Below are 144,179 nucleotides of genomic sequence, written 5' to 3'. Positions count from 1 at the left end.
TTTTTCTTCTTCTGCTTCTTTGAAGAATTCTTCTTTGATTCAGTACTGGGCTATCATGCCCTGGTAGTTGTGTTGGGTTGATGGCTTGGTTTCATAAATGTGCCCTAACATCTGATATTTGACAATGGCTCTGCTGCCCTACAGGACGTATAAAGGCACAAGACAGTGACTGCTCAACAGAGCCTTCAGTCTTCCAGGGCCTCAGTTCAGACATAAAAAGCCATCTAAAAGGAGTTTCAGAGTAGTCAAGGCCCAGCCATTTCACGCCATAACCTCTACAGAAATGTCCTTCTTGTCCCCTGCTGCTGCCAGGACCATCTATTCCCACCAACTGCTGTCTGGTGTGTTGATGGCCCATTGGAATTAGTCAAGGGCAGAGAAGTCAGATTTTTATCACTAACAATTGCAATGTGTTTTTGTTTTTTTTTTCTCAGAGGTCATCACTGAGATGAGCGTAGGTGTTTTCACGTGATAGGAAGAAGATGGGCATGGTACGTTTTTGTTTCACCTTTGTTTGTTAAGTATGGGCTTATGTTGGAGACATAAGGCATGATGTGGGATTTGTCACTAGAGCCCATGGGTAAAGCTGCAATAATCTAAAAAAACCATGCACTTTGATCTAATCAAAAACAACGGGATATGCAAACATCTTCCATGGGTGGCAATACATCCCCCTCTAGGTGATTTCAGTGCTTCCTCAAAAACCCCAGAACTTGAAAGTCATTAGTACACCCAACTCATGTCCCCACCAAACACTCCAGTCATCCAATGGTTTGGTACATACTGTGTCTGTCATCATAAAGGACACTGGCCTGCTCCTCAAATTCAACTCTTGAAAATACTTTAAAGACTAAAATTCTCCCTAGAAAAGCAGTGGAGTGTGACAGGAAGAGCTCAGTAGCTTGAATTCTGTGGAATTTTTTAGTAGAGCTTTATTGTCAGTGATTTCTTTTCTTATTATAATTCTCCTCATAACTATTTTTACACCACTCCAAAATCAAGCTTTTAAATGTGAATGTGTTGGGGGTGGCTGATTAAATAACCTATTTTTACAAAACTTTTGATAATAAATCTTGAATCTTCTACTTCCAGGTACCAGAGAACAACCCCCAAAGGCAGAAAAAACCCAAAAGAAAATGTTTATCATAAAAGGATTAGCACGAAAATAATTCAACCACTAACTCACTAATAAAACAAATGCTTTTATTATTATTCATGAAGGAGCAAAAATCCTGCTGTAAATCTGCAGACCTTGCTCTGCCTCTCTTAGTATGGATAGAGAGGATATACATGCTATTTACAGGAATTAAGAATGGAAGGATCAGGTTTCAATTTATTTTTATCCCTTACTTATAATTTAAATGATTGCACATCTCAAATAGAGTTGCACAGGCCTTAAATAATGTGTGAACTATCCATGCAAATAATTTGTCCATTAAGTGCAAGTGTATTTCCAAATGAGGGATAAATTTCTTTTTGAATAACAGTTATACTGAGAATAGGGGAAGTGTGTAAACATGGTTAAATGCCAACACATATGAAAAATGTAGAGGAGAATTAGGATACCAAACCATGACTTGGAACAGGGACTGAGTCAAAATCTAACCTGGGATTAAGGTACGTATTTTGCAACAGGCTTCCAGCCTAAGTCAGCCACTCCTGCTTTCCTGCAGGTTTTGTCATTTGTGCCTGAACTTGCACATGGCCATGGCTTGGCAGAGAATTGGTGAGATGACCTATGTAAACAAATATTATTCCACAAGGGAGTAACTTGTTCAGAAATTAGATGCAAGGCAAAAAGGAAGCAATCTTTTGCCTTTAAGTCAATGATAGATACAAATGCTTTGGTTTAGTTGTTAGTGCATTCTGCTGAAAGTTTCTCAGTGCTGATTAATAAAGAGAAAAATAGAGGCTTCATGATGCTGAAGAACACATACAGAAAATAATATGCACGAAGGTGTTTTTTGCAAGCTCTTAGAGAAACATCCCTCATGTTACACATTAACATTAGTGGATTTCACTCAGATACAAACTAGACATGCAGTACAGACTTTCCATCCAGCTCATGAAGGGTAGGTCATGATCAATTGGTGGGGAGAGCCACTAGAAGGGATGGTTTGTGAGGTACAATTCTGATAAAGAGCAGAAAACTCTTCTCTCAAAGTATAAGGTAACTGAGGTGAGAATGGTCATTAAATGATGAAGTTTATGATCATTAGGATAGAAGAAATGAAAGAAAAGCCCAAGTTACAGATTTCAGAAAAGCAAACACCATTAAACTCCAAGTATTTCTTAATAACGCCTTCTCTCAGTGCTAAAGTTAGAAGGGAACAAGAATAACAAGTAATTATTACTAAGGGCGGGTGTTAATTATCCTGTTGTGAAGGGCCATGGGAAGTATAGTATAAGATCATTTTGACAAAAAAATTACCAATGATGTAGTTCAGTTATAAGGCAAAAACAGAAAGAAAGGCTGAGCTACCAGGCATTAATACAGAGTTATAGCACAACTGCTTGGAAAGGCAAGGAATAGAATGAGCTGCAATTAACACAAAGCATGCAAAAAAATAAAAAAAAGTTAAATGGAAGAATAAGATAATGATTTTCGCTAAGATATTCTTCTTTAAAATGAGCATTATCAAGTGACACAGCATAATTTATATGTGGCAGGAAAGAAAGACCTCATCTTCAAGTATTTAATATACTTGATTCATCTGGTTCTGATGACTTCATCCCATGATACCTTAAAATGGTTGGATAATTCTCTGCACTGCTAACAATTATTTTTACTTATTCAAAGAGAAATGTGGTATTCATCAACATAAAACACGCTTATTTAAAAAAAAATTAAAAAGGAAGAGCCAGAGAATCAAAAACTCCAGTATCAAAACTTCAGCTAACCTAAAAAAATGTCAGTCATGATCTAACAAACTGTTCGTAAATCTCCAGAAAAAAAAACAGCCAAAACCCAAACAAACAAGAAAACCAGGAAACAAACTTCTTCAATCAGCAGCATTAATTAATCCACCAACAGACTAGGTAAGAATAGCCTAGATTAAATTATTGGAGAGTGAGTGGAAAGTCATCCCTTGAGAGCGACTGTGAGTGTTTAACTGTCAGTAGGGAAGACTGCACTGAGTGAAATCCTGTAGAGGTCTCAGCTGCATTCAGATATCTTTAATGTCATCACTAGTGCTCAGGATCTGAAGACATGACCACTTTGAGAATAGCACCAGTCTTTGTGAATCCTTGAAATTTGGAGGTAAAGCTCTGGCAAGTCATGGTGCAGGGACAACAAGGTACTTCATTTGATCCAGAAAAATTAATTGGACAAGAAACGAGTTCTTGTCTGTTACAGAGAAAAAGAGAAGGGAGACTTTTTAGAAATGGAAAGCTGAATAAAAATTAAAAACGTTAAGGAAATACAAATACAACCCTAAGATGAAACACATAATTTGAGCCAGCAAAGAACAAAAGTAATTACCTCTGCTCTGCTCAGAGCTTCTCCTTTGAAGAATTGAGTTCAGTCTGAGGCACTGTACTTCAAGAAAGATGTGGACCAACTGGACAAAATTAACAGAAGCATAGTGAAAGAGTGAAGGAAAGATTTGTTCTCAAAGTCCATAGTGATGGGACATTGAGCAAGAAAGGCAGAATTTAAAAAAAAATAATAAATCCAGTGCTAATTCTAGTGAAACCCTGGAAGAAATTTCTTGAAGAGATAGAGAAATCTTACTTTTATGCCTTCTTTTCTCATTATTCGTGTGCTTTTCTCAAATACTTGACAAGAATTACATAATTACAGCTGCAGTACCAGACAACCATTTGAGATTCCTCCAAGCCCTATTTTCCATGTTTCTAGGTTCTCATCCCTGGACACTTTCCTATTATGCACCTGCTAGAAAACAGCAAATGTTGTATTAATGTCACTATATTCTCCCTCTAATTCATTACCTGAGTGTGGTCAGATTTCCCAAAAAAAGGAAAATAAATAAAATCCACTGCTAAAATATTTCAAGCTGTATTTCATATTAATTCTTTTCTTTAGCACTACAGACACCATGTGGTGCTGCTGATTACTACACAAACCCTCATAGCACTTTGCTGTTAGGAATATGTTATGGCAAGATTAAAACTGGTGAAGCTGTGAAGGTGTATTTTATATACATCTCTGCATGTCAAGAACGAGAATTCTTCCAGCAAACATGTAAGGTTGGAAAGAGAATCAAAGGTAGGAATAATCATGTTTGCCAGGAGAGTTAAGTACTGTTTGAGGTTACTTTGAGTTTTATTAGTTACCTGGCCAGAGGCTCAGTCAGTCCTTTCTTTTACAAAATGCATTTTTATCTGACATTTAAGCTCTAAAACCAGCAGAGTTTCACATACATAATTTCCTTAAATGTTTTTCAAAGAACAAATTCACAGAGGAAAGCTATGTATTTTTACAACAAAAGAGTATTCTACAATTTTCATTACTGCAAGTGCTTATAACTATCTTTATAACTTGATGCTGGATAACATCTAGATCTTCATAATATGACTTAAAATCTGGAATAACTCCCTTGATTTGTGTTAAATAATTCATGTATGGAGATATACAAGAAAATACTCTAGTCTGGGATATCTGCTGTAACTAGTTCCTTATTTAAGTCCCTGTGATTTTCACTAGTCCATTACCTGTGAGACTGATGCTTGGTATTTTACTTTGTTAATATTCATCATTTACAGAGGAAAATCATAGGTTTCATTCTCATTTATCACAATTTTATATGATGAAAAGGAAAAAAATTACAACATTTATAATAAAAACAGAAAAACAAACATTAATAGAGACCTTTATGTGTGTGATAGTGTTTTCTTCTTGAAGATAGACAGATTGGCTGCCTTTGAAGGTACATTAGGGTACCAGCAGTCACAGCTACAAAACATTGTGTTTGTTTTTACAAAACAGTCTTAGAATACATACATCCCAACAGCAGCTATGCTAATAGGAAAGTTGAGCATTTTAAAGCACAGCAGTTTGGACTTCAGTTCCACTGAAGTCTGAAAATAGAGAAAAAAACTTCTGCTAGGAAATACTAGTCCAGTTGCTTCAAATCTAGCCTTTGAAAGTTTGCTGTCTTGGAAAGTTAAGGAACAGCAGCTCTGAAGGCCAAATTTCTTTGTATTTGTTATCTAGTTAATCAGAGAGCCTCATCTCCTCCTTGGTTACAATCATTACAGGCTGAAGAGGGCTGCTGCCATGGCCTTCAGGGGCACAGCACGTGCATTCCCTCACAGCTCAAAAGGCAAGATTGCAGCAAAACTGCACACAGGCAGCAGGAGCTGCGTCCAACCTCCTTAGTGGAGCTTGCCTCCTCAAGATGTGTCCCTGCTCCTTTCTTCCTCCTTCAACACAGACTGCAGAGATTTTCCTGAAGTGTCATAGCGGTCTGACATGAATGGAGGTGTCTGAACTTCAAAGTCCAGAAATGCCCATTGTGCCATGCTACTAAAGAATCCAAATTATTTGGTCTGGCCACTAAAGGGCAAACAGCTCTTTTGAAATAAATTCAGGCTAATTGGAGAGCCCTGGGCATCTAACCCAGCACACCACAAGCTTGTTTTCAGCTTTTACACCTCTGTGACCTTGTTCACATGAGCCACATGAGTGCTGGTGCCAGCAGAGAAAAGGAGGGGGAGGTGAGAATCATAGAATCATAGAACTGTTTAGGTTGAAAAAGACCTCTAAGATCATTGAGTCCAACATTTTAACCCAACACTGCCAAGTCCACCATTAGTCCATGTCCCCAGGTGCCATATGTACACATCTTTAAACACCTCCAGCAATGGCAACTCAGCCACCTCCTTGGGCAGCCTGATCCAGAGCTTGACAACCCTTTTTGAAGAAATATTTCCTAAGATCCAATCTAAAACTCTCCTGGTGAAACTTGAGGCCATTTCCTCTTGTCCTATCATTTGTTACTTGAGAGAAGAGACAGACTCCCACCTAATTCAACACACTTTCAGGTAATTGTAGACAACTCTGGGCAAAGAGCAGGTTTACATTGAACAAAAGTGACTGCTGGATCTAGACAACAATAGAATGTGCCAGATCACTTGAACATCTGCAGGGCTTTACCCTCACATCCATTGTAGACCTATTTTCCTTTAACTGTGACTTTGTGCAACGACTTTTTCCATGTGACTGAGTCTACCCCCAATTTGGTAACATATCTCTGCAAGATCTGAAGGAATAACAGCTATGTCAGAGGGACAGTTCCTGAAAACACCAGACAAAGCACCTGGAGGAAGAAGACTTAAATTAGTGCCTTCATGGAGGTATTTATCCCAGGAGAGCCAGTCAAAACAGGCTACCCTGTATGCTTTGAAGACTACTTTGCTTCTTGCCTGATAAAGGATGTGGAGGCAGAGTTGTTGTGGTGTTGGAAGAGGGAGGACATGGACATAGATCAAATGAACAGAACACAGTCTCACCTATTCATTATAATGTGATGGATGCACACCAGCTCAAAACCAACAGTAGATGGCCTATCAGTGCCAAGGACAGAAAAACCTAGGGTCATAATTTAAGAAATTAAGTAACTTTAAGAAGAAAGTTAAGTAGATTCAAAATACTTCACCAGATAAACAATTTTAAACTATTAAATATTACTTTCCAAATAAGTTTGTTGTTCATTCTAAAGAAAAGTAATTGAGAATGGTTTTGGATAGAAGTGACCTTAAAGATCATTTCGTTCCAATCCCTCTGACATGGGCAGGCACACTTTCACTAGACAAGGTTATTCAGAGCCCCATCCAACTGGCCTTGAACACTTCCAGAGGTAGGGCATTCCCATCTTCTCTGGGCAGATATCTCCACTGCCTCACCACCCTCACAGCAGAGAATATTTTCCTGATATCTAATCTAAAACTATTCTTCTTCAGCCTAATGCCATATCCCCTTGTCCTATCACTATGTGCCTTTCTGAATAGTCCCTCTTCAGCTCTCTTGTGGGACCTTTCAGGTCCTGGAAGGCTGCTTGTAGAGTGTCCCCAGCATTTTCTCTTCTCCAGGCTGAAAAACCCCAACTCTCTCAGCCTGTCTGACAGGCCTCTCCAGCCCTTCTCTGGACTTGCTCCAACAGACTCATGCTTTTCTTGTGTTGAGGGCACCAGAGCTGGATACAGCTCTGCGGGGGGGGGTCTCGCAAGAGCAGAGTAGAGAGGCAGAATCCCTTCCCTTGACCTGCTGGCCATTCCTCTCTTGATGCAGCCCGGGATGCAGTTGGCCTTCTGGGCTACCAGCGCACACTGACAAGTCATAATAGAGTTTTTGTCCACAGACATCCCCAGGTCTTTCTCCTCAGGGATCCAGTCTCTATCCAGTCTCCTCCCAGCCCATATTTGTGCTTGGCATTGCCTCTCACCAGGTGCAGGACCTTGCACTTGGCCTTGTTGAACTTCATGAGACTCACATGACCCACCTCTCAAGCCCATGAGAGTCCCTCTGGATGGCATCCCTTCCCTCCAGTGTGTCAGCTGAACCACACAGCTGGGTGTGGTCAGTGAACACGCTGAGGGTGCTTCAATCCCACTGTCTGTGTCCATGTTGTCAACAAAGATGTTAAACAGTGCCAGTTCCAACAGCAGGGTTGTTGTTGTGGTGCTGGTCCCAACATGGGGTTGTTGTTTTTTAACTTTTTTACTTTACATTTTACTGAAGTTCCTTTAATTTCCCCCTCAATTTTCTATGTCTTGAAAAAAAAACTTAATTTTTCTGGCTTTTTTTAAAAAGAACTCTCAAGTTTCTCTGTTAGCACACACAGGCTGTTAACCCAAGGGGGTTTTATTCATTTTTGAGCTGTAATTAAAGATCATAATTTCTGGCTTGCAAAATGCATATAGTGGAGACACTGACAATGTCTACAGTAAGAATATATCACCTTAATGTGTTTACTGTTGAATTTAATACAATGTATTTCCTGCCCTGTTCATGATTATGGAACACAAACATTTTGATTAGGAATGAAAGTTATGTCTTAATCTCAATTAATTAGAGTAAGTTTCCCAGTTCAGGAGCATGTGCTGACATGGTGAAGGTTCAGAGAAATTCAATTTCACAAAGTTTAAGTAAAAGACTAGACTTTGAATATTCTGCCAAGATTTTAACACTTTAGAAAAATGTTTAACTATTCCTTATACTGTTCCATATCACACAGGATGAATATCATGACTTGCTGTCCCATTCCATGGAGTAATTCACAGATTTTTTCCCACTTTAATCTCTCCTATTACCTGTGGGTTTTTAGGACATGTCCAGGCTGTCATTCTGTCAGAGAATCAACACATGAACAGGACTTACATGTCGTCCACAAAGGTGCAAGTATAGGTGTATAAAATGAAAAAAACACTGCATAAAATTCCTCTTAATTTGAACAAATTATATGACCCAGGAGCATCCTAATTCTCTATTTTGTCACTCCTAAACCTCATGGTAACCCCATGTTTCTCCCACTGGTGTCCAGCTCAGCTTTCTGCCACTGCATGACCTGAACCTCATGCCCAGGCATCTCAAGCTGCTGCTCTCCAAGCACCTCATGCAGAGTGGAGCTTGGGTTGTGGTGCCTTATGGTGAATGCATCCAAGATGAAAACTTTGGACTTTCTAAAGCCAGATTATTTTGTAATTTCCAACCTCAACATCTTTTCTACTTTGCTTTAAAAAAATATTAGCTGAAAAATAGGGATCAATTCTTTATGACTATGTTGAAAAACACGGCTTTCATTTTATTTAGAGCAGAACACCTAAAAAGACCACTCAAAAGTACTTTTCTCATTTTCTCAATTAGAACAGCTGAAAACTAGTTGTGTTGACCTATAGTATTCAAGTGTATTTGATTTTTTTCTCTGAAATATTAGATATTTAATCCAGCAGACTGCAGAATGTTAACATCTGTGTTCTGCAGATACAAAGCATTGCTGCTGTGGTGGTGCAGGCTAAGAACACTAGATGGTCCCTGTGATCCAGTTTTACGCTTCAGAGCCACTATAGTTTTCTCAGCAAGTACAATCATGTCATATCCTTGCAGCCAAGGGGAAAAAAAACCAATGTTGGCCATCGGAAGTTACCACCCAGAACCACATCAAGAGCTGCAAAAGTAACCATGATGGTTTTCTCAGCCTTTATAACTAGGGAGCGACGTGGCACTCTCAGTCTCTCAAGCAGAGCAGCACAGTCCTTCGGAAAGTTCCTCAAAAACAATTGGCCAGAGGTTTTCCCTGAATTCGGATACACCCTATAATACAGAGCGGCAGTTAGACTGAAAAAGACTAGATGAAAAAAGAGAATATAAAAATACAATAGAGAGGTTTTGAAAGTAATGGTATGTGGGGTTTTTCCCCACTCTCATATGAGTAAGTTTGAGGCTGTGCAGCACAAGGTAAGGATTCAATTTAAAAAGCAGCAATTGCCCATCTTGTTTTCAGAATGAAATGAATAAAAAATCAGTTGAGCCTAAATATTGTACAAATTATTTTCAGCCATGTTTTCAAGACAAAGATTTATTTGCAGAGATCCCACTCAAGATTTAAAACTTTTCCTGATATTACCCGTTTTTTTGTCATGTGAGTAGTCCTTAAATATTGTTATTTTTCAAAGCTGTAGTCCTTGTAATAATCAGATACAATTTCCACTCAAAGTCAGTCTTGATATCAGTTGTACTATATGTTCAGACACTTTAAGTGTCTTTCAAGGGTTAATGAGAAATACGTATCCTAAGTCAACCCTTACTGAAATTTTCCAGATATACCAAAGTGAGTTCTGTTAAATGGGTCACCATCAAATTTAACAGAAAAAGCCAGGCAGGAGGAGCCTGGAAGAGGTGAAAAAGTCTGCTGCCTTGCTACTGTGAAAGCAAAGGAGCCACATTGATATTATTGGTGAAAAAAAGGTTTGTCTGTGAAAGCAAGTGTCCCCCCCCATTAGCTTGCTTGGGAGTGAGAGTCAGAAAATGTAAGGAATTACTTCTATTTCCATGCGGTGTGGGTATCAAAACTCAAGGAGGATGGTGAACTGTTGTCAGTTCCTGCAGCCTGTCCACTCTACTGTTTTTCTACCTCTCTGTCAGCCACATTCCTCCTGCTTGAAACCAGCCCCACACACCATGGACACGCTGCTGCTCCTCTGACTGAAAGGGACAAGGGCTGGGCACCAGCTCCGAGAGCCGTCTCCAAAAGTTTGGATTTCCTCTGGCGCAGGCTGTGGCCAGCGTGGATGAATTTGACGTGAGCACCGCAGATGGAAAAAGTCTCGCTTGGAAAGAGCTGCACCCTTTTGCCACAGCATTCATAGCCTCACTGACAGTCACCACTGATTCCAGAGGGAGCACCCACACCCACCCAAAGGTGATGGGTACCTTGAACTGTACAAGTACCAGCAAGGACTGAGAATTCCTCACAAACAACAGGAACGTCCTTTGGAACTTGGGAGAGGAGAAATAGCCTTGGTTAGCATTATGTCTCTGAGTCTGGAGAACTGGAAAATATAGGCTATATCCTGCCACTCTTTTTATGATCCATCTTCACAAATAGCTCAGACAGAAAGTATAACCTACATCTTGGAGATCTTCTCCAGTTAAAAATTTTGGTCATATTATATGCAGCATTTTTTATGTTGCAACCCTAAAATTGTGACCTGTTTCTTCCTTGGGCCATGTCACTCTTCCTCTGATTATTTCCTCTCACGCTACCTGAAAGCCTCTTCTACATAAGACCTCTCCCTACACGCTGCTCATGCCTGCTGCCAGCAAACTGTTCTCCTTTGCTAATGAGTTGTCTGCGACACCTTCCTTCCCTGAGTCGTGCCTCCATCACCTTACCCTGCTAAGAGTAATTCTTGACCCTCCAGGTGTGTCGATTTCTTGGGTTCTCCCACCTTGCCCTAGTCCTGACTGCCCTGGCATTGAACATCTCCTGTTTCTCATCACCACCCAGTGAGCAGCTAGGAGGCACAGCACTCTGCATATCCTGCTTGAGGATGTTTGGTTGGTCTGCAGGTTGTCTGCACTGTTTGTTGAGTAGGAGCTTGGGAAGGCCAGGGAGAAGACACATAAGCTGCATATCTCAGGTCCAGTACAAGAATTTCAGGTGGGGCATAGGATAATTAACCATAGTGGAAGCTCAGGTGGTACAGGCATTTCAGAAAAAGCACAAGAGCTGAACCACCATTAATATTTCTTGTAGTTGCCAGATATTCATAAATTTGCATCAAGTCTTTATCCTCTAAATCTACATTTGGTTCATAAGTGCATCACCACTTGCAACTATTTAGGACACAAGCACTACCATGCAAATACACTTTCCCACACATGATGCCTAAGAAAACATAGATGCTTTTATGTGTATCTATAGATATCATTTTCTCTGACAGGGAAATTGCTAGACCATAATTAATAACAGAAAAAAAGCATTTCTAGGCTAAATTTTAGAGATTTTATTCACACACAGTAGAGTATGTGTAGTCTCAAACTTCTTTCCAAAGGTGTTCATCTCTTTGTCTCTCATGCACATACAAACATACACCATACACTCACACACACACACATGCAGGCATATGCCAACACACTTTATATAAAATTTAGACAGACACATTTTGTGGGTAAAAGCTTCCCATTTAGTCAGACATGACCTAAAATCTGTCTGTGTGTAGCTATTAAGTTCTGACATTGTTGTTGCAATCCAGGTGACTGCTGGACCATTGCCAGGATCTATGAAATGGAGGGAACAGAAAAGACTGGCTCAGTCATCCAAGGAGATGCTCAGGCATCACAGGGCTTGCCACAGACTTTGCAGCCTGAGCTTAGATGTTGCTTCCAGCTGTGCACTCCCTCAGGACATGACAGCTACTGGTCCCCAGAAGACACACACCTGCACCTCTGTATTGCAATGTCCTGGTTTCAAAGGCATGTTCTTTTTTGCCAGCTCTCTTTATTTTATATGAAAATGAATGTGTGGATGTTCAACGGGAACCTGTTGAATGCTGAAAGGCCTCATGGTTGTAGTACTGTAACACTTGCAGAATGTTATCCAGAGGACCTAGAGAGGACCCAGTGCACTAAACCATTCTGTTGGTCCTACCAGATGACCTATATCAAGATTACAAGGTATTAAAACAAGTGTGTGGCACTGAGAAATAAATCAAAAAATTAGTCTGAGAATCAGCTGATGGGTCTGTGTTGAAAATCAGAAAAAGTTTCAAGATACTTAAAAATAAATACAAATAAAATACTACTTTCTTGTGGCAAAGACTCAACTCAAAACCTATTTAAATTATAATATTTCTATTTTTCCAGCAGCATGCTAGAAATTTCAAAATGCTTTATGAATGTGTCCCTGGATTTATAGATTAAGAAAATTTAGGCACAGAAAATGTTGGTGTCCTTTTCTTGAATCTAGATGACATCCTGCTTTTCCATTCTGACTTGCCCCAAGGCTCACAGCAATAAAAAAGTACAGGTCTTCAGGCTACAAAGCTTTATTTGCAGAGTGTAACACAGACATCTGCAGTCTCTGGATCATTTCACCAGTGTTACCTCTCTGTGGGCCAATTTTCTCATTCATATTCTTCAACCCTTGCAGGTAAAACTAGAATGGAAGTGAGCAGGATCTTCTTCTAAGAAGAGCTGTGGTCCTGAAAAATAAATAAATTTATGTGATTTCTTTGACTTCTCAAAGTTCAGAAAGATTGTTATAAAAATAAAGGTAAAAAATTTGAAGCAGGGCTATTACTAAAAAAGTCAATAACAAGAATTTGGGGATGTGGGTGCACTCTCAGAGTGCTATTGAAGCACAAAGAAAAGTGAAAAATACTGGGGATAATTTGGGCTTAATGGAAGCCACCAGGCTTTACCGGAAAGGAGATGGAAATGTCAGAATCTCTAACCAGTACCTACCATTCTGGCACAGTTCAGGGAACTGATTTGCTGGTATCCAATCATATCTGAGTTGATGCTCCCCTTACCACTGGTTAAACTCATTAACTGGATGCTGTGTGAGGCTTTAGCACTGCTTTACAGTCAGAGAGAAAGATGAAGACTCCTAAAGAGATACTCTGGCTGACTTCCCAGGAGCAGCTCTGTAATGTAGCTGGTCTTCCCCAATACTGGCCTCTGCATTCTTCCAGCATTTTCTCTTCCCTTCCCTTCCACCGCCTACTCTTCTCAGTTTGAGTTCTGTTATCTCTATTATGTGCTCTCTCACTCTCTTTCCTCAAGCACTTATTTAATTATAGCCTTTATTTATCAGCTACCCAGGTAATTTCATCCAGTCTTCCCTCCCCTCTCCTCATAAGAAACTAAGGTGGGTAGGAACTTTGCAAGTACTGGGTCCATTTGGTGTGGGTGTCCCACTTCCCCAGTGGAAAAGGCATCATCTAAATAAGGCACTTGTTTAGAAGGGGAATGCTCCCTGAGGTAGCTTACCCCAACTGCAAAGAGAAGTGACCTGGGATAAGGATGGAGGAAAAGCTGCAGGAGAAATGTGGAACAAGAAGTTCAGTAATTCCACCAACCATATTGGTTAGGAATATTTTACGAAAATTAGATGGCCCTAAATCCCGAGGTACCTCCAGTTTGAGGAACAAACACTAGTTATGTTAGAACAAAATTGGTCCCGGATGAAGATACCTTGTTAGTTTTACTTTCTCATAAAAAACAAAGCAGCCATAGCAACAGGGCTGAGTGCTTCTTATTCTCATTACTGCAGGGATTTACAACAGACACAGAAAATTTAATGTTTTAAAGTATCTTTCTTTCCCTCTACGTGCTTTTGCCTTTTCTTAGAATTTCTTAGAAATTTCTGCTGTTATTTGGTAATCACATTTTTTCCCCAGATTCTGGTGTTATTCAAAGAGTTGTGCCAAAAGCCCCCTGCATCTGATAGCGTATTATCAATTCTCTCTGTCTTACTTGCCAAACCATTACATTGTTCTTCCTTCTTGGCACCTTCTTAAATATTTCACCAAACATTCTGAAGACAATGACCCCCACTGTGAAAAACGTTCAGCAGGCTGGAGGGCTTGGTTGTTCTTCCACACCACCCCATCACAGATTCATGCCCCAATGCCCCACAATCATCCACAGTCCACTCCCACTCACACTTTGCTTTTTCAAGTACAGTTTCCAAGCCCCCTGAGACTCCTATGCTTATTACATGCATTTCTTACCTCAGCATGCAGCACATATATTTTTTTGGTGATGAGACTAAGAAAAAAAGAACAGACAGTAACAATTAAAAGAGCTTTTAGTGCAACATAACATCTACATAAAAACTTCCACAGTGATTTATGTGTGTGTTTTTAATTAAGGCCAGGCTGATTCCCAATCTCTCACCTTGGGTAAAGTGAACTATATCAGCTATGTATCAAATAATCAGCAGGGTTTTTCAGTGCTGGGATATGATCTGAGTTTTCCAAAAATATTGTCTAAGAGATTAGGGGCTAAAGGAAAAAATGTGAAAATGATGCAAAGAAAATGTTCCTGCCCTACAGTCAAACTGAAATTAACTGAGTCTGAAGATGTGGGAAATCACAGGAGGTTCAGGGTGATTTTCATTAATTTGAATCTTTATTCCTTAAATTCTCTTTCTTTCCTGGGTAAATGCAGAACTGCAAGAAGAATTGCTAGATCTGAGATAGCTTTTTGAAAAGAGAGAAGAGCTCTGGCAGAGGACGTGTCTTTCTGTGTCCCTTGCCCTGGCTCTGCTCCACAGTGTCCACGTAGTCAGCAGGCTGCGCACCAAAAAAAAGGGGAGGGGGGGAGAAGGAAGGATGGACCAAGGGAGGAGCCCAACTAGGCTGTTACTTAGATGCATAATTTTTCTTCACCCCATTCTAAGGACAGGAAAAACAATTCAGGAAAAGCTGCACGAAGCAGGACTAATTCCTCTCAGTCATCCTCACTTGTCTCCAGTCACAGTTCTAGCAGCGGGCCAGACACCAGCACCAGCGTGGCCACAGGCTCTGCTGAGCAATCCCAGTCCCTGGGAGCAAGACTGCCTGGAAGCAGGGGAGGAAGAGGGGTATGGATAGCTGGGAAAACAGTTCCAAATTCTGTTTCCTGAGCTCTGGGGGTTTTTTTGCTTTTGTGTTTTGTTTGTTTTTGGGGGTTTTTTGTGCCTTGGAGGAATGGTGCTGGCCATACAGTTCCTGCTCCTGGATTAGCTTCTCATTCTCATCATCTGGGATGATGACTGACTACAAAGAGCCTCATGATTTTTATTTTAGTAAAAGGGTAAAAAGAATGACTGCGTGTTGCTGTTGTGACAAACTACTTCCACAGACACACAGCCAGGCCTCTCCTGCTGCATGAAACAAAAATGGTTGAAGAAATGGAGCACACACAGTTGTAGTTAAAGGAAAAGCTGCAAAAGGAAAAATCTGGAGGAATTCCTTTCTCCCCCTGCTTCCTCAGCCATGTACTCACTTGCAAGTGACTACAGGCTTGCAGCAGAGAGGTGTTTTCATTGGGAAATGTCCCAGCAGGCTGATTGGGTGGGCCACTGCCCTTTGAATAAATGCCAAATCCAGCAGTCTAGGAAGAAGGAAACTTAAAAAAAAATATGCTTCAGACCTAAATCAACAAAAACTGGAATAGACATCCTGGAGGTAGAATTGTTGGGGTTCTGGCAGGAAGGCAGGTGTAACCAAAATTTCTCTTCACTCCCCTACTCATATGAAAGCTCTTTTTTCCCATTAAAGTAAAAACTGTTTGACAAAGGTCTGTTTATTTTGCATTCAGCGACATTTTTTCCCAGTGGAACCTGTGCAGTGTGTTTTTCTAGAGCTTGGCACCCGCTCCCTCTGTAACCCTCCTGCCACTGTAGCTCACCCCAAAGCAGCCCTCTCTGCTCTGTGTCTCTTGCTAGGGAATGTGAAAAGAAAATATGAGTGGATAAGTATACAGCAGCTGGGGAATCTTGGAAGGAAAACACTGACCACATATTCAAAATGTGGTAAATAGAAACAATTGGCAGCAAAATTATCTGTAATTTAATGATCTAGTCTGATTCTAGATAGTCTCTTAGAACAGGAAATGTTCTGGACACTGAATTGATCTGTTTCTGGTGCAGTCATTATTTCAGCATGGAATAGTTTGTTTGGGCTACATGGCCTTCCTACTTCTTGCCTTGTCAACTGATTTTGGATGGACAGGAAACCACTTCATGATTCTTCAAGGTTCAAGTGTTTGCTATTGAGGATGCTGTTCTTTTTCTAACATCTTTAAATACAGTCACCTATGGAAAAGAGACTGTTCCATAGTCATAATCAGTAGGGACTGGCACAGAGCAGACAGGCACCCACATAATTATAGGTAGGGGCACACATGTATTTATAGGACCATGCAAATACCTAGGACATGCTCTCATAAAAATTGTGTTTCTCAGTTGTTTGTTCTTAGCACTTTAGACAAAGGTCATTCTAACTGAGAGAACATAGTTGTTGGAATATGGGCCAAAATAACAGAAATAAGTGACATAAAAAATCTGCAAGTTCAGGGATGGCATGTAAGCCATATATCCTCATAACCAGGGTCAAAGGACTCAATATGTGATTGTTCCTTGTGTTGAAGGAGAAATCTGTTCTTACACTACTTTTGTGGCATTGGACTAAGAAGTAGCCACTTCTTAGAAGAGGGCAGGCAGAGGAGCAAGAAGAAGAGCTATCATTGTCTTTTACACTTTTCCAGATTCCCACTGATTTTAGTTTTTTTTCTACTAGAGAAGCTGGAGGAAAATACAGTGCTCTTTAAGTCTGTTTCAATTAGAATGAACTGCTTTATTTCAATTTATTTTGCTTTCCATCTATTTTTATTTTTCACACAAATCCTCACATAAACTTCACATAAAACCTTCAATCTTTAAATTATATTTAAATTATTTGAATGTGTATTCTCCACACAAAGAAAGATAAAATTGAAAGACTGATGTACTGAACTTTTTAAAAAAATGCTGATGAAGTGAGCAAGTCTGCCCTCCTTATTATTATTTGTGACTAATTACCTGTTTTTTTAATCATGAAAGGAAACTGATCTTGCTGCAGAAGTTGTGCAGCAGAGTATCTGGTACAAATCCTTGGTGTGGACTTAGTGGGTTCATATGAGGTACATACCATATTGGCTGCTGAGGAATTAAAAAGCAGTAACTCCTTAAGGCTTCTGGTAAACCAGCTACAAGAGACTGTTATGATACAGGGCCTGCATAAAAATCAATAGTCCCACCTTGTTGCCTGAGTGAAGCAAAGTGTGTAGGAAGGTGGATGGAGGGAATGGAACAAGCCCCTTACCCACAGATGGACCAAGGAAGGTTTGGATGCGAGGGAGCTCCCCAGTGCTGCCATTCTTTGGTGACTCTAATTGCCATGCCTGGCACTGTGGTCCAGTGAGATCCGAGCAGTCTGGCCGGAGTCTATTTGGAATTCCCACTCTATCATTTAGAAGAGCTGTATTTGGCATGCAGAGGCTGAGGCCTCAACTCCTCTGGTCAATCCTAAATAGCTGTTGCTACTGACAGCCACGTCACGTCCCCTACCTCAGCCTGCATTTTTCAGTTTCAGAAAATTCTCTGTCATCTTCCTCCCACAGATCATTGCCTTGCTTCAGCACAGCACTTAAGAAATATTTTCCTTGTAGGTCTGTTTGCATTAGACAAAAGTCACATCTCTAAATTAGATATTAGCTTGATTTTGCAGTTGGTTTTGCTTTAAAGGCATTGCAGTAGCTTCTGTTCTGAAGAGCCTATAGTCTAAACTAGGCTAGCATGGAAGGCAGACAGTTCTGGAGCTGCTTTGGGAAGAATTGTTATGCATAATCAATGTATACATAACAGGAGATGAATGGTCCTTCAAGGCTAAAATTAAAGTGCTTTTAAAGCTGTGAAATTTGAAGCTATTGCATTGACTCTCAAAGTGGTCCTTTGCAAAAGGTTAAATTTTCAGTACAGCACTCTCAGTTATTCTGGCAGCATTACACTTTCTATATTTCTGCCAGTAGTTGAATTTAATTACTCTTGCACTTATGGAAATACTTACCAAACTAGAAGAGCTGCGCATGAATTCCATCGGTTTCATATAAAGGGAAGCAAATGCAGAGATGTTGGCCTATGGAGAGAACGTGGAGAACTTTAAAACAGAGCTTTGCATAACTGCCTCTACATTTCATTTCTTCCCCTCTCTAGTTCAATGAATTTTAACATGCATGAAAAAATGCAAGGAAATTGGAGAAAAGCAAAAAATTGGGGAAAATAAACTCTTCTGTCTATTGCAGTAGAGTCAGCAGTCCCTCCCATGTTGTAAAAGGTGAAGTCACTCAGGGAGAAAAGGGTGCTGAAGTTTTCAAAAGCAACAAGGGTGAGCTGTACCCCCCCTCTTACAGTGTCTCTAGCAGTAGTTTTGTGCAAAAAGTACTAACAGCTGGCAACCTACTCATTCATCTTTAATCCAAATACCAGCTGCATCATCTCATTTTCCCTCCCATTCAGAAGGCGAAATGGCTTGTGCAGAGCTCCACAGTCACAGTCTACAACCTAAGACTGAGGATCCTAAAAACTTATTTCTCTTAAGGTCATATTTTTGTAGATTCCTTTTTTTTCTCTGCTCATCTGGTATCCACAGTCTGTCCTACAGCTGAGTGTCTGACTTTTTATTGGTCTCCAAGTATATCCTGTACTTGACAGTGATGCAGTTACCACCAGGGAAGGGGATCAGGCAAATAAAAGCACTTTCATTTAATTTAATTTCATTTTCAGTTGTTAGTGCTCAAAGAATAGTTACTTGATAAAGAAAAACCCAATGAAGATGCACTTCTCTGTGGATTTAGGGTAGGACAGACTGTACTTCCTTGACATTTAAAATGTCAGAGGAACTGAGGTAGTCTGATAACACAATTAAAAACATAATTTTCATTGCTAGCTTGAGTTATACATATCATGGATCAATTGTTCTAGGTACTGAGTCAATAGAAACATGGGAAAGCTAATTTCTTAACATTGATTTTATCTGGATTTAAATCAGCCTTCTAAGCTAGGACTTAGAAGACATTTTAGAGTGCAACTTAGTCACTCTACAGGAAAAAAAACAAAACCCAAACAAAAAAAAGGAAGAAAGTAATAGAGAAAAGGCCATAGTGAGGTGGAATAGAAAAATGTACAGGATTGAATTGTAAGTGATGATACTCCTATGGGAACATAATAATGAAATATTTTGACTGAATGATTTAGATATTAAAATATAATCCCTAATGTAATTTGATGGATTGTTTAGAACATTTAAGATGATTCATAAGTGGTAAACTGGCAAGCAAGTTCTCATTCCTTAGCTCCCAGATAGGAATAAAAATTATTTCCACGTTACAATATTGAACAAAATTCTTCTGTTTTCAGAAAGGCTGCAGGTAACTCTACAGATGTTAATTTCAATCAGGCTGAATTTTAATGTTTGAAAAATTTACAAACTGTCATTATAAAAACTAATGTAGTCTCAGGTTACTATTGTCACTTTAAACACAGTCTACTGGCAACTATTGGGATGGAAAGAATTCTAAGCATCCCTGATAATTTTTTCTTCTTGTTTTTTTCCAGTGTTTCTACTTCCAAATTTCAAGTGAGGCTGACAGCTTTGTGATTTCTTAGATCTAAAATTATTGCTATGCAGCCATCTATAAAGAAAGATTTATAGCAGAGTTAATATCTTTTATTAGTATATCCATGGTAAATATAGGTTGGGAAATGTTAATTTAGTCAATTTGACAATTTGAGGAAAGAATGATAACTCCTGCCTATGGAGAAAGAGGATGTTACCATGAGATGAAATAGGAGTCTTGTACCTACATATATGGAGCACTGAGAGGAAAAGAAAAGGTAACTGTGTATCAATGAACAGTTCAATATATGTGAAGGATAAGAAAAATTATAATGTGCTGCAAAGTCAATATCTCTACTGGAGTTCTTGAATATGACAAACACACCCTTACAGACTGCATTTCCCAGTCTTGTCTTTCAAAGAGGTTTTTGTAAACCTTCCCATCAGCCCCTCTCAATGATCAAATCTGATAGGTCAAAAATAGATCACCTATATTTTGAAAGTACTCTCCCACTGGCTGATGTATCTTGCTTTTCTGAGTTCATACTATTTAATGCACAGCACTTGCTTGGTGTCTGGGACAATGCTCTGTAAGGACATTTAGGGAACCAGAAAGAGTACATAATTCTCTAGGGAACTGCATGGGTTTCATCTTTGAGATTGCCATCAAAAACATTTTATGTGTGCCATGTTATGGGCACAGAGCCACAGATCCCCTCTCCTTTGCAGCACTCAGGTATGGTGGTGCACAGCCACATTTCCACTGCTCTTTACTGCAGTCTGACAAAGGAAGGGAGCAAACCCACACAGCAGGGTGCTCACAACCAAATTCAAAACTCATGAATCCTTGATTCTTGCATTGGATGAATTGGATCTTGCTGATCCAACAGTGTCCATATTTCTTTTGAAAGTGAATTAATGAGGCAGTTTTGCCAGCAACAGAGAATTCCCAGTCATGTGCCAAAACTAATGTTCTTCAAATGTGCTCCACAAGGCCAGCACACCCATCTTCCTACGGGGATAAGAGAAGGTGTGATCTACACAGATCTGTATCCTAAGTCAAAATGTCTTGGAGGGATTGCAAAGAGCCAAGATCACTTCTACTACCACAGATCTTTAACAGTCCACTTGTTGCAATGGGTGCTTTCAGGAAGTAGTCCCTAAAAAAAATTTCTATCTTGACATTTCTGTTGAGTTATATACTTAATCTTAAATAATTTTGTCCTAATTTGGCTGATACTGAAAATCAATTGTACTTTGGAAATATAATAATATTTACTTCTACTCTAAAAAGAAAACAGTTTTCTAAAAAGGCAAAAAAACAGCTAAAACCATCTCAGCTAATGTGGCAACCTGCTGGTGTGCCTCTCTTCTTGTACCTGCCTCTACAATTTCTGTTTAAGGAACCCTCATCTCTATATTCCTTCTCTGATGTTCTGGGACAAACACTAAGATCTATTTTGTTTTTTACCAGCTATGACATTCACTTTACAGCTTTGCCAATGTGTAGACAATTCTGAAGCCACTGCAGATGTAGTCCTGTCATAGTTCATACTCTGATTCTGACTGATGATGTACTGATAACATGCTGCAGTGAAATGTCAACATACCAGCCCCAGATGACTGTTTGGATCTCCTATTATAGCTGGAGGCCTAGTTCAGGCTCAAATTTCTTTGTTGTTGACATCTACCTTTAGAGAAACACACGCTACCCTGGGAATTCCAAATCAGAAAATGTGCTGAGTTTCATATAGGGAAACAGAGCATAGGAAGGGATCATCAGGTTCAATGAGGCCAGTTGCCAAACATGAATTATAGTGTAGAAGATTTCTATTTCACAAAGATCTGTGGAACAATCACATGACCCTTCTAAGGGAAGTATTTCCTATTGAATTTTCAGGTTTTTTTGACTGCTGAAAATATATTTCTCTATGTCAAAAGCAATATAGCTGACAAGTATATATGTGATAGTCTTAAAAATAAATTAATTTAATTCCTCATCTTCCTTTTGTTGATGAAAATCACTCCTTATTTACCTTGTGGGGCTTTCAAATGGCAGTTCTAGCAAGTTAATTTTGTTATACAGCTATGGTACTGAAAGAAGGCTCATTATGAGACTGCTTTATTTGCAACCTCTCTGGATCCATCTTCAGCAGTTTCTTCTTGTTATGTCTCGTGGAGTTGCACAAAAGCTGCAGCTCTCCACAAGTCTCTCTGTAATAACATGTTGCAGGTAATTATTGGTTTCTTGGAATGCACTACCCTCTACTTCAAGCCATAATTAAAGGAATCAAACTTCAGAACAGTCTCTGGAAATCTGAAAATAGGAGTTTAATTTACAAATGTTAGGGTGGAATGGGAAATGAGTGAGCCAAAATCAGCACACTACAATGCTTATTTGCAATACTCTCAACAGGGCATCCTTTTCGTTTTGGCCACCAAGATGATCCAAGGAGTCCTGGATATATATGGGGTGGGGAGAACAACAGCAGGTCCTATCCAGAAAGAGCAGACTGCATTTATTATCAAGACAGAAAGATATTGCTTGAAATTACATGAAGGGCTACCGTCACAGGGAAAATATTGCTGTAGGGAAAACAAATTGTTACAGACAAGGCCTCTTCTCGTACCTGTTCATCAGTGTTGCTCACACACTGCATGCTGAAGTCCGTATTTTAAATGAGGATCTGGGGATATGTTTTGTTTTAAACAAGTGGACACCTTCAGGGATGTGAAAAGGTTATGTGAAAGAATAAGGCTGCTGTTGTGCTTTCTGTATCTATGCCACCTTTATGTTAAATGGTTGATTTCAGAAAACTCTTAAAACTTAGTTAGCAGACTCCTGGCTAAATCCAGGGGGTAGTTCACCAAGTGTACTTTTAACCCTTTTTCCAAAGTTCTTCAGATATGGTCTATGAATATTTCTTCCTTACCTATGCTGGGTTGTATTCAATTCCAATAAAATATTGGCAGCAGTTGATGGGATGGTCTGTACAGATCTGGGAAGCTTCACTATGAAATTAGGTGTCACGACAAGATAGGCCCAGAAAATTAACAGTGCAAATAACCTGGATTTTATTAATTTCTTGGGGTTTTGTTGGGTTTTTTTAAGTTTTTGTATCACTGTGAAATTTTTACAAATGCTCAGCAAATAAAAACATAACCTTCTTAACTAAAAATAGAGCAAAGTACTTACCTAGATACTGATTTACAAGTAATTCTCTGCCTTTCACATTCTTTCACTTCTTTCTCACTACTTACTAGCTCATTTCTTCTTTTGTGCCACCATCTCTCAATTGTATAGTTGGAGGACATTTTACCAGTTCTTTAGGGTCTAACTCATTTTCTCTGTCCCCTTCCACTCCACTCCTCTCAGTACTTTTAGGTCATCTTTGAGGTTCAAATTAGAAACACTGTGACATCATGATTTCCCCAGATTTCTCTCTTGCAGTTTTAAATAAAGTGCTTTATAACTTAGACATTCTTCAGATATGTTGCACAGGAGTTTTTTCTGTCCAGTTCATTCACAATATGGAAGATCAAGGTTTTTGGGGTTTTTTGGGTTTTTTTTTTTTGTTTTTGTCCCTTCCATTTTTCTTCCCCTTCTTTACAGGATAAAGCTTTCTTTTTTGCATAACATTTTTTTATCCATGAAGTCTCTTACTAATATCTTGGATGAAACATCCTCTCCTGTGCATCAAGCATCTTCCCATACTCTTAGAATTTCTCCCAATACTTTTCTGTAAAAATATTTTTGCTTAGAAATTTAGGGTTATATTTGCTATAGAAACATGCACAGAAGAGAAAATTTCTATCACTTTGTCTCAACATCTTGCTTTTCTCTTCCCTTATTTCCTGTATCTTGTGACAGGAGGGAAGATTAAGGGCTGATCACTGGCTGATTACCTAATCTGCCACTTCCTTCTGAAAAGGGATGATTTAACAGAGGAAAACAAGAATTTGGAGTGATGGATTCCAATATCCAACTCTTTGTTTTGAGACTGGGTAAGAATCTGGGTCTTTGTTTCCCACATCACAGCTAAATGTACAGCTTCACAGAATTATTTTGGATTGCACATCTATTCCTGCATCACCTTTTTTCATTTCTCCCTCCCATTTTCGGTCTGCACACTTTGAAGGGCATGAAACCCCTTGATTTTTCAGGACTGGAAAAGCAGTCCCCACATCCACTGTGCCTCTTTCCTGACATGAAAATCTCATCTCTGTGAAAAAGTGGGTAAGCTAGAGTAATTAATTTCTGAACTGGTGACAGAACTGCTGCTTATATTGGCAAATGGCCATTGTTTCTTGTGGTTTCCATGTCTGGCCCCAAGGAATTGGATAACTCTGCTCAAATGGAGGAAAATGTGTAGTCATTTGCTTACTTGATCACTGGTACCTGATTACAAAGGTCAGGATGATATCATCAAGGCAATACACATGAAGCTGTTTTAGTGATGTTTTCTGTTTCCTCAGAACATATTCCATTTCCTTTGGGAAAGGTCAAAGCAGATAGAATGGGGGAATAAATGAGCACTATGCTAATAAGCTTCCTGCAGCTATCATTTACATTAATTACATGTTTTCTCTGCCTCCTTTGGGTATGCTGACAGAAAGACATGAATTTCACTGGGAATTTCACCTCTGTAAGTAAGAACGTGAATGTTATGTGAGAAGGACTAGAAAAGGAAGTAGGAATAAATAAAAACTCTGTAGTTACAGAGCAGCAAAATGGGAGATGTTTATGGTTTTCTTCTAACATCTGACATCCCCATACCTGCCTCAGGCTCTAGTTCTCTTATATCAATGTCTGGAAAACCTAGCATTTTCATCCATTATAATTTAAGTGCTGCTAATGACTGCTGCTCTTGGAGATTTTATGAAATAACTAAAAGTAGGTATTCCTAGTCTTTTTCTTTGGAAAGCTATTTCAATCAGAATAATGATCATTAATGTCTGTTTACCTGTGATTCTCTTTGTCTTGGGAGGCTTACCTCCTTCACCCATTCCCATGCTCTTCTCACCTAAGTAACTAACTTACTGATTTCAGTGGAGCTAGTCATGGGAGAGAGAAGTCCAACATTCTGTCTTGCAAAAAGACATCCAGAGTTGGTCCCATGTGACCAGAGTTAATTTTCTTCCCTGTGTTTCCAGGCTTCTTCCATGTTGTACCTCTCACATCTCTTCCCATGTGGATACTTTCACTTTTTTTTGAGCTTTGTTAGAAAATTAAGAGAAATGTTACAGAAACGGGCTCTTACAAACCATTTTCCCAGTGCTATTGCAAGCACAGGGAAATATTGTTTATTTTTCTGCTGCATCTGCACCTGGTTTCAAGAAAAACCTCTTCAGCCCCAGATGGTCAAATCTTAATGCTGCTCACAGCAGGAAGCAATAGTTTGACAGCTGACCCCTTGGTACCGCCATTGTTTCTGCATGAAACGGAGAACTGCCAAACAGAAAGAAAATACCAGAGAAGAAAATGAGACATAAGTAGCTCCAAAGTTCAAACAAGAAAAGAAGTTGGGGCTGTAAAGTGGAGAGCACTGGTCTTAGGCTAAGTATATAGCTTTACATATGGAGATCTCAAGTCCAAAATAATACCTAGGCTAATTCCTGTTAGCAACATTTTAAGTTAAGGCAGTAGGAGGCTGAAAGGACTTGTTTCTCTAACAGAAATGGCAGGCAAAATCCCCATATATGATTTTCCCATACTCCTTGAGGAGACACAGGGTGAAAAGCAGGAGACATGGACAATGGTCATCTGTGCTCAGGCAACACCTCTGTGTTGCTGCAGGCACAGGGCAAAGCACAGGCTGGTGGCCTGGCTGGTGGCCACAGCCTTCTGTCCTTCTTCACTCTACAGGGCTCTTGGCAGGTAGAAATGGCAGGAATGGATATCTTCATACAGTTTCCTATTTTCTAGTATATAGTTTTAAAGTGTTGTAAGGTACAGGAAAACAAATTACTCCGTAAGAAGCATAAATGGACTAACAGATAAATTTCAGTGCAGAGTTCAACCTGTATTTATTTGTTCATTATTAATGTTCAGCAATCATTTCAGGCAGCATATGCCTTAGGCGTATAGCACTCCCATAGCTGTAATATTTATAAATCCACACATGCAACACTTCCTCATCCAAGTGTTGAAAAAGGACATCAGCATACCTCTGTAATCTGCTAGATGCTTGTCTGACCACAGACACTTGTAGAATGAGGGGCTGAATGTCTGGCCAAGTCCACAGGACACTCCAGTTGCAGAACACAGCCACTACTGACACCAGTAAATGTACTGCTCATTCCAGTTTTTCAATGGTTTCCATCTTTTACATTCAAGAGCACGGAAAACAATATCACCTCTCTTGTTACAGGCAAAGTGGATCTCCACAAGCTTGCCAGCATAGCCCCTCCATCAGTTGAACATTGTATAACCACTGTGTACAAAAATACAAAGTGGGAGATCTTTTCTTCATGGTCTTTTCAGGTACCAGTAACAGTGTGTACTGTCTCCCTCTTTGTGATGTTGAAATGGGATCAATTGATGTTTCTGTATGATGTCACTTATCTTGAAAATTGGTTGAGAAAAGCAGGTTCTCATATTTTTGACTGCAGCTGATTGTAACCTTACAGTACATTAGATTCCCTGCTAGAGACAGTTAAAGATGAAAGGAAAAAAATGGACATCAAAGCAGAACAGTAAAGGATGAAGTCTTCAGCTTTTTCATCACCAGATTTGTTAAGCAGAAGGAGGTCCTATGAGGGGTTTGCAGCTAGTTAGGAAAGGAGGACCCTGGCATTATTTAGCTGGCTATAATCACTGCATTCAAGGCATAAATTGGCAGAAGCTATTGGGAGGAGACTGTAACAGCCTGGCACACAGCACGGATGTCTGCAGGAGGAAAATGGCTATCCACAGGTAAACAGATCTGTCAGCAGAAGAAGTTCAACAGAAGATAGATCTTCATTCATAAATCAATTCTTCTAATTCTCTGCAGGGATTTGCATTTGATGCCAGACTGTAGCCCTGTATTTTACAATGCCAGCATAATATTCTAGCAGTTGTTTTTAATCTAAGAAAGAAGTAGGCAGAGCAAAAGTAAAGTAATTTGAACTCTCCTAAATAGTGCAGGGAACTGTGTTCAGAGGTATTACAGAAGAGTTTATTGGAAATGCCTTCAGGAGGGAAATGGGGGAAAGTTTTCTTGGTTGCATATTCATAAGACTTAAAAAGTGTTGGGGTTTGATTGGCTCTAAAGTTGTGCTGTGTTTGATTGGCTTAGAAACTGTAACAGGAGAAAAAAAAAAGTAGAAATTCCATCCTGCTTTAATCACTGCCCACTCCGAGCTTCCCTAATGACTTCCAGATGCTTTCTTTTTATGCTATTGTTTTGGCACAGTTTCCAGACAACTTTTGGGTCTGTTAATAAAAAAAGAAAAAAAAATTAAAAATAAAGGAAAAACTCTGCCCTCCTCTCTCTTTTAACAGAAAACAGATTTCACTCTGGTTATATAAATGTGTGATGAGCTGGAAAATTAAAATGCTTGTTGCCTTCCCTCTTCGATCTCCAGGAAAATTTCTGATATAAAGTGAAAGAAAAATACTCCTTGTAGGGAAAGAGTTGAAAGCAGATTCTGTAGAATCTATTGATATTTATGTAAATACCATGAAGTTGAATAAACTAATAAACATTAACTCTATAAACCTAAATCTCCCCACCACAAAATAATTTTCATGCTGCTGTCTGTCTCTGCCATGTTGAGCCATATAAAGCAAATCGTCTTGCCTCTTAATGCCTCAGTTTCCCCCATGTGAAATGGAGACAATGGTGCTTAGCCACAGTATCAAAAACTTCTATGATCTACAGATGGAAATCACCCTGTAAGGTAGGGTCAAAACATCCTCAGACACACACAGGGGATGGCACAAGAGTCATGATGCATTTGCTAAGCTGGAGAGCAAAACAGCAGTCCCCTCTGCAGTGATGTGTTTGATGCCCATGCAAGGCTGCCAAGTATTGTATTTGTAAGGTAGTCTATTCCCTTTGGAACAAAATAACATATTAGTGCTAAGAACTTTTCTGTCTTTGAAAGCCAGCAAACCACTGCCTCCTCCCTAGACACCACACCAGCCCTACCTTTTCAGAGGATAAAACTCGGGCTGCATTATTCTATATCTTTTAAGAGAATTCCACCATTCCTCTACTCAGACATTTTTTCTTCCCCTAACATTGTTGTCTACATTAAAATGTCTTCCCCATAGTTGCTGTGTCTTCCAGCACTCCCATCCATGACAAGGGAAGAAGAGATATTTCTACATCTTCTGAAGAAGATATCATTTTATCAGTTCTGGACTGCCTCAAGAAGTCTGGGGTTTAGGTGCTGCATCTTCTGCACTAGCAGAAATTCATTGGCTACCAAAAACCCCATGAAGTTTCTGCAATAAGCAGGGACACCTTCAGCCTAGATCGGGTTGCTCAGAGCCCCATCCAACCTGACCATGAATGTTCCCAGGGATGGGCCATCCACCACTCCTCTGGGCAAACTGGTCCAGTGTTCCTTCACTCTCATCATAAAAAGTTTTCTTCCTTCTATCTAATCTGAATATACCCTCTTTCACTTTACAACTGTTATCCCTTCTCCTGTCACTGCAGGCCCTGCTGGAAAGTCTGTCTCCAGCTTTCAAACCTCTTTTAAGTACTGGAAGGCCACAATAAGGTCATTCCAGAGCCTTCTCTTGTCTGAGGTGAACAATCCCAACTCTCTCAGTCTTTCCTTATAGGAGACATGCTCCATCCCTCTGATCACCTTGTTGGCCTCCTCTGGGTCCGCTCCAACAGGTCCATGTCCTTCCTGTGCTGGGGCCCCAGAGCTGGGCGCCGTGATCCAGGTGGGGTCTCTCTCACCAGAGCAGAGCAGAGCAGAGGTGCAAAACATCCCTCTCAATGCTGCCCACACTGCTTTTGGTGCAGCCCAGGACACATTTGGCTCTCTAGGCTGTGAGTGCACATGGCTGGGTCATGTCCAGCCTCTCATCCACCAGCACCCCCAGGTCCTCCTGGGCAGGGCTGCTCTCAATCCCTTCATCCCCAGCCTGTGTTGGTACCTGGGGTTGCCCCAGTCCAGGTGCATTACCTTGACTTGGCCTTGTTGAACTTCATGAAGTTCACATTGGCCCACGCCTCAAGATACACAATTACCCTGAGGCTGATTGCTTCCTGCTTCAGAGATACTTTAAGCAGTAGTAGACTAGATGGTCTCCAAGCAGCAAGCATTTTTTGAGAATCAACCTTCTTGATTATAAATTCCTGTGTAACATTCTTTTATGTAAAAGTAAAACTAGTTAACCCTGATAAACTGGGAGAAGGGGAGTACTTGGGAAAGCTGTCTCTAAAAACTTTCCTAAGTGTTGGCCAGAATCAGACTGAGCTAAGGAATTTTGCAACCAAATTTTTGCTTAAGACTTGTAGTAGAATAGGTGGATCTGTCTGAGGTACTGAGAAGGAACCTATTTCAGTATTCAGCACACTAACCAAGCGCAAGTCAAAGACCAATAACTCTCAATAGGACAACAAAATCAATAGTAACAAAAGCAATTTTGATTTATCCTTTTTATTGATTTATTTTATTTTGATTAATCTTTTTCACCAGTAATGCGTTTATATTAGACAGAGGAGATCTGTGACAGTTCTTTATTAAATACAGCATTTACTAATAAAAGCAACATTAAAATTACTTGTATTTCTCTGCCATGAGAGTATCTTAAATGGTACAGAGAATATTACAAATTTTAATCGGTAAGAAGAAAAGAACATTGCCTCCCTCTGCAACTGCTAGCACCAATCTTGATTTAAAAAGAAATCTAAGTGGTAGGCACAGATCTCTCTTGAGGAACTGGTTAAACAATTCCTTAAACCTAGTCAAATATACTCTTTATTATGTTTAAATTATAAGGCTTTGAACCTATATTTTACTGTCTCTTACAATATCTCAACATCTATGAAGCAAAAACATTATCTTTGCCTGTAGAAATATAAATGAGGATACATCTTTGGATTCACAACGAAGACAAAGTGTGTCTATACCAGAACACCAGATATGCCCAGAAGGACTCTGTACACACAGGTGAGTTGTCAGGTACTGGTTCTGGGCCAGGAAACCTTTTTTGAGCACTGTGTTACATACAAGGATGATTTTGGTGCTGGTACCTGGAATAGGCACAGTACCTTACAACTGTTTGGCAGAATATGGACCGGAATGGGCCAAAAGCAGCCCAGGGACCATTCTGACAAGACCATTTATAGTGCCTAAGAGGACCCCATGTTTAATGTCACCACTGTGATCATAGCCAGCATGGCCCAGATGTAAAGGGGGATGTAGGAATTTTGTGCACATCCAAAGCAACACTTGGCAGAAAGGTTTCAGACAGCTTTGATGCAAAATCAGAAGTTTCACATCAGAAAATCCATACCATGCCTTTGATGGGCATAGGTGTCAAATTGTTTTGGACAGGTGGTTCTAAGATTCACTGTTCTTTGCTGGATTCTTCAGTTCTTGATCACCAACATTACTGTTGTCATGAAAAGTTCCCAGCTCCTGCCAAGGTTGTGCAATGCTGGGCTCTTTGGGCAGACATTGAAATAACTCTTGTAACAGCAAGCCCATTTAAAATTTAAGAAACTCAATCTATTAAATATAACAGAAATGTAGGGCTGAGAAATCAAAAAGTCAGCTTAATCTATCTCTTCACTTCTAATCAAAGGCAAATATTTCTAGATGAATGCTGACTCATATTTAATATCTTTTTAAAACTTCTAAATTATTTCTGTCTCAAGAGTGGTAGTAGGTAGCTACCATTAGCAGAAAGTTTTTCTCTAATAGATAATCCAAGTTTTTTGTCTTCTGAAGAATGAAGAACTTGCTTGTTCTGCCCCAAATGAAGTGTGAGCAACCTTTGATTTGCTGAGAGAATGCAGATTATATGTCCATTCAATCTTACTTCCTCAAAACTAATTTGTTAAACCTCTTCTCTGCCTTGTTAAATGACTGCTTGCTCTTATTCTTGGACTCTCCAATTGGTCCCCTATGCATCTCAAGAGTGAAAAAAGCTGAGACCTCATGATTGTGGGAAAATGTTATTTAACTGCTTACACACAGTGTTTTTATTAATATACTTCTGAATGACACAGGTAAAGCTGCAAACAGGCTGCACCATTGACTCACACTCAGTTTAACCTCCTTTGTATCTTCCAGATCCTTCTCTGAGGTGTTTTCACCCACCTAGGTTAACTATTCATTGTATATTTGTGTATCTGTTTGCTTTCCTTCCTAAACTTACTTTGCTAGTGTTTGTTTTTATGGAATTCTATGGGTTTGCTCCCTTTCTCCAAGTTGTCAAGATCACTCTGAATCCTAACGATAATGGCTTTCAGCTCCTGCCCCCACTGTGGTGTCACACTTAAATGTTTTCCTGTGCTGCTGAAATATGCCCTGAGAATCTCATGCAGAGATGAACTCACATAGAGCTCTTTTGACATTAAAAAAATGCCCTGAATCAAACATTTTTAATGAAAGCCTATAGGACACCATATTTATGACATTGTCTAAGACTGTCCCACTGAACGACTACTTATCCAAACCTAATACCTGAAACTTGTCTCCAACTTCTTTTTTCTTCATCCTTTATGAATTCTACCTTCAGTGATTTCTCATTAATAGGGTTCCCCCTCCCTAAAACTGTAAGATTTAAGTGCAGTGATGCAATGTAGACTAGATATAGAGGGAGAGTCATTTATTTCATGCAGATTTATTTTTGGCAGACGTTCTTGCAAAATTTTTCTTAACATCTTCATTCCCTACTCATTTGCCCTTTCTTTGGAAAGGGTCTAATGAGAAATAGCATCCCAGAGACAAAAAAGTAACAGCCCCAAGATGTGAGTTACCTTTTCACTCATAGCTGACCTGATACAGCATTGGCAACTCTGCTGGCTTCAGCAGGAAATTGAACTAACTGACTTCCAGAGATCCTGATCAACATTCCTGACTCTGTGAAGTGGTACTTGCTGGAAAGAGTTTTTCAAAATTTTTCATGTAAACTTTTTTTTTTTTAATAACTTTTTTCAAATCAGAAAATCTCCCTGATGATTAATCAGTTTTACTATAATACCAGGTATTTTTAAACATTTCAGTAATGGTTTTGCTTACAAATGTTAAAAATTAGTTTATCAAACACCTCCCCCCATGTATCAAACTATATACTGAGAAGTTTTTTTTTTTAAGAGCAATTTTAAAAAAGAATATTAAAAGCCTTTATTTTAAATAAAATAGGTGTTTTTAGTAAAAATGTTGATCACCAAAACTATCAGAAATGAAAAGCAGTATGAAAAAAACTTGTCAAGCCATGTAAAATTGCATTTACTAAACTTTCAAAAAGTAGAAAACTCTTCAGCATTCTTTTAATTTAAAAAAAGTAGCTAAAAATTTTATTTTACAATATTGTTCTCTCATTTTTCAAAGGTGATCTCATATTTTATAAAATCTCAATAATTTAAGGCACATAAATATTAGATTCCCCCTTAGTTTACATGATCTTGAGCCCTGGTGCACCTCCTCCTCAAGATCCAGGGGGCAGTTTAACAAAGGCTATTTCTAGATTTTGCCAAGGCTTTGTGTTCAGCCTGGATATGGTCTGTCATTTGTATCTTCCTGACACGTCATGAAGTGAAACAAGCCAGCCTCTCCTAGCAGAAATTCCCCACAAGATTCTTTTTATCTTACTGTGCACAGACTGTTTGAAGCCCTGCCTCTGTCCTCCATGTGTTCTACAGTTTATTTTTTCACTCTTGTTGCAGATATGTGAATCAGCTCAGATTAAGTTAAAAACATAATGCAGCATACGAGGTTTATGTTATGGCAAGGAGCAGGGAAACTTTTGTAGGCCTAAAGGGGGAGAGCAGGGAAGTTTAGACATTTGCCATTCATTAAAACTGCTCTTCTGAGTGCTGCCGAGGAGAATGCAGCTCCGGCTCCGTGTGCTTTCCGAGCAGAAACGCAAGAAAATGCGCCCCTACGCTCAGCTGCAAATTGCTTATTTACTTCATAAGCTCAGTGACAAACTGCAGCCTATTCAAGCTATGGAACTGAGAGCTGCCCTCCCCCTTTACGTTGTTTCTTTGTGATTTTTCAGAAATACTGGTACCTCCCTAGTATTGTTTTTTTACAACCAAGTATCTTTGCATTTAAAAATGAAAAGCTTCAGAGGTGATAGGGCAACTTCTAACCCACAAGAGTAAAGCACAGGCAGCTGGGAGAGAGCAAAATGTCCTTTTGCATGGTGAGAAGGAAAATGTTAAATTCTCTGGTGTTCCAAACAAACCCATAGGATGCAGAAATACCATGGAAAGGAATGTTGACAAAATTTATGCTTGTGGGTTAAAGATGCAAATGCTTTAACAAGAAAACTTGCAGGTCAAAAAGCAAAGGATTCCCTCCCCCCCTGCTCTGCTTGAATATTTCTTCCAAGGATTTGAGAAATGCAGGATGACGTGGAAAGGGGTAATAAAACCCTTCAAGTCTCCGGGTGTTCCACAGCCTGGCCTCACTCACAGCAGCTCTGTACACTTTAAAATTAAAAGTCCTATGGAGTGAGTCATCTTGCCTCCCAGATTCTCCCCTTTCAGAAAGAGCAGGCAAAAAAGGCTGAAAATTTCCCCTGCAAATGTCTCGGTCTTGCAAGCTTTAGTCAAATCATAACAGCATTTTTTAATGTTAGTAAGGAACTGCAGAAAAAAAATTCAGATCCTGGGATCTAGCAATTCTCAGTGTCAGTGTATCAGGCTGTGCCGCTACAAAACTTTTCTGTGAAAAGAAAAATAAGAGAAAGTCTTTATTTTATTTCTTCACTTCTCAGTTTCTGGGTGGTTTTTTTTGGTTTTGCTTTTGTTTGGGCTTTTTTGTGCTCTGTGGCTCTTAATTTGGCATTGTTGACTCTCTCCTTGTCCTGATGGTCACAGGGGACATACAACATGCATACCATATAATTGGGAAGCGGTTCAGGAAGCTGCCACGTCTGTAGGGCTCCAGTGCACAAAAGGAGGCGGAGGTAGCAGGAATACCTTCTACTTGACGAACTTGGAAATTCTGGTGCCACATCAGCAGGAGCATAGCCCAGCACAGTGCTCTTCAGTCCCTGCAGAGCTGAAATGCACCACAGAAGTGATTCCGGGCACAAAACTGCCCAAATGCCTGCTAATATCTGCCCTTCTGCCCCTCACATCTCACTCAGCAGGGATGGTACACACTTTAAACCTCTGTTTATAACAAAGTGCCTAATTCCATTTAGCATACTAGGAACATCCTAGCTCTATATCCAAAAGCCTCTTCGTCCCTTCTCTGTGAATCAGGGAAGAACTGAGGCACAGAGAGGCTGAGGCTGTATCAGGACCATGCAGTACGGTTTCACATCCATGTACCTGACCTGACTTGGGAATCAAAGCCCAACAGACAGAGAGAGCCAGTGCTGCTCCTACCCTAAGGAGCCCCAGGTCCCGATGGCTTTTGGTTCCAGAATTAATTCAGGAATGTCTCTATGATGTTGTGACTGCCATGAAGACATAAATGTCATTATTAGCTGGCTTTGGTTCCACTGTGCTCACGTCCTGAGTTGCCAGCATACAGGAAACTAACTCAAGGCTTTTTGTTCTAGAGGTTGGGAGAGGGACTTTGAGTCACATGTATGAGACACCTTACCTGGGTTTGGGCCAATTGGGTAGTTTTTTAACAGAGTGGGTTCATTTCTAAACACTGATGTGTATTAGCAATTCTATGAACTATGAAGAGGTAATCCAGGAAAAATTAATTACTGTATTAGCAAGGCCAAACAGTGACCACCTGTATGGACACTCCCTGTAGGGATAACAGCACAAGTATGAGCATCCCATTCATCTGCTCAGCCCTTAAAAGTAGCAAAGTATGAATTAAAGAAAATCAAAGAAAACCTTTGATTCATGCACCTTTTTTACATCCATTTAACCATATACCTGAAATAAGAGTGTGTTTGTAGAGCCACGCCTCTACCTATGTCAGACATGATGTTTTTGAGGACAGAAGAGCCTGCTGAAGTGTCTGCTGTAAAAACCATCCTTGGAACTATCAGAGCTGTCATCATATGCTGATTATTAAGATTTATTATCATGTGTACTTGATCTGGGATGTTGAAACATGCAGAAAAAAAGAGGAAAATATAATGATTTAGGGACAATAAAAAGCTTATGTTGGGAGCAAAAATGAGAAACAAATAGCAGAATTCAGAGAAAAATGTAAGAAACAAGTGATGTTTCTCCAAAAAGTATGTTTTATCTAGACAGAAGCAAGTTGATTTAGAAGTTTAAAGGTGGAAATTAATGTATTCAAGTACCATTTTTCAAATATTTTTGAAAATTTTAAAGGAAACCATAAATACAACTACACAAATGAGTGTTGGATCATCCAGAAAATAAATACAATTATGGACTTTTCTCAGTTGGTGACTGATGTTCTGTTATCTCTTTTGCCTATTCCAAGTGCACTTTTGAATCATGTAAACATAATCTCATCACATGGGGAACAGAGACAATTTCCCATTTTCCAGAATGGATATGACTGAATAATTTACACATTATTTACCATAAAAATACTGTGATTATTTGATTTGTGGAATGAAACGTGCACAAATCCCACTGATGTCTAACTGCTCTGTATTATACACTTACAATATACACATCCATGTTTATGTGCTGAACACTGATATGAACTTACTGCACTGATATCTCTTTTATGGCAAAAATCAAAGTGGCCTGAGGTGGCTGCAGTGTCATGGCAGGACAGCAGCCATCCAACTCTGCTACATAAATACCCCACCTCTGAGAGACACCTGCAGGACTTAGATGCCAGGGTAGAGGAAGTATTTATTTTTCTGGAACAACATCTGGCTCGTTAATGACCTCCACAGGTGGCTATGCTGGTGGTTTCTAGTCCCTTATGTGGTTAGGCTCTGTGTGGACAGCTTAAAAAGCCCATCATGTCAATGACTGGTTCATTCAGCCTGAACTATTTTCGTTGGCCTTAGTGATACTGTGGGATCTGTGCAACCTCAGCAAAGCCTCTCCTGAAGTAGGTGCTTAAAAACACCTACAGTTCAGACCGGAAAAGGGGATGATATGTTTGTTTACTTAATGTTTAGCATGGCAAACTACCATCTGTACAGTCCTTCTGAAACCGTTTATCCAACTTATACGATTTCTGTTCTTAATAAAGAAATAAAACATGTTATACACATGAATTAAAAGAGTGTTTTAAGTCAAGCACCCAAATGCAAAAGATTGGAAGAATTAAAAATGTGAGGGAAATATTCAGAGTCAAACAAACTGGTATTCTTTTCTCTTCAGAAATGTTTTTGGATTCTTAACACAGCTCTGGACAGATTGTTTTAGACTAGCTGCAATTTTCTGTAGGAAAATGAAATTTTGATTCCGTAATGCAATATTGCCTCACACCATGTTTAGTGATTCACTCATAATAGCCCATTGTTAGCAATGTATTTCTTCACACTTCCTGATTTTCCCCACTGGAGAGTTAAAAAAGATTTGGACATTAGAAAAAAAAAATTGAAAAAAAAATTAAAATCCCAGCTTCTTCTTTCCACCTTTTTACACAGTAAGGAAGATAAACTGCATTAATAACTCCAATTAGGTAGCAGGGATCAAAGAAGCAGGGGTTTACTCCATTTCTGGTTCAATTTAGGTCAGTCAAAGTGGTCCAAAAGTTCAGCAAAAAAGCTTTTTGGTCTCCTTTCTGCTGATGCTAAGGGAAGTTACTGTGCAGCCCCTGGTAACAGAGCGGGCTCAAACTGGGATAGCCTATATTCACCTGTTTGCACGGTAAACAACTGGCTTCAGTAGGACAGAGGATTTCAACCCAGAAGCTTTACCACAGGCATGTAATGAAGTCCACAAAGCCCTCTGACTCCACAACTGAATAGACATCAAAATGCTACATTATCTCTGAAGTGATCTTTCAAAGACAAGGCTAGAGTGTATCATGAATTCCACAGAAACTGTTTATACTCAGATGTTTCTTTCTACTTCCATACAAAATCACTGTGAATTTCTAAATTCAGCAGAACTTCTACTCAACCAATACACAAACTCATCTGCAGACTTTGAACTTATTGCACAGTTTATATGTAAATTGACTGCCTGAAATTAAAACAACTAGATTTAAAGCTATATGTTCCATTAAGCATAACAATTATGAGTGCTTCTGATGGTCTTAAGAACTTCTTGCAGCATGACAGAAAGAGAAATGCAGTGATTACCTGTGCCTGCAATGAATGCAATGGAAATCAGTATAATACATATTTAACCTGTGGTAAGGGGAACATTAATGTACTCTTCTGATCTGTTATAAGAAATCCGGGAAGTTCCTCAGGTGCAGAGATGATATTTTGGAATGTTCCTTTCTTTTTCTGACCAAATTACGTTCCTTCTTCACTGGGGCAGTGGTGTACCCAGACATTTGAATGCTCAGTGCTGAATCAGAAAAACTAGACTCAAGCCATGTCCCAGTACCAACTGAAGGCAAGCCCCATTCCTTCAGTCCTCTGAGGCTGGGGTTCCTTCTGCTGGGCAGTGACACATGGAAGAAATATGTGCAGCCTTTGAGTCCAAAGATGATGGAGAAAACCCCAGACATTGGGCTGGTGGAAGTGAGGAGGATTGCTAGCCTCTGGATGCAGAGTGTGAGCTGTTGTATCACAGTAAACTGTATCAACAGTTTCTGCCCAGCTGGGAATCCTCCCTGTCCTTATCTTTCCCTGTCCAGCAGAACTGCAAGCCCATCCACACTTGCGTATGTAAAGGCTTTGCGTTGTTGCGTTAAGAAAAGAAAATGAAGGGTGGCTGTGGCAAGCACATTTCTCTCTCTCTCGGGATTTTTATAAAGGTGCACAGAGAGAAGTGAAAGAGCAAACAATTTCTATTTCTACTCCTTGTTTTTCTCTTGTGGAATGTGTTTGGAGAATTGTTTACCTACACTCTAATTAATATGAACAATATTCTGTATGGGCTTCCCAAATAGCCTTTTTTCTGGGATTTTCCTTACACCTTAATTCATGGTATATGATGTTAATAAAATTCATTGACCTATTTTTTTCAGTACCCTACATATATTATTAAATTTTATAATTAAATCTTCTACACCATATACACAGAATTTTCATGACTTTGTTCCTGTTGTAAACCAGACATTATCCAAACAAAACTATTTTATTGTCTTTCTGGCAAAATAAAACAATTTTTCTTTGAAAGAAAAAAAAATATATTTTTTTTTTCAGTTCAACAGTAATGATGAATTCAATCATTAAAATTTATATGTCTTTTCATCCATTTTTTTCCACCTGCTCTTGCTAATGGCCCTGCTGGTGCCAAGGTCATTAGTGTAGTTGGAGCTGCAAAAATGGGACTCACTCTGGTTTGCCAAAGAAACAAGCCCAAGACTGGAGACCAGAGGACTCAGAGTCCCTGGACAGTGGCAGAGTGGTGACACTTGCTCTGCTTTCCTGCAGACACAGTTTGTCCAAGGAGCCCAGAACCTGGCTAGCACTGATACCACAGTTCACCCCTAAAATGCCAGGCTAAAATCTTTTTCCTACAGCTTCCAGCTTGGTCTTTCTCTCTCTAGTTCAAACTAGTAATAACAAAAATAAATGCAGCTTAAGTACTTTCTTTCTCTCTATCTAAGGCAGAGAAGATAACAGCATCATGAAAACTTGCAAAAAAAAAAAAAAAAAAAAGAAAATATTTTTCTTTAAAAAAAAAAACACTTTGAGAAAGCAAGCAAAATTAAGCAGGCTGAAACATGGTCATTATTTCCATAGGGTTCTGTTTATACATTGAAGCATATCTCTCAGGCTATGGCACCCAGTTGGCTACAGTTTCTAGGTTAATGAGAAAGGCCTGCATGAATTTCAGCTATAACATGTGACTGCTGCTTTTATGGCTATGAAATGGAGGAGGGGGTCCCATGTTTATATTGACTTTTCTCAGCTGGAGGCTCTACAGTGCCATTAATCCATAGAGTGAAGCCACCTATGACTGGGGAGCTAAGTGTACTGCTAAGCATCATGAACTTTTATTTCTGTATGGATAGGGATTTTCCTGGAGTGAACCTTCACCACTGCAGAGAATTTCCCATTTCAGAATCTTTAGCTTTGCTCTGAAAGTGTGGCTCCTGGAAGCTGTGAAGTGTTCCGTTGATATAGCTGTATATTGCTACCCTCTCTGAATTTCACACCTGAGAGCTCGTCATTTCAATTCTAGTAGCACACAAACACTTTGCAAACACACTTCCTCTGTCATCCAGACACACTGATGTCTTCACTGGTCAGCTGCAGGTTGGTATGGAAAATGAACTCGCTCAAACAGCATTCTCTTTAACTTATTTTTTCATATCAGTTTTAGAACAACTGATGACCAGGCAGAATTCCTGCTGAGAAAAAAAAAATCAGTTTCACAGTCAAAAAGGAAAAAAAAAAATTCTTGCCTTTCTGATTTTATCCAATTATTTCAAAACAGTCTAGTAATTAGCAGGATGATAAATAGGTGTCATGACATTCTTCTAAAGTACTTGGCTTCTTTAGGACTTTCTGTACTTCTCTCTGCATAAGGAAACTGAAGTTAACAGCAAAAAAAGAGATGTATGCGTAATGTGAAGCACAGGTCCCATAAGAAGACGGGATACAGTGCACTTAACTAATGAGTATATAGTTGCACAACACTGAATTTCAGCAGATCTCAAAGGATGGTTTCTTTACAATGCAGGGTATCATGGGAGTCTAGTTTGTGTGTGTTCATTTCTAGACATCATCTAAGATGTGGTACCTCAATAAAGGAATTCCTTTTTCCCCCAAATAGCTTATGACCATTTTTTTTCTACTTACAGATACATCCTTGCTTCCTTAGCTAACTAAAGTAAAATACTCTGAGTCATCACAATATGATAATTCTCCTGAAACTACTCTCAAACCTGCCACTCAAGCTTGTTTTGCTTTTTTTATTCCACAATCAAATATAAATTAGAAATGTTTTAAAGCGTGTCCAATAACAGTTTCCAGAAGGGTAAGAGTGGATGACTGCAACACTGCAGAGTCAGGTGCTGACAAGGGGGTCCATCAAGAGCTGGAAATTCAGCATACATGGAATCAGGTCCAGGTCCTTCAAGAAAGTCCTGTCACAAGCGATATGAGACAGGTCAGAATCAAACTTTTGTGGGTCAAAAATTCTTGCAGACACAAGTTACCTACTGCTCAGGGCCCAAGAACATCCAGGGCCAGAAGCAGAGCTGAAGAGAGAACACCTACAGCATAATTCAGGCAAGGACTCATGGCCCAAGGCTGTGCTGAAAGGGGGCTGTGAGGGTGGAGGCCCCAGGATGAGATAGGTCCATCATTCAGGCCTATTAATGGCCTCAGAGTCCTGAAAAATGCCTTCTTCAACCTTTTCCTCACTTCCCCTCAATGGACTGATATTATTTTCACCCTTTTGAAGAATTAGGCTCTTCTGCTATGGAAGAGCATTAGGACATTTTTGTTGGGAGCATACCCAGTCTGTCTCATTAGCCATTGCTTTGAACAGTCCAATAAGAAACAGAATACAGAACTGTCTCAGCCTTCCCACAACATACACTCTATATGTCACCTCTGCAGAATAAATAGTACACTCTTCAGGAAATTTTTTCAGAAATTTAGAGGCATTTCCCTTTTTTGTGCTATAAACACAGAGCGATGAATGCTCTTTTCTGATGCAAAACCAGTCTGCAAGCCACCAGTGACACCACTACACTTCCACAAGCACAGGGAGCCAAAATAACTTCTTCACATTCCTGTGATCCACACAGAGATGGGACATACGTGGCAAGTTGGGCACAGTGCTGGTGCCATGCCCAGGAAACAGATTTCAACATAAAAGATGGGTCGGTAACTTCAGGGGCTGAATGTCTCGATTGCAAGCTCAGTCCATTTGACAGCCCCCGCAGAACTGCTCTGTAATGGTGAAGAGAAATGGAATAATGAACAAATGGGCAGCTATGCTGCTTTAGATTTTAGTATTAAAGCTGCAGAAGCCACCGTGAACTGTGAGGACTCGGCAGGAAATGCAGCCATGGAAATTCTTGCAGTGGGGAAACTGGACTGTCTTCACCTTCATTTCAGACTGAACAAATATCACAGGAAAACAAAAATAGTGAGGACTTCTGAATCTTCCTAAGCATTCTACTTACTCCTGAAGTTCAAGAAGTAAATGCCAGTACACCCATTCTTACTAAAGAATGGTTATTTCTTTGGAAAAAAAATTACAGGAAATCTGATAGAATGATCACAGTTATGTACAGTGATCTAGTCTTAATTCATAAGTGAATGACAGGAGCAACCCTTCCATTAAAAATGGACCCTGAAAAGAGTCATTATTTTAGCTTTGGAATAGCCTGGTTTTGCAAAGCAGTGCATCACCAGAAACCCGTTTATTCCTATTGTGTTTTTTATTTGATGTTAAGACAAAGTTCCTAGGGTAGGAGGCTGGTAAAGAAAATACATTCCCTTGCTACAAACTGTTAGCAGACAGAGCTCTGCTTTGCTCACTTTAAGTATTTTGCTTAGTTTGGCCCATAACTCTGTTTTTTCTGGAGACTTCTCGTTTTTCTTTTGGTCTGCCTTCCAAAACCACAGTGAGCTGAAAAAGAATTCTTACTCTGGTGCTTCTCTGCTTCAAGGAATGCTCACTTTATAAATTCCTATATACCTGTACCCTGCGTTTTCAGGACCGTATTTATATAAATTAAAATATTTATCCCAGCACATTTTTATTTTTTTGAAAAGGACAGAAGTTTCAGCCAGTATACGAGGGATGATCCAGCTGGCTTCTGCAGTGGAAATTATTACCGCAGAAACATTTGCAATCACTTAGCTTTGCTCTCCCATGATCCTTAGCAGAAAAGGCTGAAAACAATTCAAAATAAATGTGGTGCGATCTGAACAGGGAAGGCAGAAATGAAAGATAATTTGCAGCAAATGAAGGAGAAGACTTTCTCACCATTCAAGATCCAATAGCTACAAGATTTTACAGTTATTTCAGCAATCCTGTTAAAAATGCCTGGAAAATTAGCACGTATGGAGCCTTTATATATTCTGCAGCTCAGCTACAGTCACCCACATCTGTTTCTGGTTTAAATTATACCTCACTCTGGAATGGATTCAAAGAGCAGCAGTGGAAGTGAGTCTGGGTCTGGGACTTGACTGGGGTAAATGGATGCAGCTCCACTGAGAGAAGTGCAGCTAAATACACTAATAATGTGGTGCTACATTTCTGGAGACCTGTATTTCTATAATTTTCTTCCTTTTCCCTTCCTCTGTGTCCAATCAATTCTTCTGCACAGGAAAAATAGGGTCCCCACCTTAGCCATAGGATTCAGTTCTATAACTGAACTATTCTTTGTAATGCCAAAAAAGAGAGAGCTTAAACATTATTCAGTTCAGAAAAGAGCTCATGTACATGTTCATCAGATTGGTAAGTTTTGCATTTAAGAGGATAATTTATAAGTATTTATAAGCACAGAAGCTGGGAATACCATGTGATGTGTATGTGTGTATGTTTGCACATTCATAAATTAATGTTCATCGTATGTTTGTATGTGTGAAAAGCCTTTCATATAAAAATAACTCAGTAAGCAGAAAATTCCTTACCAAACAATTTCCTGTTCCAGAACAAGCTACATTTTCCCATTTAAATAGGTAACTTCTCGTGCTGCAGCATGAATAAACTGAAATATTGAGAAAATCATGTCTTAGATTGCTTCAGCATTTTATCTCACAAGACTGATTCTGTAGATTCAGCAATTCCTCATACATTTTGAATGCGAGAATGATGAAATGATACTAAGGATGCACTAAAGTGTCATCATACAGTTTTGTCCTGGAGATCCCAGTTTCACATAAGCTCCTAAATAAGCACAATGGGGTATTTAACTTCTGGAAGAGAGGCAAAATTTGGGTCATAATGTGATGTCCTATGTTTCCTACTAGTTGTCTGTACTAGCCCCTATATTAGCAGGTATAGGGAGCAAGGTCTCTTTCCTGGGCCTGTGAGCAACGTGCTCAACAGAGCTCGTCTCCAGGGGGCTAAACTCTCTTGCACTTAAACTGAAACTAAGCCCTTCCTCTATGATTTAGGACAGACAGCACTGAGTGGAGTAAAAGCATCCTGCAACTCAGCCCAGCAGCACCTGGCTCTTACAAAGCAGAGGTGTAGCTTTAGGGAGAAGCTACAGCCAGGAATACAAATGAAATAACTGTAGGTCAAAGGAGCTGCACACCCAGTCAAGAAATCCATACTCATTCAGGAATAAGATCCACATTTCATTGTTTCTAACTATAGGACAATCCTTCCTCTTCTTATATTTGTTACCAAAATGACTAGTCAAAGCAGATTGGGAACTATATAAAAAAATAGTGCTTCCATTTTTACGTTCACCATCAACTAAGCAAACAGTAAAAATCAGACCTATGGCAACCTGCTTAGAGAACTCTTCATTAAGCTTCATTATAAGTCAAACACAGCTGAATGGGTTTCATTGTAGGTCAATTCTGTTTCATATAGGATCTTCATTTTTGTTTGTGTTCCGTTGTTTGTGACTGCATGTCTGTATTCCTAGGAAGAATTCAAAAAGACTGAAAACTAGTGAACACCGAACAAGAGAAATTTTCAATTGTCCTAGAAAGAATGGTGGAGTGAAGCTGTTTTTGGAGAAAAATGGAAAGGAAAAGTTCCCAATAACATAATCTTTATTAAAAGAGAAGACCTTAGTACAGGTTAGCTTTGATTAATTTTAATACAAAAGACGTAGCAAAGGGATGTGGAACGAAGGTGACACACTGAGTAGAAGATTTTGTGTATGCAAAATAAAGGTGGAAAGTTCTTAAGTAGGGATTCCAGTAAGAAATCCCAGACTACAATACAATAATTTTTAGTCTGATTTTTGTAAATGCAAATTAAGTAATATGAAATAAAAATTACCATTTAAATGGGGAGCTGGTTGAAGCTGAGAACTTACAGCTTGAAAGGGGCAGTTTTGCAGCACAATATTTGTTTCATGACTTTGTGAGGAATACCAGCTTACTAAACTGCCCAAAAACAAGTACAAAAATAAAAACTAGTGGTTTTCAGCTAGTTTAGTGAAGAGAGCTTGTTCACCAAAAGTTTGATGAGAGCTCAACCTGTCATCATCTCATAAGGGGCTACATGGTCAGGACCACATGGGAATTGAATCTTATTTTTTGGCAGCTGTTGAGATGTCAGACCAGCTCAGACCATCAGATGCAACTGTACCATAAGTAGGAACACCACCAGGTCCTTCAAATAGTTTGTCCTTAAAATCCACTAAATACACAGATACAGATGCCACATGAAAAGGAAACACCACATAAAAATCAGAATGTATAGGTATTACAGAAATAGTAAAGAACTCATTTTTTAGCCTTTTATTCAAGCTGTTTCACCCATCCTCATAACAGAGAGGGTATCTCACTAAAAGCAGTAAACCCCATATGATATAGCCAGATAGAACACATGGGGTGCCACAGGTGAAAGTAGCAACATGCTGCATCAATTGCTCCTAGTATCATCTGTATATCAAACAAGACACTTTGGGGGAAAAAAAATCCTCCTCTACTTTTTTTTCTTTTACTTAAGTAAATAAACTTTAGATCTATGTTGGTTCCATAAGTATAGATTTTTAATATGTCAGCCTGTAAAGACTTTTGGTAGTGTATTTTTATGTTTTCTCAGAATCTTAGAGGTGTGTGGAAGCAGCTGAGTACAGAGTAAACACATAACCATGAGACATTAATGAAATAAATTTCAAATATTTACTAGAATCAGAGAAATAATTGTCTGGGTTTTTGGGGTTTTTTAAATTCAGTCTTGCAAGTCAAAGAATTTGCAGAGAAAAAAAAAGGTTTTTTCCTCCCTTTAAAAAAAAACTTAGGAAGGTGTCATTCATCTACAAGTATTTTACCATTATATGAATCATTGGCTTCTGCACATGTATGACACATCTAGTTCTATATGTGTTGATTTAAAAGTTTTTACCAAACTATGGAATATAGAGAAACAATAAATTTCTGACAGATTAATTGTGTTTAATTTGTCTTTCATAAATTAAAATATTATTTCTTCAGTGCATGTCTGACATGATAAAACAGAGGCAGGCCCTTCTGAGGCATCACCACTGCCCAGGAATAGGCAGAAATAGCTAAGGTTAATCTGCACATCAAGCAGCAGCTCCCATGTCAGAAAAGAAAAGCACAAGTCAACTAGTCAGTCCCAAGGAGACAGCCACCAGAGGTTAAATAATCCAGGATGTGATTTCAGGGCATTAATCCTACTACCACATGGGAAGGAAAAAAACTCATGCAAACTTTTTTCCAGCTTTTGCCTTATTAGCCAGAGCAGGAAACCCCCACTCATCATGTTGTGAATTGTGAATCTTCCCCAGAACCCAACTCCACCCGGGCCCTGGGGGAACTTGGCTTCCCAGGTCAAGAACACAGAGTTTGCCATGTGCTTTCTAGGTACTGCAGGCACAGCATCAGAGCACTTGCAGCCTGTTCTGGGGAGAGGCAAAGACTGCTTTGTGCTTAATTTAATGCAACAGTCTCCCACCTACTCAATGGGAGCCTTGTGGCTACTGCAAATATCTCATGTTCAGACTATGGAGGGGAGGGCAAAATGTGGCTTTTCTCCTGTTTTTGAGACCTCATAATTTTAAGCATAGATTCTGAGAGCTGAACTGCTCGTGGAGCCCAAGAGAAGAAACGTAATGGTGAAAGAATTCTATTGCAGCAGAAGCAGCACTGCCACATGGCTAACTAGCTGGAGCAAATCCTGCCACTGCTCTCCAGGCCCCTCCTTAAGACACAAGCAAACGTGGCTCAGCAGTAAGCTCTCCAAACCAGGGCTCCAGTTCTCAGATGGAGGGATTTCAAGGAAACTGCCTAGGATTGGTAGGCTTTCTTACAGAAGCACTTCCTTGCTTTCTTCCTCCCTCTTCTTCATTCTTTCAAGTCCCCTTCTGAGGGACTGGCTGCCAAGGCACTCCACGACTATGCTGATAGGAATCAGAACAATCTTTTCTCGGCTTATTTCATTTTAGCATTTGTACCTCTGGCTTCATGGGCCAGACAGGTGTCTCTGACCATGCCTTTCTTTAAAAATTAAAGCACTCTTTTCAGATTTTCAGCCTGTTTGGTGATAGTTGCGATGTATTTACTCTAGACTAATAAGAGGGAAAAAGGAAACAGCATTATCTGCTATACAATGCCACTAAAAGGAGAGGCCCGTTCAAGCATTTTTCTAAAGTAATTTCCAACAATTCACATCTTCATTCAAGAAGTGTGGCGCACATAAGGCAATTACTCTGTGTCAAATGCCACTGAAGGCTAAAATGGGAGTTTCAATGGACATCATGATTAAATAAGAGAAAACTGCTAGATGCCACAACCAGTGACTACTGTTGAACCAGTCCATCCCTGCTGCCTTTTAAATATATGTCAGAGTAAGAGATATATTTAGTTCTTTAATGTGTGTGTTTAAAAAACTATGAGTCATGTGGATTTTGCTGAATGATAAATGGTTATTATGCTGACCAATGGGTGTGCCCTTCTCTGAGCTTTCAACTTTAGAATCCACGTTCATATGCTGCAAGTTCACACAAGATTCACTGCTTGTGAAATGCTGCACAGCACTGAGTGGAGTTAGAGAAGCCAAAAAACCAAAAGGCTTCATTGGCAAAAGTGGGTTCTAACAAAGCAGGTAACAGCTCTGTGTTATTATAAGCCCCCTTCTTTTCAGGTAAGCCTGAGCATTTCTGCTCAGACTTCCTCTGAGACTAACAGCCCTTTTCTTCCGAAGGGCTGCATGAACCAAAAGAATGGTTTAAATACAATTATTTGCAGTCAGTGATGAGTATCTCATAATTTTTCATAACACCAATAGGTTTTTTGTAGCTTCTTCTCCCTCCTCTCTTTTCATTTTCACCCTCCTTTCTCACTATTTCATGATAGGGGGAATACTCAGCATGAACTTTGCCTGGAGACTGAAATCAAGGAGTTGCAAGCAGTTTTAGTAAGAGAAAGGAGGATGGGGAAATGGCTGCAGCTATAAAGAGCATTCAGAGAGCTGGAAAGAGCCTGTACTTCCCAACAGCTGCACTGCATCAAGGCAAACCACAAAATAGTTTTGCAGCAGCTCCCTAGAGCACAGGGGGAACAAAAGTCAGACAAGGCTGGTTTGGGTGTTGGTTTTTTAAATGGTAGAGGACAGGAAGGAGAAGGGAACAGAAAAAAAACCCTATTCTGTGCCAATATGACACTGTGTGTATGCATCTGTAAATATACAGGTAGCTGGCAGTAGTGCTCATTGTCATATGTTACATTGTCATATGTGATTTACATGCTGAGTTTTTAGGGTAGAAATCATGCACTAGTCAATTACAGCATTAATCTACTAATAGAGACAGCAGTAGATGTAAAGGGATCTAAGGATGTAGATAATTTTGATTCTCCGACAAGTGACACTCTGAAGAAATTACATTTAGATTACTAGTTACTCCAGATTAAAACTAGTATAAATGTCAGAGTGTGCCTTTATTCTCTTTCTCTGACTCTCCACAAAAGTATAGACCCTGTTGTAGTAAGAAAAAGATGCATTGATTGTCTGTGACATTGTGTGAAGTTATTCGGATACCTCTAATGAGAGGGTTAAGAAAACTAACTCCTCCCAGGACATGAAAAACTTCAGCTGAAATCATAAGAATGTCTGAGCTGAAGTCCTGTCTCCCTCCCTACCCCCATTCTTCAGGCTACACTAGTCTTAAATAAACTATTTGGGTTGGAAAACATTCCTTGCATGTATTCTGACTCATGATTTCTCTGCTGCTTTAGAATCTTTAATTGCCAGACAACTAGAAAAAAGTTTCACTCTGCCTAATCTGCTGGGGAAAAAAGGCAACTCCTCAGTTCCTTGAGCACAGGGAGACCAGTCCAAAGTATGTCACCACTTTGGGTGCTGGCTGTTGCATGACATGTGAGGAGGAAACATGGGCTCTTTCCTAGATTTCCTAATTGCTCTCAGATGGACATGAAATGATTCATAGCTGGCTATAAAGAACTCTTGCTCTCCAGCTTTTTTTTTCTCAATAGATTTTGGGACCAATCCATCAAAAAGTAGCTTTTAACCAATTCTGAAAGAAAGGCTGACCACTCCATACAGCGAGCAACAGAAAATTTTTGGTGTAGCAGGGACAGTTTTTGATATTGAAACCAAAGGCAAAACATAATTTCATTTATGTGTTTACTTATGAAACCCTTACATGCACTACAGATTTGCATCCTCTCTCTCATAAAGAGAACAAATGACTTCCATAGGTACATAGTTTTAGATGGACACAGGTACAGATCCATACAAACAGTCAAATTAGTTAAGGTATGTTTACATACCAGCTGTTTATGTCACTGTCTACATGCATGCACTCAGATCATGTAAACTGCAAACTAATGTAATTTATCATACCCCTTAAGGGAGTAGGGACAAAGTAATCTTATTTTTCCATATTTGTCACAGATTATTTGTCATGCTCAGAGACACTGATCATAGCTCAGCTGGTGACAGATCATTCGTTAGACCACCTGTAGGCAGCAATTCACATCTTTGTGCTTATATTGTATATAAAGACTTGTGAAGACAGATAGGGCTCTGTGTTTCTTCTGCCAGTCACAGTGACTACAGAGTATTTTATTCCAAGGGGCACTATATGCTTCATCTGCCATCAAAGGTCACGCAGTATGGTAAAGAAATTTTAATATCTCATAATAGGGAAATATAAGAGCTTATAGAAAAGGAAGTGAAGAATATTCTGTATAAGCTGTAGCAAGCCAATTCACTTTACATCCAGGACCTGCAGCTGTCAATTATCAGCTGTGCAGACCCAGTTGTGTTAAGCAGCTCATAGAGAACAACCCAGAAATTAAATGGAAAGTGAGATCCAGTGCACTGCAGTGTTTGCATCCACTCCCCATTTCTGCCTGCTACTGCACAGCCACTCATGACCTGCTGCAGTCTTTCCCACACAGCAAATTGTTCCTTCTTTCACAGCTGCAACTCCCAGCTCATCAGAAGAAAAGCAGATATTTGATGCCAGATGAACAGCAGCTGTTTCACAAAGCTCCTCACCTTCCTCCTGTCTCTTTTCCATGCTGAGTGAGCCTAGCTGTTTTCCCACCACACAGAACCCAGTTAATTACGCATTCACGTGCTGTGCAGCAAGTGTATGAGAACCCAGGTCAGCTAATTATGGGACAAGTCCTGGAACATTTATTTATTTATTATGGGGCAAATCTAGAAGGTATGGACTTTTCTGAAGTGCTGCTTTCTTTGAAAGGTGGTAATACAAGCTGGACCAGACCTCAAGAAAGATTATATCACACATGCATACATACATATACACAGGCTTACTTGGAAGGCAGAGGAGCTGCCTTAAGTCATCTCCTGACCTTGGCCATACCCCCTCTAGGTCCCTCTCTGCACCATTTTCTTCCACTTTGTTTTCTACCCCTGCATTGAAATGCCAGATATGTTTACATTATGCCTACCCAAGAGACTTCTGTAAATCTCTGATCAGCCTGATCATATGGCAAAATAGTTATTAGGTGGTTCTCTGTAAACACACATATTGTTCAAATTAGGGCTTGAAGACAGGGGCTTCCGGTTTGCTCTGGTTCTTTTACAGCCTTACTTGATGAGCAAAGCCCCTGCAAGTGACAATATAATCCTTTTCTGGCAAACTCGTTAAGAAGGATATGTAAGAAATACAAAAAATAGAGCACAACCACCTTGCTGTATCAAAGCTAATGTCTCAGGCCTTCAGAACTATAATCAGCCACAAATTTCTTTAGAACTGACTAATAAAGAGCAGTCATCAAGAAAACATCTTCTAAGTAGCATTTTAATGGGCAGACAACCTCTGCAGACACCTTTGTAGTGGGAAGATGGCTGAAAAGCTGAATTATATCCACGATTGAATTCAGATAGCAAGAATGCCTGTTCCCAACCTTGTTGTTTTACCAACTCGGCCATAAATAAAGCCTGCCATTCTACTGGGTGGAAGTCTAAATATTCAAGGATCCCATACAACTGTGGTGAGCAGTCTAACAGGAGTGAAAGATGGCTCTTGAATTATTAATTACTTGAAGAGATGTAATGGCCAGGTGCAGGTAGGGCTGAGTGAACAGACACAACACTAAGGGTCCTGGCTGGCATTAGGGCTCAGCCACGAGGTCTACTTGAGCCAAAACATTAACATTTCTTTGTCACATGCAATTAAGGCTGGGCTGATTAAAAGAAGAATATTTAGCACCTTTGTTGAACTGCATATCTTCAAAGCCTCCACCAACATGAAACTATTAGTGTGCATCACACCTCTGCAAATCATGTAAATGAGGGCTCTTGTATGCATAATGCAGGGGCAGAAACAAGGACCCAGGAGGTAAACTCTCAGAGGTTAGCTGCTCTATCAGCGACTTCAGGTGGTGATAAATGCCTGTCCTATGGCAAATGCCATCATGCTCCCTTTTCATATATCTTGTATGCAAAATCTTCATTTGTTGGAAATAAAGAAATTATCTGGGAGCTAAATGACTCCTCAAAATAACAAGATTCTAAGGTCTGTTGGACTGGAAAATAGTGTCTCTGACTGATCTGTGTCTGTTGACTATATTAATGGCCTGGAAACTGAATATCAGTGTATACAACACGTTTATCATGTAACTCATTAGTTAGATTTCTAAATGAAATTTGATTTAAGTAGTAATCTGGAGCATAGTGGGTAAAACAACAAAATAAGTTAAAAACCAAGAGAAGAAAACTATGAAACTTATACTGTAGCAAGTAAATGGAAAGGTATTCTTCACTTTTATCTGCCTAATTTTGGCAAGGATGTTGAGAATGAGAGCCAAAGTGTCATTTTTAGCAGTGTGATTCTTGCACCAATGAGATTTTCTGGTATGCTGCAATAGATTCCACCAGGTGTGAATGTAATCATTCTTTGTCTGTTATAAGTGAGCCTCTGCTCCTGCTCTGACCCCAGCTTAGGAGCAATTGTTACTTTAGAGAAGTAAGAACTGAGAACCCAAAATTTGTGTAAAAATTGGTACAGTTTTGTTTTTAATGAACAACCCTGCAACTGTGAAATGCAGTCCTGTATACAAATGACCTGGAATTCATTGATAAGAAGTTTCCTTTGAAGTCTTTGATATTGAACTCCTCAGAGCCTGAAATGTTTGACATCAAAGTATATATTTTCTCCTATTTTCGAGATAGTGTTCTAACCTTAGATTAAAAGAGTGGAGAGCACACTTAAATTTTAAAGGCTGAAATGCAAGAGTGTAGGAGTGAATTTGCAACATGTTTTCTTCTTTACCAAATGAAACTCTAAAATATGAATACATCCCAGGCATTCCCTCTGTATTTTGAATTAGAGTGGGAAAATCTAGCTGCTTAAATTGTCATGTCAGCTCTTCTATGTTAGTTACTTAGTAATATTTCCTTGTAGAACTCTGAAGCACTGTCCTCAAACCAGCTGGAGAGCTGTTGTTGGAAAAAGTCAATCCAATTCATAAAGGCTGCAGAGACAGAGGCTTACAAAGAAAAATAACACTCAGACTTTTCTAGACCTGATTGAATTCCACCAGCAGATCATATATCGGATATGTGATGGTTTTGTTACCTACACGTTACATAAATTCTTCCTATGATTTAGCACCTCCCATATAGTAGATGTGAAATATTGTTGTTCCATGTACGATCAGCAAATACTAATCAAAACCTACTTCCTAAAATAAAATAATCATACTTCTTTTAGCTAAATAAATTGGAGGGTTTTTCTAATTGTGAGTTGTGTTCTGTTTCTGTTGAACTCTTTCCTTCAGTATTCCTCAAATGAGGATGAAAGGACATCTACACTATTCTTTAGGTTACCCAACTATTTTAAGTCAAATTTGTGAATCCAGAGAATTTATCATAAGTCAAGCTAACCCTGAAAAAATTAACCCTTTCTCATTAGGCAGAATAGTTCCATTTTCATGGAGCTTTCTTGTTGATTTAAAACAGAAGAAAGCCATTCCTTCCCTATATTTTTTTAAGGAAATCCTAAGATATGAATTTCATTACAAAACTCACTGTTCAAACACAGTCTTCTGGGTTAATTCTGCATGAATATCAAGAATGTAATTCCTCTTGTCCCTAACTCATGTTTGTGCCTTACAAAAGGGACTGCGACCTTATGTGATTCTCCTCAGCTGAGCCCTTCCCTGCAATAGGGGCAGCAGTTCCAGCAATTTGGAAAGAGCTGAGAAATATGAGAGTCCGGAAACAAAGCAATAGGAGTTCAGCTGGGCAACCCCAGTCAGAACCATCTGGAATGTGGCAACACTGAGATGCAGGATAAGTTATGGATTTGGAAGGAGCTAAAGAAAATTAGATTAACACAGAGCAAAGAAAAAAGAGAACTCTTGTGCAAATTAAGGTGCATATTCTCTGCTGCAGTTTTGTTTTTCTTTTGTTAACCACTCAGACTCTTCTGAAGATCAAGTACCTGTAGAGTGAGGTTGGAGTTTGCACAGGATGGACAAACACATCTTGTCCTGAGCTGATGATGAAGAACATACATGAGGCTTGAATTCTGAACCATGCACCTACCTACCTAAGTTAAATGCACTGATTTTTTCAAGTCTTAAGAGTTTAGAATATTAGAATTTTCAAAGCTGGATAAACTGATATGTCTGTATACACACAAAGATTGCAAATGTCTTTGGAGTTTGGACACAGCTGATGCTGCTAGTGCAGAGCAAGAGTTTGAGCACCGATAAGAGCACAAAGTATCTCAACATCTAAAATTAAGAGAGAAAACTACTAGAAGTTATGATAGAAAATAATAAACTAAGGCTCATGTAACCCTTTCACATTCTGTGTTAGAATGCAAACAGCTTCAAGCAATAATTCCTAAAAGCATTTAAACAGAGGTGGAGTTTATAGACCCATTCTGGAAGACACAAACACAGTTAGACTGTAATGCCAGGAGTACACAGCAGCTTTCAGAAAAGCTGAAAGCTGCCTCATTTGAATGCCTTTCAATTTCATGACAGGGATACAGAGGGGGGCACATTTCACTTGCAACAAAAAAAATATTTACTCCATTTCATGAAAATAGTCTTATTTGATGGCTAAGAGAGGGTTTGGCTCCAGGTGACTGCATAATCCACAATCAAAGTCTGCTAGGGTCATACAATAAGAATGGATACAGTTATGTGCTTTCGTGAAGGGGTGATCTTCTAATTTACAGTTTAGCCAAATGAAACACAAACACTCGTGTTTGAGGGGAGTGTAGGAGGCATCACCCCCCATTTCTTGTCTATAGCAGTTTCATAACAAAGAGACACCATCCTCTGTGGTTTGAAATCTTCCAAAAGCCAAAGAACTTTTAAATAGTATTCGCTTAATTAGCCAGTCTGGATTTTTTAAAAGCACTTTAACCCTTTGTTGATTTGCACCTTTTCCATTCAACAAGACCTTTTGGGTACAAATAAATTAAGAAAATATTTTTGTTATCAATTTGGATAATCTGTGAAGTGATAGTATACTCTAGTCCCAGTTCTCTGACCACTGCAGGGGAGGCTGAGCAGCTGTGAATCAAACCTCCTGAGGCTATGCAGACTACTTAGGCTGCAGCCCTAAATTATCCTGAAAGGGCATTACACTCTGGACTATCCACACAGCTCATGCCCTTGAGCTTCACAACACAGCATTCCCTTTTAATGTACACCAGCTGTGGTCAGCTCAGAGCAGAGCAGTCTGCTCCCTCACCATGTACCCCCACTCTGCACCACTACCTTTCCTGCAGGGCAGTGGACCCTCATTTCCACTAAAGATAGTGCTAAACTCCCAGCACTGTTCCTGAGACAAAATCTGTTGGCTTCCTGTGGTGAATCCACTGAGGCTGGGTTCCACCACACTGTTTCAGAAGTGGGGCCTTCATGCACACAGAAATTTCACCAAGACATCCTAGTTCTTAATCACTCTTTCTGTAATTTCTAAAACGATAAAAAGTGGAATAACTTAAAAATAAAGTATCATTTGTAAGACAGCAGACATTTGTACATGCACTTTGAATGTACTTGCACTGGGAGCTCTTCTGTCCAGATCTTATCCATACACCCTACTGAGCATCTTGTCACAGATAAAAAGCAATTTACAAATTCAAATATTCTCCACCATATCTGTTTAGCATCATCAGACTAAGCACAGACAATTTAACTATTCTCATGTACAGCCTGCTCAGTAATACAGATTCTGTAGACATGATCCTACCTTTCTCAGAATCCCATGGATATACCTGCTAAGACTTTTCCATTCAATTTTCCAACAGCAGTCTAAGCCATAATCTATTTTTCCCAAGAAACATCCAGGAGGAAAAAATAAATCTGCAAACTATATAGGAAGCAAAAATTATTTTAAATACACAGACTCAGTACTGATTTTTTTTTTTAATTTAATGGATTTTATTAACTTATCTGGTTTTATTCTGTGATTCTGTAATTCTTGGGGTTGTCCTGTGCAAGGCCAGGAGCTGGACTTCGATGATCCTTATGGGGCACTTCCAGCTCAGGATATTCCATGATTCTGTGACTCTATGTTTAAAGAACCCAACTTTCTTACAAAATTGTAGGGTTTTTTTTATTCATAAGTACTTTGGAACCTATCAGGTCAGATCAAAGTGTGACCAGTGCCGTGCCTTGTCTCTGGTGGTGACCAATAAAAGACATTTAAAAACAATAAATACAACAGATAATATTTTATTAAAATAGTCTCACTGCCGTTAGCTTCTTATGGTGCAGGAGCTACAAGCCTCAACTCTCACTTGTGAATTTGCACTTTGTAAAGTTTCAAGGAGACCACTGATTTATTGCCTAATATTTCAAATATCCTATTAAAGTTTGACATGTGAAGATACTATGATGTGAAAAAGTGGAGTACAGCATTACAACAAGTCTGCTTATCATCTCACTAGATGATGGAGGAATACACCAAGGCAAGGATGAGCAACCTTTTTCAAAGAGAGGAAAATATTGTAGAAGAGAGAACAGAGAGCTGCCACTCTTTATCTATTACTGGTACTTACTAACAAACAAATTTAATACTAAGAAGGTATTTTGTGCTGAAGAATGCCAACAGCATTCAACAAAATAAATTTATATCGGAAGCCCAGCAGACTTCAGTAAGGAGACACTTGCATCCTCTCTACATGTCTGCCCATGCATTCCCCCATACAGCCCACTTCAGCAGAACTGATGGAAAGATTTAAAGATTCTGCAATTTTCATGAAACTGGCAGGTTAGCTAGAGGGCAAAGACTTAAACCAGCAACTCCAAGAAGAAAAGGCTTCAGTGTGAGTCCGAAACTGTTTGGTTTGGTTTACCAGCTGGCTAAGCAGTACAAATACGCCGGCCTGCTTGGGGTCAGCAGTGGTGTGGGCTGCTTTTTGCCCAGCTGATAGCTGCAGAATAGGAAGCTGATGCTAGTGAGAGGAGCAGGTATAGATGTGAGAGGGTAATCCAGGAGAAGGGAGAATCTGAGGGTTTTAGGATGTTTGCCACATGTATTCTTCTGAAGGTGTGTGAAACAGTACCACACAGAATCCCACACACAGAATATTCTGAGCTGGAAGGGACCACAAGGACCATTGAGTCCAGCTCTTCAGTGAAGAACCCGTGATCTTGGCTTGGTTATGGGTACCATGCTCTGACCAATCTGTGGCAAGGTCTGTGGGTTCTGCCCCTCATGCAATCACCCTGGACTTTTTAAAAAATTACATGCTGTTAAAACAAACAACAGCCCATTCGACTGTATTAAGTGCTTCCAACAAAGCACAATCAGCTTTAAAAATGTTTGTAGGGAGAAACAACACTGTACTGCATGCCATTTATTGATTCTACAACTTAAAAATGGGAATGTTGTGGTGTACAATGTTGGGGAACAGCAACATGATATACTCAGCCAAGCCTTATATGAGTGATCTCAGCTGCAGGGATTTCACATTTGCCTCTGTGTGACATAAAATTATGCCTTAAGTCCTTGTACTCAGATGCTATACCTTTTTCCTTAGTCTGCAGCAGTAGATTTATTTATCTTTTCAGTGAATAGGAAACAGAAAGTTGTGAGAAGGACATCCAAAACTAATCAACACATAAGATTTCCTGTGCATTCTCCTTCCAGAATGAGGGATTCTAACTCCATGTGAAGCAGATCACAGATCTGTCCACAGTTGCTGTAGGAGATGAAAGCATTTCAGGATGATAATTGTTGAAAGGTTTTAGTCATGGAAAAATCGGGACTGACCAGGCAATGTTGTTGCTGAATACAACTTAAATATGTATGCTGCCTCATTTTTCAAAGTAAGATTTAAATGCACTTAAAATTTACCCCCACTGCCTGTGGGAATTCAGTTGCTTCAAAAGCTAATTTCAGTGATCTGCACTGTCTGAAACAAGCCTTTACTTGCACTGCTGCTTATTTTTGACTGTCAGTGTGCATACCAAGTGGTATCCATATAATGAAGGATCAGTGTATCCATCAGTGGTATTCATATAATGAAGGATCAGGTTGAAGGTGTTTCCTCTACTGAGATAGATTTCTTTCCATCAAATTATGGGTTATATGTTCTTTGTTGTAGCCGAAAATTACCACTTGAAATTGAAAACTACCATTTATTATTATGCTAATTGAAACTCAGGACATGAAGATAACAAAAAGACTGATTATTTTCCCACCTGTTGTAAATTGTTATAGTTGAGGGTTCTTTTGATGGTTTTGTTTTGGTTTTTTTAAATTCTAATTTGTCAGCAAACTTTTCACTGGTTAATTTCAAGGCAAGGTACCAATAATTTGGTGGTTTCCTCTAATATTGCCTGTCTGATTTTGATTGCAATAGTAATTGTATCAAATAATAATTAGGGCTTTCTATGATACTGTCCACAACATTCCATACAAAGACATCTTCAAAGACAGACCGAATAGAGCCCACGATCATGTTTGCTTACTTTCAGTTACTCCACTCATCTCTGCCTTTTACATTTTGCAATGCATTCTTGATTCATGCACTTCTGAGCTCTTATCGTTCCCAATCCTGTTGAGACTGTAAAGGAATGGATCTATACTGATTCTCAACAAGTGATATTCATTGCATTTTTGTTTTATCTCATACAGAAAATTCTGAAAGTTCCCAGGAGCTGAGGCTCTGTAGATGTTAATTCCATAAAGATGCAGTGCAACCTTTTAATACTGTGATTTGATCCCCATTTCAACAATATTCTAAATAACAGTGGTACAGGCTTGGTATACCAGTCCTCATGTCCACATTACAAACTTATTTACAGTCTGTCTACACACATCCATTATTGTGTTTTCATACACAGAAATTATTCTCACCAGCACAATGTTAATTTGCTTTACTAGTATTTGCTCAGATTGATGAACATCTCAAAGGACCACCTGCCTTTATTTTATCTTGCCTCCTGTTTTAGTTGAGAATTTTGATTTCCTTGAGCCAAACTGTAAGGCTGGGAAATAAAACAGAGAAAAAAACAATGAGATGGTTAAAGCTGAAATTAAAAAAAAAAAAAAAAGTATAAAATTTTGTGATATGGGTTAAATACTTGTGAGATGTACAAATATAGTGAATATTGGCCTGGCTCTGCTGTTATTGAAGCCAGTGTGAGTTTCCATTGTATTACCAGAGTGAGAACAGAATCAGAGCCAGTGTGGAAGAATGTTTATAACAGACATGCAGGCTTATGACTTTATTAAATGAATTAGAGGTGAAGTCCAAATGATCTTAAAAAATAAAGTTTTCAAATTAGCTTTTATATGTAAAGTAAGTTAGCATATCAGTAATTTCATTATTTTATTGGATGACTTGCAGTGTCACAGAGCAATAGATTGAGTTGATAACAACATCAAAAGAGGTCAGCGTGTCCTGAATTTATTTAAACATGATAAATTGGTTTGGCTTCAGTAACAACCAACTGAGCCTTCTATCAATAGGTGAACTAGGCCTTTCCTTTTGACCTCCTCAATCCCTAAATGTGTAATCTTTGAGGAAAGGGGAAGGGGAAGGGGAAGGGGAAAGGGAAGGAAAAGGAAAAGGAAAAGGAAAAGGAAAAGGAAAAGGAAAAGGAACAGGAAAAGGAAAAGGAAAAGGAAAAGGAAAAGGAAAAGGAAAATTATATATACTTTAAATAACTTAAACACCACCCAGAAAGCTCACTGACTGCTGATATGGCTACACAGCAGACATCAAGCAAAAACTGTCCAAGGTTCAGCTTAGTGCTGCATGAAATCAGAGACCTTCGTATATCCATACAAAGGATATATGGTCTACAAAAGGAAGATTGAAGCCAGGCCATGTCACTGGACCAGTCCCAGTACTCGTCCCACTGGGAAACTGCTTCCCTTCGGCACCTTTGTTGCTCACCCACTGCTGCTGTATGGTGGGGCATGCATCCATCATCTGAAAAAATGTGAGAAAGTTTGTGTTGGAACAGATGAAAATAAATTAATAACTTATTTGTGCCAACCAAAACCACTGTTGCTCTCCCTTTCACATCAGTTGGAGGAGAACTTGGATCTGAGAGCACACCAAATGCAGTTATCCACCCTGGGGTATGAGGTTTGGGGACAGCCTAAAAGGACACACATCTTTCTCCAAATTCAAGCATTATTTTGTGTTTTCTTGTAGTATGGTGCTGGCCAGACAGTATTAAATTGCTTGGCTGGATAATTGTTTGGTGCCTCTACTCCACTCTGGTGAGATCCCACCTTGACTGGGGTGGGATCTCTCTGGGGTGCCCAGCACAGGAAGGACATCAACCTGCTGGAGTGAGTCCAGAGCAGGGCCACCAAGTTTATTAGAGGAATGGAGCACCTTTCCTATAGAGAAAGATGAAGTGATTTGGATTTGCTCAGCCTGTGAAAGAAAAGAATTTGGGGTGACCTAATTGTTGCCTTCCAGTACCTGAAGGAAGCCTACAAGAAAGATGGAGACAGAGTATTTACAAGGGCATGTAGTGACAGGACAAGGGGAAATGGTTTCAAACTGAAAGAGAGTAGGTTTATATTACATACTGAGAAATTTTCTTCACTGTGAGATTGGTGGGGCACCAGAACAGGTTCAGAGAAGTTGTGGATGCCCCATCCTTGGAAGTGTTCAAGACCAGGTTGGCCATGGTCTAGTGAAAGGCTTTCCACAGCAAGGGGATTGGAACTAGATGGTTTTTAAGGTCCTTTCCAACCCAAATCATTCCATGATTCTATGATAATGGTCCAGTGGTTGGCTGGTAAGTTTTGAAATGTATGCAGGAAAAATGCTTCCCAGTGTATGTATTAAAAAGATACCATGTTCATAATTTTTTTTAATCTGTATTCTAACGATTTTTCAAAATAATGAGAAATAAATCAGGGTTGACACCACCTGGAAACTCCTTTTTTAAAGTCTGCCCTAACAGCAAATCTTGCAGATAATTTTTTTTTTTTTTTTTTTTTTTTTTTTTTTTTTTTTTTTTGTTATCATGAAATTTCCAATTTAAGTTGTGCCATAGGCATTACTGGCTTTAGTGTGAAATAGTTCCTTTAAACAGGTATGAGCCAAAGGGAAAAGGAATTCTTAGATATTTATTTGTTTAAGCTAGTTGATCAAATCAGTTCTGGTATGCCAATAGCTCCAAAAGCTTTCATGTTATTTCTGTTACTTCAGAAATACTTGTACTTGTAACGATATTGCACACTAGCAACCATTTGCCATGATTGTATTTTATGGAAAAAGTATTTCTGAATTCACACTACAGAACCAAAATTACTAGGCACTACCTGTTTAAAGAAGTACTTTTTTTCTTTCCCCCAAGTTTCTAAGATTATTTTTGCATGCTTAGATAGAGAAGATAAGCACTGTGGTTTGTTGTCACAACAGAAACTGTGACAGTGCCTGTATGACAGAGATACCTTGCAGGAAGATCAGCTTAATAGGCCTTTGTCACTTACCCTAAAATCATTTGGTGTGGCTTGAATAACTGCTGATGTGAGAAGTAGAAGAGATTCCTCTTTTTCCTTCCTCATCTTTCCTTGAAATACAAAGACAATGGATGACTGAAAGTGAAAAAAAATGGCCAACGACTCCATAGGTTCCCAATGTCAAATATGAATCTGAGACTCTTGTGGCAAAGCTGTCAGTCGTAGAGAATTTCATTTATGGATCTTTCAGCATGGTGGATTGCTGAAAAGAGACTCACATGGGAAAAGAGCCATATCAATTAATTATTCTTCTGCATCTCTTTTTTTTTCTATCCATATGCAGCAATCCTGAAATGGCTGAAGCATACCAAGAATTCATATCTTTGGAAGCCTGAGGAGCCTCTTACCATCTCAGCTGGTTTTGTGTGTTGCTGAGCTTCTGGCTCCACATGTCCCTCAGCCACCTGCATTATGAAAGACATGGTGATTGAAAATCCACGTCTTTGCAGGGGTTTTCTGCACTTTGGGTGCACTTTGTCTTTTCTGTGTGAAACTTTGTGGGTAGGATGGATGGGAACAGTGGCTTAGTTTGATTCGGTCAGGATACATGTCCCTGCATCCTTGCACCTTCCACGTATTTCTTTAATGGAAAAGGGCTATCATTTATTGAAAATGTGCATAAAATAGGTTTATACATATGCAATTAGAACAGGTTTGTCTCAGAAGTCTCTAATTACTGTTATAAAAATTGGTCAATAACTATTCTGCTGATGCATCAGAGTCAAAATAAAGAAAAACTGGCTACAGAGTCAGTGACTGATTTCAAGGAAGAAGTTGGAAAAAACCAAACAGTTCACTGAAAGTGGTATCATGAAATACTTGGACTTGAGCCACAGTGCTTTGGGTCAATAATAATAATAATAATAATAATAATAATGATGATGTATTTATTATTTCAACTTGTTTGAAGGTCACTAAGCTACTTTAGGTTTATGCTGGTATAAACTTTCAAGTAGTTATCTTCACTGTCCAGGTTAATTTAAAATCCTTCTTGGTCTAAATTGATACCATTCACATGAAAGATAACCTGAAAGAATACTCATGTACCTTTTATGCCATATACTTTTATTACAATGTTCCAATCACATCATTTGTTGTGCTACCATTTTGTGGTCAGACACGCTTCGTTGGATCACCTTTTCCTAATGCTGTGGATTTTCCTACCCAAACCGGCAGGCTTTTCCATTTCGTCGGCACTCTTGATAGCGAGGAACTGTCCTGTCCGCGGAGGCAGCTTCAGGCAGGCTGTCCAGCCGGGAACGGCCGGCTCGCCCGGACACGCGTGGATACGTGGCACAGGAATGCTGCTTTCGCTGCTGACAGTGCCCCTGAGACACAACGCCTGTGGGGTCCCCGCTCAGGTGCACATCCATGACCCATCTTTCCCATTCTTTCTGTAGACGTGCCCCCGACGGCAGCTGATAAATAAGGGCTGGATTCACGCCCGGCACCTCCCCTACGACAGGCGGAGGACGAGACGACCCTCTTGGCCGCGGGGCGGTCAGGAGGCGGTGCCGAGCCGCTGCCGGGAGCCCTCCCGCGCCCTCCGCCGCGGCTCTCCCGGAGGCTGTCGCGGCTCGCTGCTGTGCCTGGGCAGGATCCGCCTGCTCGGCGACCCGCGGCTGGGGGAGGGAAGGGGAGCGAGGACGGGCGCCCGCCTCGCCTTTTCCGCCCCGGAGAGGTCCCCCCCACCCTGAGGCGGGGCTCCTCTTTGCCTTCGCCGTTAGCTCTGCCCGGGAGTCCCTTCGGCGAGCGGAGGGGGCCTGGGAGGGGGCGGCTGCCCGACTTGGAGGAGCCCCTGGGCGGGGAGGCGGGCTGGCCGCGGCCGCCGCTTGGCTTGGCCGGAGGCACCACGTCAGCTCCCCGCACAGCGGGGGCCGCGATGCGCGACCCCAAGTGACTGCAGCCCCGACCCCGGTCCCGGGGCAGTGGAACGGTGGGGCGGCCGGCCCTCGGGGGCACAGCGCGGGCAACTCCTCTCACGCCCACCTCGGCCCCCTCCCCCGCGAAGGGAGAAGCCGTCTGCAGAGCAGACGTGGCAAACAAGCCCGCCAGCTTTCCCTCAGCTGGGTGGGCGGGTGGCCGTCGCGAAGGGGAGCTGCCGGCAGTGCTCATCTCCTCCCTGCGGCCGCTAAATCCCGTTCAGCCGGCCGGGAGGCGGGGAGCGCTCGGGGCGCCGGCTGCGGGCACCCCGGGCTCCCCTCGCACACACGCGCTGCCCGAGCGGCCGCGAAGCCGGGAGGGGAGACGGGCAAGGCTCTGCCCGCGCCCTGGACGGAGATGCTTCCCCGGGGAGAGCAAACAGCCGAGACGCGAACGGGCTCCGCCGCGGCTGCGGGCGGGCTGAGGGGGAGCTCGCTGTCTGCGGGGAAACGCCAGGGACCGGAGTGACCGTGCTAAAGGGGTCGTGCAAGAGGGTCTGAGGATGGGGAGAGCGTCGCCTTTTGCCTTTGGTTGCAGTGGGACTGCGGAGAGAAGTTGAGCTGGGATCCAGCCTCCTCCCGGCTCTCCCGGCCGCTTCCCCGCGGGGCGGGAGGCGCCGCAGGCCCTGGACAGCTCCCGCTTTGAATGCCGTCGGGGCGCTGCCAGCCGGCTGCCCGGCGAGGCTCCCGGCCGCACTCCCAGAAAAGCGGGGCGAGAGGGGCGTGGGACGGCTGAGGGGAAAAAAAAAAAAAAAAAAGAAAAAAAGAAAAGGAAAAAAAAAAAAAAAAAAAGAGACGACGAGTCAGATTTTCCTTCCGAAAGCCTCAGTGTCCACGTCCTCAAAGCATGGAACCAATTTAGCGTCGCCGCCCCCCCGCCGCTGCCTCTGCCAAGGCTGCTGTGGAGGGCTGGAGACACGGGGCACGTGATGGCCTGGGCGGCGCCGGGAACCTCCTGCGGTATAAGTACGGCGGACCGCGGCTGGGTTAATTTAGCGTCCCTGGCAGCAGGTTTCTGCTAAGGTTGGAGTTACTCCTCGAGACTGTATGCCTGCGTCCCACAGGCGATAGCTAACCAACCGACTCGGCACCACAAGGAGTCTGCATGTCTTGCAACTAGACATGCTCAGCTTTGTGGATACACGGATTTGGTTGCTGCTCGCAGTAACTTCATACCTAGCAACAGGCCAACGTAAGTGCTTTCCGCTTGTTTGTGGCAGGGGTGGTGGCAGGGGTGGCTGTCCGGCTCTGCGCTCTGTGCTTTGTCCCGACGCCCGCCCCGCGCACGGCAGTCTGCGGGGAGTTGATGCTTCCCAAACGATAAAGACCAGTTCATAAACTGCCATCTCCATCCCAGATCAGACTCTAGATTCTTTCTTTCCCTCAGAAAAAGATGGCAAATGGCCAACGAGATCCCCCTCTACGGGAAAAAAAAAAAAAAAAAGGAAAAAAAATAAAATAAAAGGGACCACCTCCTCCCCAGACGGGCTCATACCTACAGGAGGACACAAAGCCTCACCTCCAGCGCAGATGCTGCGAGGAGATACAGATGCGGGCTGGGAGGAGAGTGCTTGCGGCGAGCGGAAGAACCCAGGCTGCACTTTTGTGGTACTTGAGGCGCGCTTGCCGAAGCAGGGAGCGGGGGAGCGGCGGCTCATCCACGCTGCCCTCCCTCCGCGGGCTCCGAGCGGGGCCGGCTCCGCGCGCGGGGCGCCCCCTGCCGGCCGCTCGGGGCCAGCGCGGCGGGCGGAGCTGCGGGGGCTCCCGGGAGGGGAGCGCCGTGACGGGCAGGAGGAGGCAGGCAGGGAAGGAGCAGTGTCCCGCTCTATGCGAAAAGGGAGCGCGGCTCCGCGAGGGCGCAGTGCAGCTCTCCGCCTCTCGTTGGATGGGGATGTAGTGGCCCCTCTTAGCGAAGCGCGCACGCACGCACACACACACGGACACATCCCGCACACTGAGATGGGAGGGAAACGCGCCCCGCCACTCGGCTGGGGGCGAAGCGAAGCCTTCCTGTAGGGCAGCGCCCTGTGAAGGGCCCCCCGAGCCTCCAGCCACTGTGGCTTTGACCCAGCATTTGGCCGAAGGAGGAGGGATGGAGCGGACCAGCCGTGCTCTGCCCGCTCCTGGCGCTGGGAGCCCCGGGGATGATGCCCCCCGGGGATGATGCCCCCCCGGGGATGATGCCCCCCAGGATGATGCCCCCCGGGGATGATGCCCCCCGGGTCGCCCTCGCCGGGGCGGGGGCAGCGGTGGGGTCGTTCTGGACAAGCATTCTGGGGACATTCCCCCAACCCCGGTGACGGGAGGCAGCTGCGCCTTCGCAGAGGAGACGGAGCGGGTCGTGTGGGGGTCCCCGGACCGATCACCCCGCACTTTTCTCAGGGAGTTTGGGTAGGCTCCGTTGTCACCGTCACCTGCGGGCAGTAATGGCTTTAGTTTTGTGTCGGATTAGCACAGGCTCTCTGTGTGTACTGCCACGGAATTTCAGTGCTTTCAGCATTTCAGCACCGGTACTGCACGAATCATCCGAATTTAGTGTGATCATGCACTGCCAAAGTGACACGTTGTGGCAAAACATCCAACAACCTGTTAGTTAGTGGCAATGTTAAATTCAGGTGTGATGTGTGACTCTTTTACTATGGTGAGTTTAAGTCAAAATAGATTTTTAATTCCTTGAAATTAAGAAACTCAGAAAATTTGTTTCTCCAACTAATGAAAAAAGTGCATACTCACACTTAGCAGTGCTTAACATACAGAGATAGTTATTTGCAATTTGGTGTTTAATAGCTTCAAACTGTTCCCTGTTACACAGTTTTACAGGGGAATGTAGAAATAGGGATGCTTGGCTAGAACCTTTCCCCATAAAAAGTGGGATTAGGCCATTTATATTAAAATTTCAGATTACTCCTACAATTTAGTATCTTCACGTGTGTCAGTCTGCCTGGGTTTATTAATCTCTTGCATGAACACATACGTGGAAATACATAGGTGTGAGGGGTTTTCAATGGAGGTGTGTTGAAACACATTTAGAGCAGGTTTATAGTTGATATTTGCCTTTTTACTGTATCAGCCATGTTACTTGTTTTGATTTAATTAGCAAGTCCATTTTGAATTTGAAATACATGGCAATTTCACTCTTGAGTCTTTCCAGTATAAGATAATCATCTTAACAGGAAGAAATTATATTAGGAAAATGTTTATTGCATTAAGGAAATCAACAAAATTTCATTTTGAATTAAAAGCAGCAAATTTAATTTTGAATTGAAAGCAAGTTTAAAATTTAAAACTTGTAAAATATTTGAATCCCTGCTCTAATTATCTCTTTTTCTTTCCCTTCTCTTTCCAGATGTGAGTCAGGTCAGTATAATTTTTTTATCTATTATGTAATACTCCAGTTAACAGGCTAGGCTTCTTTTCTTGTGGCAGTATTATTTTCTAACATTCATTCCCAAGATGGTAATGGAAAAGTGTTGATTAAATCCTGAAGGCACTGCCTGGAAAGGTACCCACCCCAATTTCACAAGTGGGACGGCCTTTTTAAGAGACTGCCTTCATAGGTGTAGAGACCATGAGGCGAAAGTAACGGAGCAGTGCTGCTTGAACATTGTACCTGGCAGTTTGGATTGGACATGACTCTACTTTAAAGCTGGTTTTTACAGTCTAAATTTCATTCCACAGCAGGATTATGAAAGAGTTCAGGTGTGACTTTTTTTTCATTCTAATATTTTAGGCTGTAATAGCTATAAGATTGTCAGTCTTCAACACAGCTTTTTAATACAGTTACATGCATCTTTGCTGTATATAACCACTTAGCCTTCAAAGTAATTTTAAATCACACAGCATAGTTAAATATATTGGACTGAGAAAAAGTATAGTTATGTAAGAAAATGAGTTTAAGTTTATTCATTATTTTAATTTAAAATACTGGCAGACATTGTAACCTTTTTTTTTTTAATTTTCTTCCTTATTTTTTTTCAGGTACCTGCAGGGCGCAAGGTAAGCATTTTTATATTTCTTGTGTGGAAATAACAATGATATCAGGTAGTCTTCAGCAGATTAATATTTTGTTGAATATTGGATGAAAGGAAAATTGTCTACCCTGCTTATTTTCAGTGTTCTCTGAAAATAGCAGTAGTGCTGAGATGAATAATTGGAAAAAATGAGGAAATTATCAATGCAGCATTTTAACACTAGGGTAAATTCAAGTATTGAATCAAAGGTGCTTCACCTGTGAGCAGAACTAATCCTACCAAGACCTACATAGCATCAAAGTATCATTCTTATTTAAACAAGAGTTCCTTTGTAAAGAATTATGTAGATTGAATAGTAGCGATATCCATACAGGTCTAAAAGGCTCAATTGATTCTATATTATTTCTAAAAGTCACTACTGTTAAATTAGAACTAGTTATTCAGTAGAAACAAGCCCCAATTTTGCAAGTACTTCTGTGGTCTGTGGAGTGACACTTTTAATTCACACAACAGTGGCAGTGGCTAATCTATTTCTAGTAGGCTATTGTGGACAAAAATACACTGTCTGCAGAAAATAGCTGTTGGACCTGAATGTACAGCCCTCTTTTCCTTTTTAATGTACATTAATTTTTCTTAATGTATCTGTTTCCCTGTATTGTCCTGGAAAATTTCCACAGTAACTCACTGAGTGTTATTTTCTTCCGGCAGGGCCCTAGAGGAGACAAAGGGCCACAGGGAGAAAGGGTAAGGAATTAGATTGACGTTTACTTGTGATCTTTGAACAGTAGTTGTTGGAAGACCAGTAGGAAAAAAACTAAGTTTAAGCATTCTTAAAGAGAAGAGTTCAAATGATTGTACCTATAGAAGCTTGCACATGCAATTTAATTAAAAAAAGAAACCAAGTTACATATGTACCAAATTCAGCCTAATTATGGTCATTGTGCCTGAGCATATACGGTTGAGATCATAGGGCAGCCTAGCATTTAAAGTGATGATTTGAAAAATGTTTTTTCAGCTGTTCACAGTGGAAATAACACAGAAATGCAGAGGGAAAAGTTGACGTGTAATCTTTTAATAATATGGTTGATGGGTAAGCTCTCTACATAAAACCTGAATAGACTAAGCCAGTGTTGAAGTTAATTCATTATCTGTGCCTCCAACGATGTTTTGGAAAAGCTCTTTTCTTGGCAGCTGGGCATTTGTTATCTACCTTCTGCTAGTCAAAGAGCATGTTATACTGCTGAAGGGTCTACCGTAAAAGTAACCATAAATAAGGACAGTTGAATAATTTAATTGTAATGTTCATTCATATTGCTCATATCTGCTTTTCTGGTTTGCTTCTGCATTATTGCTGCTTTTTGTAAAGTGGTATTCTGAACTTACCCGGGTTGTGTGTAGTTATGTGTATTTTTTTCTATCATCTGAAAATGAAAATGCCATAGTACTGATGAGGGAGCTCTTGAAGATTCCCGAGATCATAGTGTGCTGACAAATGTAATGGAAACTATTAGGAAGACTATATCAGTGTGGTGATCTGGATATTTGCTTTAGGCTGCCGCTCACTAAATTTGTTAAATGAAATGAGATGCTTTTTTTGTTCTGAAGGCAACAAGCCTTATTCTGCTCCTTTAGAAATCCATTTATTATGGATTTCATTAAGTACTGAACTGGGTCCAAAAAACTCAACAAATTAAATACCTCACATCAATTGCCATGATGCCAAAACTTCACCAGCTTTATGTACCGAAACTGAACTGAACACAGGTAATTTCAACCTGTTGTAAAAGAAGTTCTGACAGTGGTAGCAGATGGATGGTATCAAAAATCTGTAGAAGACCACTGCTAAACTTTAATTGGATTTGCAATTATAACAGTAAATTGTCTATACTGATTAAAAAACTGGCATTGGACTTACTCTGGATCCATGTTAACTTATATCAGTAGGGCTGACCTTTTCTAATCCTCAGCTGGTCAAACTTTAGGCTCTCAATAACAGCATCTGCCAGGCTGTGTGGGTCCACATGAGTCACTGCAGTTTGTAGGTCCAAAGTTTGTAGCTTAAGATGAAGCTTCCCAATTTGGACATTATGCTTTGGTAGTGTAAATACAATATTGCCCCTGTAAATATTTTCAAATATAAAGCTCGAGTACATATCTGATACAAGGTGTAGCAAGGTAACATAAAATCAGACTATATTTATTTTATCAAGTTAAGCATTTATTGAAACTGTTTATTGAAGTGTATAGCACTGCTGTTAGGATGTGCTGTGGGTGCCTGGTTGTTAGTGAAGCTACCACATCAGAGATTTCTTCAGCCACTTCTAATTTTCACTCTATAATTCTCTTTTTAACTCTAGGGTCCACAAGGTCCACCAGGCAGAGATGGTGAAGACGGTCTACCAGGTCCTCCAGGGCCCCCTGGTCCTCCAGGTCTTGGCGGAGTAAGGCATCCAAACTTTCTATTACCAGAACTCATAAGCTGTGCTTTGTAACCAAGATGAAATTTATATCTGCTAGAAAGCACTGTTGTTGAATTGAAGAGTGGAAGAAACATTCTCTTGCAAGCCATAAGAAATTGATGGCCCAGTTCCAATGAAACCCTCCTTGGGGTGTATATATTCCATAGAAAACTTGGATTCTGTATTCAACAGGGACGTAAGAAGAAGAGCAAATCAATCCTGTTATTTAGCATTAAACTTACACAGCAATAATGTGTATGAGTTAGGCATCAACTAAATGAAACCAGTGCTGTTAAGTAGATGGGAAAAAAGAAACCTTTGTGGTTGGATTCAAGAGATAGCAACTGTATTAGAATAAGCAAAGAAGACGACTCCTTAAGCTAAAAATCAATTAAAAGCGCTATCGAATTTTAGAGTATTGTCCTTTAGAAATTTTTCTTTTTATCTGTATTCATACTGCAGAACTGTAAATGGGCTGTGCATACACACTTTGTGCACCGGTGTCCACCATGTATTCTCTGCAGAATAATGAATTTAACTCTTTGCTTGACATTAGCTACATAGGGAGCATGAAGACATAGACAGTGTTGTACTGATCAACTTTAGTAAGTCCTTTTGCATGGAAGAATACTCTTTTTTACTTCAATACGTTATTTTGCTAGTTGCAAATATCAAACTGCTTTCACTGTTTATTTTTTTTTAATTTTAGTATGTTAATGAAACAAGCAAGAAAAGGGGGTTTGATTGTGTTGTGGAGAATCTTTCTCTATTTTGATAAAATATCAAAAATCCATTGCAGTGTTTCTGAGGCTGCACGCTCCTCAGATGTTTCTGATACTGAAGGGCCCACCTCATGCAATAGCTACTCAGGGCTGCTACATTAATTTTACTTATGCATATTTTTTTCACTGCTTTGGAAATTAGGCAGAATAATTTGAGAATTTCAAGAAAGTTTTAAATTTCAAATGAGCACTGAATTTATATTCCTAATTTTCAGTTCACACTATTGAATGCCTCTCTATCACTTCTGCAGAAATATTTAGGTTTGAAAGGGCCCTCCCAGTAAAATCAAGTCCTTTTGGAAACAAGTGAATAGAAATGTATTTATAATAGGGCTATATTTACTGATTTATATGTATGCTGCTTTAACAAACCTCATAGCAAGTATAACAAATCAGATAATATTTAGATACAGAATGTTGATTATAAATAATTTTTAAAGTAAAGTTTTTAGTATTTTAATTTCAACCTTTTTATTATCTACAGAACTTCGCTGCTCAATATGATCCATCTAAAGCCGCAGATTTTGGCCCAGGACCTATGGTAGGTATATGACATAGCAATTGATAACTCACATGAATAGTGTGTTTAGGATTTTCCTTTAATTCAGCTGCATTAATGAAAAACATTATGTTAAAATTTGTGGTTTGATCATATATTGACTCAGACTGGAAACTGATCCTTTAATATAGCATGATAAGTGTTCTAAATATCTGAGAGTTTGATATATGGTCTTAGATCTGTATATTTATCTTGAATATAGCACTGCTGGGTCTTGTGCTTTAACTCTGTTTATTGACCACACCTTTATGAAGCAATAAATCTCATAATCTGATGTTAGATAACACATGTACTCTGAGATAATATTACTTTACCCATATTGAATCAGAAGATTGTGTTTTAGGAATGAGATAAACTGTAAAGTAGACACAGGCCTAAAAAGTAACTCAGCATCTTGGTTCCAGTTGGTGAGGATTTCTCCTCCATGGCTGTACAGCTCTTTTGATACCCTTGGATTCACTGGGTTTTTAGGAAATTGGCCCCCGCATTTGGTTCTCAACATCTGAATGTTAGTACTTGATACTGTAAGGCTGTTCTGAGGACTCTTCTTAGCTTACTGTATACTATGTACAAATGGAATTTAAGGGGTCTGTTGCCACTCCATATGAACTTGTAACCCTTCCTTACCTTTGCAAATACTTTCAGCATACATATGTAGCAGAATATGGGTTAAATTCACCACACTCACTGATGTCACAGACAGTGCATCTGATGGGTGAGCAGCAGGATGAAGGATGACCAGAATTATTCTGGGTCAAGTGCTTGCTTCCACATCCAAAAATACTCTAATATTAAATGGATTTTGGAAAATACTTTGGTATCCATTTAGTTATGAAATATAGAAAGTAGGAGTACCTTTAATCAAGTTCTGCCCTCAGTGTCTGATGGTTAATCAGAAAATATAGATGAGGATATATCTGAGGTCACCATTTCTAGATTCCAATTTTTGAGTCAGTTAGGTTCATTTGACAGAAAAAGCAGTAGAATCTATTTATTTTGAAGAAATTTTAAGTTTCACATATTTATTTCATAAATAATATGTAAAATTCAGGAAGGGAAAAATAGCAATAATTTGAGAAGAAATTCTCAAGAAATTTGAGAAGGGTTTATGCAGCACATATGATTCAGACTGTCTAGAATTGTTTTTTCCTAGAATTACTGCATATTTTCATATCCACAACATTGCTTTAACTTCCATGAGTAAATGCCTGTAATTAATATCAATTTATTCCTCTTAATAAAAGGTTTTCAGTCTTATGGAAAAGCTACATAAACCACTGAAAAGTTGGCATATGATTTTAATGTTGTAATGAGAAAATCTAAAAGACTTTCCAAGAAAGCTTTAAAACAAATTTAAAACATAATTATTAAAACATAATTATTTCTGTTGAAACGTCTCCTAAATAATTTGTTCGGACTATAGAAGTCCAAGTTAAAATTCCAGTTTGCAATTGTTTGCTTGTTTAGTAAACCTTAAGATAACTGTTAAGAGAGGTCATCAATCTATGGAAATTTCCTTTTTAGAAGTGATTTTTCTCACTCCGTGTTTTCAAAATGTATGTAAATTGTAAATAATGTCAAGGAGAGTGTATTAGTGACTTATTTTACAAGTGATATGAAGAAAATTTAATAACCACCAGGAAACAATGAAATATTTAAATAGAAGTAAATAATTATTGGAAATAGATGTATACACAATGTGTCTAAGAGCCTTTTATGATGCATTATGACCCTCCTCTTTAAAAGTTTCTGCACAGGAAGGGGAGAGGGAACAATTAAAAAAATAATGAACCAGGTCACTTTCTAACAAGCCAGAATAGATTAAGAAGATGAATCATGACATTCACAGACACAGTGGTACATTTCTAATCATGCCTCTGGATTCTGTGCTGGTTGTTGCCATTAGATGTTTGCACTTGGCCTGCCTGTGCAAATTCATGCAGACCTCTTAACTTCCTCTAATTTCATTTGAACATTGCACAGTGGAAACTGTGATGCTAACCATGATTTAGGAATGCTGGGCATTGGTCTTATAGGTGAGTTTATATAATTAACCTTCTTAAAAAGATCTTGTGATTTTTCTTCCCTAGGGTTTAATGGGACCCAGAGGCCCACCTGGAGCATCTGGACCCCCTGTGAGTACAGTCTTCTCTCTCCTACTGACATTGACATACCTGTAAAATTACAAATTATCTCATTTGGAAACCAATAATATCTCCCTCATTTTCTAGGGTCCTCCTGGTTTCCAAGGTCTTCCTGGTGAGCCTGGTGAACCTGGTCAAACAGTAAGTACAGATCACATACAGACACTGCTAGCACTAGGAATAGCACACCAAAGTAGGCTTGTAATGCTTTGGCCCATTTCTCCTATCCGTATGCACTTCTCTGAATGTTTGGATACTCCTGTTTGATCCTGTTACAGAAACAGAGCTGAACTCAGATTCAGGCTCTCTCCACTTGGAATCATGAAGTGCAAAGTCAATTAGGCTCCAACTGTGCCCCAGCTCAAGTCAGAAAACAGTGGGAAGATGTATATAAAGACTGATGCTTCAAGTAATTCTCAATCTATTTTTGACAGGGTCCCCAGGGTCCTCGTGGTCCCCCTGGTCCTCCAGGAAAGGCTGGTGAAGACGTAAGTGGTTATTAAGTGTTTTTCATCTCTTTTGGGGTGATGATTCAACTCTAACAGCCACATTATTGTTAAGTTAAGCATTCTATTGGCCATTGTTAAATGTATTTTATACATTGTTAAATAAATAAACCCCTGAAATAATTATTTTATGGTACAAGAGATGCAGTATGCTGGAAATGTACAGAAAATTGGATAACTTCCAAACCACTCCAAATATATTATTTAACTTCCTGAGTACAGGGAGAAGAAAACTTAAAAGTTAAGAATCTCCCTATATTTATGGAAAAAGAGAAGCCTTGCCAATGCACTTTCTTTTTTCTTAGTGATTTGTGCTGCTGTTTTATAAGAGCTTTCCTTCTTAGTGCATCTTTATTGTATTTTTCAGGGTCACCCTGGCAAACCTGGAAGACCTGGTGAGAGGGGTGTTGCTGGCCCTCAGGTGTGTAGTGATCCACTGGATACAATAAAACCAGTTCACTAATTTAAATGAAACCTAACAACCTTTCTGAATTTCACCACATTAGCAGTCTAGTAATATTCCTTATATGGATGAATGCAATTTCAGCCCTTACCTGCAGGGATATCATATAGTTATGTTTTTATTTTGTTTCCCTACCCCATTCCCACTAAAGCTAGTAATGAGTAACAGAAGTGGCATAACAGTAACAGAAGTGTGAGGAGTTACAGAGGAGCAGGTAACCAGGCACCTTGGCATAGAAAGTTAAAAAAAGCTCTGCTGTCACATGGTAATGCATGAAATTTCTGAGATTCAGAATGGGAAAAATCAGGTTGATTACTGTTAGTCTTGAAATAAGTCTGGTCCTGGGAGGTTAGGATCTGGATTCTATTCCTTCCTTGAATGATAATGACCCAAATCTACTTGTTAATTTTATTGAAAGACTTAGTCATCATCTTTCCATTTAACTGCACTGTGTAATATGAGAGACAGTCATTCATGCACTGTGTGTTTTTAGGGTGCTCGTGGTTTCCCTGGAACTCCTGGTCTGCCTGGCTTTAAGGGAATTAGGGTGAGTACATATATACTTTTCCCTGAATATTTAAGACTAGCATCACTGCAGCATACTGAAAACCCCTGGAAATCCTCTGAAAGTGAAGAGTGCATGAACCTCTTCAAAGTTCTTAATATTGCCTGATATAAAAGACTAATTATTTCTGAAAAATCAGAAGATTATATTAGGAAATAATTTTGTGTGAGAGGAAGGTTTTATGTTATAAGACTAAAAATTTGCATAAAGCAATTTGAGAGAAAATATGTATCAATATTTATTTTTCTACTCAATATAGGGACACAATGGTCTGGATGGTCAAAAGGGACAACCTGGTACTCCTGGCACCAAGGTAAAGACAAAATACAAAAATGTAGGATGCATTTGTAGCTCTTCCTAGCAAAAGACATGTGAAGTCCCATCCAATCAGTCTTCCATGTTGCCATTAAACATTGCCCAGCTGCAGTAATCTAGAAGTCAGTGGATCCATGTAGAACAAATACATGCACCTTGTAATGAGAAAACGTTCCTGGGGCCTTAGTCTCGAGCCCTCGATCAAGTTATAAGCAAGTTAGTGCTGTCAGTGAATAAAGGCTGCAGAACTGGGCTTTTGATGATTGACTATTCAGCAGCACTTCAGACTGATTTTGCTATCTCTGCTCTTCTCTGGATTGTATTCTACATTTGGGTAGGTTTTTTTGAGCATGCTAAAATGAAAACATCTCCTTTTTCTACAAAACTCTATTGTGTGAGACACATGATCAGTGTAAGGCTTCCTGCTAAAAATTTGTATACATGCAGGGCTTTTCTGAGTTAAGGCTATTTGATCCTCACAGTCTATTTGATCCTCACAGTCTTTTTTCTTTTTATCGTCTTCATATTAGAACACATTTGAACACTAGCCTTAAAAAAACCCTTAATAATATATTCTGAAATATAGTCTAGAAACATCTATGGTAAACTCTTTGTCTTTTATTTTTTTCTTCTCCCATTCCACCTCAGTGCCTAATATCAGTGTTCTTGAAAAATTTGCTGTTGCATCATTGTGTTATAGGAAATCCTGACTGATTCACAGGAGATTTGTGTGCACTACTTGGTTATAGGGTTTTTAGTTGTAACATAACAATCTTCAATATCGCTGCAAGTTGTTAACCTTCAGAAAAAGTTTAGATGGCAAAGTCTGCCCAGTCATTGGAGATTTAAAGCAGATAAAGCGCATAAGTAAAGGATAGAATGGTTACTAGTAAGAGTACTAGCATAATAAATCAAGGTTGATCATGATATAACTGTGCTGAAAGCAGCAATGAAGGCAAAAACTTGCTGTCTTTGCAGCATTTAAGACTAAGTGCATTCAGGATACAAGTGCTCTAAGACAAATCTTGTCACTGTAGACCAGCCTAGACTTGTTGAGAAGGCTGTTGAGAATACAGTACTGAAGGGAGAGGAGCCAGGTATTAATGGCTGTTACTCAAATACTCAGTATTATTGGTCTTAAGTTAAAAATACCTGAGGCAGATCGTTATTTTAAGCCATTTGAGAGGATTTTGTCAACTTACACTAAGGCAAAAGAAAGCATCATTAGCTAAAAAGCAGCTGCTGATTGATCTGCAGCTGATCTCGAAGCTGACTATCCAGATCCAATCTCTTAAATGTGTACTACAGAGTAAATAAATGTTAGCATAAAGAAAGGGGGTAAAGAAAGCGGAGCAAGTGACACAACTTTCTCTGGCCTCCCCTTCTAAAAGGATTCCATCTGGCTGTGTTCCAGTATATGCGGGGACAATTGCAATCTCTGCACCCTCAGGACTCGATGTGCTATTATTGTATAACGTGATGCAGAAACACGGAGAGTGCTGTCTTATAAAATGCTGCAGAAGACACAGGCAATGGTATCCAGTAGCTGAAAATCTCTCTGGTAGTGTTAAAGGATGCTTTGGACAGATAGTCTAAGTAACTCAAGTCTCCAAACTTTCTTTTTCATAGGGAGAACCTGGTGCCCCTGGTGAAAATGGTACTCCAGGACAACCTGTAAGTATTCACTGCTGCTCTGATAGATGTAGTTCAGCCAGCATTTTCTTCAATATTTGTCATTATTGACACTCCAGATACCCAGATATTCTAATGTAATATGACTTAACAGAGGAAAAATATCTATATATCTATGTTCAATGAAAATATATAAAGGAGTTAATTTAATTTTTTTTTTCAAGGGTGCTCGTGGTCTCCCTGGTGAGAGAGGAAGAGTAGGTGCCCCTGGACCAGCTGTAAGTGGCTTCCCATCTGTCTGTCATCATGTACCAACCACTTACTGTGACTTCCTCTGATATTCAGTTCTCTTTTCAAACCATCTATCATGTTCTTCCTCACAGGGTGCTCGTGGAAGTGATGGCAGTGCTGGCCCCACTGGACCTGCTGTAAGTTTCAGTCTTGCTTTTTGGCAGCCTGGTTCCATTAGGTTTTGTGCTTCTTTTCCTGTTTGTAGAGGATTTCTTGGGCTCTTAAGAAGTTGATTGTGTTGATGTTTTTAACATAGTTCTCTGTTGCTTATCAGAACATCACAAAGAGAATTAGTGAAACATAAGCCCTTTGCAGACAGTATCATGAGAGCCTCAGGATTTACATTAAAAACATCTGTGTCAAAGGAACCAAATATTCTCTTGTTTGCACTGGTGATTTCATGAGAAGTTTTTCCAGCACATCTCACTGGGAAATACCCAGAGCACAGAATTCTCATTTCCAACAGTCTAACAGAAGAATTCTCATCCAAAAGCTAAAGAGACTTTCTACTTTTTAACAGATACAAATCATGTATGTGTAACAGATGGCTATAATTATGTACATCCTGTAAATTACATATGCACAACAGGACATAGCTTTGCACCTGCAGGCACTAACCATTTTCATCCACCACTGATACCTGAGTTGTGAGCTAGTGTGAAAGGTCAGCAAGATCCAACTCTCCTGATCTGACTGGTAAAAAGTAACTATTCTAATAAGAGATAACCCAATGCAGATTTATCTGTTTAAAAGGAGTTAGTGTTGCCATAATTTACCCCTGACTTCAGTAAACCTCATTTATCTCAGCCACATAAATATGAGTACAGAGATGTAGTTTAGAAAGTGTAAAACAAATCTGGAATACACTAGAACAATAGTAATAACAGTTGATAGGTTTTTTTTCTCCCTACCTTCAAAAACTGAGTCTTATGATGAAGCTGTGCTTGGTTCTGTTTAGCCAGAGTTGGTTTTAATATCCCTTGTCACTTCAAACACCTGTTGTGCTTTAACTGAGTAGAATGTGAGCATGGCTATGAATTTCTCTTAAGTTCTCCCATGTGGAATATTTAAAAAATATGTGATTGGGCAGTTAAATTGCAGGCAAATAACGGTCTTACAGCTAAGATCTAATGTAGTAGAACCAAAACATTTTAGCTGAAGACATTTTGAATTAAAGCAGTTGAGTTGCTATAGGAAAAATGTTCTGAAACTGTCAATTGCATAGGTTGTTATTCATAATGGGCACAGTGTTGCATTATGTCACGGTGTCTATCCCAGGCTGAAGTTATTTGTCAAATACCTAAGGTTATGATACCTTCAATATTCTGCAAAGCAGTTACTAACACTCATTTTTTAAAACTAAACCAGAAATAATGTTTTATCTGTCTTTCAACTTGAAATTTAAAATATAAATAAGTCATTGCAATGAAAATTCTGGAAGTTTATGCTTTCAAACATATCCTAAAGGGAATTTGGTCTTTTTTTTTTTTTTTTTTTGCTTATGCAAAACTAGTGACAATTCCAGGTACCCCCTTTATAACAGAGTAGGTTATAGAATGCCTGAAGCCAATTCTTCTTTGTCAATGTTTTATTACCTTGGGTTTGTGAGGCAGTTTTATTATAAATATTTCTAATTGAAAGATATTAGCTCGCATAAAAATATATATCAATTCCCAATATGAGTTGGATTTTTTAATTAAAAATTGAAGAGATACTATCCTTTTTTAATTGTATGCATTAAAAAATTAAGGCTATTGATCCATCAATGTATCTTCTCTTGTAATGTCTGGTACATTGGAACTTTGTCCCAATGTAATTATAAATCTCACAGCAGTAGGTAAACATAGCAGAATCAGTCATCTTGCCTTGCAGATGCCTGTCTCTGCTCATCCTCTGTTTGTTCTTTCTCAGGTGTTTGGCCTCAAGGCAATGTTTTACCAATTCTTGCTTAATTTGCACTGCAAGTGTTGTTTAAGCATTCACCTGGCTCTTAACTGTTTGTAGTGAACAAAATCTGTCAGTTTGGACCTGCAAAAGGCAACTAGTGTGCTGAAGGGGTAATGTGTGGAATAAGTAAATGTGCATTTTTTTAAATCTGTTTACTTCAACAAGCAAGCTGTTTCTGTTGTCACTGAATACCTTTACACAACTGTTTCCCTTTCACTTCCCAGGGCCCTATTGGTGCTGCTGGTCCTCCAGGCTTCCCAGGTGCTCCTGGTGCTAAGGTAGGAACTTCTGCTTCTACTGGTACTTTTGATTGTGAAGATAATATGTACTAAGCAGAGTTTCTAGGCAGCAGAAAAACCCCATCCTCTATGAACTAAGAGGGCTTTCTTATTAGTTACTCTAGGGATTAATCCTCATCTTGATCTGTGTTTGGAGAACATTAGATATGAATGCTAATTTAAAAGTCAGCACTTACTTCAGTAAGTGAAGATTGAAGCTGTGCAGGCTCAGGAAGACAGAACCCTTTTACTGCTTCCTAATTGGTGCACTTATACACACTTTCCAAGGTGACATGAATCATAATAAATGAGTGAGGCAGCAGTTAAATCACTTCACCAAAATTGTGGAGGACAAAGAAGCTGCATTTGAGTATTGGGCTACTTTCGAGTCTCTGAAATTGCAATATAGAAATTGCATTAAAATTTTTCAGGTTTAGGTCAGTACCATTTTGTTCTTGTGGACTATAATTTAAATTATTCACTTTCTTGCTCAAATCTTAGCATTTTTTAACTGGGTAAGAGCCTCAATATTTTGAGTGACTAAGGAAGGACAGAGAATTTGAGGAAAGAGTATTGCATATATTTCATTTACAAATATTGCTGACCATTTGTCACAAAATCCATGTCATTCTGTGTATCAGACAAAACTTAATCCACTTTTAGAAGAAAAAAAAGTGGTTTTTTTTCTGGACACTTTAATTTTAACTACAGGGAAATTGAGAACAAATTGAGATCCCATTCTGGTTATTCTTTTCAAAATGCAAGACTTGAAAACCATTAAGTCTTCTCTAATGCTGATGTAAGCGTGTTATAGCATATAGTTTCAAGAGAAGACTGTCTACATATCCAGGATGAACTCTGACTGAACTGCTGAAGAGGACTTGTCATTATATTGAGGTTCTTGTAGTAAACTTAGGGAATACAGCCTTCTGAAAATAAAAGCAAGAACCTTTTTTTTTTGTCATTTGCTCCATTGCGAACACTGTCATATGCACTCTGATCAGGCATTATTTTGTATTTTGCATCTATGCAAATGGCATCCGAAAGTGCAAGATAATGGCCAATTAGGTCTCATGTACTGTGGCACCTCAGGCCAATTCTGGAGGCACATGGATGCCAATGAGACTGGAATTCTAATTCTGATTTTTTTGGTCAACCTTCTGAGTAAGCATCTGCTTTTCCTGTCTTAGCCATTACCTTAGACAGAGCCTAAATAGACATCTCAACTTGAGTGGCTTTAAAATCAATTAAAAGCTCTCAGCTGGTTGGTTTCCTGGCCTCTGAAGTGGGAATACACAACTATGATTATCTTTGTGCCAGGCTGATGGAGGATTGCTTCACTCTTGCCATAAGACTGTGTACACTGATAGAGGGTTCTGTCCTTCTCTCCAACAGGGTGAAATTGGACCTGCTGGTAATGTTGGTCCTAGTGGTCCTGCTGGCCCGAGAGGAGAGATTGGACTTCCTGGTTCTAGTGGTCCTGTCGGCCCTCCTGTGAGTAACTTGCCAAGCTTTATCTGTTCTCAGATGTGTGCACTTCTGATTCTGAATTAACCAGTATTGTTACTTTTCTTAACAGGGCAACCCCGGTGCTAATGGTCTTCCAGGGGCTAAAGGTGCAGCTGTAAGTACAACTACACTCACACATGTTTCCTCTAAAAAACCCCAGTTCAGTTAATGCAGCAGAAAAGACAATGGGTTCACAATGCCTTTTCCCCCCTCTGCTGGACAGGGTCTTCCTGGTGTTGCTGGTGCTCCTGGTCTGCCTGGTCCCCGTGGTATTCTTGGTCCTCCTGGCCCTGCTGGTCCTAGTGGTGCTAGAGGACTTGTTGTAAGTGACCTCCTGTATTGCATGTATTTGAAAACCAGACACAGTGTCCACAGTTGTAAAAGATCTCTGGATACATTTTTTGCTATAGTGCAGACATCTTTTCTTGAAACACTGTACTAGAACATTGTAGTTAATTTCTGTGTAGATGCTGAGACTGAAAAGGTTCACTTTTCACTCCCTATGAGTGCAAGGAGTAGTTGGATTCAGTGATTGTTGTGGGTCTCTTCCAATGCAGAATATTATATGACTGTGAAGCTCTGTTCATGTTGATAGGACTGAGAGAGATGTGGCTGCAATCTCCCAGCTAGGCCCTCAGTGGGTATCCACAGTAGAGGAACCAGCCCTAGATATGCTGTTGTTCAATACTGTCATTTCTAAGCACCTTTAACATGTTTGGTTTTGTGCCTTTTAAATCAAAAATAAGTCATGGTCATTGGCCATTTTCATTATAGAGGGAGGCATGACATTAGATGATAAAAATATTTTTTAAGTCATGATTAAGCTCTCCAGGTAGAAGGGAGATTTTTGGAATGATGCCTAATTCTGTCATCTCTTTTTGTTATGGACTCTAGGGTGAACCAGGCCCCGCTGGTGCCAAGGGAGAAAGTGGTATGAAGGGTGAGCCTGTAAGTATGGCAAAATGTGAAGGCCTTTTCAATCAAAAGCCTGATAATATCTGCAACACAGTGTCTGATATCTTGCTTTTCTCTGTTTGTTCAAAATAGGGTGCTGCTGGACCTGCTGGCCCTCCTGGCCCTAGTGGTGAGGAAGGCAAGAGAGGCAGCCCTGGTGAACCTGGCTCTGCTGGTCCCCCAGGCCCTGCTGGTCTGAGAGTAGGTTTTCTTTTCATGTTCCAGACTTAGAAGCAAAAAAGGAAAGTGAAAATCCATCTAGAGTCCCACAGGCAAATTAAATAATTAGGAGTAATTAAATTTACATTTAAGCTGCTAAGCAGTGATTATTTTCAATTCTGAACCTTTTGATTAGTTGGGACCAAACCCATTTTTGCTTTGCATTAATGCTTATTTACTCTCTTATCCCTGAAGTATTTAAGAGATTGCTTTGATTTATCTACTGTATAATATTTTGTGAATTATCTTTTGATTACTCTTAAAAGTTTGTGATGGGATTTAACTGCTTAAAACAGATAATGGGTGCACATATAATGGGGGGTAAAAGCTTTCAATTCAATGTCTTCAAGGATGCCCAACAAACTTTTCACTGGGTGAGAAGGCCATCCATGAACTTCATGTAGCTTCCTGAAGGAAAAGAATTCACAGGAAAACAATAAGAAAAATGGCAGCGCTTCCCCCAGATTTTTTTTTTTTTTTTTTTTGCAGAGATAAAGAATTCAGTCAGTAACTCTCTACAGGGAATGAGGAACTCTGTGGGGCAGGCTGTGGGATCCTAGCTGCTGGCTAGAGCCACTGTTAGTTACAATGGACACTGAAAATGGTACAAACAGATTAGAATTTAAAGAAATCTACAGGAAATGAGAGAGATTTCTTTCACAATACCCATTTACACTGAGGTGTGTGTGCTTAAAGCTGCACTTACTTCAAATTCAGCAGACTTGCTTGGAAGGCTGAAATCTAGTAGGCGCTATACACCTCCAAGGAACAGATTTCTTTCTTTCCCTTTCTTGATTTGTTTTGTGTTGACTTGCAGGGTGTACCTGGATCTCGTGGGCTCCCTGGAGCTGATGGCAGAGCTGGTGTCATGGTAAGAGTTTTGTCTGGGTCACTATTTTTGTACCGCCTTTTATATACAGATCTGCAATGCTTTTTGCTACCTCTGCCTAATTTTATTTCTTTCTTTTGGTAGGGACCTGCTGGTAACCGTGGTGCTAGTGGTCCTGTTGGTGCTAAGGGTCCTAATGGTGATGCTGGCCGTCCTGGTGAGCCTGGTCTTATGGGTCCAAGAGTAAGTTCAAACTCTGCGGATTAAGTGTGAACTACATAGGAAGAAAATTATTTACAATTAATGGACAAAATTATTCGGAAATCCAACTGCAAAAATTCAGCATGTGTTATCCACAGTTAGGGCACTTCCACCATCCTACTGAAAAAAACAAGAAAAAATTATGGACAATTAAGAAGCATCAAAATGTTTCTTGAAATTAGTTACTTTTGTTAGGGTAGCATTTGATGGCTATGGGATGGAGCACTGTCCTCTTGTACTGGATACTGCATTAACTTCTGTAAGGGGTTTCCACGTGATTATTTACAGAATGTGATCATTATGATCACAATTAAGGTGTGTGTGTTCTCTTTAATGAACTCAAAGGAAAGCAGACCCTACTAAAATTATGTGAAATGGCTGATGTCAATTATTTCTTTTTTATTTTACAAATTATTTCACTGAAAACAGCCATTTACTTTTAGTGGTGTGGGCTGCAGCCAGATCATGTTCATCTCATTACATTTATACTCCTTATTCTTTCTCTTCCTATCCTACCCTGTGAAGTAAAGGTTTGCAATGCACATATGAGTATTAGGCATTTGCAAACATTTTAAAATATACTATCCTCCAAAGCAGACCCTAAATTAATCTCTCTGAGTAAAACAGGTACTTCCCTATACTGATTTTCAGCTGGCATGGGAGCACACACCATCAAATTAAGACTCAGTGTGCTTCATGTGGAAATGTGATAGCACCTACAGTCCTGTTTAAATAGTGTATATTGATAACTTGGCACCTCTGTGTATGTGCATGCATGCATATAGAAAAAATGGTGGTTATGTGTTGGGTGAGTAGGTTTCCTCCTGAAAACATGAAACTTTTCTTTTCTCAGGGTCTCCCAGGTCAGCCTGGAAGCCCAGGCCCTGCTGGCAAGGAAGGTCCTGTTGTAAGTACCTTGCTTTTTATTCTGTTCCCCCGTTGCATGGGAAGGAAAGAAGTACAATTGTGTAAAGCAGACATCTCAGCACTGAGGTCTTAACACAACTGTGTAAAACCAGCAAGATTCTCTATTGTATTACTCAGAAGATCAATATGAAGATTCCCATTCATTTTTGTGGGTGTCAGATCAGGCCTGAGTCCTGGGAGGAAAAGAAGAAATACAGAGTTCTACAAAAAGGAGAAAAAGGGAGGGATGCATGAGCATGCGATGCATCAACAATGGTGAAAAGTTAAATTACATTTGCTTCCTGTCAGTACATATTTCTCCTAAAGCTGAAGTCTAATTAAATTACCTGAGCCATTTAATAGTATGATTTCTTTTTCTAGGGTTTCCCTGGAGCAGATGGTAGAGTTGGGCCAATTGGTCCAGCTGGTAATAGAGGTGAGCCTGGCAACATTGGATTCCCTGGACCAAAAGGTCCCACTGTAAGTACAGGACAGAAACTTTGTATTACTATGAAAGTATTTCCAGACTAATCTGTAGGGTCCCAACTATCATTAGTCCAACGCATCTCCCTATATGCTCCTGTGCTGCTCATTGGGTGGCATCTGCTTACATTCAAGAGTTCTGTTTCAAATTATTTTCCAGTTATCTAAAATATGATTAAAGAAAAAAAAAAGCAGTTTAATTAGCTTAGGGATATTTTGACATTGAAATGATTAGAATAATATGTCTATTTTATGATTTCAGCATGTCCATTTTATCATTTCTGTATATTCACATCTGTAAAAGTTCTGTCAAGTTTGGCCATTAAACCAGTTTCAGAGTATTGTTATTTATGGAGCACTATCCAAAGCTCACTCAATTTAGAAGAAAAGCTCCCAATGACTTCAGTGGAGTTCCTTACATGTCCCACTGAGGCCACAGATAACAATCATGTCCTGGACTTGGATGTTGCTGTACATACACGCATATGCAAATATATAGTGTATTGCATAGGATACTACATGGAGTGCCATGAATTACAATCTCAAAACATAAAGGCATTGAGTTTTGAAAAGACATATATTTTTGAGCTAATCTAAGTGATCCAAAAAGACAGATGGAGCTTGTGTGTGTTTTAATTTGGGTTAAAGAAATACTACAGTAAATCTTCTGCAGTGAGAGTGTGAGTCTCTGCTTAGTAGTTTAAACTGAATCTAATATGAAGTGTTGGTTAACTTTTATCTCTTTTTCTTTCAACTTCAGGGTGAACCTGGCAAACCTGGTGAAAAAGGCAATGTTGGTCTTGCTGGCCCACGGGTATGCGGATATATTTTATTTATCACCTTCCAGAGAGGAAAAAAAAGTAGATTTTCCAAACCTCTGTAATAAGGTAGCATTGGCTTGTGCAGGTATGACTAGATGATGAAATTAGAAAAGCCCTTGGGAATGCATTATTTTTAGCCTCTTGTCGGTGGAGACAATTACTTAATGGATAAATGAAAAATCCCCTTCTTGCGTATTGGGTAATTAATCATGGGGTTTTATCCTATGAAGAGGAAAAAATAGCACTCCCTGTCCTTAATTCTTAGAGCACAGTGTATGGTTTCTAATTCATCCTGTAAATTTACAACTTTTTACTCATAGTTGAAACTTACTGATTCTTCCATTTAAGGGACCAAAAAAACAGTCGTATGTGGGGAAAATGCTATCAGCAAGGTTTCTATATTCTGTAATTCCCAAAGAAGTTTTCTTAAGTATGAATGTGCTGCAATAACTAAAACAATGATGAGAATTTAAATTTTTAAGCATCTTTAGTACCTCTGGCTTTGAAGTTCTTGAAAGTAAATGGTTAAGTTCAAAATACAGTCAGAGACATTTGGTTTTGGCACATAATCATTTAGAAACATTACTCATATCAAATTAAAACTTTGATAATAGCTTTCTACTTGAACATATACAGGGTGCTCCTGGTCCAGAGGGAAACAACGGTGCCCAAGGTCCTCCTGGAGTCACTGTAAGTAACAGTCTCCACACAAATCCAATTTGTGATTTACTTTTCATTAATGGGACTTCCCATTGTAAAATCGACTTCCCTGTATTTCTTCTTCCAAGTTAATCAATTGTTTTTTATTCCATCCAGGGCAACCAAGGTGGAAAGGGTGAAACGGGTCCTGCTGGCCCTCCTGGCTTCCAGGTAAGTAACTGTGTGCTGTGTTCAGTCTTCCCTATGGTTCCCAAAGCGTGAAGAGCTTCTGCCTTAACTAGATTTGTATTCTTGTTTCTTTACACTCAGGGTCTGCCAGGTCCCTCGGGTCCCGCTGGAGAGGCTGGTAAACCAGGCGAGAGGGTGAGTGACAGACACAGCATTCCATGGATGAGGCAGGAATTGCATGAGGGCTGTGTTTGCAATGGCACACGTGGTGGAGCAAGAGCCTGTTGAATCTATTTGCCAAAACAAAGCATTCAGGGTAACATGCAGACTTTAATTAGGAAAAGTCCCTTTTGCACTGGAACTTGCATCATACTTCCTTTTTAAAAGTTTTGGTATGAAACAAAGCAAAGATAGTCCTTTGCTTTTTGGGCCTTAAGTAGCAATAAAATATGTTTCTTCCCCCAGAAGAGACAGTACATGAAAAATATTTTACTACACATTTCTTTCAAAATCTTCAAGCTTCAGTCTAACCTGCACTACTCCATTTATGTTTTTGCACCTCAGCTAGTTTCAGGGATGTACAATGGCATCCAATTGAGGTAGTTCAGTTGTAATTCATGCTCTAGCTGCTGCACAGTTGGTGTGAGATGTACTCTGCAAATTGTGCATCTTTTGTGTCAGAATCACCTTTAACATTTATAGTTACATCTGTGTCCCTGTAAAAGAGTTTACATTGAATATACCTGAAAAAAGAGCTTGTAATTTAATAACTAATTCTTCAGATGAAAAAATATTATCTAATGTGTACCTTGAGATACTGTGCAGCTGGAGGAAAAGGGCTTATTTCCATGTATGTAATAGATTGTCTGAAAATTTGTCTGAAACTTCTCAATATGCTGTTGCAATTTGAGAATTTCCATTTGTTGCTAAGAAACAAAGTACAATTTAAGTAAGTAAAATAAACTTTATCTCTATATCTATTCTCTTCTAGGGTCTTCATGGTGAATTTGGTGTCCCTGGTCCCGCTGGCCCAAGAGTGAGTAACTCATTTGAAATTTGGTACAGACTGTCTTAATAATGTGTTCAGTAATGATAGTAACTATGTACATTTCCATGTTCCTCAAGGCAAAAAGCTCTTCTCTGTTACAGAAGAGTGTATTGCAGCAGACTTCCAGGAATGAAGGATAATATTCTCTGCTCTTTGCAGGTGTCAGGGTATTTGAGTTGGGGTTAACACAGTTGGCAGTGCTAGTAAACTTCTGCATAAATACGAATATTACCCAAATAATGATATCCTGTATTAACCTTACAATGAGACTGTGGATGATAAAGGACTGATCCTGCAGTGTTACACTGGGGCCTGATGAATATGAGGGTTTTCATCTGCATTGCCTGTGCACACACCTTCTTAGCCTGACCATTTCAGTTTTGCTATCCCTTGCTAGGCAGCTCCTACCTCCCCAGTACTGTCTTTGAATAAAGAGTGGACTGAATTCAGAAACCAGAATAGTCATTAGAAGGTATTGCCTCCCAGTTCCCTTTAATTCTGAACTGTCAATAAACATCCTCAAAGAGCTTTGTGTGGATGCCTTCCTGCATGGCAGGAAGATCTCATTTATGTAGAGCGAGGAGTAGTTTATAGAGGGCTCAATTAAGTATTTGCTTTCCAAATCCACCTCTAAAGAGATTGATATTTAACCTACTTCTGTTGCTTCTTCTTTTCTTCTGACTTCCAGATTAAATATATCCAGTGACAAATATTCCCATTCACTCGTATAAGTTATTTCAATCAGTTTAGACAGCACTTTTTGTCCCTATGGTTTAGTGCCCTGAGTCTGCATCAAAAACCATGTCTACTCTAAACTCTCATTTTGCCACTTCATCCAAGCCAAGTTCCCTTTGTCATAGCAGTAGCAGTTAGTTGCCTCTGCTGTAGCTTGCCCTAAGCATCACATATCGAGCCCTCAGTGTATTTCATCCAGTATTCCAAATTAGGCCTTACTGATGCTTTATACACAAAACTAACACTTCTAAAAGTATCCCACTGCTTGTGCTAGATCATATTTTCCTTTTAAATGTCTGTTGGCTATTACCTTTCCCTTTCAGTCATTTTCACAATTGAAGCCTCCATTTACAGCAGAATTTGCAGTTTTGATGCCTAAATAAATGGCCTGGTACTTGCACTCTTGAATTTTATCTCTTTGCTCTGACAGCCATCTAGCAGGTTATTCACTTCTTCCTGTGTAGTCTGCCAATCCTTCCTGTTGACAAATGCTTCCTTTGTGATATTTGCATATTTCTTCTTTTTCTGCCTCTTTGTAATTAACAAAATGTATAAAACAAGATAATTTAGGAACATCTCTACAATATAAATGAATCTGTTGCATCATTGATGCTTTCTACTGGTGAGCTAACTCCCCTTAAGTCAATTCTTTGACCACATTGTAGTTCTTATACAAATTCCAAATTCTCCAGCATAACTAAAAACTTCATTATACCTTATTAGATTATTCACTGATGTCCAGCTTGATCACACTGAGATAATTTGAGATGTCTTTAGTAAAACTGGTGTTTCTATCTTTGATAGAGCTATTGTGCATTTAAGTTGAGTTTCTGGTTACTTCCATGTCTCTAGAACTATAATGCAGAATTTATCCTTATACCTGTTATAATGTACAGGTCACATTAGTAGGCTTTAGGTGTTACCTTTATTATTCTCCTGTCACCAGGCACTTGCCGCTGCAAAAAATAATTGTTTGCCAATTACTATTCCTTTAATTTCACTAGAATAAATTATTTGTCCTAAAACAGAATCTCCATTTGATAGTAGGATGTCTGTCAACAGAACAAGCACAGTAGCCAAAATCCATGTTCGAGAAGTACTAATAGTTGTCAGCTGTTGTCATGATGCAAGACTTTATTACTTCATTTTGGTATTTTTGTGTCAAAAGCCAGTCAGTTCTTATGAAAAATTTAGTTAATATCTTCCAAATTCTAATTAAAGGTTTATTCAGATAAACATGTGACATGCTGTCATTGCTCCTAGCCAGTGCTTTCAGCTAGAGAGCAATTCAAGGAAGCACTCAGATCAGACTGTCTCCTGTAGGGTGAGCGTGGTCCTCCTGGCGAGAGCGGTGCTGTTGGTCCTGCTGGTCCCATTGGAAGCCGTGGTCCCTCTGGCCCACCAGGCCCCGATGGTAACAAGGTATGCCTTTTCCAGCTGCTGTTGCCTTACTGTTGAATTCCTGATCAACGCAGTCCGAAACCTCTCTCCAAGTGGTGAAGTTCCATCCCACACTAGTCCACACTAATATTAAATGGGTTTATGTTTAGTAATATAGATGATAGGAGGGGAAGTCAGTTGGAATACAGGTTGTCAGCTGGGGATGCTGTTATACTGTTTGGAGATAGGATTTGAGATTCTGACCAAAATTCATGCTGACTTCTGTTTATACGCACACCTACCTGTACACAGGAAGCTCGTCTCTAGTTAGCAATATTTTCCCCAAAATATTAGGTCAATCATAAGTGATTGTCTAGCAAATGATGATGTTGGCTTGATGCTAAGTGAATCTGGGTCTTAGTTTTCTAGATTTCCATGGCTAGTCCTTCTACAGAAGTTTAGTTTGGAAAATGGACCTAAAACCTCAGAAGCCCACAGAATCAGAGAGAGCATTCACATCTAGCATCTTCACTAGCTGGAAAAGTAAAACATATACAATAGCTCAAGACAAAAATGTTACTACTCACACTGTTTACAGCCAAGTAGAATGGTGGGCAGAGCAGTAATGATGATTTTGTTCCAAACTGCGTGAGTGACGTGACACTGACTTACATGATATGCTGTTGCTGCTAGGGTGAGCCTGGCAATGTTGGTGCTGCTGGTGCTCCTGGTCCTGCTGGCCCTGGTGGAATCCCAGGAGAGAGAGGTGTTGCTGGTGTTCCAGGAGGCAAGGGTGAAAAGGTAAGATGGACAACTGGCTTGTTATTGCATGCACAGGTTTGAGATGCCTAAATTTCATTAACTTAGAAAAACCTGAAGGTTATCCCAATGTGACTTTTATTTACTGTGAAACTGTATTACGCAATGGTCAGCAAGTAGAGGTTTTGTTGGTCTAACAGACTTACTGTCTTTTCTAAGGTGCCAGCCTAAAACTTTTTAAAAAACACTATATATTGACATGCAGATTAATGAAGAACACTAGGCTGTATTAAGAAAAAAAGGAGAGAGAACAGAGTGCTGATCTGGTTTCTTGACTCTAGTGATGGTCTGAAAATAACTTTTTGTTATATGAAACATGTGTCATTTGATGTGTCCACCCAATGATGTGTCCATCATTGTTTTTATAGCTGTTTTCTTGCTTCATATAGAAGGTATAACATGAATAATTAGAAGAACTTTTACAGATGGATATCTCTTGACCAAAAGAAAAGAGATTTTGAGGGGGATTTATATTCATCATTTGTAATATACATGGACATGGTTTTCAATTTTCAATTTCAATTCCATTCAGAATTTTTGGTACCTGAGAGAAGCCAAGAAGGCTTCCCATGACAGAAGCAGGTTTATTCTAAAAAGCATGCCAGTACCCTTTCCAAACATTCACTTTGCCAGTCAGTACCTACTCAGCAATAAGAACAAAATAATCAAAGCTCGTTTCTCCAGAAAACCTAGCATAAGGTTTTTGTATGATGTCTAAGTAATGCACAGATACTCAGCAAACAGCTCAAGACTTCTTTCATACAAACTGTTGTGTTCACTACCGATCAATTTTTCCCACTGTGTGTTCCAGGGTGCCCCAGGTCTGAGAGGAGATACAGGTGCAACAGGAAGAGATGGTGCTCGTGTAAGTATCTTCTGGTTCTACTTGACTTTACCTTGCTACACCTCAGAACTTAAATAACTGAGAAGAATGTTCAGAACTTTCATTTCCCACTGTATTGCATTACTGCTTCTATCTGCTCATTTTTGATACAAATCAATGTCGTTTTGTTGCCCCTTGTCCAAGGATGATTGATTTCAGGGGGAGAGAGAGAGAAAAGTGATCACTTCTCATGTATCTATGCAGAGAAATTACATGAGCAGAGTATTTCACAGACATTGCACACCTGTTCAGTGTAACAGTGTCCTCTTTAATTTTATGGGCTCAGCCCAGACAGCTAATTTTAAAGGCAGCCTTCAAAGTTACACAAAACTATCCTTCATTTGAGATTTCAGATGTCTTTCTTAGGATTCATACTTTGGGAAGGAAAATAACAGAACAGGTTTTGTTTTATAAAATCATGTATCCTTTATATTGAGAACACCTGCAGGAAAGTTAGTTACACACTTTTCTCTAGGGGGAAAGAAAAAGCTTATTTAAAGTAGTTGGTCCTACTTACATTTTGTTTGAAACAGTGTCCTGTCTCTTGGCCTGTAGGGTCTCCCTGGTGCTATTGGTGCTCCTGGCCCTGCTGGTGGTGCTGGTGATCGGGTAAGTCTACTCTTAGAATGAAAAAATGCCTTGTTGATACAATTTGCTCACACATGAATATTAAAGACGAGTTCCATAAAAACCAGTTCCATCTTTCTAGTTTGCACCAATTCTTTAAGTTTTTCAGATTCAGGAAGCAAGGGCTTTTGAGACTATTCAGTGAAGCTTGCCATAGGATCCCAAACCTTTTTCTGAAAGGGCGGGGAAGGGGATGCACATCTACATGGCAATGGGTTATATCTGGAGATGATTCTGATTCAACCTCGGGCTGAATTTTTCCCAGCTGAGGTCAAACTCTACAATCCTACTTGCACTGTGAGAGGAGATTTTAATACAATGAAGAATAACCATGTTCGCTCAGAATGATACTTCATGCTGTCTGAGAATCATTAGATATTATTAATACAGGGTGGATCAAAACCAGAAGCATTTTCAGTAACATCCTCTGTACTGGAGATCCAAGGAGACTCACTATATGTAACTGTACCACAGGAGCATTCCTGTTCTGGCTGCAGTTAGGCCATTTCCCAGTGTCAAAATGTTTTGTCTGTCTTTTAGGGAGAAGGAGGTCCTGCTGGTCCTGCTGGTCCTGCTGGTGCCCGTGGGATCCCTGTAAGTTGCAATTTCTACAGTTATTCCTGTGTCAAAGACATGATGTTCAGAAGATTGCTTTTTTAAAGACCATTCTAACCAGTCATCTCTTCTTTGCCCTCTCTCTAGGGTGAACGTGGTGAGCCTGGTCCTGTAGGTCCCAGTGGATTTGCTGGACCCCCTGTGAGTTTTGCTTGCACTTTCCTCATATTGATGCCATAACCTTCCCCTATTTCCTCTGCAAGGTTTTCAATTCCTCATTTTGTCTGTTTTTCTGCCCACAGGGTGCAGCTGGTCAGCCTGGTGCTAAAGGCGAGCGTGGGCCCAAAGGACCTAAGGGTGAAACTGGACCAGCAGGTGCCATTGGCCCAATCGGTGCTTCTGGACCACCAGTAAGTGAATTGTGTCTTTGTGAAAGTCATAGTTTTCAACTGTGCCATGCAAGCAATACATTAGCCTGAAAGCCTTGAATTCTGAAAAGGTAATGAAAGAAAGAAACAAAACTTCAAGCTAGGCTGTGAGAAAAGTTACCATGCTGATTTTCACATATTATGTAAATTTTATCAATCTATTTATGTGGACTCAGATCATGAGTCTGGAACTGAAATGAAGAGAAAATAATAACTAATTTTCAACTTGCTCTGAAGATCAGAAAAATCACTCTGTCTTGGACCATTCAGGGGGTCATTGTGGGCAAGTTCTGAGCTGAGGACATTGACACTTTTCTCTCAAAGTTGGGATGTGCTGTCACAGTTTGATTTTCAGACTCAGTCATCCAGAAGCATGTGTGCAAATTTTTCTGTGCACCCATTCGCACATAGGCTTTTCATGTGCTGGCACCTTTATAGGCCAAAGTTGTATACTGCCTCACATGCATATTACTGGGGAACTGCTTGAAATGATGCAGAAAGTCAGACCCACATACTTCAAGTACTACAAAGTGTTGCAGGATAGTGTGGCTTGAGTTACTTCTTGTATGATTTTAATACCAATAGCAGGCTCTTACACTAAGTGGCTGTACTAGCCACTCAGTGCAAACAGATTTGATGATTTTGCCCTGTTTTCACATTTTGACTTCCAGATTTGTTTAGATGCATGTAACATTTGCAAGGAAATGAAACTGAATCATAAATGCTTTATGCAACTTTTCTTGGGCCTTATGATACTGATTTAAAATGTGTGTGAGAATTTAATACCCTGCTCTCAGGATAGGCAGCATGGTTTTGGGCCCAGTCCTCCTGCTGGTGTAAAAATCACCCTTAGCTTTCACAATAGTGAGACTGAGCCCGTGTTCTAAATAGGGAGCATTAATTGTCTTTGCTTGATCCATCTCTCTTTTTCAATCCTTCATACTTAGGGTCCCGCTGGTGCTGCTGGTCCTGCTGGCCCTCGTGGTGATGCTGGTCCTCCTGTAAGTCTTCAGGCTTTTAGTACTGACATTGTTGCTTTTCATGAAGTTACTGTTTCCTTTAAACCTAATCTTCATTTTCAAATTCGTTTTTAGGGCATGACTGGCTTCCCTGGTGCTGCTGGAAGAGTTGGTCCTCCTGGCCCTGCTGTAAGTAACTAATGAAGAAATGTAATAAGAGATAAGTCAGAAGCTGCTTTGCTTAGGGTTAATCCTAACTTTTGTTTCATTGATGTCAATCATAATTGCACTGGAATAACCTCAGATCCTTATAGAATTGGATGAGGAGAAGAAAATCTAATTGTTCAAACTCCCAGAGTACAACCTATGCATTTAATTTGTGAGTTTTATCAAAACATTTATCAAGCATCCCTCTGCTTCTTGAAGTACCCACTATTTCCAAAAATGAGTGTTTATTTGCTTTTGTTCAAATCAATGGCTATGCAATTACTCATGATGGAGTGGAATAAGAAGGTCATGTCCAGTCTGCAGAAGAATGTTAAGGTTATTGTAGGTCTACATTTTCTAAAACACCTGCAGTTCTAGTCCCTGTCTTGAGCAGGGCAAACTCACTCTGTTTTGGAATGTGAATCTTTTTTATTTTTCAGCAAGAAATTCTCATTCTAGATTGACATTTGTAGTCTTTTCTTTTCAAAGGTGTTTCCAACCTCTACCAAAAGGCACTTCTTTTCTTAGTTACTCTAGATTTAAAAAAATTTTAAATCCCATTATCTAATGCAAATAATCCTGTTGAATTGGAAGATACTGGGGTTTTTTTCTCATGGATTTTGTAGTTGCAATTAATGTCTCCAACAAGAGACATATCTATATTTTCCCACCAAATTTTGTCACTTTCAGCTGCCCAGAGTTAAATTAAAAAAAAAAAAAAAATTAGCCAAATAATTCTACTGCTTCCAGCTCTCCACTGCTAATAAAGCAATAGAAGTTGCTGCTTTGGAGCAGCTGATGACCTGTTTATTGCAAGTGACTATTTTTTCATGTGGATTTAAAATGAAATTTTATCCTCAGGTCTATATTGTAATGGTATCACATCCATACTCAATCCTAGGGCATCACTGGTCCCCCTGGTCCTCCTGGCCCAGCTGGCAAAGATGGTCCTCGAGGTCTACGTGGTGATGTTGGACCAGTCGGCCGCACTGGTGAACAAGGTATTGCTGGCCCACCTGGTTTTGCTGGTGAGAAAGGTCCATCTGGAGAGGCTGGTGCTGCTGTAAGTTACTGAGTATCACATCTCATTAAATATGTTTCTCTTCATGTGAATGTTATGGCTTCTGAGATACTTCTGGTGTTTGTGAAGGGCTTTTCAACTTCATGCACAAATTTAGCAGAGCCTTTAAGTAGAAGTTCCACTGAGACACAAGAAATTGTTCATAGGTATGCTTGACAAACATACTATAAAAAGTGAGCCTGATCCCTGGATCAGGGTTTTCTTTCTCTTTTTCTCTTGTGGTGAGTTGTATCTTTCTCTAACTACAGAAGAAATGGATAGTTAGTTTGAGAAAAGGAAGCACATCTTCTACTCTGAAACTGATCCTCATGGATAGAAAAACAAGGAACCTGTGAATGTCCATTTAGAACAATCTCAATTCATAGTTGCATCAGAAACTCTGATTTGTGGGGATCACAAGGTTAAAGTTGTCTGCCCACAGGTTGATGTAGAATTATGCAAATAAATTAATTACTTTTGATTATCTTTAAGCTTTCACATCCAGAATTACTGGCTTGTTTTAAAAGTCATACATGTTTCTGTCTTATTGAAGTAAGCACTTGTGTGAAATACCACAATTGTTACTCAACAAAAAAATTATAGAGATTTCTTCTGTGATCTGCAAAAATTGTAACTGAGAATGCAGTTTTCAGTATCATTGTCTGATGTGTATGTTACATTTATTTTTATCTATTAATATAAATATTATTCTCTTCATGTCATAGGGTCCTCCTGGTACTCCAGGTCCTCAGGGTATTCTTGGTGCTCCTGGTATCCTTGGTCTTCCTGGCTCTCGGGGAGAACGTGGTCTTCCAGGCATCTCTGGAGCAACAGTGAGTATATGATTAGTTAACTGCTTTAAACAGATAACATGTAATTAAAAAGAAAAAAAACCCACACACACTTGAGGTCCTGTCTTATGGGAAGCCAGGGAGATGCAGGTTATGCTGTTTCCATTGCTGTTGGAAACAGAGGATATGGACCTACCAGACGTAGATCAGTGGAAGAAATTATGGCTTGTTGCAGACAAACCAGAATTATCCACAGGTGAGCAAATTTCTCAATCTGAGAAATGTCAGAAATGTTAAGAGGTTTCTAGTAGTAAGATTTAGAATGAAGATAACATTTGAAATAGATAGGTATGTTTCTTGTGTCCTGATTCTTTTTTCCTTTCCAATCTCATTGCAGAGAAATGTTGCTCTTAGATAAAAGCTAGAAGTTCTGTAAGACTGGTTTGTGTTTTATTATAATGTCACATTTTGTTACAACTGTTCCTGTATTAGGGTGAACCTGGTCCCCTGGGTGTTTCTGGTCCTCCTGGTGCCCGTGGTCCCTCTGGTCCTGTGGGTTCTCCTGGTCCAAATGGTGCTCCTGGTGAAGCTGGACGTGATGTAAGCTGGTTTTTTATCCTCTTCAGGTTGCTTTTTCTTTATTCTGATCCAAATACAAATACTCGGAAAAAATGGATGGAACTGGTGGCTGTTCTGCTAGCAAACTTGTGCAATGTCTTCAGAGAAAATTATATCAGGATTTTTATAGACATGGATTCCTATGCCCAACTAGGTGACAGACGTTTTAAAGCACAAGTTGTGTCTGAAATACATCCTGAAGTCACTCTCAGAATCTTTTCACTTTTTACTTAAATGCCAAGAAAGATGGAACATACATATCTTTCATGAAAGTATAAAAATTGCAGCCTTATCAGGGAAGCTTATTTGATAACCTGAAGCATAGTTAATACGTTGTTAATACAAATCTTGCAGAGACTTTGCAGAATTTCAAAGAGAACAGTAATTTAAAAATCCTCAACTTTGTTTCATTAGAATTTTTTGAAGGAAAATGGGTTTTTTTGGACACAGCCTAAGTGCTGAAGTGAAATTAATATTCACAAAGGAAAGCATTTAACCTTATGAAGTACCACAGCAAAGTAATTTAGTTATGGCTATTAGGTTCTTTTCCCTCTACTGGCATTTTTCATCTAAAAAGAAAATCTCAGTTTTAAAAGAGTGCAAACTAGTGAAGACCACTATTGTCTTAGCCTTTTCATTTAGAGAAATGTTGCAAATCCCAGTAATTTTTTTTCTTTACTGAACTTTTAAAACCTAAAATATTTGAAGACCATTTTAGTTTTCTCATAATATTAGTATATTTAAGGCATTTGAGAATGGTATGTATAAGGAAGATGTTTTTTCTCTTTAAGATTTATACTATCCTACCTCAATATCTTCTTATTCTCACTGTAAGCAATTAGACGGAGACACAGTTCTGTGTGAGATGAAAGGTGATGAAATTTAGTAATTTTTTTCATGGTATTTTAATAGGGCAATCCTGGAAATGATGGTCCTCCAGGCCGTGATGGTGCTCCTGGTTTCAAGGTAACTTGTTTCTTTTTCTTTTATTTTATTGTCATGGAAGAAATATTCCAATATGTGTAAGTCAGTAAATAACAATGTGTCTCCTGTTGCATTCCTTTGTTCCCAGGGTGAGCGTGGTGCTCCTGGTAGTCCTGGTCCCAGTGGTGCTCTGGGTGCTCCTGGTCCTCATGGCCAAGTTGGTCCTTCTGGAAAGCCTGGAAACCGTGGTGAACCTGTAAGTTGATGAGCTGATGATATACCTTTACTTTCTAGATTAAGGTCTAAGAGGACCAAGGCTTGTCTATCATACATACAAAGTACATCCCACCACTACAATGTATAGATAATAACTTCACTTTCTCCAGAGATGTGTTGAGCACGGAACCCTCATTAGAACAATATACAGCAGTGACATGTATTCTCTATTCTTGTTTCAGGGCCCTGCTGGTGCTGTGGGTCCTGCTGGTGCTTTTGGTCCAAGAGGTCTTGCTGTAAGTCTGATTTTTACATACATTACCACATTGATGCAAGAAGAGAAAATATGCTTTATAATTAAGGACTCATAACTGTGATCAAGGGGCCAAAAAAGTAATGCTTAAGGGCCTGAAAATATTTAGGAACTTAGAATCTCAGTTAGCATTCTCTTTTGTGGGATCAGTCCTGAAGCTTTTGGGATTGGCACTCTTCCTGGGTGTGTTAAGGGGATGTCCATTATATACATTGGGATATGACTTAATGTAGAATATTTACACTTAATTGTTGCTTTGACAGGCGTATGTTCTTGAAGCCTTCTAATTTATTCCCTTGACACCTATATCCCTTCCTAGGGCCCACAAGGTCCACGTGGTGAGAAAGGTCTACCTGGTGATAAGGGGCCTAGAGGTCTGCCTGGCTTGAAGGGACACAATGGATTGCAGGGTCTTCCTGGTCTTGCTGTAAGTAAATGATTTTCAGGGTTTTGAATATAAAGAGCAAAAAAACACCCAAAATAAGGTCTCACCAGCAAAGAATTACATATGTGCAATACAATATGTTAATACCACTTACTCAATTCTGCAGCACCTTTCAAATGAAGAATCATAAATAGTCTTTAACATTCAACATTTTTTTGTACAAAATGGCAGATTCTGGTATTGGCATTGGAACTGTGACTACCATTAGTTCCCTTGAAGTTCAATTGCATTTGGCTAAAAAAGAATTAAAAAATCTTCTACTTTTGTTTTAGTATTATTTCTTATTTTGGCCAGAAATTGTAAAACTGTTATCTGAGAAAAGCTGAAGTAATTTGTGGATTTTCTGCCCTTTAAATTTGGGTATCAACATTAGGAATTCTGACTTTTCCTTTAAATTCTTTCTGATCTTCTCTGAAAGATCAGAAGATACAATATAAAGAATTGTATAAGTTATCCTCATAAATATATTTTGACGCCCTCTCTCCTCTCTTCCCAAAACAAGCATTTTATACCCTAACTCCACTAATAAAGGTCATTAGCCCTAGATTCCCATTCTCTGAACCCAAATACACATTACATACATTTCCCTCTTGAATCAAGCAAACACAAATATGTTCCACTGCTCTTTTTTTGATGACTGTGTATCTTTCCCAATAGGGCCAGCATGGTGATCAAGGTCCTCCTGGTAACACTGGCCCTGCTGGCCCAAGGGTAAGTGAATTACAGAATATATTCAAGTAACTCCCATTCTCTTTGTGAAATATACATGTATGCTCTCATCCATATGAATCCCTATTTGTAGCATTTTCAGTGTCATTTAAACTGTTCAAATTTCCATTTAGGGTCCACCTGGTCCTTCTGGTCCTCCTGGTAAAGATGGTCGCAATGGTCTCCCTGGGCCTATTGGCCCTGCTGGTGTGCGTGGCTCTCATGGTAGCCAAGGTCCTGCTGTGAGTATAACCTTTTTTTTGGTTGATTTAACACATTTATGTTATACTATAAGCCTAGTAATTAAATCACTTCAGAAGCTTAGAAGTTTAATAATGCACATGATTTTATTTCTTAAAAAAGATAGTCAATATTAGGGAAATGTTTAATAAACTTGAACTAAAAGGTTTTCTTTGCTCCTTATGGCCAGAGTGCAAATGCACAAAGGGGATGTGGTAGTCCTGCACTGTGCATCTTCCATTGCTTCAACCCATAGCAGTCACCACAGGGCAAGTCCAGGTGTGCTGCCTCCAATTAGAGCTGAGGGTGCCAGGAGTTAACCAGGAGTATGCATGTGTGGAAGCATTTCATTAAAAGTACCATATCTCTAACAGAATGCTTTTTGTCTTCTGCTTTTGAAAAACTTCAGGGTCCTCCTGGTCCTCCTGGTCCCCCTGGCCCCCCTGGTCCCAATGGTGGTGGATATGAAGTTGGTTTTGATGCAGAATACTACCGGGCTGATCAGCCTTCTCTCAGACCCAAGGATTATGAAGTTGATGCCACTTTGAAAACACTGAACAACCAAATTGAGACCCTGCTGACCCCAGAAGGCTCCAAAAAGAACCCAGCTCGCACCTGCCGTGACCTCAGACTTAGCCACCCAGAATGGAGCAGTGGTATGTTAGTGCCAGATGTTTGTCCTTTCTGTCTCAGGGACCACTTCCAGGGCATTAGCTTTCTTCAGTGAAAGGTATCCTTGGCCACATGGCAAAAATACTAAATGACCAATGAAGTTCTTTCTGCCTTCACTGAAAATACAGTTACATCCTGAAAAGCTCTTTGTTGATATTGTTGTATATTATTGCAATAATTTTCCGAAATAATACAAAAATATTTAACCCTTGTTTTTAAATACAGTTTCTTATATATTAACAATCCAAAATATCTGTATCCCATTTATCACCTTAATATTGCACCTAGCTGTGATATTTATGGCCTGAGTTCCCATATCTGACAAGTAAATATGAACTGCATGCAAAGTTTATGCTGAGTGAACCATGATTCACATTTCTTCCCTCAATGGCAGGCTTCTACTGGATTGATCCTAACCAAGGCTGCACCGCAGATGCCATTAGAGCATACTGTGATTTTTCCAGTGGTGAGACTTGCATCTATGCCAACCCTGACAATATTCCTGCTAAGAACTGGTATATCAACAAGAATCCCAAGGACAAGAAGCAGCACATCTGGTTTGGTGAAACTATCAATGGTGGCAGCCAGGTTAGTGATGTATGGCAGGGTGGCAGGGTGATTGTTTCCTACAGCGCTGTCTGAAGAGTTCTCAATTCACTGACTCTCAGAAGCAAGCAGATAAATTAAAGAAAAACATCAATGTTTTTAATTTATATTTGTTACATAAAGCACATACAATACTATTCCTGGAAAGATATTTATATTACACATCACATTCTGAGTGCATGCCACCATAACATTCAGAATTGTTGTTGTAAGTAAAAACAAGAACTACTACTTGCACATTAGATACTGTCCCAGCAAATTGCAAATGCATCACTTTTGTACAGCTAGGAGCCTAATTCTTAAATGAAATTGAGTTGGTATTGTAATGAAGTGTCTAAGATGAGATTTAATCACATTGGATCAGAGCAGTCTAGGGTCCTGTTTCTTAGAGGGTCAAAAAGTAGATGCTGTAAAAAGAATACAAGAGTGAAGAAAACATTTGTACTATCCACAGACACTATTATATTAAAAAAGTTTCAAAATTCTATCAAAAAAGGTTTCACAGTTTTATTGAGACAGGCATTGTTTGTGTGTAGCTGTGGGAACAGTAGATGTCTTCCTTGAACTTACCTGATTTTGTCTCTGAATTCCTATAAGCTGTTAACACCATACCTTCGAACAGAATCTGCAGTTCAACTACATCCACTCATGTCTGGTTGTCAGTCTACCTCCTCCTACTTTTATTTCATATTCTTTAGCTCAGGAGTGGCGATAAAAAAGTGACTGCAGACTTCTGATTCTTTTTTTTTTAAGTTCCTAGCTGTCATGGTTTAAGCTCGGATAAAAATTAGGTACCACTGCCACTTGCTCAACTCCTCTCTTCCCCGCAATACACCATAGTAGAAGGGGGTGGAGAATCAAAGTAAAACTGGCATGTTGAGATAAAAACAGTTTAATATTTGAAAATAAAATATAGTAACAATGGTAAATAATAATGGTAATAAAAAGGAAATCAATACATGATGCAAAATATCATTGCTAGCCACCTGATGACTGGTGCCAGACCCTCCTGCTTCCTGAACTCAGATTGGCTGCCTTTTTGTGTTACTTCATCCCAGTTTATATACTGGGCATTATTTTTTATGGTGTTAAATATCCCTTTGATCAGCCCAGGTCACCTGTCCCAGCTATGCTCCCTCCTAGTTTCTTTTGCCCACTTTCTCACTGGCAGAGCATGAGACAAACACACATAAAAAAATTGTCCTTGACTTAGGGTAATCACAACTTAGCAAAATCCAAAACATCAGTGTGTTTTCAACACCATTCTCATTCCAAATCCAAAACACAGCACTGTATCAGCAACTAAGAAGAAATTAACTCAACCTAGCTGAAACCAGGACACTAGAGCAGTTGTCACACATTTTCATTACAAACATCCTCCTTTTCCCCACAATACAACTGACTGGGTTCCTCACTGTTTTTCAGTTTGAATACAATAGTGAAGGAGTGACCTCAAAGGATATGGCCACCCAACTTGCCTTCATGCGTCTGCTGGCCAACCATGCCTCCCAGAACATCACCTACCACTGCAAGAACAGCATTGCCTACATGGATGCAGAAACTGGCAACCTTAAGAAGGCTGTTGTGCTGCAGGGATCCAACGACGTTGAACTACGAGCTGAAGGCAACAGCAGATTCACATTCAGTGTTCTTGAGGATGGCTGCTCTGTAAGTAACACAGAAACCATGGGCATGCTGACTGCCCGGGCCTAAGCATGTGATTAGGGATAGAGTTGTGCTTTAATTCAGAATTAGATTATTGGTCAAACCAGCAAAATTTTGCCTGGTGAAGATATGTAGCCTACAAACCCAACCATGTCAGATCCTTAACAAGTGATAAGGAAGAGGTTACAAAAAAAAAAATCCTACCTTGTACTGTACATGTGGCCAAAGAAAGTTTTCAGAGGGATCATATCCAAATTCTATGTAAACAGAAGATTGATAAGCAAACACATGCTTATCAATGCACATGCTATAGAAGGGGCAGGATCATTAAGTCCTGAAAGAATCAGGCAGGGTTCTCTTTGGATCTAACATCAGTGTGAATAATATGGTAGCTTGCATACAGCATCACATTGGACTACAGAAGATTCAAGTAAATATTTTCTCTATATTGGAGATCTAAATAGTTGGATGTGGGTATCTGATTTGCAAACAATACAAGCAAAATTAATATTAAATTATTTCAGAAATTATCCTTTCAGGTGAAACAATTCTTAATACTGTGAACAATGCAATAACAACTGCAATGAATCTTCTTTTACAGAGAAAGAACAATGAATGGGGCAAAACAATCATTGAATACAGAACAAATAAGCCATCCCGCTTGCCCATCCTTGACGTTGCACCTTTGGATATTGGCGGCGCTGACCAAGAATTCGGTTTGGACATTGGCCCAGTCTGTTTTAAATGAATGAACTAAAATTAACTTAAAGCCTCTCCCAAATTATTCTCTTGTCATTTCTTTTTATAATGAAAGCTGACTCCTTCCATTTCTTCTGTTCATCTACTTGCTTAAACTCTGGGCCAAAGAGAAGGAGAAGAATTGATTGGAGCATTGTGCAATGAAATTTAATACAGCCCCAAATGGACTTGGAAGTCTTTCAAGATTTAACACCTTGTTTTGGGAAATGTCAACCTTTGTAAAGAAAAAAAAAAAAACAAAATAAAAAGTCATGAAAGTTTGCACCACTTGTGGCCTTTGAATATCTTCCACAGAGGAAGTTTAAATCCATGACTTCCAAAGGTTTAAACTACCTCATACACTAAATCAAGAGTGATCCACATCTTTTGTAGGAACTTCTCCATATGATCTGAGGTACTTTCAATTCCACTCAAAATACAGTGGTGCTAATTGTGTCATTACAGAGTATTTTCCAATAGTTGAACTTTGATGGTGCTAGTAGCATTTAAAGTATTGCTTCTCTGTTTCTTTGAAGTCTGTCTTAAAACTTAGGATGTCCTGTCTCACCCACAGCTTAAGCATGTGGATAATTTTTCTTCCTCTTTGTCTTCTTCCTCCAAAATCAGGTGTTCCCACTTTCAAATTTCATTTCAATCTTCTACTATGGGTAAAAAAAGGTCATCATTTCTCAAAAAAAAGAAAGAAAATGTATTTTGTATATGTGAGATGTTTAAATAAATTGTGAAAAAATGAAATAAAGCATGTCCAGTGTTCCAAAAGAAACTATTTAATTAATTATTTGCTTAGATGCATTGGAGATTCTCACACCAAGATTTTAGTACGATGCTATAAAACATTTTGTTAAAGCCACAAAAGGTTGATTACAACTCTCTTAAGGGCGTGATTGTCTACTTGACTCTTCATTTCAACACTAACTTCTGAGAAGTTCTCAAGAAACTTACTCAGTGACTCTGCCTCAAAGTATGAGAAGTTCAGGAGCAGAAATAATTCCATCCTTTTTTCCAACTACTAAGTAGGATTAATGGCTGCAAGAAGGAGCATCATCTCACTTAGAGGTGGAAGGAAAATGAAGCTTCTCTCTTTCACTTGAGGACAGAAAGCTCCTGGCTGTTAATAGAGCTGTGCTGGCCGATGCTGTACTGTAATCAGCAGAACCATGCCTGTGTGCTTTAGAAAGGATGTGCAGAAGTCTATGCCAAGAATCTCAAATTTAGTTTTTTTGTGAGGAAGGTCAGTGTTAGGCCCTTACAGTTTGTTCAGTTGTGTATGAGACACAGAACCATATGCTTTTACTAACCTTAATAATTTACTTTCACACAAACTACCACAAGAAGCAAAGACTTTTTCTCTGAGACCGTTTAGAAGACTGCTGAAAACCCTAAATGAACTGCAATTCCAACAGCCGTGTTTTTGTAGTTGGGAAGGTGTTTGAGAGAACCCACAGAAGATCATGAAGACAACAGCAAAAGCATGTAAGGCAAGAGGTGAGATGGCCAGACAGAACCCCCAAAGAGTGGCATGAAGAAAATATCCAGAATAAAGTCCCTGTAGCCTGAAGAAAGCACCACTCCAAAGATAGCAGCTGCGAGTCTGAAGGCAGCTCCAAATGGTACAAGGGGGAATAAGCACTAAAATCTGTTTCTAAAGACTTTTTTTTTTTGTTCTTGCTTGCAATTAACTGATTAAGGAAAATAGGGCAAATATGAAAACATGATCTTGGGTGCAGCTGCTATGTGCCTGCAGCTGTGTGCTTAATTAGTAAAAATGGGAATTTCCATTATAAAATATAACCCATTTTTTCTTCACTGAGTAAAATATACTGTAGGTAAACACCTGCATTTACTCAGTGAACCTTGATGATTCTTAAAATATAAGCTTTTTTTACCATTTCAAAATAAGTTTGTTGTTGTAAAAACAGTAATTCAATATTTGAAAACAGTAAAGACTTTCTTTCTTTGTATAGATTAACTACAAGATGGGAAGTTCCTACAAGGACTGAAAAGCTAAAATTTCATCCCTCAGGTTATGCAATTCACTAGAAGGTATGCAAAGGTTATTGCTAGGATAAGGGAGGTAGACCTTTATTGCCTAGGGAAAAAAATACCCTAAAGCACAGCTAAAAGAACACTTGAGTTTAGAAAGGAAACTACACCTAGCAAACACTGTCTCCTTTTGTCGTCTTCTGATTCCTCCTTTGCTCTCTGTGATCTATTCCATGGCATGTCCTTCTAGGCAGAGAACACTTCCTTTCTGTCAGCTCACTGATAACATCCAAATTATGTTTTTTCAGATCTTTGTTCCAAAAGCAGCCTCATTTGGAAATTAAACCTGAAAAAATACATTGTGTTTACCTCACAAATTCCAGCCTCATTAGCACTGGACAGATACTCAGTCTGCCTTGCAGGTTTTCAGCTTATCAGAATTTATTGCGTGATCAAGTACTTTGCTTATGCTACATATAATATTGAAGAAACTGTCTTTCAAAGATCATAGCTGCAAATAAGAGATAAGAGGCAGACAGGGCAGAGAGCCCTAATATCGTCTACTTTTGGGAATATAAGATGTTGAATAAACTTCTGGTAAAGTGATCTTAATTATTTTTTGGAGTGCTCCACCTCCCTATAAGCATTATCTTTGGAGAACTTCCTTATCAGCAGCAGTACATCTAGAGGATTAGCATAAATTAGCTAAAACTATAGATTAATGTTTACATTTGTAGCAAGAACGAATCTTGGAAGGAAAGGAAAACAGCTGGAGTAACTAAGTGAAAGGCAAAGTTTGCAGCAAGCCCTGGCTGTACTATGCCAGAACAGAATTGCTGGAGAAGCTCTGTAGAGCTGGGTAGAGAGACAACTGATGTGTAGTGCTTGGTTTTGATAAAACTGTGCAAACCAAAGTACTGCAGCATTCAGACCATTTTCCTCCCTGGAATCTGCAGGACTGATGACTCTCACCTGTGTGATCAATAAATATGTTCTGTCTATCAGCTTCTCTTACACCATCCCCCCAGGAGCTGGACAGAGATTAAAAGGCTGCTGTCAATGTGTGCTTCAAATTGTATCTAAGCTGACTTCTGATGTCTCCAGTGCAAATATTCCTTTTTGTATCCATGCAGTTTCCTGTTACAGCAGGTTCAGCTGGCAGCACATTGGGCTCTCTGTAGCATGTGTTTTTGTATTAATATGGCCTAAGTAAGTAAAAACTAGAGGCAAGGAGAACACCATCAATGGGACCAAAATTGAGGAAAAAAACCTCAAACCATGTAGCACAGTTCTAGAAGGGGCAGTTGCAACCGCATAGCCCCATATGGAGAAACACTAGCCACTGCCAATTATCTTCAGTATCTGAGTTTATCAGTCTAAAATATGATTACTGTGCTACAGACAAATGTCCTTTAATACAGGTGAGTGACAAAACAACGTTAACAGACAACATATCTACACTTCCACCACTCAGGTTTAAGTTGAAGCTTTTGACGTGACTTTTGATTTGTTTCATTGTAGTGGTTTCAGACAGGTTTTCCTAGAATCTGCCTTCCTACCACCCTCTTAATGCAGTGTTTTACAGTATTAGAATCATGTATCCAATTTCAATGAAATATTAAATAAAGCTATTAGACATGCAAACAGGAGTAACCCCTAAATCATTTAGCTTTACTCATGCCTCATTCTGAGCTCGTTAGAAATTCACTATTTTTCTATAGGGCTACCCGATGAATCTCAGATGCATAATGAATGCAATCTACAGTGCATAAACAAAGAAAATACTGCATGCTTATATTCTAAGGCTGGAATACATTTGGCCTTTCCTGGAAAACATGTGGTTGGATATTACATGAGCAAAATTTCCTACATTTCTATGAATCCATGCTTATGTATACACTCCAGCTACTCAGGAAATGATGATTCTCATTAAGGCAAATATAACTAACAAAAAAAACAAACACATCATTTGAATATTATTTTGAACACAAGCATTTGAAATACATATAATAAATTCCAATAATTATTATCAATATCTAATTCTGTTCAGGCTACAGAAATTGGACCTTTAGGTGAAATGAAACTTTTCCCAAATGCCAATTCTGAAGACACAGTGAAACAGCAAAGCGGTTCTCCAGCATTTTCATAGGCGTTGTGCACCACCTACTGCCTCACATACTAATTACCAGCCCCTGAAGACTGTTTTTCTAGGGCTTTTATTCCCAAATTCACTGTCATTGACAGAATCACAAAATATTCTGTGCTGGAAGGGATCTACCAGGACCACCTAGTCCAACTCTTACATAAATGTCCCACAGAGGTATCAAACTCACAACCTTGGTGTTATTGGCACCATGCTCTAAGCAGCTAAGCTAATCTCAGGGTTGTTGCTGTCAAAATTTACTGTGCCAAGACTGTCCTATAGGCTATTTCTTCAAAACATCAGCATCATAACTCACCTTAAATATGCACTAACATATGAGAAGAACACTCATCCAAACACAAAAGCTCTTGGAGAAAACTGCAGGCTCACTCAGGGCACAAAAAAGACAATAATTAAACTCACTCTTTTAGCTGTTAGGTTCTGTCAATCTGAAATTATCTTCTCTATATAGCAGTGTAAAGGACAGGGTTTTTTTCTTCATTAAATCTTTCCTCCATAATGACTGTTAGTTTTTTGGCTTTTCAATTTTATCCAAAGGGATTTACCACTATTTTTTGCTTAAGGTATTTAACATCTCAAAGTGTAAGTCTCTGCTCCCAATATATCCCAGTATAGTCTCTACAACAGTGTGACAAGAGGAGTCACCCAAACACAGTGTGACTTAATTTGGAGAAAATGCTTTTCATTACTGTTTTCACTTGATAATGAGCTCCCGTCTCATTTATTTACATATTTCAACATTTAACAGGGAATAAGACTAATTCCTCACTTTGAAAGAACATCCATTGCTGTTATGGCTGTCTGTACCTGCCTCTATACCACATTTGCTTTACCACAGTCATCTAAAATCTCAATTCCCATAGAAACTGCCCATAGCCAAAATTATTTGTCCCCCAGATTCTGCAATGAGATCCAAAGGATCTGTGCTTATTCTTCTCAGGAACAGCAGAGAGCAAACCACACCCATGAAGAGCACCTGCCTCACAGTAGACAAAAAGCAGAATTACAGTTTTACTTAATTTCTCTAATCTACTTTAATTCTCATATAGATACAAGAGATGCATTAGGTACAATAGATACAGACAGTTACAAGAGGTCCTTTGAACTTTTTCAGTTCCATATGTGATTCTGGAGTACAGTTTCTAATACTTCGTTCATATAGTTCCTGTAACTCTTAGTTAGTAGTCTCCAATTTTCTGGAGAGATTAAGAGCTAAGGTTAAGAATTAACCCTGTGCAGAATGAACTGGTGGTTTGTGCCTAGAGATGACAGTGTCCTTGTCTGGTTCCAGGTGAGAGGAACAAGCATTTCATCTCCCTCCTCCAGTGCTGGGATGCCCTCAGCTGCTTTGGGAGTATGAGCACTTTGATTCTTCTGGAGATTCAGGAACTACATTGCTAACCCCCACTCACCTCCCTCCTGCAAGTTAACCATTAAATATGTATTTTGACAAGCACATCCAAGAGTAAGCAATACTGCTTAAAACGTCTTGCTCATGTTTATGGCAGTGTTTCTATGGCCCTATATACAATATTACCATCTCTATAGCTTTTACTGTTGTCTGTACATCGGGATCTTATACATCTCTTTGTTGTAATAAGACTTGGGTATCCATTCCAGGTGTGACACCCTGCTAATAAAATTATGGGCCAAGGACTGACCTATGGATTAACTGAGGTTCTCTCACACCTTCTTTCTTGGTCCATAGCAATGTTCTTAATTTCTACTTATTCTTTGCTGCAGAAGCTTAGTCTAAAAATCCATTCTCTATGTTAACTCTACATAAATACTGTGGAAATTTCATATGCAACAACTCAGTAGCTGTTTTCTGTGGGCTTTATCTGAAAACTCCTTTACCCCTTTTCATCTCACATGAAAATGCACTGCCCAGACACACTATGGAGGCTACTTGAATTGATTTCTACTGACTCCTTCATCTGTTTCTTAGTATGGTTATGAAGTTTAATAGATTTTTTTCTGTTAAACTCACAGCCTTTTACAACCTGAAACTCTGAAATTTGGGACAGCATGGCTCCTAAAGATACAAATTTTAAATTCATCTGATATGATCTGGATCTAGTGTGTTGAAAACCAACTGGGATTTGTATTCCATTTCCAAATTGCTTTGCATGTACCATGAAAACAGATCTGTGGAAAGACAGCTCTGTGAGAGAAGGGTAGGCTCATAAAATAGAATCACAGAATCATTGAATTTTAAAGGGTGGGAGTGGACCTGAAAGTTCATCTAGTCTTGGCCACCCCTGGCAGGGGCTCCTCCCACTACACAAGATTGCTCAAGGCCTTAATCCAACTTGGCTTTGAACATGGCCAGAGTTGGGATACCCACAATCTTCTTAAGCAACGTGTTCCAGTGTCTAACTACACTCACAGTAAAAAAGTTCTTCCTAATATCTAACCTAAATTCTCTCTCTTTCAATTTATTTTACTCATTACTCCTTGTCCTATCACTATAGCTCCTGAAAAAGAGTCCACAAGAAAGCTGCTGAAGGATAATGGGCTCCAGTGGTTTACTGCATATGGATTTGTTCTGGTTTTGGGCTTTAGAGAAAGCCATACACTGTTAGTTAAACCTTTCAGTTCCAGAATTTTTAAAGCACAAGGAAAAAGAACACATCAAAGAATTAGATCTACCTGCCAGTCATCTACGCAATTATTAAAGTGTTCTACGCACAGGAGATTTAAAGCTAGGGGCAAAAAACAATAGCTCTCCAGTAGATTCCAACTCACCAGTTACACAAAATTGCTGGAAATGGCATAACTATTCAGTTCCCTGTTAATTCCTAAATGACAAATCTTTGTTCAGCCTGAGGTGCACAGTAGCCCATATTGATATTTTGTATATATGTGTTTACATGTCAACATCATAAAATAACACAGATCCTTTAGAGCTCACAAGCAACACAAGAGAGCACCATACAGACAAACAAATAAGACAGAATAGGGAACGTTGCAATATCCGCCTAAAATTAAACTATTTCTATGCAATTTCATTTTTAAATAATGATGCATGGAAATATTTTAGTCTGTGAATCCATTACTTCATACTTCAGCAAATTAGGGTTTCAGTGAACTTGAGGCTAAACAGAGAATTCCAAATTTCTAAAATTTCATTGAATGGCTAGGTTTGGAAGAGACCTTAAGATTATCTGGTTCCAATCCCCTGCCATGGCAGAGGAAATGGAAAAACACGTCCCTGGGTGGGCTTGAACCACCAACCTTTCAGTTAACAGCCGAACGCGCTTACCGATTGCGCCACAGAGACTCCCTTGGCACTGGAATCTTCATAAGGAAAAATAATTTCTCTACCCAAAATAAATTTTTGTTCCTAAAAACATTGATTTCAAGTAGCAGAGATTTAGTGCAGAGATGCTAAAAGAGAACATGGTCATCACATGGCATCGGTATTGCTGGCAGTCAGAAGGAAAGGCTTATAAAGCTGCACAAACACAGCAAATCTTGCACTGTGGCTGTGTAGGCTTCCAAAGGCTGTCCTGTAAATATAAAGAATTCTGAATTTTAAGAAGGCACAACTGGGAGCACAAGGGAGAACCAGAAAAAGGAACAACATGAAAAGAGAATAACTCAATTTGAAAAGGAACTAATAGTGACTGCCATTTTTCCTCAACCAGGAGTCAAGAAAAGAGAGGGGGAAATAGAAAAAACTTACACTTGCATATCAAAAAACTCATCAAAATCAAAATCTTAACCCATTACTTTGATGGATACAAAGCTTTGAGGATAAAAATGCAAGCAGCTGAAAAAAATATCATTTGTATTAGTGAGCTGAGCTGGGTCCCAGCTCCTTTCTCAGGACTGTGTAGCTTCACAGCAATTACATACCCCATGATGCAGAAAGGTGTGGCCCCTTGACTGTCCTTAATTAAAGGGGACAGATGACTTAAATATTTGCTATCTGCCCATTTTCCTTTCCTGTCTTCATCTGATCCATCTTTATTTCAGACCACAGAAGCCTGAAATGAAAATATTATTAAGCCACAAGTTATAGAACAGCAGATGTATTTATCTCTTAGTGATAAAGCTAAATATGGCCTTTGTACATGTGATTTCATAATTACTTCTCTTAATATCAGTCTGATTTTAGTACAGACTATTGAGAAACCGTTTCTATAACTGTTACAAAATTAGAAATCTGTAAAAGCAGTAATTGCTGATAGAATTTCCAGGATCTTACAGGTTTGAGGGCTGTTTCAGCAAAACAAAAATATTTGTTTCAGCATTTGGCTACAAATTCAGTACTCAGGCTACACTGCTTGATTGAACAAGTCCACTAAGAAAAAGACTTCTTACACTTTGTACTCCATTTAATGCAATCAAATATTTGCAATAGGTGGCTACCATGCATACATATGCCACATAGAAACTTGATTCTTAGGGAAAAACTGATTATCATTATGAGGCTGAGAACCCAGCAATTAAAATGTCTGATGCCTAAGATGCCATCATTTGGCAGGTACCCAAAAGCTGCCAGGCAAAAGCTGTATAACTGAAAGTACTACACCACCCAGGAATCCATTGGAAATGTAGCTTTATTTCTGGAATTACAATTTGACCAGAGCAATCTAGCAATGCTGCACCATTGAAATTAAGAAATTATATGGTTTGGGATATGGCAGACCCTACTAATTAATTAGTCAACACTTAACCTGTAAGTTAATGTAAGGAATATTCTACTTATTATATAACAAACAGTATGTTCCTTATGAACATATGATCATTTCCCCTATGAAACTTCAAGATTAGAGGTAAGTGATAATATTTTTTTCTAGCTCTGGTGCTTATATTCCTTGCTATATATACTTGTGAAAAATTAATTACACTCTTATAAACATACACAAACTCAAAGGAGAAAATATCACATGAGAATACCCTACTATTCCTCTGAGAATATTTAAATGTCAGCTCTCTGTTACATCTGACTTTATACTACAGTAGCCAATTCATCTTCTTACATGCTCCCAGTCCTTGTGATTACATTGTGCCTTTGCCTGAGAACAGTAGCTCCAACTTGAGAAGCTACACATGGTTGTAATACTGAAAACAGGAAAAAAAGGACATCTCCTGTGAACTCAGTTTATCAGCAAACTCATACGTGCATGCCAGGTTTGACCCGTGGCACAAAGTTCTCCTTCCATTTATGCTGAGCCTGCCAAGCAAAGTCGGGAAGCATTGAAAGAAGAATTACCTCATCTAAATTACACCTGTGTAAATGACATCTGTCCAATTTAAATTTATTTTCTAAATTGAACAGAAAGTCAACATTCTTCATGGTTAGTCATTCACCTTATTCCAACTTACAAGTAAATTACCACCTTATGTGCCCTCTCAGTTCTGCAGAGGGAGGGTGATTAGTTTAAAATAGATTGGTTCTCTATGAGTGAGTGGAATTAGGTGGGATGAACCCCTTAATTCCTGACTGTTATTAGATTGATTCATAGAGGAAATAGAGCAGCCAAAAACAACAGTAATGACAGCATCAGTCTTTAGTGACCATATAAAACACCACAGCCTCTTATGAAAATAATTAATCCAGTTAACCCAAGGCTACCCCTGTAGAAAATAGGTATTTAAAATTCTTCCAGAGGCATTTTACTTTTAATATTCATACACATTTTCCCATGTGCACAGCAGTGTCATATCTCCTCTGCCTCTCAAAGGAAATACTTTTCTCTTCTCTGGGTCTTCTCTCTGTGGCTGCTCTAAGTGTTCCCATCCCACTGATGGACCTTGATGCTTCCAGCAGAGCAAGCATAAAGCCAACAGGAAACTGTAGCAGTTGCGAACCAAAGCTGAGGTTTGACTGATCAGAAGGGCTAGCAGCCTTCTGGTTTACTTTCAGCACACTAAGTTGATCAGCACACAGAAAACAAAGAAGGTACACGATTTACAAAGCTGCTTCTAGCTAATAATAGTTCATGTCTGGAGTTGGTTTTATAGGGTACTTTGCGATCCCTAATTAGCCTTTTCTATAAAGCATTTTATATATAGTGGTTTTGGTGTGAACTACTTAGGTATATGTCATGATGCCGAATTCAATTACCTTGTGAAAAACAAGGAGGAACCTGTTAGAAGTGAGACCACATGGCAAACCACTTCCTAACTCACAGCACTTCAGCCAAAAACTTCTGACTGAATGAAGGGGATCTCAATTTTCAAACTCCTAAGAAATGTCTCCAAAGAAGCACGGAAGCAAAAGCAGATATCTTGCTAAAACCCACATAAATATTTAATATACACAGGGGGATTATCTTAATTAAGAAACTCAACCTGCAACAGTACCAGCATGTATTTGTACAGTCCTAAAATAACACAGTTGAAATCCACACATGGAGTTTTCAGTTTTAGTAATTCAGGAATTACTAAAGATCAGTGTTAGGTCTTCATGGCAAGTGAGGAATGCCCAGGGACTTCCAGCAGCAGGCAGCAGATCTGAAAGAGCCCTCCAAAGGCTGCAGGACAGAATTGCTATTTCAAAGGGTTGTAATTTTCTGATATATATAAACAGAAGTATGGTTGTTTTGACAGAATTTTAGTTCCTGCAGCTCTTTTAGAGAAAGAAGATGATTTAGTTGAAGATCCCAGAAATTCTCCTGAGAGACAACCTTGTTGTGGAAACTTGAATTAATTTTTTGATTTTGAGAATAAAATAATATATCTAATTTCCCTGCTTAAGCATTATAGCCACCCTAACTGAGAAGTTGAGTCAACACCCCAGGAGCTCTGGCAGAACCCCATGCTTTCTGCATCTACACTGCTTATAGTAACAGCAGTAATTTGAATAAGTTTTGAGGAGCTGCACTCATGGTCATAAATGGACCCCGCAGACTTGCCACATAGCCCTCAAACTTGACATATTTACATTGCAGAATGAGACAGGCTAAAGTAAATATGTTTTGGCTGGATGAAAAGTCTCACTTGTTCATGAACAAATGTTATATAAATAGATGAAGAAGAGTATCTGTGGTCCTCAATGACTACAGGAAAGGTGTATTTCATAAGACTGTAAAGAATCATTAATGAGCAACAATGCAAAAAGCTACAAAATATTCTAACTAGAGAATATGTTTAAAAGTGTTTAAGTTGCATTTCGCACTTTAGAAACTAACAGGAATAAGCACTGTTAACAGGAATAAGCACGAATATTTCAACAATTTAAACAAACTTTAACAATTAAGTTTGTTCACAGTAAGAATGCTGTGAAAATTCCTGGGTTTTGAATGAGGCATGAGAAAAAAATAATACATCAATGAGAATTTTTCATTTATGGAGTAAAAGAATCCCTACTACAACCAGAACTGGGGAGTTGGTATGTCAGGATTTTTGTTGTTGTCATTGTTTTAGTTTGGTTTTGTTGGAGTATTTCTGGAAAAACATAACCAGGTAACTACCCATCTGTATACATGGCACCATTTTTCTCTCTCATTCCCTGAGAGAATAAACCTGAGCACTTTAAAATAGTCAAGTGTTTTTATTATGTAAAAAGAATACTGAAAAAGTGAATGAATCAACAGACAGACTTGAATAGAAGTATAGACTATATGTTGGCATTGGTTGGATATAAATGGGATATACATTGAATATAGAGTAACGGCATACATCAAAATAATGCTTAGAACTCAAATTTTGTACATACGTTACATTATACGACTACATACTGCGCACATTTCCTAAGTTTTATATTTGTTTATACGGTTTATATATGGTTACTTTATTTTGTGGAAATATCTTTCCTGTGACAGCCTGTCCTGCTCCGGGCCTGCAAAGTTTGGTGGCAGCTTCCCAGCCCCACCACTGATGAGGGACTCGATTCGGAGCCCAGATTTCCTGCCCAACTCGGGTAGCTGCTTGTGGAGAAGCAGAATTTCCCTTTGTAAATCTTAGCAAGGTTTGATTTCAGCAATCATTGCATGCATCCCCCAAACCCAGGTAAATCTATGGGAGTCGGCCTCTTCTCCCAGGCAAATAGCCATAGGATGAGAGGGCAGAGTCTTAAGATGTACCACGGTTGATTTAGGTTGAACAGTGGGAAGAATATCTTCAGAGAAAAGGGGGTTATGGGCTGCCCGGGAGGTGGTGGAGTCACCATCCCTGGAGGTGTTTAGGAAAGACTGCATGTCTTTCCTTAAACTCAGTGCCATGGTCCAGTTGGCATGGTGGTGTTCGGTCACAGGTTGGACTCGATGATCCCAGAGGTCTTTTCCAACCTAACTGATTCTGTGATTCTGTGTGTCAGCTTGCTTGTTCTGTTACCCGCGTTCAGAGGGAGAAAGCGTCTCCCAGCCTGCAATGACCTTGTCAACAGAAGAGTGACAAGTGTTTAAAAATCGCTTTATTTGGAACGAAGCCCTCACTGTCCAGTGCCCGATATGGACCGTGTGCGGCACAGGCCCTCGCCCAGCTCCCCATTCACGGAGCACAGTCGCCAGGGGGTCTCCGCCTCGCCGGCGCCCCCTCAGCTGCGGGGCTCGGGCCGAGCGCTGTGGGATCCCGTTGAATCCACCGGGAGCCACCGCATCCCCACGGCGCCGCGGGGCGGGGAGGCGAACGCTGGGGCCGCCCGCTGGCGGCCGAGGGGAAGCGGCTGCACCTCGGGAGGGGCGCCGGCTCCGCCCCGTGGGCCGGGGGGCGTGGGGCTGCTGTCGGCCGCGGCGGCGAGGACGGCAGCAGCGGCGGGGTCCGCGTTGGCCGGCGGCGGGGACCCAGTGCTGCCCCGCCGCGCCCGCCCGCCCCATCGCACGCTGTTGTCATGGAGGAGCCAAGATGGCGGCGCTGGCCTACACCGGGGGCAAGCGGGAGATCAACTACTACTTCAGCGTGAGGAGCGCCAAGGCGCTGGCGCTGGGCGCCGTCCTGCTCCTCACCGCCTGCCACGCCGCCTCCCGCCGCTACCGAGGTGAGGGGGCGGCCGCGGGCGCTCCGCGGGGGACCGCTGCTGCCGGGCAGGGGAGGCGGAGCCCCGGCGGAGCTCGGGAACCGCGGCCGTGTAGGGAGGGCTGAGGGTCCCTCCGCCCGGGGCAGCCGCGGCGGTCTGGGCAGCGTGACGCGGCGGGTCGCTGACTGCCGAGGGACGCGACCCTGGGAGACAGTGGGGACGCGGCCCGCGGGGCCCCGCGGGCCCGGCCTGGGGGTCGCCGCAGGCCCCGCCGGTCGGGCGAGGCCCCGCGGAGTGAGGGGGGCGAGCGAGGCTGGCGGGGCTGTGGCTATGCGGTGTTTGCACTGAGAGCTCGCCGCAGCTCCTGGGGCCCGGCCTGCGGCAGGTGAAGCTGCAGGGGTAGAGGGTGACTTCTTCCCTGTCACTTGTTTCCGTACGGCGTGATTAATGGCTCATTACCTGGCAATTAGTGGTTAAAGACTTAATTGGTACGAGACCTGGTATATATTGTTTCACTCGTTGAAGCATCGCCTCAAACATAACGAAACCGGCCGCTTTGGTGGATGAAGCGCAGTAAAGAGCTTTTGGCTTGACGTGTTGTCGGTGGCCGTGGACAAGCTCCGGGCACCGAGCGGGCTTGTGTCGCTGTGGCCGTGCCCGGCTGCGCACGGGCGCACCTCGGTTACGGGGCGCTGGGAGCTCTGCTCGTTCCTCCTCGCTAGGGTTGTTTTGGCCCTGAAGCAGAGAAACTTGGCATGATCCCTAAATGCAAATGCAGTCGCTGAAGGATATATTTACTTGTTTCTGTGTCACGCTGAAAAATGTGGTATGTTTTTGTGGGTAAAGGGAAAAGTTGATCTGTAGGGAGATGACCGCGGCTCTGTTGTAGCACAACTGGTGTCGTGTTCTACCACTTGGCTGCCAGCATTAAGCACTCAAGGCTGATCGAGGTAGTTCATTGTGGAAATGGAAAAAGGGGTAGGGATCTTTATGTTTAAATTCCCTCTACGGTAAGTCAGATAAACTGACTAGTATTAAATTGGAAGACTTGGAAGCATTTACTGAATTCTAGAGTAGATCAAGCATGAGGTAATTGAACTTGCCTGTTGTGTGGTGTTCCTTAAGGCACAAAAGAGTCACAAAACTAGACGGAAGGAGGGTGGCAGATTTTTAAAGAGGGATTGCAAGACTAAGCAAATGGGGACTGACATATCAAGCAGGTTACAAGGAGAATAAAATATGCATAATTTCAGTATATTCTGTGAGAGTTAGTGAGGGGGATGAGTCTCAGATTGCAAAATGGTGATAATCTGCTGGCCTTTATGTAACTTTATATTAGTCAGTATGAATTGATAGAAACCTTTCAAGTTTTTTCACCTAAGGCTTTTAGTTTCTTGAAGCAATTAAAGGGTAAGAGAAAGGTTTCCCCATAAGTGTTTTAAAGGTAGGAGGACATGGAGTCATAGTGAAAACAGACTTACCAGTTTGGGCTTCTGTGAACATAAAATGTTCAAAAGAGAAGTTTAGAAAAGGAAGGTGGAAAAATTACAGCAGATTAATATTTAGGATAGATAAAAGCAGAGGTGCTTTAATTGAAGAGATAATTTTGCAAACCTGTATTGATATCAAACAGTTGAAATTCAGCAAATGCCACAATAGTTCTGACAAGTAATGAGAAAACCAGAGGTTTTCACTGACAGTGCACAGCTAAAGCACACTGGCACCTCACTTTTCTCAGTGGTGTTGGTCACCCACTCTTAGTAGTGGTATAATAGAACTTGGAAAGTGTGTACAAAAGAGCAACATAAATGGCAAAAGAATAAAACAGATTCTCTATGAGAAATAATGTACTAAAATTCTGTAGCCTGGACAGAAACCTAGTAACTTCTTAATGTTCTCAAATGTTAGGAATTATTGAGGGAAAGTAAATTGATTTTTACTGTGCCATAACACAAAAAGTATCAACTGACAAATGAAATGAGGTAATACATTTTTAAATGATCACAAGAAAGCACTTTCTTTTACACATAAGACATTTTACACCAAGATTTTTATATCAAAATATCCCAAAAAGGGCTCTCTTGATTTCCAGAGGGTGTATGAGGTAGGGCTGTGAATGGGTTCAAAGTTGCCAGGCTGTGAAAGCCAGGCTGTGTCACGTAAGTGAGTGCTGTGTTTGTTGTGGTTTTATACTTCCCCTTTTATACTTTCCTGTCTGATTGTCATTACATGTAAAGGTTTTAGCTAATTTTGGCCACAGCCATGCAGGTACGTATTATAGATAGGAGCAGCCCAGTGTACTTCCAGTCAAACTTGCCTGCATAAAATTTACTTGTTTGAAAAAATGTTGAACTGAGGTTGTGGAAGGTCAGATTTATGTTCAGGAAGACTGTTTTATTTAGGGGTCACCTACATTTTTTACAAAAGAACGTGAATAAAGAGAATGTACTGTCTGTCTTTAATTTGGGAAGAGTTAAGTGGGTTGAATGTTTACATACTATCCAGTGAAGTTAATGCTTTGTATTTTTCAGTTGTTATATTTCAAAGGTACAGTCCTAATCCTTTTTGGAAATAAGAATTTATTTAAAATTTTGCATTCCTAAAATCAACAATATTACACTCTGTTTAAAACTACATTTTTTACTTTGAATAATAGAGAACAATTGAATTTCCAGCTCTTTGAGAGTATGTATTTTAGAGAAAGCTTTGTGAAATGTAGTCTGCTCTGGTGCTCAATGGAGACTTTGAGATTTCACCATTTCAATTGAATAACCATGATTTTGAGGAGTGATAAATTAGAATAATGAACATTAAAAAATTCAGAAAAATTATACACTTTGTATAACTATAATGTATATCTAAGTAAGCATAAAAATGTGTTGGGAGGATAATTTACACAAAGAAAGAGTTTAAAAAGAATGGTCTGGTTTGTGTATACAGTGGTACTTGGAATTCTTTTTCTTGGGTTTTGGGTTGGCTTTTTTGGTTGGGTTTTTTGTTTTTTTTCTTTTTTTATTATTATTTTAAGATCTCATTGATGGTTAAGAAGAAGTTGTGGTGTATTAAAATGAGCATAGTTCTTTGGCTGCTATTTCACCTGCTAAATCCAGATTTGAGCTTTTCTGGAGGCACTGTCTGGTTTGTAACCTCCTCTTTACTTTCTTGGCTGTTGTTTCAGTTTTGTTTTATTCCCCTGCTTCATCTTCTCCCCTTATTTTCTACAACTATGTTTAAAGGAAGATACCAAACTTCAGTAATAGACTGAATGAGTTTCAGGAGCTTTCTAATATTGCTCAGGGCAGTAGTAAGATAATCAGTACCTGGAGCTGGGAAAGAAGGCATAACGTCTTGACATGCAATGTTGTCTCTGTGTTTGAAATGTATACAGTGTGTGATGTTGGGAATGTTACTTCAGTGAAGGTACTGTAGGATGAAGGGTTGATCTATTTATGGGCAGTTATTGTGGAGGGAGTGCCATGGAGTACAGAGGTACTGAGCTTGGGTCATTACCTCTATGTAAGGACATCCTCCAGTCTTGAAAACTTGATTAAGAAAGAAGTGATAGTGGTCTACAAATCATGACAGACATAAGTCCAAACTGCCTTGTCCCATTGAAGAACCAGGGAGTGCCCCAAGTAAATCTAGTAGAAACCATATTTCACATAAAGGCAGATGATTCTTCAAGCATCAGCTCTGGATATAGAAAACTAGAGGGATTCTGTGGGTGCGAAGAACTTGAAGACTGCATGTCCATTTCAGTAAATCCTTGGAATGAACATAGTTGGGAGAATGTTAGGCAAGAATATAATGTTTATTTGCCCTCTGCTTATTTATCTCTGAGCATCTGCTTTTTGCCCCTGTTGGAGACGGAATACTAGGCTAGACTGACCATTGGTCTGACCATGAATAACTGTCCTGATTTTCTTACACATCTTGCTCAGCAAGTTAATGGATGTCAGAGCGAGTCTGATTAGTGGTGGATATTCTTTTACGAAGTTCACTCTTACATCATTTTCATACATTTCCTAGTTGTTATCATCTGCAAAGTGGAAGACTTAATATCAGTAATAACTCTAAACCACCTCATTATCAAATTCATGTTGCTTTTGATTAGGTAGGTTTTTTATTATTCCTGACCGTTTCATTTTTTATGCAACTTACTTGAAACTATAGTTTGCATGAGTTTGCAAGTTTAAGAATCAGAGAAATTGTGTTGCTTGTAAACCAAGGTATGAATTGAATTTAATAAAGTGAAGGTTTCACAGAAAGTATTAGGTAGGGGCAGTGGTACATTGTTTCTGCACAAGCTAGAAAAAGTCCCTACCATTTCATTCACAACCATTTCCCTGTTTGTCAGTGCTCAGAAATGCCAAGTATGACAAAAATGTTGGAGAGCAACTTCTCTTGCAGTGAATGGGTTCAGTTGTGTTCAGTTATAAAGCAGCAGAATATGACATGGAGTTGGGAAGATAACAGACACTGATTTCATAACTGAGATATTTGAAATTTAACATGACCTGGAACATTAGCACCTGTAAAGTGATTAATCTTAATTAGCATAAAGCTTATTGACTGGATTGACTGAAGAGATAAGTGTAATTCAGAATGATCAGCAAATTGATATATCAATGTTTGGCATTCTTTTTTTTGTGTATTAACCCATATCATCTATTCTAAGGTGACCACATGACTGTATGTCTTAAACAGGGAGATGTAACAGACTGTCTTGCAAACCTTGTGATGAGTTTTGTGTTCTATACAAGATGTTGTGCATGGTGATTCTGTGTAGATTACTTAATTCAACAGTTGTATTCTTTAATTTCATATTAGTGTATTCGGGTTAGTAGATGGCAGAGTGGATTGGTGTCTCTTAAAGGAAATGCCATTCTAAGTCACAACATCTTTCTGACAGCAGAAGTGGGATCACTTACATTTTGTGGATGGGGTGGGATTTACTCAACAGTATTGTGTAATGAATGAGAAGGCAACTTGCAGAAACTTGTACAAGATGTATTTACAATCAGTTAAATTTGTTTGGTGCTATTGATTATTTCAATTTCTGTTTTTCAGATATCAAATTATTTTTTATAATAGCAACAGGGCTATGTTTTACATTTCATGTGTCTGAATTCTAATCTTAATATAACATTTCAAAGGTGGTGATACATGTGAGTATCTTCTGTCCAGTGGGAGATTTCTTGGAGAAAAAGTATGGCAACCTCACAGTTGTATGATGCATAAGTATAAAAATAGGTAAGGAAACTCATGTCTTCTGTTCATCTGGAAAGGAGTCATTGTTGTTTGACTGCAGCTGTAGTAGTTGCTGTAATTGTAGTAATAGTGTCATCTATTGTTCACTTTATGTCTGATTCTCTAGGCTTTCAAAATATACAACATCTAGGAGAAAGAAGTCTTTTCCAAGTACTTTATCTGTGTGTCTGCAGTGTTTACCATAGTTGTATTTCTGTATAAAAATACAAATAAGTGCTGGTGATGGAGGTACTGGCACAAGTTATGGAGAACCACATGAGGCTGCAATGTGTCACTCTCAGATTGCTGACCTTACATGTCAAATTGCAAGTAGAAATTTCCCAAATAAAATTGCCTATCATTTTTTTCACTTCCTAGTAAGAGAACTTTTTTTTTTTAGAGTTATGCTGTATATTACCATTTTGAAACAACTGTATTTGTAGCACACATAATAGGAAAATCTGCTTAGTTATTTCCCTAATCACATTAGTAGGAGAGTTCATTTTCAATTCTATGTAAATTGCAATAAACTGTTTATTAATTTGGCATGTTTAAAAAAAATTAATCATGCCTTAGAGCTAGATACAATGTTTAGAATTATCTATATAGCTCTGTAGATTTTGACAATACTTATTTCTAAGGTCCATATTTTCTGTAATGTTGCTGTTTTGTTTTACAGTGAAGCAAAAAATTGCCTCATAGACAAACATGTTGTGTTTATAGGAGATTCTAGAATTCGACAGCTGTTCTATTCTTTCATAAAACTGATAAATCCTCAAGTCAAAGAAGAGGGAATTAAGGTGAGATAGCTTGTTTTGGTGATTGATTTTTTTTTTTGTTTCTTTCTTCCCAATTTACTTCATAAATCTTGTCTGACCTTCAAAAAAGCAAATTATATATTGCTGGCCTAGCCATATGAAAGGAAAAGCACAGAAAGGTCTTTAGAAGAAGAACAAGATTAGACCAAAATAATTGTTTGGGTACACATGAGATAATTGCGATCTGAGAAGAGAACTGGAAGCTCAAGAGAAAGCTTGCAGCAGCCTGGGAATAAATTAATGACAGTGACTTGTCTCATAGCAATCTATGCTTTGTATTTGGTTTCTTGATGAGAAAATTATTGCACCTTTGTGTGTTTTTAAATAGTAGTAATTCATGCCTTCTAATTTGTCATTTAAAATGTCAGTTAAATTGCTGATCTAATCTGTTAATAAAAATCCTTGGGGCAATGACAGATTTCCAGGTCTAACTTGAAGCTTAAACTAAAAATATCTTCAGATGGTATCTTCTTTTTGATCCCTGATGAAGAGCTGTCTGAATTTTATAATGTGAAGTATGTAAACTGCAGCCAGGCGGAAGGAGGAAGAAAGGATTTAGGTGTATCATTTGTTGAACAGAATGCTGATTTCTTTTTCTATATGATACTTCTTGGCACATGTCTTCATAGATAGATGTACATACGTGATGGAAAAGACACCTTTCAACAGTACATCAGATTTGTCAATTATTTAGTAATTCTGACACTTAGAAGTGTAAGCTGGCAGCTTCTCCAGCATGCAGCATACAATCACTTCCTTCTGTCAAAACAAGATGTTTGACTGATCTAAGAACTCTGGTTTTCAATTGGGTCAATTGGTTAGGTCACTCATGCTGCCCAAAAGTAATGGTGCGGTGATAAAGTGCTGTAATGGATTTTGAGTTGAGAGTATTTTTTGTCAAGTGTTATTGAAATCAAGATCTCAGTTTGAAAAAGAGAAGTACACTTGTTCTTACGGACCAGTACCAAAATTAATACTGTATTTTAGAATTTTGAAGGAGTATTGTGTATGCATATCTGACTCCTTCCTTTCTGGTTTCTTACAATTTTTGCTCAGAAAATTTAATAATGCCTCAGAAAATTTATTTCTGCCTGAGATTATTTTCTTTTATTTTTTAATTAAAACTGTGTTGGCTGTTTTGTGTAAAGGACATGGGCAGATGAAAAGGCTGGAAAAAGGCAGTATAAGAAAAGAAAAGAAAGAGGAAAAGTCATAAGTTTTTCTTATGTTGGGAGGCTAAATTTAGGAAAACATTTGATACCTTTGTAACAGAGTGAGCAGAAAGCATTTCAGACTTTGTTGGCTAGATTGCTTCCAGGAAAAATAACAGTTTATTTTAGTAGCTTGTTTTATCAAGAAAGCAACATAAATATTTTGCGTGAGTACGCTGACAAGTTTATACAAGAAAAATCCTTTCCACTGAAGAGAAATATTGCAAGTTAGCATAGGTATGTAAATATTTTGTTTTCTTTCTGAATGTTTTTCTTAATTTGTTTTTATTGTGTGGGGTTTTTTTGACAGCATGGAAATATCCCATTTGAAGATAAATCAGCTTCAATTAAAGTGGTAAGTTTTTATCTAGTGTTAAATTATAAACCATAATCATGTTATTATTTCATACAATATAATTGAAAATGCTGTCAGAGCTGAAAAGTTAAAAGAAGGTTAAGAGAATAGACATTCTTTATAAATATTTCACAGATGTTTCACAGTGCATCTTAACACACTTAACATATATTTTAAGAGAATTTGGCATGGAGTACTTGTATTGTGGCTTAGTTTTGGGCATAAGCTCTGGAACTGTGTATAATTTTTTTCAGATCTTACAATTTGGCCTTTCCAAGCATACCCTTTGCCGGGAAGTTTACTCTTTTCATGCTGTAAAAATATATATCTGAGTCTCTTTGGATTGGTAATTTTTAATTGCCATTGAGTTTTCTATGCTATTCCAACAAGTATTCCTTCCGCTGTTTTTGCATGGAGAAATAAGTACAATGTTGATTATAATGTGGATATTTAAAAAAAAGAAAGTACTTAAGTACTTGAGTCTAGTTTTTCTGAAGGACTCTGTTCTCCCCTGCCGTGGCAATGGAGATGCTGTCCTCAATAGTTTTCTTTGCTTCACATGACAGCTGTCAGCAGTGCTGGCATTGTGCTAGTCATGTATTTATTTATGCCCTGAAGAAAACTCATTCTCTATTCACCAAAACCAAAGCAGCAGTGTGTTTGCTGAGTTGTCTGAATGTGGGTTTTCAGTACTTGTTTGTGTACATGGTTAAGATTTAGGGTAACGAATAACATTTTATGGTGGTAAGCCCATAGTAATTTAAGCATGTGCTGACCTGCTCAGTTGGCCCTCGCAGTATGTTCCTGTGTTTGTGCTGTAACTAGCACAGGTAAGCTGTGGAGTGGGTTGTTTCAGGAGTCAATTCAGCCAAAAAGTTACTTTGTAGGATTCCTTTTAATTTATGTCTGATGTGGTTCATCCTCTGAATGCTAGAAAAGATGGGACAGAACACAAGGCAGGAGGAGGGGGCTGATGCAGTGCCACTTACTAGCCTGACAGAGGGTTGGGCTGACAGAGTCATACCTTCAAAACTCCTTCACCACCAAGATTTGAGATGGCAGGTCTGGGCTTTTGGGAGATGTCTGATAGTTAATATATTCCCAGTCTGCTGCTTCCGTGTTTTGATGCAGTGTTGCTCTTTGACATTATTGGCATGGTAGCTCAATTTCCGTATTCAGACTGGCTGTGACCCAATAATCCAAATGTGGAAAATACTTGACTATCAGAAGAGAAGATTACTGGGAACAAGTGGAGAGTTTAATTTTACCCTTTCTACTCATCACAGTAGCTCTTCTGTCCTTCAGCCACTGTGGAGGACTGCATGATTGCTCACAGGTTCCACAGCCAAATAACGAATTGACAGTACTCAAGTGAACTACCAAAATGTAAAAATCCAGAGGAGTGGAAGATAAAGATTTCCTCTGTGCTGATAGTGTTTCAGCATTTTGTTACAAAGTTTCCTCACTATAGTTTCTGCATGTGTAGTCCCTGCCATTTCCCTTCAACATGTATTTTTCTACTATTCAATAGTGCTGTCCTGAGGAGTAACTAAAGCTAGGAAGTCATGGCTTTCCCTGGGAGACATAAAAGCACTAGTCTAGACTGTCCTTCTAGATGAAAGCTGAGCACTGCTCCAGCCATCTAAAAGAATTGTTAGGTTTTTATTTTGTTTGAAAATTATTATTTCATGCTATCAATTATTTTAAGCTTTGAAACAAAGAAAATCTGCTAGTAAGGATGTGGAAAACTGAGCAAAAAGCAAGTTCTAATAAGTTATAGATGTGACCTTATGTGGATTTATCCCTGATTGCAGTAGAAACCCAAGGACATCTCATATGATGGACATTAAAAAAATACTTTCTTGGTGAAATTCCAACTCCTGAACTACAAATAAAAATTTGGATTTTATGAGGGAAAATTTTTGTGGATTTGTTGGCTTCTTCTTTTTTTTTCTTTGCTTTCTGTTTTCTATGTTGGAGTAAGATACCAGGCTATTCATGCTAACTGTAAGGAAATCACACTCTGAGCCAAATGTTTTTCCTTTACAGTTGAATTGATGGTAATTAGTTTGGTTTTTTGCATTTTTTGGTTTTAGTCTACTGATTGTCTTTTGAGCTTGCAGAGTAACTCTGCCTTTTACTTACAGGATTTTCTGTGGTACCCAGAAGTTAATGGCTCTATGAGGCAACGTATCAAATCTTGGACTGAGGTTTGTTTTAAGAGATCTATAATTTGACTTTAGAATGGTGAAAAGGGGATGTTTACTGCTGTACATGTTTCTGGGTATCTCCTGGTCTTCCAAGGATGGCATCACTTGGACCTTAAAAACCCCTAAGCAAACTAGAAAAACCCTACTTCATAGGAGTGGGTTCATTAATCCTATTAAAAGCTAAAAGAATTTCAGTCTGGTTTGGCATTTTACTTCCTCTTTGGCTGCAATGACTCCACTTTAATGTGAACAAATATTTTAATCCTTATGGGTCCATTCCAACTTGTGATATACTATGATTCTATGATTTTGTATATATGTTAATTTGAGTGTTTCAGAGTGAAGGGCAAAGGTAATTTTCAAAGTCAAGAATTCTTTGATTTTACTTGTTTTCAATATCTCCCTCAATTAGCATACTAATTAATTCATGTGTTTCAGTTATGGGGCAGGCTGTCATGTTATTCTGTGCATAACTCTGACAACAAGTAATACATTTACAGATTGCCAACTAATTTTTTCCTGTTTCTTCCTTTGTTGACCTTTTAATAGCCTGGAGTTATTTAGGAGTAGCTCACAGTTATTATTTTGCTATCCTGTTGATCATTCTTGCACAACACTTTCCATCAGGATAGCTGAAGTTATCATTTGGTTTTCTTTTTCTGTGGTTTCTACAGAAATTAAGAGCTGCTGGTTTTCCTTGCTGTGCTGGGATAAAACTGGTACTGAGGACTATTTGTTTCCTTGTGCTCTTTTGTTTGAGTACACTGGCCCTTGTCCTTGTCCTACACAGAGCTGTCAAATGCCTCTGGGGTGACAATGGTCAGTGCAGATGTTTGACAATGCTGAGACTGAGATAAAAAGTTCGATAGCGTGATCTACAGTTTACTTGACCTTAGAAGAAGATGTTTAAATAGATTTTACAGAGAGCTTATGCTGCTAAATTGATCAGGATTAGAGATGCTTTTTGATACTTCATGGTTATGTAGATTCTGTTACGTGAAAACTCAGGTATCTTGCATATATAAGGTGTATGCTTTCTGCATATATCTGCAATCTACTCTTTTGTAGCCATTAGCTGATGGGCACGTGAGTCACAGTTAATGAAGATATGAGTCTTAATAATAAGTATAATTTACGAATATTTTAAAGTTAATTCCTTTTTTTTGTTTCATAGGGTTCTGTAGCAAAACCTCATATAATTGTAGTAGGAGCTGCCACGGTAAGTTATACATATATAAGGGATTTTAGTGAAGAAGGAAGTTCTTGTAGCATAACTTTAATGTTCTCAAGTTGGTTACATGATCAAGTTGTTAAACACAGTTTAGAGTAAAATATCTATTCTCAGTGAATTTGCTGTTACAAAAAGTTTTAAAATATCAGGTATACTTTATTATACCTGTGTAATGGACAGTACTTGCTTTTTGTCAGCAATACTGGTTAATAAGCATTAATTTGATTTAACCTAGCTAATAAAGTGGATTTAGTTAAAAGCAGATTATTAATTTTAAAAGTTAAATCAAGTATTTGCATACTAACTGAAGTGTATTTTTAATACACCTTTTTCAGTCACAAAATTCTAGTTTTGAGTATGACCCAATTTGGGATGGCCTCTTTCACACACATATTTCTTTTATATACATATATATGTATATATATATGGGTAAAAGTCATAATTTTACATGGCTAATCCAACAGCTAAAGAGGTTGGAGTTCTGGAGTCTTGTTGTACTGGAAGATTCCACCACTGATATGCATTGCAGCATCACAGAAAACAGGGCTGCCAAGTACCAGAAGAGGTGTCCTAACCCATCAGTTTACCACCAGGCAGGACATTTCTACCTGTGTTGCACTTTGCAGGAGTCAACCAATTCTTTAAAACTTCCAGGGATGGAATTCAGCAGGCCCCCTTAATTAGTCTGTTCTAATAACAAAGTCAAATCAAACAAAGAATCATCTCATTATTTCCACATTTAATGTCCCTTACTTCCAAATATTGGGAATTGGAATTTGGAAAGAATTAGCTAATTTGTTTTCATAGGAGCTGAAATGTAAAGGGGGGAAAATGTGTTGCATTTAAAACAAAGTCCTTCAAACACAGTTTGTTTTAGAGACGGCTGAGGCACTTCACCAAGCTGGAAACTTGTGGGCATGCCCATCTAAGGATGAACTCCCTCAGTTTTAAGAGGAGGTCATGTCTGTATGTAGCACTCCACACATTTCCTGAGGTGTCAAAAATTCCTTTTCCTTTAGGTGAACCCTTAAGTTCCCTTCCTCTGTAGAATCCACATAAATATTTGAGCTTTAGGAACTGTAGTAAGCCTAGAATATATTTTCTCAGTCTGAGACTGTAGCATTTATTACTAGGATGAGTCATTGTATTCCATATAGAAAATGCCATTATATATGGATAATGTTCTGGCATGCAGAAGGTCAGATTGCAAAACTACAGTACACTTAGCTAAATAATTCCCTTTACTCATATGTATATATTGCCTTTTGTGGACAGCAGGAGATAGAAACTAACAATATGCAGGGGAGGCTCTGCTGTTTTTAACACTAGTATATTTATACAAATATGGTTATCTAGAGTTGAACAAAGATAAACATCCTCTATTTTAAGGGATTCGAAAAAAATAAAAGCTTCAAAAATCAGACATATCAGCAACCTCACCATAGCTAACACTGGTGTGGTAACCTGCCACTCGATTAAAGTGGTATGTGCTCTTGGACTTTGTTGCATTTTGAAATTTACCTATATATCTTTTAACTTAGTGTTATGGTTTGACACTGGTGCCATGCCAGCGCCCCTGTGAAAATGCACTTTTCCAAATAATTGCTGTGAGATGTGATCAGGAACAGAGCAGAGCAGGCCTAAGCTTAATAACAAAGAAAAAAACTTTATTAAACTACTACTACTATAAAAACTACAAACATTAAATCTAGGATGAAGACCTTCTAAAACACTCTTCTTCCTCCCTCATAATTTCCAAACAAACTTAGAGTGAGACACTACTCAGGATCTTGATTAAGTTGCTTCCCTTCAGATAATCAATCCTTAGTCCATCAAGGGAGACAGGAGTCTCTCCTGTGCCACAGACCCCCCAGGAAACACAACTGCCGCCCTTGTGTCTCTATGTTACACATGGTAACCGTGCGGAGAAAATCTGCCAGTGTGACTCTCTTCTCCATGTTACAGTGCTCTCACCACCGTGCATGGACAGACTGCTCATAGGGCTCTTTTAAGGACGCTTTGCCAAGGACTAAAAGAAACAACAGTTCAGCATCTCATCTTGGGACTACAGTCCCCCCCATTTCCCCCTGGGGCCGAGGGTCCAAGAACAGAGATCTTTTTCTTCTCTTCTTTTCTGAAGACAGAGGGCCTCTCTACACCTTCCTCAACTTTCCTCTGTTCTCTCCATTCCTCTGTTGGTAATCACTGAAACAGGTCTCTTGGCCCACCACCGCATCCCCCTAAGTGCAGCCTCTGTCAGGAGAATTTGGTTCAGTTTATGGCTAACAAGAAAAGTCTAGCTACAAGCCACTTCATCATCTCTTTCCAACTTAAAAATTTCTTCTTCCGTCATCTCGGATCCCAGACTGTCTCTCTTCTACTTCAAATTAAAGAGGAGTAATATTTTACAAAGCTTTCATTTCTCAGGAAAGGGTTAAAAGCTCAGACTCCCTGGACGGCTGAAATCTCTGCCCAGCAGCCGATTCCCAAGGCCAAGGCTGGGCACCTTCCCCCCCACTGTTCTCCTCCGCGCAGGCAAAGTTACAGGTGCCGTCCGGACTCTCTGTCTCTTCTCTGTGTGTGGGGGGGATGACAAAGACATCTCCGCTTCTCTCCACCCTTCCATCCACAGGAGCTGGCTCGGTTCCAGTCCTTCTACCCCTCGGCTCACCTGGACCAGGCCACATGGCTTCCCCTCCCCCACCCAGCCCGTAGCTGGGCAGGGGAGGTCGGCACAGCACCCTGACCAGAACCAAAGAGAGCGAGTTCTTAAGAGTTCTTGCTTTTAACCCCTTGTGTTCTCAGAAGCGTATCCATACCTTCAGTAGTCACTCCAAGTACTAATATCCAAACTTAACCACTGATTAGTTTGACCCAACTTCCTAAAAAAATTCACTTCCATGTCAAACCACACCACTTAGCTCTTGGGTTGGTCATGCTACTTTGGCCTGGACATGTCTGTCTTAAGATGTCAACTACATAACAGTTTGTAAATAGAAGTAAAGTCTTCTAAGCTGGAGGAGCTTCAGCTCATACAAAAGTCAGTTGCTTGCTTATTTTGGGAAAAGGAGCTTGTCTTGAGAATGTCACTACCATGCTCTGCTTCTTAATTCCTGACTTCATGTTGTATGGAATGTGCTGCTTTAACTGTCTATTATATACTGTTGGTGTTTCAAATTAAGTATTTAGCTGCTGGGAGAAACTGCTTCTTTTTTTCCAGTGTGAGTTCTCAGAGCAGCTGTATGTTATTTGGTTTCATGAAGTATTAATTTATATTGAATAATATTTTCAGGAAATGCATTAATCAGTGTACTTGTCTTACGATGAAATTTTTATGTGGCTATTTTGAGATAAATAGAGTTTGCTATATTTAGGCTAATTGTTATGGTTTTGCTTTTTTTAGTTTTTACTAAGTCAGTTGGGATACAGTAACACTTTTAAAAAAAGCTGCTTCCATTTTTCATACAGTGTGGGAAATAATTTTCAAAAGTTAGGAGGAATTCTTGAGTGGCTATAGCATTCTCCCAGGGGTTTCCTATAGAAGATTAAACCAAAAATTAAAATGGCTCTTGTTTGGTTTTTTGGGTTTTTTTTTTTCCTTTGTGGATATCTGCAAAACAGATGGACATATTGGAAGTTGATACCACCATCAGGTTTTGTTTGCATACATCTCTTGCTGTAGTCAGTCTAGAGGGGAATTGATTGAACTGACCAAGATTTTTCAATAGCAAGATAGGCTTTGCTACTTCATTGCTGGGAAAAGCCAGGAGACTTTGAATTAAAACGTCTTCTGTCATTTAATTTATGAAAAGTCAAATATACACATAAGTTGATTTTAAATACTCTTTATTTGGATGATGTGATTGAATGTAATTGTCTGTCTGGACAGCTGCTTGGTCCAAAAGAATTTTTTTAGCACTTTTGAACAGAAAACTGAAGAAATCTATCTATATAGAAATAATAAAAAATAGCTACAAATGGAGCAAGGGAATCAATTAATTAAGGGTACTCAGACATACATGTTCTGAATTTATTTCTTTTTTTCTCCAGTGGTCTATCAAGATTCACAATGGCAGCAACGAAGCCCTTGCACAGTATAAAATCAATATCACTTCAATTGCACCTCTTTTGGAAAAATTAGCAATAAGTAGTGATGTTTACTGGGTCTTACAAGGTAAAGTAGTGAATAGTAGGTAACAATTTTTAACCTCACTGTCTGTTGAATCATTATGTTGTAGGATATTGAAAACTTAATCCATACTGTTTACTTGCAGATTGAAAAAGGTGTTGGTTGAGCTTTAGTCTCTCCTTTCTTGCAATCATAACTAAGCTGATACCTAAACAGCTGCTGCTACTGATAGAGATTTCAAAGCTCTAGCAGGAAAAACTTCTGCCTTATGAACTCTTAATTCCTCGTTAGCTTACTCTGACTCAACATGGCAGGTCTATTCTCCCTGTGCTGTGCTCCATACATACCTCCTGGGCGTCAAGAACACAGGCGCATGCAACGGAAGTTTTGTTCAATTCAATTGTCAGATTATATTAATGATAGAAGAGGTTGAACAAGTGTATCCTCTGTGTGTCTAGAATTAATAGATACACTCTCGAAAATGTGGAGAATTGAAGTCTTTAGAATGAAACTTGTTTCTCTACACTGTGTTGAGAAATCATGGCTCACAATGAGTTAGTGAGATTTTTATTATATCACCAAGCTTAGATTGTTTTGCTTTTCTTCAATAAAATTAAAATATTTCCCTGAAACTGAACAATGAGCTCATAGGTAGAATGTTCTCCTGTTTTTTCTGCCACAGGACATACCATTTTAATTGTCATCACCTTAGTTAGATACATACGCAGATTTTGAGCCCTGTTAGCAATATACCCAGCTGTACCCTTACAATCACATCCAAGTTCCTATCAAAGATGGTTCTAGAGATAAATCTGACTCAAGAAATTAGTCTCCCATTCCTTTCAAAACCATGTTTATTTACATCAGAAGCAGTTAGCTGTCTGACTTGTCCCACTGTGGTACTGCTAAGGACCTAGTCCATTTATATAATATCTGAGCTCTATAATGGCCCAAGTGGGAGGATAAGCAGTCTGTACAGAGTTGTCAAGACATTGATTATCCAAACATAGGCATGAGGTACCTGAAGTAAATCAATCTGCATCTCACAGAGTATGTCACAGCAGGAGCTTTTCACAGGACCTTAAAGACCTCTGGCTGACCTTTTGATCTAGAACCCCATATCACTTTCTTTTAAGCTTTACATAATTTCTGAAGCCTGTAGGCAATTAAGTTGATGTTTTTTTTCTGTAAAACTGAGATTCTGCCATAAGTTAAACTGGAGTCAACAGGAGCAAGTGGAATATATTTATGGCCTATGAGAAGTGAGGAGCTGTTTTTTTTTTTCCACAGAAGATAAGAGGGTTTGAGAAAGTTGGTGGGTTTTTTAAATGTGTCTATTCTGCTACCTCTCTTCTGCCCTCTTTCCTTTGGAGTCTTTTCTTGGGCAATTCCATTGCTGAGAGAAAGCATAAGCAGCTCTGCACTTTAGCATTGTCTGCTTTTCCTGGATTCAGAGAAGTTAAAGCAAGCATTCCTGTCTGGCCAGAGCTTTCTAACCTACAACTACATATGCATTAATAGGGAATGGCGATAAGAACATTTTGCGATAAACAGCTCTGGTAACTGTGGCAGTCATTTATTCCTTGCTGTACATTTTTTCTGTACAAGTAAACAATTGTGACCTCTTAAATGAAAGTAGCACGTGCAACTTGAGCTAAGGAAACTCATTGATAAGTATAAGATTAATGTGTTCATTCTTTGTCCTTTGAAATTCAGATCCTGTTTATGAAGATATGCTGAGTGAAAGTCGGAAAATGATCACTAATGAGAAAATAGATGCTTATAATGAAGCAGCTGTTCGTATTCTGAACAGCAGCTCCCGAAATTCCAAAGCTAAAGTTAAAGTGTTCAGTGTATCAAAATTGATAGCACAAGAAACTATCATGAAGTCTGCAGATGGCCTGCATCTCCCTGAATCTAGTAGAGATACAGTAAGTAGTTTTTATCACTGGTCAATATTAAAAGTATTAATAGTAAAACAAGATCTGAAGTGAATGTTCTGAAACTGTAAACAGTATAGATGTAATGAGGACTGCATTCATAAGGGAATTTTGTTCAGAAAATTCCAGTGGGTGGGAGTCCAATCAGTTTTCTAGGGATTTAAAAAAATATAATAGCAAATACATTAGTGCATAACTATTTTAAAGTAGCTGTTAATCCACTAGATCTTTTAGATCCTGAGTGTAAACTTCATGCTTTCATGTGTATGAATGAGTTAAGGTGGTAATGACTCATAAAGCAGTGCTAAGAAGTACATCTCAAATTTCCCCCATGTGTCCAGAAAATTTGGTTTGATAGGGAGCATGAAGAAGGTAACAAACACACAGTATAGATCTCCCTGGTTGCATGGAGTGCCTCTGACTTTATTTTTCTCTTTTACTAACCAATATGTATATGCATGCAGTGAGCCCCTCTGAGCTTTTCAGCCTGCCCTTTTTGTGAAGGAGCTTTCCCATTTTGTCACTTCTGGTTCAATTCCTTTGCAGGTTTAAAGTCAGGATGAACTAAATGTCATCTTACCACATGTTTCAGTCTCACTGTCATGTTTTAGAGAGTTGCATTACTGTGCCCCTTTAGAACCCAAGTTTGTGAGCTGTTTTTCATTTACAGACCTTCTGCAGCTAGTAGAGAGAACCCTTCTGCTCTAAGATTAGCCATTTTTGCTTACCTCTGGACATTCAAGTATTTTTTGTTTGGAAGAAGTGTTTTGACTGGACTGTTGAATGCAACTGGGTATATCGTGGAACTGGAAGATTTTATTTTTGTAGTGATAAGGGAGAATTGCATGTCTGATGTCAGTGCATGATGCAGAAGAAAATTTCTTTTGATGAAAATGGTAACTTTTAAAATTAGAAATTAATTTCCAAAACAGCTTTTTTTTTTTTTTTTACAGAATGCAATGATTCTTATGAATCTCTACTGCAATAAAATAATGAAGCCCATTGATGGCTCCTGCTGCCAGCCTCAGCCTCCTCTCACTCTGATACAGAAGATAGCTTTCTCTTTCTTTACTTTGTCCATTTTTGGATATTTAATTATCAGCTTAATTCATCGGAATAATTATCGGAAGAACAAAACATGCACTGATTTGGAAAGCGGAGAGGAGAAGAAACCTGCCATCAGCACACCTAATGTTTCTACTTTAGAGATGCTCTTACACTGCTTTTGCAAACTTGGTCTAATCATGACCTATTTTTATCTGTGTGACAGAGCAAATCTTTTCATGAAGGAAAATAAATTTTACACACATTCATCTTTCTTCATACCAATCGTCTATATCTTGGTTTTGGGGGTATTTTATACTGAAAATACCAAAGAGGTAATGATCATCTTGACATCCCACTTAAATGTTGTTTTCCAGGTTGTATGTAAAATAACCAATCTCTAAGTATTCAAGGTTAATTTTTGAAAGTCAGTATAATTCAACTGTAAAAAATGTCACCTCAAGCAGTATAATGTTTGCATAGAATTAGATGCAGAGGCTTTTTGAAGCCATGTGGATGTCCCCACTTTAGTCATTCTCACTCTTTCAAACTGGAATTGATCAGAGCTCAGCTGAAAGAGAATTTAAATCATGTTAAATCTGTGCCCACTAGACAAGACTTTTACAGTTGAGACCCATTTACCCATAAATTGGTTTATTGTTTGAATTTTTTCTCCTCATCTTGTAGATGTTCCTTGTTCTTTTTGGAATAGCAACACTCTTGTTTTGTTTTACATTAGACTAAAGTGTTAAATAGAGAACAGACTGATGAATGGAAGGGCTGGATGCAACTTGTTATTTTGATTTATCATATCTCTGGAGCAAGCACTGTAAGTAATTTGAATTTCTTTTGCTTTTAGGGGGAATGCTATTTGGGTATGTTATTTCAAAAGAAAGATAGTGTAAATGGGCATAAGAACTGAATAGAATGACTAAATAATGCTATTGTTTCTGTAGTTTTAAACATGGTATTAGCAGAGTTAGTTTTTTTCTCTAACTGTAGATTTGATTGATGAAATCATTATATATGTTACTTGACCAGTAAAAAAGTTTCATCTGTGTAAAATATTACATTAATTTATTTTTAATTGCTGGCAGCTTGAAACTGTTGAAGGTGGGCTTTCAAAGATCCCTTCTTAAGTATCTCCTAACTAGTAATAGGATGTGGCAAGTGTAGACCAATAAATAGAAATAATTGATTTTAACATCAGAGGTTAGGACACCAAAAGAGCTTAGTAAGAAACAGGGCAATGTACTATAGTGTTTCTTTTCTTAGTTAAATCTGATTTACTGCGATGCAGAAATAACATAAAAGGGGGGAAAAGGAAAGCCAAAAATATTTACCTGGACATTTAAAAAAGGTACTTTATTTTTCTCAACAGTTTTTGCCTGTGTACATGCACATTCGAGTTCTGGTTGCTGCCTATCTGTTTCAAACAGGTTATGGGCACTTCTCATATTTTTGGATAAAAGGGGACTTTGGTGTATACAGAGTGTGCCAGGTAAGAATATCTGCCTACTATTTTTATAAATAAATGTGTCAGATAGCAAAATATCTGTAATATATCCATACTCTCTAAATAATGTGACATCAGATCACATAACCAAGGTTTAAACAATAGAAATGGCTGTTGTGTCTATGCAATCTGAGCTGTTTAATTGGTATTGTTTATCTAATACAAACTTAAACCATATAAATGATACTTACAATGTAAAAAATGCAAGTGTGTACACTCTGAAATTGCAAGACAAGTATTTTCTAATAAATAGCCATGGAGATTCCATTGCAGTAGCAATTTACACTATATAGCAATATGTAAGTAATAAGCCAGGTGGGCTTCCAAAGACAGTGTATTGGAGCCTACATTTATTAATAAAGAAAAATAATTTTCACACCATAACAACACTGACAACATACCTGGTTTTGTGGCTTTCCTCCTAAGTTTTGCAGCATATGCTGTAGTACTTTAATTTTTTTCTAATACATATCTTTGATTGCTGTTAGGTCTTACGTTGTCCTGTAACTCAGGTCATTGTGCTTATTAAATGTACATTTACAGCCTGGTGATGGCATTACCCTGGCCTTAACTGAGCTAGCCTAGGTAGCTTTTGGGGCTGAAAAAAGAGAGGCATTAACAGCATCCAGCAAATGGAGCACTTGGTCCCCAGCCTAGGAAATAATCAGATAGGGTTAACCTTATTTTTATTGCAATCTCTACCCAAGCAGGTCAGGGTAGGACAGGTCCAGAACCACATAATCAGCCTGCAGTCTTACATTTCTCTGCTGATGTTCCCTGTGCTACTTTATCCACATTTCAATGTAAAATACATAGATATTTTTGTACAGTGCTAAAGGAACTTTCTCAGCTTTGCCTCCCAGTTTACATATCCTCTGTCTTCTTTCCTCTGACAACCCCCAGGTTTTATTTCGTCTCAATTTCTTGGTTGTGGTACTGTGCATAGTGATGGACCGACCTTACCAATTCTACTATTTTGTGCCATTAGTCACTGTCTGGTTTATGATCATTTATGCCACCTTAGCTGTATGGCCTCAAATTGTCCAGAAGAAAGCAAATGGTAAGATCTCTTTTTTTCTTTCTGCTATAAAACATGTTTGTTATTACAATGATAACATACAGAAATGGCAGCGCTAGTAGATCTCAGTCTCTTTGTTAGTCAAAATATGCTAAACAGCTGCTCACAGAAATACAGTTTGTCGTAGGTGAATTAGGTCAGTTGAAAAATATAACAGCTGATGACTAAACTCTGTCTCTGTTTACAGTCAGATTAGAATACTTTTAAATAGGTTTTGATCATCAGGAATGTGTTTTACAAGAATTGTAATTTTACTGAATGGAAAGGAGAACCGTAGGTCGCACTGTCTGTGCTTGCTGGGGCTGGGGCAGTGTCTGTTGTGTGCTCGGGGTGCAGTGTGAACAGGGAGTGCTTAGACTTTCTCGTTCTGTGTTGCCAAGGTGTCTGTCCAGCTTCAGCACCAATTCTGTCTTAGCTGGTCAAATAAGAACATGGGGCTTGCTATCCTAGTGTCTTAGATTAAATGAGCTATCAGAAGTGTGTCTTGTGGTACAAATATTTTAAATAAAAATTGAAGTGAAATCCCAATTTTTGTGTTGCAGTTCATTGAAAAGCTGTAATGCATGTGGTAAATGCTTATTATTTAATTTGCCTAAATTAGAACTAAAACCTTAAGAACCTTAAATCCTCATTCCCTAGTGATGGAGGAATACCCCCATTTTATAGCCTGAAGATATGACCATGATATATACCAAATATATACCAGGAATAGATGCTGCAAAAATACATTTAAAGAATAATTTTACAAGCTTTCTTGAAGGCAAATATCTTCTTTTTTTTCTTCACAAAGGCACTTCTCTTCCAGAAACAGAGAAATTACTCTTGTGTACTTTGGAGCAATAGTGTACTATAAAACTACAAAATCTTTCAGTGATGACTTTCAGTTGTTTATGATCCTTTTTACAGCTGCCAATTTATGTGGTCAGAGGGGCAGATGATCTCTATTGCAATGCTGAGGTTTGGGTAGAGCTTAGTATTGGTTGACAGCTTTGAGGAGTAGTTTCTCAGTCTTGTTTCAACAAGATACTTGTCCTTAATGACCTGCAGTTGAACTTTTAAGTAAAGCTGGTATCTCATGGTTTAATAATACTTTCTCGTTTCACCTGACAAAAGGCAGGCATTTTTATGTACATATTTTATTACATTCGCCTAGAATAAGGACTGCCTGTGCAGAGTGTTTGGGAAAGCAGAGGTTTTAAAACAGTGTTTTTGTTTGAACATCTAAATTCTCTTCTTTATGTATTTTGTCCTTGTCTTAGACATGAGGCTTAGTTTAGGCTTAATATCTTTTTAGTTGCTGTGAATGTTTATTTTAATGGCTTAAAGTAAAATTTAAATGTAGATAGTGATAAAATATTGCTGGCAAAATTTGAACATTTATTTATGAATGAATTATTACAAAGCATAGCTACACTAAATAATTGGCAGTTATTACTTAATGTGTCCTGGGGTTTGCTATTGAAACATTAATGGCAGTATAATGATTAATTTATTTCTTCCTCAGGGAACTGCCTATGGCACTTTGGCTTACTGCTGAAACTGATTTGCTTACTGATATGTATATATTTTCTGTCATATTCTCAGGTTTGTAAATCCTGTCTATATTTATCCTTAACGACTTAAGAGTATATTATTATCTGTCTCTATTTTTTGATGTGCTCATAACTTGTATATTTGCTCCAGTATCATAAATGCAGAAGAAAAAAAAATGAACCTTTTGATTTCTTCTCATATTTGAATTGGTGTGGGTATTGGAAAAACCCACAACTGTGTGTCTTACTCATTGGTTTGTTGTGTTTGACATATTTTCAATGTACTACTGTGAATGTAGTAAATACAAGGGCCTATGCTTTTGGGTTTGGAGTGGGGGTTTTTTGTGTGCTTAGAGTTTCTGGGTTTTGCCAGCATATGAGGATGCATATGGTGATATGATGATAATGAAGTTCTGTGTCTCTTAGAGACCTAGTGTTGGCTTTGATACCACATCAAAAGATTGGTTCTCAGGCTAGATTAGCGACTCCCTGCATGCTGTAAGGGCAGCTGACAGAAGTCAGGACAGAGTTTGTCTCTCGAGGATCTTACAGGGGGGTTGTGTGGTTTTAATCCCTCACTTGTTTTCAGCCTGTTGAACTGTAGTCTTGGACTGCATATTCCTTATCTGGAGTGCATATTCCTTATCACAACCTATGGAGTGTATATTCCTTATCACAACCTGTGGAATGCATATTCCTTATCACAGCCTGTTAGTGGATCTCTCCCTGTGAGAAGCAGTACAAAATGGAAGGTGTGCAAATATGCTAAGGGGAGGCAAAACTCAAACTCTCTCTCATGTGAAGAAGTTTTTTATCTTTTCTTTTTTCTTTTTATTTTTTGTGGGGGAAAGACTTCTAAGGAATCCTGTGTTTTTCTAGTGGCATGTAGCTAGTGAAATAAGGGTAGAATAATATTAAAGACGTTATTGATTTAAATTTAGTAAATACAGTTGATGTAGTGTTAATTCTTTTTCCATATATATCCTTTACAGGGTGCATTTGAGAAGATATTTTCCTTTTGGCCATTGTCCAAGTGTTTTGAACTGAATGGGAATGTCTATGAATGGTGGTTTAGGTGGAAGCTGGATCGCTACGTATGTAACATTTGCATAAATTTTTACTTGTCTTTTAAAGGTATGTTTTAATTTGTGGGAAGAGGGAGGGTTGTTTTCCTTCCCTCCAGACAAAGCAGGAGTTTGCCCCAGTGTTTAATAAAAGATTAAGCTGCACCCACTTCAGTTCTGCAAATGTCTGTCATTATAATCTTTAAAGCCTTGTTTGAAAGGTGGAGGTTGATATATTTGCTTCTGGATTTAAAAAAATGAAGTATCTTGTCCTGGATCTGTCTTTTCTCAAAAATTTTACTGTGAAAATTTAACACCTGTAGCACTTCAGGCTGTTGAAAGACAAGGAAAATTACTGTGGTAGCTTTCTTAATATACTTTTTGGAAGTTGTATCAATTAAGGATATATTTCTTTTAAGGTAACTTATGAAGCATTAAAATCAGGGTCTTGGTGCCCAAACCAGACTACTCTTGTACGTATTTTTAAATTATTTTCCACTGGGAAAGTGCTTTCCTTCCAAGTTTTGACCCTGCAGTGTGAGGGAATAGAACAGGGAGACTTTGCTCTTTTTTCCTTTCATTCTTGGCAAAGGGAAGTGGAGTTTCTAAGATGGAAGCCTTTAAGTGCTGAACAGGATCGGTCCCACCTGTGTCCCCCTGGGGCCTCTGGGAGTCGAAGTCTGGGTGGCAGAGCGTTGTCACCCCCGGGGCTGCCCGGCAGCAGCACACCCTGCTGGCAGCCCGCGTTCGCTGCTGGGCTCTGTGAGCACTGTGGGTTGGGTGGTGCTGCTGAAGAGCAGAGCTCAAAATAAATACAGAGGACAAGCACTGTGTAGGCCTGAAATGGCCTCATGTTGCCAGCTGATGAGAATTTGGCATAAGATTGTAAAGCACTCTGTTGAAGAATTGTGTCTGTGAGAGAGGGAAGCACTTGTCCTGCTTCTTGAATGTTTTCACCTGCCAGTTTGGGAGAAAGCCAGAGACTTGTGGTTTTTCCCCAGAGAAAGCCTTTTCAGTGGTGTCATAGATTGCAGAGGGGATAGTAGATACTTGAAAGCTTCTTGAAATTTCATTGTCTTGTCTTTAATGCTCTCTGAAGCATTAGTAAAAGATCTTTATTTGTAAGTTTCGAGTTGAGTTAAAAATGCAGTCTGTGACTATCTTGTATGGAAAGTTTGGTTTTGTTTGCTTCAGTAAATCTGGGAAAGGACCTTTTGAAACATAGCTTTAAAACTATTTATCTGGTAGCATTTCTATTAAGAGTTTATACCTGAAATACTTGTAAAAGCCATGAAATATTAATTGCATTCTGTTTGTCTTTTGCAGGTGGTTTTTCATGGGATGCTGTTTGCTTTTATTTATCTGGCACTGCAGAAACATCAGATGATATCAGAAGGAAAAGGAGATCCTCTTTTCTCAAACAGAGTTTCAAATGTTTTATTATTTATTTCAATTGTGTCCTTTTTGGTAAGTATCTATTATAACCTAGTATAATCAGGTTTGTAAATATCTGAAAAATAAGTTTTCTGAAGTTGTTGTTTAGACAGTAATATCTAACAAACCTTGAAAAATCAAATCTTTATCTGGAGATATTTCAGCTGGGTTTTTCTGTACAGCCCTACCTATCTACTCTATAAAATATTTTCTGTTCTGTCAGATGTAGATGAAAACATCATTACTCTTCCAGTTTATTTCAAAGCTTAAAAGAAAATTGGATCATAAAAATAAAAATAACATCATAAAAATAACATGGTAGATAACACAGCTCTTATCTCCACACTTGATTGTTTGTCTATTTTTGATGAAAAAAGTTGTATTAAGAATTACTTATCAGATATGTATTCATTAGCTACAAAGAAGAATTTGAGCGAAACAGGAAGGTTAAGTCATGTAGTTTTTTTCTGTTAGTGTCCTGCATCTTAGTGAACCAACTAATGCTAAAACAATTCAAAATATCATACTATTTCATTTTTGTATGTACATATAATTGCTACACAGACTAAATTTTTAATATCTTTTAGACCTACTCTATTTGGGCTAGTAGCTGCAAAAACAAGACAGAGTGCAATGAGCTACATCCTTCTGTTTCTGTGGTGCAGGTAATTATTAGTCCTTTTGAGTACTGTGATAGAATCTAGTCTGTTCTTATTTGAGCTTTTTTAAAATTTGTTTTAAAATATATTCGTGCTTTTGCGTGGAATGTCAGATATTGAGCTTCATTCCCGTATCTGAAAGTGAAAAAGAGTTAAGCAGCATTAGTCAGTTTTTCATTGCCTTTAAGCACTGAAACTGCACACTGTGATTGTGGTTTTGATTTATGTGGATGTCCTTAGTGTAGGTTTCATAGGCACCATTTGTGTCAAAACCCAACTTTTGACTATTTGCATAGCAGTGGCAAAGAAGAAAGCTGTGGAAGAGAAGAAAGGTGTAGAAAAGCAGGAGTATTTAGGAGGTATTAGTGTAGGAAGCAACCTATGGCACCCTGTAGTCACTTCCAGGCAGAGAAGAGGTGGGCCACAGAGCCATGCATGTGGTTTTCTTAAATTTAGATGTTCCTCTTGCCATGTCCCCTGCCCCACTATACCCCAGCTGTCACATTCTGTGCTGTTTCTTCTCTCATTATTTTGTCCTTCTCTCTTGAGGGGCAGCAAGAGTGACTTAATTTTTAATATTATTTTGTCCATCTTGACACCCTCTCTTTAAAAACTGAGGGTTAACTCAAATTTGTGGCCACCTTTATTTTAGGCTGGCATGGTGTAACATGTTTTGTGACCATGCCTGGGAGGCATGTAGTAACACCTGTCAGCATCAAGGCTGTGATTCTACTGGAGATGTAAATGTGACCTTCTATGCTGTAAGCATTTGTGTACAGTATTTTTACTTTCCATACCTACTTTGTAAAGTATAAACTACATGGATTTTTGTTTGTTTTTTGTTTGATTTTTTGTTTGCTTTCTTATTAGCTTTTAAAGAAATTTTAATGCATGATGCACTTCACTTAGTGCAGTGAAAATGGATATACCTTTTATATGTTTGTTTGGCTTGTCATCCACAGTCACTTTCTTTGTTTTACTTTTAAAAAAAAAAAAAAAAAAAAACAAAGATTTTAGCTTTCATCCTCATCAGGAACATTCCTGGATATGTCCGATCTGTGTATAGCTCATTCTTCGCCTGGTTCGGCAAAATTTCTTTAGAGGTAAGTAGAATGACCAGAAGTACAGTGAATTAAAACTTAGAAATGTAAGGTGGTGTTATTGTCTAGATTGGACCATAACATAGAGAAAACATTTACTGACTTACTAAATACCCTCATGTTTGACCTCTTTTAGCATTATAGCTTTGGTTGCACATAAAATTTGTGGCTGAAATAGCAGTGTCACAGTAGCAAGCTTAATTCTTGTGCTGTTTAGGGGGTGGGGTACTTTAAGTATGTGAGAGCGGGGATTAAATGCTCGAGGTTTATGTGAGGTTTATGCAGTTGGAAGATAAAAATTTAGTCCAGTTGGAGAATTTGCATTAATTATACTTACTAGTGTAAGTACACTTACAAATGTGTTTGCCATAGAAAGCTTTTTGAGACTAATAAAGAAATGTAAAATAAACCCCTTCTTAATGCAAGTGTTACCTTGTTCCATTGAGTGTATATTTTGAAACAGTAGGAATTCTCTTGCTTCCCATTTGCTGTTTAGTGATAGTAAATGTGGCATTTTATTGTATTACTAAAATACATTTCTAGGAGAAGCTCATTGCAATACAGTGTATATGGAGTACAGGATCTTGTGGGTTTTTTAAAGGATCACATTTCACATTTCCAGTTCTGGGTGGGCTTTAGGTGCTGATTAGCTCCAGGGAGCTGTGCATTCATCAGCAGGTGAAGCATTCTCTCTTATTTGCAGGCATGTCAGTTCAGACCCTCACCAGAAAGACAGTAACTGAGGGAGGCAGATTCTTCCCTGCTCTGATGGAATGTATCTAATGCTCCACTGAGCCTGTATTTGGTTAAGGGCCAAGCAAACCCACTGTGATTTAACAAGGTCATGGTTTTGTTTTGTAACAAAGACATGTGGAAAACAGCTTCTAACTTAAGCAGAAGTGTGTCAGTTGATGCAATAGTAACAATTATATGGTTTTTTTGGTAAGTAAAAATATTTACATATATAAGTATTGTTAAACACTTTTTTTTTTCTTTTAGCTCTTCATTTGCCAATACCATATTTGGCTGGCAGCAGACACAAAGGGGATCTTGGTGCTCATTCCTGGATATCCAATGTTTAATGTTCTTGTCAGCACTTTCATATTTGTGTGCGTGGCACATGAGATTTCTCAGATCACTAATGATCTAGCACAGATTGTGGTTCCTAAAGATAACTCAACTCTGCTGAAAAGGTTGCTATGCATAGCTGGATTTTTTTCTGGACTACACTTCTTCTCAGCAATGCAAGATCCGTCAAGGCATTAACTTGGAAACTTTCTTCAGGTTTACTTTGTGTCTGCCTGAACAAAAATTCTCAACTGGAGGTACAAGAAGACATTTAAATTAAGCGTGTGGAAAATGTATATAGTGGAACTGTACATATTTTGTGTGGAAATAGCCTTCTCAAATAATCTGAGAAACAAGAGTGCACTGTACAGAATTGCATGTGAAAATGAGTCTTTTCTACTGGATGTTTGTTTCTGTTTACATATCTGTTGAAAGGAGACACAAAGCAGCGCAGTGGTTGAGCAGTATCATGGGCACATCGTGGGATTCAGCCGGCGCTGGCGAGCCCAGGGCGAGGAGCTGCGCTGTTCCTGCTGTTCCAGCGCCCGCCACGCGGAGCACGCGCTGCCGTCCTCGTCCTCGGCAAGAGCACGCCCGGCGCCGCCGGGAGCCTCTGGAACCGCCGCCAGGAGCCTCTGGAACCACCGCCAGGAGCCTCTGGAACTGCCGCCGAGGCAGCAGGACCAGGGCAGTGCTCTGAACACAGCGGTAACTTGCTGGTTAGAAATTAGTGTTTGGGGTGGAAATAGTAATACATGTTATATGAAACCCTTGATACGTGGAAGTAAGAAGTACTCATCAGTTCAGTGGTTGAAGATTATATACAAGTTTACATGATGTTTTATGAGGGTTTTTTTTTAGAAATTTAAGATATGTTTAGCAAACACGGTGAATTCTGAGACAAAATTTTTCTATAAAGAGAATTTGGGTTTTCTTCCTAAAATCATTTGCTTTTTCATAAATTTTTCACGAATTCATTTAACTGTGTGTAGTTCTGTGTACAGTCCCAGTGAACAAACAAATGAATCATTTTCAGAGACTCAGTTCAAGATGGGAAATTTTTGGAAGACTTTCAACTTTTTTCAGTCAGATGGAATCCCATCAGATCTACTCCATTAGATCTTATGGGAACGGTGATCTTTGACCCTCTCCCTGTGTTTGTAGGTGACCTTGAATTAGGTCTCTCTAGGGAACTAATGCCATATTCTATGCTGTAATAACATTTTCATTTAAGAGGATGCAAGTCAGTCTGTTGGTATCATGAGGAGCAGGGATTGAGTGGTCAACTTTGTTGCATGCAGATGGTTGAGTCTTAGAATTACAAGTGAATGAGGTTGGAGCTGTTTGGAGAAAACTTATTCCCATTCTTTTCAGGAGTGCCCAATCTTTCTTACTAATTTTTCCCTTTAGCAAAAGCCTTATAATTGAAATAAACAGTCCTGCAGTGTTGCAGTGGCAAGCTGTTGTTTACATTCTACTAATCAGTGAAGTTATGGACATTTCTTGGTTGGTTGTGGGTTTGGATCAAGTAATAGTTTGACCTCTAGTTGCTTTTTCATTTTATTATTCTTCTGATTATTTGTTAGCAGTCAAAAACATGAGAGCAATATTCTTTTCCAAGCATATGTGCAATTATGTATGATTATGAACAAAATGAATCCTAATTTGTACCATATATACTGTCGCATGCATGTTTTTGTTCTTATCCCAGGTAAAACATTGAATTCAATCTTGCAGCCATGAATGAATGCAAAACAAATTTATGAAAACAATTACTTCAATTTTTATTTTTTTGTGTGTGGTGGAGAACAGTTTCTTTTAAAGAATGAGCAGTCATTCATCATAAAAAACAAAAAAGAAATAATTGACTTCCCCCAGATTCAGCAGTTTTACTAAGCCTGCCAGCTGTTTTCAAGATACTGGAAAGATACTCAGCTGTTTGTTCTGTGTGCATATTACTTCCAGTGCTTGGGAATTTAACCTCATTGATCAATAAATTTGAGTGACTGAAGGAAAGAGTGTAGGTGGATACCATAGTGGGGAATAGCAAGCATACCCTTCATCTATGCCAGTATTATGAGCAACAGGGAACTGTGAGCTTGAGAGATCATTTTTGTTTTGTTCTTCACAACATAACTGTTGTAGATACAACTCTATTTATCTGTTGTACAGACTTGGTTAAAAGATTTATTTTTAATGTTTGAAATAATGCACTTGTTTACTATTACTGTATGTGGGATAAATATATTTTCTTTTCAGGTTATGTAAAAATATGAAGTAATTTAAACATTAAATAAAAGTGCTGTGGATGCT

At 39.2% G+C, this 144,179-nt stretch overlaps 2 protein-coding genes and 1 non-coding gene across 4 annotated transcripts; 2 read left to right on the top strand and 1 right to left on the bottom strand.

Annotated features, from left to right (window-relative positions):
• The first annotated feature begins 62,760 nt into the window (after window positions 1-62,760).
• On the top strand, window positions 62,761-101,433 carry COL1A2 (collagen type I alpha 2 chain). Its single transcript, XM_068210846.1, has 52 exons — window positions 62,761-62,981; window positions 65,136-65,146; window positions 65,768-65,785; window positions 66,469-66,504; window positions 68,118-68,201; window positions 69,486-69,542; window positions 71,651-71,695; window positions 71,792-71,845; window positions 72,139-72,192; window positions 72,578-72,631; window positions 73,167-73,220; window positions 73,498-73,551; window positions 75,183-75,227; window positions 75,410-75,463; window positions 75,569-75,613; window positions 77,648-77,701; window positions 79,097-79,195; window positions 79,281-79,325; window positions 79,434-79,532; window positions 80,105-80,158; window positions 80,258-80,365; window positions 81,201-81,254; window positions 81,357-81,455; window positions 82,327-82,380; window positions 82,761-82,859; window positions 83,623-83,676; window positions 84,320-84,373; window positions 84,500-84,553; window positions 84,653-84,706; window positions 85,503-85,547; window positions 87,618-87,716; window positions 88,368-88,475; window positions 89,305-89,358; window positions 89,932-89,985; window positions 90,544-90,597; window positions 90,706-90,759; window positions 90,861-90,968; window positions 91,934-91,987; window positions 92,081-92,134; window positions 93,054-93,215; window positions 93,938-94,045; window positions 94,496-94,603; window positions 95,534-95,587; window positions 95,694-95,801; window positions 96,004-96,057; window positions 96,394-96,501; window positions 97,177-97,230; window positions 97,362-97,469; window positions 97,877-98,123; window positions 98,534-98,727; window positions 100,171-100,413; window positions 101,012-101,433. The coding sequence occupies exons 1-52, from the start codon at window positions 62,912-62,914 to the stop codon at window positions 101,156-101,158; spliced, it is 4,095 nt and encodes a 1,364-aa protein (XP_068066947.1). The 5' UTR covers window positions 62,761-62,911; the 3' UTR covers window positions 101,159-101,433.
• Window positions 101,434-108,525: 7,092 nt separating this feature from the next.
• TRNAN-GUU (transfer RNA asparagine (anticodon GUU)) lies at window positions 108,526-108,599 on the bottom strand. The gene has a single exon. It is a non-coding gene; the product is annotated as a tRNA-Asn (tRNA).
• A 5,203-nt stretch (window positions 108,600-113,802) lies between these two features.
• On the top strand, window positions 113,803-142,435 carry CASD1 (CAS1 domain containing 1). Of its 2 annotated transcripts, none has more exons than XM_068210833.1 (18): window positions 113,803-114,248; window positions 119,384-119,480; window positions 120,157-120,277; window positions 121,817-121,861; window positions 124,009-124,071; window positions 125,246-125,290; window positions 129,353-129,476; window positions 131,148-131,362; window positions 132,325-132,750; window positions 133,155-133,244; window positions 133,797-133,916; window positions 134,835-134,991; window positions 136,514-136,593; window positions 137,534-137,635; window positions 138,932-139,072; window positions 139,627-139,704; window positions 140,709-140,801; window positions 141,798-142,435. In XM_068210833.1, the coding sequence occupies exons 1-18, from the start codon at window positions 114,116-114,118 to the stop codon at window positions 142,062-142,064; spliced, it is 2,397 nt and encodes a 798-aa protein (XP_068066934.1). In that variant the 5' UTR covers window positions 113,803-114,115; the 3' UTR covers window positions 142,065-142,435. The 2 variants fall into 2 exon arrangements, with proteins under 2 accessions (XP_068066934.1, XP_068066935.1); XM_068210834.1 differs by lacking the exon at window positions 113,803-114,248 and adding an exon at window positions 114,949-115,053.
• The last annotated feature ends 1,744 nt before the right edge of the window (window positions 142,436-144,179 follow it).

This window comes from Anomalospiza imberbis, chromosome 1 (assembly GCF_031753505.1).
Source record: "Anomalospiza imberbis isolate Cuckoo-Finch-1a 21T00152 chromosome 1, ASM3175350v1, whole genome shotgun sequence".
NCBI classification, from domain to species: domain Eukaryota; kingdom Metazoa; phylum Chordata; class Aves; order Passeriformes; family Viduidae; genus Anomalospiza; species Anomalospiza imberbis.
The sequence above is the reverse complement of the archived record's forward strand: the minus strand, read 5'-3'. Positions and strand labels throughout refer to the sequence as shown.

Coding starts and splice junctions, on each gene's coding strand:
- CASD1 (XM_068210833.1), top strand. CDS start 114,116: ATGGCGGCGCTGGCCTACACCGGGGGCAAGCGGGAGATCAACTACTAC. Junction 119,481..120,156: donor ATGCATAAGTATAAAAATAG/GTAAGGAAACTC, acceptor TTTGTTTTACAG/TGAAGCAAAAAATTGCCTCA. Junction 134,992..136,513: donor TGTCCAGAAGAAAGCAAATG/GTAAGATCTCTT, acceptor TTTCTTCCTCAG/GGAACTGCCTATGGCACTTT.
- COL1A2 (XM_068210846.1), top strand. CDS start 62,912: ATGCTCAGCTTTGTGGATACACGGATTTGGTTGCTGCTCGCAGTAACT. Junction 84,554..84,652: donor CTGGCCCTCCTGGCTTCCAG/GTAAGTAACTGT, acceptor CTTTACACTCAG/GGTCTGCCAGGTCCCTCGGG. Junction 94,046..94,495: donor CAGGCATCTCTGGAGCAACA/GTGAGTATATGA, acceptor TTCCTGTATTAG/GGTGAACCTGGTCCCCTGGG.